Raw genomic sequence first — 144,179 nt, forward strand, 5'->3', positions numbered from 1 at the left:
TATGTTTACTGATGTCTCTTCTCGACAACAGCACATCCATTCCATTTACAGCAAGTAGAAGCAGTTTTCTCACTTTTGAAAGGTTTCCTCCACCATCTCTAGTCTTTCCATGTTTATTGGACAAATTCATTAGAAAATCTTGTTTTTAAATGGAATAAATTTAGTGGCAATGAAGTGTCAGACTGAAAGAGCAGGAATTGGAGATGCTTTACATGAAAAGCACAAAAGTTGCACAGAGAAGAGCAGTAGTTTGCTAAAGTTCCTCTATGCCATAACTTGTCTTAGGGTCTCACTTTTAAAGAAGAAAGAGAAATAATTATCTTCTTTATTTTCAGTCAGGGTGCTAGTTCAGTGCAGGTTCAGATGAAGTCTGTTTTTCACCAGGTTCAAAGCATGTTAGGTCAAGTCCTAATCCTTCAGCACTCCAATTCGGTCTCACTGAGATGGTGGAACTGGAGCAACACAGCTCCCTTTCATCAGGCTGTTTGCAAACATAACTGTGCTTGAAGAGCAAATGTGTTAGAATATTTTGCTGACTTGCTTGCAAAAATAATTTTCTCCTTTGGTTTTCTGTTTCATCTCCCCTCATTTTTTAAGGCATGCTACAAGTTGCCCACCACCATCCTTTTGTCTTGTAGCATGTACTAGAAAAGGGGAATTTGATTTTCAGGAAAAACATGATGGGTGGAAGAAATACATTTGGTACCTTCAATGTCTCAGTATGTATTCTGGGGACAAAACAAAAAGTATTTTTTTCTAAGAATAGTGTGTTTCACTGAGTTCCTCCCCTGGGAGAGACACCAGGACGTGTAATCTCCTCTCCCTTTGGCTGAAGATCAGTATGGCCTGTTTGTTTGCTGGTGTGAGGAAGTCCCTCCTGCCAGGATGTGCTGCGGTCCTGCTAGGCTGCCCTCAAGTGAGAAGGTCTTGTAGCAAAGGTGTGCAGCAGTGTTGGCTACAACACAGAGTGAATGTTTTTTAGTTTTCAGGGTGATTTTGTCAACTAGATGCTTTAAGTTCCAAATCAAGCAGGCATGAGCAGAACTGGGTCCTTGTTCCTCCCTGAGGATGTTTAGGCATGTTCTGCAGGGCAGACCTCATGCCTTGGGATGTATTATCACCTTGACTGCACAGTCAGTGTTTCACATAGCCCTCATGGCTTTTATATGTTTCTCACACTCACAATGTGCATGCTACTATAGGTGCTTTGAAACTTGTGGTTGATTCAAGACTGGGATGGGAAATGAAGAAACACAAATTTATCATTGAGTCCTTGGAAGCTAAGAAGCCTAATAATTATTATCATCACTATGCCTGAAAACTTTAAGTATAGATCTATTAAAAAACAGTCCTGAGAAATGAACCTCTCCTAAGTTTGATATAGGCTTTCCTATGGGCTTCTGGAGAGGCACCAGGTCTGCCCTCATGTCTCCCCAAAGACAGCCTTTGCCCTAGTGTAGTGGGCAGCCCTCTCAGGGACAGCTTTTCCTCCTAAATATGTTCTCTGACTTTGTGTGATCAGGCTGATGGAGCCCCCAACATCTTCTCACCACTGCTCATCTGCACAGCAGGCAAGCTGGTGTCTCTGGGTGCAGGCAGATGGACTCAGAGCCAATGCCTCTCTCTGAAAGTCTTTTTGAGGTATTTCATGCTCTCCCTGAGCTAGGCTGTGTTGGCAAAGTCTACATTGTCAGCGTGGTTGTGTAGCACAGGGGGCAGTCACAAATATGACTCAAAATGGAAGACCCAGAATAAAGTGTAGCTTACAGCTCAGTTCAACATGGACATCCCCCTGCCTGTTGCATTCCTGACCAGGGCTGCAATAGAGGATTTTGTTGCTTGTCTGTTTAAATACTGTGAAGTTAGATGTTTTCTTCTATTAAGGAAATTGTATTGTTTTACATGCTGTATGAAAAAAGCACAGCACAAATTTTGTAGCACAATTGTGCTTTTCCCTGTTTTTTGGGTTAGTAACTGCCAAAGTGCTATGACTACAGTATTTTTTAAAAGTAGTAACATCTTCCCTGTTTAAGTGATGCCATTTTCCTTTATGGTTTATCCTGTCCACTCCTCTGGGAATAAGTCTTAATTTTAAGCATTAAACAAAATTCTGCACTTTGTGTATGAACAAGAAAGCAACATAATGGCCCCTCCTTCTAGCCCCAGTTGCAGTGACCATCTGGAGACTTCCCTGTTCAACTTTGGATGAACTTCAGCTGAAGTACGAGAGCCAGTTTGGCTCCATACAAGCTGTTCCAAGCCTCATGGTTGCTATTAGCCGTTTGTCTTAGTGACAAGGCTGCATTTTGCCTATTGAAGGTTTGGTTTTAGTGATTCAGCGTGTTTCCATTGTTCGCAATTGAGAGTAGATCATTCAGGCTCTTATGTTTCCAGTGCTGTGGATACAAAGCAAAAAGGCAGCTCTTGTTCACAATGGCTTATTATCCTGGGGTGGTTTTTTTTGTTATTGTTTTTAAGGGGGTTTTGGATAGATGCACAATAGATGCAAGCTCTTTTGAGGGGCAGGTTCTTTTCTTGATGTCCTTGCACTGTGTTTATCACAACAGGGCTCTGTTTGCTTGTAGCCTTCAAAGCAAGCCAGTTATGGAATAGAGTGGGGACCAAACACCCAAGTTTTTGTTAAGGGTGGCTGCAGCACCTCTCAGTAGGCGGTGCATCGTCACGATTCATCAGGGCAGAGGTGAGACTTACAGAGGCCACATAGGAGAAGCTGGATTTTATTGTCCTTTAAGTCCATTGGCAACACAGCTTGGAAAAACTTGCAATGAGGGTAAGGTTATGGCGATAAGTAAAGTTACTCAAAGGACACATTCTTTGTTTCTGATGACATGAAGCTGGGAGTTACTGTCAAAACAGCAGAAAGTGGGACTCTACCGGAAAAACTGGAAAACACCGATAATTTGAATGGCAGTAATGAGAAGGACTGCAGGGTCATGAACCCAGAGGCTTAATAATGAGCTCTCAGCTCATACCAGAAATGTTTATCCATTGAAAGCAATGGAGACAGAGAAAGCCCTGAGTGCATTGGTTAATCATAAATTGGCTTGGAGCTACCAGTGTGGTGTAATGCAGCTGAGTAAAAGATAAGTGCGATTCCAGAGTGTTCTGGGGAGGAATTTTTCAGGAGTGGTGGGGAAATATTAATGCTGTTGCGCTTGTAAAACTGCACCTGGAATTGTCTTTACAATACTCATCACCCATGTTGGAAGACAGATGGATTCAGCTGGAGCAGGTGCAGTGAATGGCTGAAGGGATTAGCACAGGGCATTCTAATATACAGGAGTAAACTCAAAGAGGTTGACTTATTAGTCCTAGCAGAATAAATGCTAAGGAAGAATGCAACTGTGCTCTATAAATACAAGAGTGAATTAAACACAAGGAGTGAGAAGGCATATTTAAACAAAAGAACAATATTGCCTTGAGCAAATAGGTGTGTGTGGCTCGGCTGTGATTAAAGTTTCTAACAAAGGTTCTGGAATACTAATAGAAGAAAGAAACCAAAATACTCTTTAGATAGATTTTAATAAATTTATGGAGATGACTGTATGAAATAGTTACCTATGAAGAGAAATCAAGCCCACAAGGTCCCTTTTGCAGTGTTCCTAGGCTTCCTGAAGTATATTGTTAATAACATGCTTTCCTTTTGATCTTTGTTAAGCACATACTATGTGTATCTGTGCCAAGCACTATGTGTGCCTGAATAGCACTCACTTTGGGACTAAAAGCTTGCAAATGCAAGTCTTAAACAAGTGCAAGTCTAAATGAAGCAGACTCTCTAATTCAGAGAGGTACAATTCACAAAGGTAACCACAAGATTTCAATTTAGGAACATGAAGTTGGGGTGCCTCCTTCACCAGAATACTTCTGCTTCCTCATCTCCATGTCCTTTATCTCTTCAATCTTCCTCTCCTAAGTCTCTGGCTTCTCAAATGAGTTACCAGCTTCTATGACACTTAATCCTTCCCCCTCTTCCGTGTGTTTTCTACCTCCTGGTGTTTCACAGCCTGCCTAGACAACCTTTCTGTGCTTCTCTGTGTCTCTTCCCAAGCTGAAATGTCCCCTCTTGGGTGGCACAGTGAAGTGCCTAGTGCTTTCACTCCATACACTGCAGTGCAGGAGCTTGTCTCCCCATTGAGATTAGCGTTGGCAAACAGCAGCTGTTCCATTTCACAGTACAGTGCAGGCAGGTGCCCAGTTGCTGCCAGCCACTACTGACCACCTACCACCTCTGCTCCTGCTCCCTTATTGCTGCATTTTTTACACTCGCCTGCAGCAGCCTTTCAGCCAGTCTTTCCTCTGCCCTGTAACTCCAGGCCCTTTTCCTCTCCCACACCATGCACCCTCCCCTGAAGAGGGGCACCTAACCCCGGGGTCTCCGTGGCTGCCCCAAGCGGCTGAGGCGGCACGCACGACAGCAACCTGTCCACCACAAGTCATGATCGGTGTGTCAAGGCAGGCCACACAAATCTCTTCACCAACCAACATAGCAACATACAAGAACATCCCATCTAGCTAAAAAAAATTCAGTTCCCAGCGCTTTGAAGTTAATTTCATCACATATTGTGCCACGGCATTTGCTTGCGACTCTCAACAGCACTTACACCCTTATTGTACAGGTATTGGACCGTAGCCAGGCTGTGAAACTGCACGCAGGACCAGGTAAAGCTGCCTGGCTGGGTCCTGCTACTTTCCCTGATTGCCTAGACCCACTGAGCTAAAAACACCTTTTACTATAGTTCAACAGCAAGCACGGGAGGATGCTCATGTTGGGAGGGAAAAACCTTTCTTCTGTTTACAAAAAAAAGTTAGCTTGGAATCCCTTAATTGCATCTGGTCAAGCAAAGGTGTGGAAGCTAATTAAGATGATGGTGTTTTTCATTTCCTGCCTCTTTCTAACCTTCCTGTAATTGGATACCTTCTTTGACAGACATACTGAAAAATAACAAACTTAGATAAACCTTTTTTGCTCCTCTGACTTTATTATTTCCTTGCCCTCCCTGGTGGCATTATGGGCACCAGTTTAACATGATGTATGACTGCCATATAACCTTACCAGTGATTTTTAGACAGGCTGTGCATACCTCTTCACCCTTTTTCAGTTGCCCATCTCCTGTATCCGAGTCCAGTGGTATTGCTTTCAGTATTCTGGGGGGGGCAGAGCTGAAGGGGGGCAGCCCTGGGCTACAAAGTCATTCCCCGATGCAGCTTTCCAGACAGATTAGTTCCTAGGTGAATCATAAAAGCGATGGTGAATAGCACTATGTGAGGGGAAGCTACAATGAAGTCACAGTAACTATTAAATACCTGATGCCTGAAAACTGAGAAATGAAGGAATAGGAGAAGCAGCAGTCAACTTAAAGTTTGCTTTGAATTTCAACTTACTGTGAGTCTGTTAAGGAAGGTGAGGGAAAAACATATATATATGGAAACTACATAAACTGCAACATCAGATTAGAGTTGTACTTAACAACACCTTACAGCAAAAGCTGTTAAAAACTTTATTCTCAAAAACAACTTTTCTGCTATACAATGTCCTTACAATTTCTCTTTACCTGAAGGAAATATTTTGCACCCCTGAACATTTAGGCAGATTGCTTATTTGCTAAAGCTCTAGCTTTTGTTTCCTTCAGGAAACACCAAAATTATCTGGGCTCACTGTGTGCTAAGGTTACACCTACCCCCTGCTGTGGCTGTGCTGCAATGCCATAAAACTTTCAACTGTATCATTTCAGCAAATTGCTTCTCAAGGCAGCTGTACAAAATGTTTGTATAGGCAGGGTTTTTTTATTTTTTTTTTTAACCCCCAGCCGTTCCTGCTCCCTGGAATTCCTCTGCTTCTGTAACAGGGGGTTTTCAGAGTCTAATCATCCACTATAGAAACTTTACTGTTTGTAACTCTGAGGCCATGACTTGGCACTGGTAGCAGCTGCACAAAGTGCTGCTCGGAGATACCCCTCACAACCGCTGTACCTATAAGTAAGCCGGGGTGTTAGAAGTTACTTCAGGAACTGCTGAGAGGCCCAGAGTCAACTACTTCAAAATGGTTTTCTAATATGAAGACAGCAAAAGTCTCTTAGATATCCTCTTGCAAAACCTGAGAAACTCTTGCTTACGTCCTGAAGCTGCTCAACCACACTGGTTCCCAAGCTCTCACCTCCAGCTTGGTGAAATTCAGCCTTAGATGGGGGAAGGCAGAAATAGCATCAGGTATATGGTCCCCAAAAATGCAAAAGAGTGGGGAGCAGGAGCAGGGCAGAACCTTTGTTGGGGCTGCCTTGAATCTAATAGCCCAGAAATTTAAGTATCTACCCAGGAGTTTTGTTTTCAAGTCTTTACAACCTTTAATTCAAAGATGGGTCTCAACTACTAACATAAAGTTATAAAAGCCATGCTATTCAGTTGCAGAATGGATGCCTGATTGTCTGGTTTTTGCCCTCTCTGCTGTGTATTTCACTGCATAGTTATTCTACACTCAGAAATCTACCAAAAGAATAAACTCTAAAGGACCTGTGTCAGAACACCCAATGTCTCTGATCATCTGAATGCTTGTTTAGAGGATGATGGAGACTAGAGTCAGAGCCCTGCTTTAAAAAAAAAAAAAATAGCACAGGTATAAGAACAGTTCCCCTTCACTTACCCCTCCTCTAGCTGCTTGGGAAACATGGAGTGGGGATCTTTGCCTTGATATAGTTTTTCCATCAGATTTCTCTTAACCTCAGGGGAAGTTTTAAGAAAAAGATTGCCAGGCACAAGCAGGGATTTTCCTGTGGGCCAGAAGTCAGTCCACAATTAATTTCCAAGGGAGAGCACAATTCTCTGCTTGTTCTTTTCTGTGAGTAACAATATCCCTCCAGGAATGCTCTCCACAGTTTGGATTTTATCTCAAACGCTGGGCAAAAGACACTGACCTTTACTTTTAGAAACAGCAAGTGGTAAGTCTGGGTTTGGGATGCAACTGTGAATCAAAGAGCAGGTATTCCAAGTATATATCCAGGTATTCCAACCTGGATAATGGATAGTCTCACTGAGAGCTCTGGTCAGCAAGCTGCTATAAGACAAGATGGGCACAGTGATGGTATGATTAGAGCATACCTAAATCATGGACAAGAAAACAGCAAAAATAGTCTGTTGGGACTCCCACTTCGTCATTGCCCACTAACAGAAAAAGCAAGTTCCCTGAAGACTGTTCTATGAAAGGAAGCAAGATAGCATCAGACTAGAAACAAGGTATACCTTGTTTTTTAATATTAAAAAATTTAATTTCACTTTTAAAATTTTAATCATGTTGGATTTTTAATCATGTACCATTTTAATCGTGTCAGAAAGGTATTGGAATAGCTCACTTTAGGGTGTGGAAAATTCACCAATTAATTTGCAATTTTTAGAAACAAGGTGATTCTTTCATATATGTGACAGTACGGTCTAAGACACGATGTAATTCCAGAAGATTACCATATCAGAATGTTACCATATCAGACTAAATAGTTTTCCCCACCCTGCACTTTTGACATCTGTGCAAGCTGTAAACTATGACTGAAAGTATATCTGATGCAAAAGCATCTACCAACTTATTCTTCATACTTTTTCAACTTTCAAAAAATGGCAACTACAACATTCATAACACGTTGTTAGTTGTTTACTAGGTCTTCCAGTCTACCAACATTATGGTTTGGAAATTTGTTTCAAATTACCCTTGTGTTGAATGGCCATCCATGTATTACTCTTACAAAGAGTTACACCGAAGAAGATAATGTCTTTCTTAGTAAGTATTTATTTTAAGTGCTGATTACAAAGAACACTGATGAAGGAAGACGAAAATAATTACTAGAGGCCTAGTAGGCATCCTTCCCCTGAAGAAAACTGGAATTCATTACTCTTACAATGAATGTAACCAGAGTAGTCTGCACCATTTGTAAATCTGAAAGTTATTTCACCTCTTGCAAGAGTGTGCTAGAAAAGATTTTTTTTTTTTTTTTAAAATGAACTATCTATATGTTATTGTCTTGTTTCCTTTTGTATTTATGTGTTGGTGAATGAATCCTTTGTTCCATTAGAGCGTGTCTGGTTCTTTCATTACGAAAGTCTACGGTCCAGAAGGAAACCAACCCTTTGGCAACAATGCAGTTTTCACAGGAAAGTTCAGGTTAGTTCTTTAATGGGCCGGATACCTTACACATCCTCTGAGGATGGAAAAAAGCAGTTCCACAGGCGTAAGATACATAATTTCAACCTGGTGTTTTTAATATCAGTTAGAAATGGTTCTTAATATCACACACATTTACTTAATGATTCACTTTGCCTTAATTACATAGTAACAAGCTGTGATGATTCCATCCTGCATTACTGTATATGGTGGTCTTAAAATGGATTATTATTTCTGCAAAAGAGAATTAACTGCACTGATACATTTTTAGACGATCCTCACAGCCTTCTTGCTTTAGCTGACTATCAAGTCCTGTGTTACAAAAAAGAAGCAGATTTCTGATGCTGAAAGACACCATGGTCATGCCTTTTCACTTCTTCTAGCTGGATCGTTGGGAATTTTACTTGTTTTTCAAACCATTTGGCTACAGTGAGAAGCTGCTTCTCCTGGAATGAACGTCCAATGAACTGAAGCCCAACTGGCAAGCCTCTCTCTGAAAGAGCTGTAGGAACATTTATGGCTGGCAGTCCTGAAAGAAAAAAAACAAACCACAAAACCCCACAGGCAAACACTTACTATTAAACAAATCCAGTTGAAGTAATTTTTGTAACAATTCTACTCTTAGAATTGTTATTATGGAGCAGAAAAAGACTAGTTAAAATAATTTCAGTCAATGAACTAAGGATGCTGCTAAGTGGTCACAAGAAATGAATTAGAGTGATTTAAGGAATCAGCATCCTCTGAAAAGAGAATAAACTCTCCTAAGAAAGAGGTTTTGGTCTCTGGAACTTCAATGGATTCATCTTATCTGCAGCCCCTACCCAGCTCCAAGGTGCCTCCTTTTAAAATCTAGTCTTATGTTTTAAAGCATTTAATAAATAAGCTATCCTTATAACTGGTTACAGCACAGAGGTGAAATATCTTGATTCTATAGAGGTTAAATAGCTGAAGGGAAATTAAAAATGACTAGGCAGGGGAAAACATAGTTGAATTCCTGTCCCTACTCACCAGCCATGTTTGCAGCCTGTGTTAGGATGTCATCTTGTGCACTGCGGGTTCTGTTGTCTTCTTTGATGAATTCCGTATATGGTACTGCATCACTCAGAGTGGTAGGAGTGAGTAAAATATCAACACCACTCCCAAAAACCTTCACAAAGTCATTGGCAATGAGACGTCTGACTTTCTGTGCCTTGATAAAGTAATTCTCATAGTTCCTAGAAAGAAATATGGACATGAGGGCCTGACACCTAATTCCAAAAATACAGAATTTAATTTTTTAGTGTAAAAAAGATAACTACTAACACTAGTACTTGAGTTTTTTATATACCAGAAGCTTAGTCATCAAACATGGTGTTTATGTGCTCATAGCAATGAAGCTGTCAGAAAAGGAAGAGATGAGGGCACACTGCTGAAGAAAGGTGAAGGGAAAACAAAACCCTAGTTTACAATAATTAACTAAAAATCAAAACAACACTTTATGACCTTTCTGAAACTAAACCATGTATTGAATTTCACTGCAGTGCAGCACAGCAAAGCCTAGAAACAATACAGAACCAAGCAGGCCTGGAAAATAGGCACTAATCATTTAGGATTAAATCCAGTAAGATACTAAAAGATACTTAAAGCATGTGAAAAAGTCCCATCATCTATGGAGGACTCTATGTGGTCTGTGGATTTCTAAACTGTCTCTACACAATTCTGAAGCAAAAACAAATTAGTCAGCTTTATGTCTACTGTTCCTTTTAACTTCATATGCAGAACTGGTAAATGTGGAATCCTTAAATTCAGAGAAGTTCAGTTTCAAAAGCAATTGCCATCCAAAACCACTGCTATTCTAAAAAAAAAAAAAAAAAAAAGAAAAGGGGGAGGGAAGGGTATTAAGAACTGCTACATGCCAGAGTGTTTGTAGATAAAATAACTGAAACTGCTCCAAAGCTACTTTGTTAATCTAAAGTTTTATATTTCTGAAAAACTGCAATGAAAATCCAAGTCCAATAGACAGCAGATTAAAGAAGTTATGTCATGAGAATTAGCCCTTTTTCTACAATAATTTCTGAAATCATCCTAGCTATTAACTTCAGAAAAGCTGTAAAAGAAACAAAAAGGACCTCAAACAGTATTTTAACCTAGAAAGACTATTTCGGGTTTAAAAAAAAAAAAAGTGAAAAAATACTGTTAAATCAAACACATACTCTGTTATTTTACAGATTTCAAAAGCAAGATAAAAATAACGTGTAAAATGCAATATTTGCAGGGGACAGAGACGTTGTTTCTCTACTCTTTATTCTAAGAATGCTTTCTGAACCCTGGGTTCCGTTCTTCAAAAGTAATTTACTGTGGACTGCAACAGGACTCTCCTGTTCAATCTTGATGGAAGCCAACTGTATATTTCTTCACACAAGAGCGAACTACATGAATTTTAAAGCAGCCTTAGGAAAGCTGATCTGGACAGTTGTAACCAGAAGGAGCACACTCGGCAGGAATGTCAAGATTCCATAAAAGCTGCTTGTTACATACTGACTGACAACATTTCTGTCTCTGAGAACAACTAGAAGCCACATCTGATTAATACTCTTGCTGACAGAGCTCTTTCTGTAGTGCACTTGCTTTGGGACTGATTACACAACAAATATTTCTGTTAGTATCTGAACAAATTAAGACAGAGAAAAACAGCAGTTTTACTAACATAAATTGGGACTGTTGGATAGAGTGAAAACTAAGAAGAGTCGTCAAATTGATCAATGCACCAGCTTCTCTACACGAGCTGGGTAAAAACCTGTCTTCTGTAAAGACGTCAGTTCAGTACTTTTGCCAGTGCCTTCATTTCTGTGTATACTGAGGTGAAGATCTATAGTTAATTTAATTGACTTTCTCTAGAAGATCTCACTAAAATGTACCAGCAGTTTGTCTATGAAGTTTTAATGAGATTAACAGCTACAGAATGTTTAACACTACATCAGTAATGGCTTCAGTATGATTTCAATGTGATGCCATAGGACAGATTTTGCTTAATTTAACTAATAGGTGCCAATAATATTCTGATAGTGATCTTCATTTTTTTTTTCCCCTAAGTTGTTTTACTTATTTAATTCAGGAGGCTCACTGGTAAGACTAAGGGAAAACATTTTCATTCATTTCATTCATTTTCATTCACTAGGTATTATAAAGCTAAAGCAGTAATAATACAAGTAGGTCCTAGTATAAGGATGAATTTTTTTTCATGTCTTGATGAACAATTAATCACCATTTGCTTAAAGAAATGTTATCTTGGTAAATTTGAGTTTCAAGATGTTCCACTTACTGTTTCAACATGAAATAGTTTCCTGATAGAATTCTTCCTCTTACAACATCATTAAAGCCTTCTCGTCGTGTTGCAGCATACATACTTTCTGTGGACTTGTTCATGTCAGAACGGTGTCCTGAAAAGAAAAGGCAATTTGGAAATTAATACTTTTTGTAATCCTTAAGATTTAGCAACATAAAGTAATGCTACACATAGTAATACAATAGGCCACTGTTTACTGCAGTCTGACACGCTACTATTCTGGAAAAATAACAAAGCATATTCCTGGCTTATTGCAGAAATATTAAACAGATTTTAAGCCCAGACACTTACATGTCTAGAAGTGAAATATATCAAAATATTTATTTACGCATGTTTATTTGGACAGGTTTTTTTTCTCTACTCCATCTTGGAGAAATAACACCAAACATTCAATCACGAAAAGCGTATCTATTAAAATTAATATTTTTTAATGGCATCCAGCTATGTTTCTACTGTCTGAGAAAAAAATTTTTTTCAAAGGCCTTACCATATTCCAGTCCATCAAATCTGGCCATATTTGATGCCACTTCTGCTGTGCACAGTACATGATAGCAGACAATTGAGTAACGAGTGTGTGGTAGACTCACTTCAATTACTTTAGCACCTGCATTCTTAAAGAGGTCAGCAGCCTTTGACCAGAGAGCCAGAATTTCACTAGAAAGCCCTGGTGCATGATATTCCTTAGAGAAAAACAAGAAGGGGAGTGATTTTACATACTGGTTTACTTCTAATGGCAACCAAAATGCAAATATTCCTTGCTAAAAATACATTGAAACTACCACCTCAGCATTATATGATTTAAAGTACTTATTAAAGCTTCTTGCATCTACTAAATATTAGACAATCAAGAAGTATTAAATTAACAGGATTCAGTCTTCTTAAGAATATTATGTTCATCTCGGTAGGACCAACCCACATACCACAGACCATGGAATTTCAGCAGTTTCTTCGGAGAGAGAAATAGCACAGTTAACCACTTATTTGTCTATTCATGGAGACTATACTGCACTGCGCTGCAATTTGTGGGTAGAAACTCTTCAGGTTTAAACCCTAATACTAGGGCTACTGTAAGCAGGAAAGATAAAAAGAAATTATGGCCACAGTGTATCAGTGGCAACTGTCATGAAACAAACAGGAACAACCCACCAAAGTAGAACTACAATAAAGGGGTTGGGAGAAGACCTAGAAAAGCTATGTTCCTGTTTAAGAGTCAAGTTAAAGATATTCTATTAAAATCCTCTATTTTTGAAGATACTTGCTTTAGTTCTAACCCACAATGTTAGGGTCATAATACTGTCTGATTTCTGAGTAGCTGTGACCCATGTTTAATATATGCATGTATCTGTTTAGGATAATCTGTAGCAGTAGAAAACAACTGTCCAAAGGATATGAATAATTAACCAATACCACTATTTTAGATTTATCAAAATTTAAACAGTATGCAGCTAATTAATTTTCAAGACATATATTTTTTGCATTTCACGGATCCTGAATAATTAATTGGTCAGTGTACATCTCTGTTTACCAAATTAAATCTTTCGGTGTACCTGTTCTAGCATAGGTTCAAATACTGAGAATCAAACAAATAAACGTTATTTGTCTCTTCGAAGGCAGAGCCTTTACTAAATTATAATAGGCAGTTAAAAATAGGCTGAAGTTTCAAATGTTGTGCCTAAATTACAAGTATCCTTATAGTTACAAACACAACTGAATTACATGCATGAGAAGCCAGATTACAGTTGTCTTTCAAGCCCTATTACAGCACTGCAAATCACAGCTCCTTGTGCCACTCAATTGCCTTTAAAATTCTGCTTCATATTAACTCAGTGCCAGTTAGACAAGTATCTCAAAGCACAAACCAGTGCTAACCTCACTGTATAATAAGGCACTAAGAGCAACTTGTTTGAGGCTATACAGGTGACTGATGAAAGAGCAACAGAGGGAACCAAGAATTGAAGTTCCCCGTTTCCCTTGGAATTTCCCAACAGTGCCTCCCACAGCAATGACAAAATGTTTTAGCATTAGCATATGCTCATTCCAAATTGCCGGCACAGGCAACAGAGCACATACTACTCTTTTCCAGAAGCTGCTTGTACTGTCTTCACTGTTTTCATCCATGAGAGACTGGGAGGTGGTGGGCTAGACACAAATATTTTGTTGTTAGGTCCACAACTGTTGACAGGATTTAAATGTTACCTTTGGAATTCCTATTGAGAGCTTGCTGACATCAGTCAAATTGGATAGTTCAAATGGCTTAAAGTTGTCCTGAATTGTGGTAGAGTCTTTAGGATCATGTCCAGCAAGTGAACCTGAAATATGACATACGAAGAACAGGAAAATGTACATTGGGTAGCCAGAATTCAATTTGTTTTGAGACAATGTTGTAAACAAAGATATGTTGTATACAAAGACATATGAAGCAGTAATACCTAACACAATTGCAGCATCATCCACACATCTGGTTAGGATTCCTGGCACATCCATGGAGTTCACTAGAGGAATGAGACCATGGCGAGAGATCAGTCCATATGTTGGCTTTAAACCTACTACACCACAGTGAGCAGCAGGGTTTCGGGTTGATCCTCCTGTGTCTGACCCTAAAGCTCTATAGTTTCAAAAGAATTATAATTAGTAAAATAATTCAGAACATTTTCAAATAATAAAAATGTATGGTTTTGAGATGCACGGATTTAAAAATGTGTGAATTCTCCCAGATTAGAAGTCATAATCACACAGCCTAAATTTTCGTCTGCTCCCTGTGTGTGCTGTTTTTTATGTGTTTACTTATTTTTCTTAGGGCCTCTGAATTAGCCATCAGGAGAGCCCCGTTCTCTCCACAAAGCAGGGACAGATAGGTAGAATTTAGGCCCTCCGAAAATAGCACTGAATATCTACTTCCACCCTCCTCTGTTACTCTGTTCCATATCCAAAAGATATGTCTCATGTGATTCAGAGTACAATTTTCAGATATTGATATCTTATTTATTCAGTAGACAATACACTATGAAGAAGCATTTTCCAGTATACAAATAAATAGCAACACAATACATTTTTTTTGCCCCTAACATCAGGGCATACTTTTCAAAATCCAGGATGTTTTTTCTGTTTCCAAACCTACAAAGTGTAACATAAGAACTCCCAGTTTAGTGTAGCTGAGGTTCATCTTCAGAACGCAGTAATTTATTTTTTTTTTTATTCTTTCACAGGTGAAACCTTGTTCTTTCTAAACTGAAATTTTTATTTCAAAAATTGTAATGGAATTGAAAATTCATATTGAAATGAAACTTGCTCTTCTCTTGTTTTTAATAACTTTAACTCAAGCACCATTTAAAAAATAAGACAGCTTTCATCCAAATCTTTGTCAAAAATAAATTAAACTTCAGAAGGAGGTACAATTTTTATTGAAGCGGGTGTGACTTTTCCATAAGCATGTGTTTCTGAGATGGCTGAACCAATTCAATTGACTTTGCTGAAGTGGAATTTTTTCAAAGCTTTTGTGTTGACATAAAACATCCTCAATTTTGTAGCATTTCTGTATGTCCAAATCTCAAACTGAACAAAGACTGGCATCATTCCTGATGCTTGAAAGAAACTAACAGAGTGGATATACAATAGGTTATAGGCAATAAAATAGCTCAACAAAAAATCTCCCTGATCTGACAAAGTGCTGAGTAGTACAAAATGGGTGTCCAGCACACCCAGAAACATAAGAGAAGGTGCCAACCATAACAGGATCGGGCCATTCTGGCTCAGGACAAGGACCAGCAGCCTTTAGGAATGGTTGCACTGAGTTCAGTTTCAACAGTATTAAAATGTTGAGCATACCACATCCTAGCAAAGGACAATGAGATGAAGAGAGGTATCATTTTAAAAAAAATCATAAAATAAATCGGGCTTTGTAGATAAAACCGTAATATTTTTTTTAAAAAGCTGTAATCAACATTAGCAAAAAATACTTTAACAATAAAACAGACACTTATGATATAGTCTATGGGTAAACAAGGACACAATAACTTACACAGCTTCCAGTTAAGAGCACAACTGAAATCATCTTCTACAAAGTGTGCTCCACTACGCAGCAATAAAAACTGCATAAAATGAAAGGTGCAAAGTTTCAAGGATCAGATTTCTTTTAACAGTTGGATAGGGAAGATAGTACAGACAACTGATTTGTTAAACAGCATGTTGCTATTCCATGCAGATAATAACTGTTGTAAAAAAAAAAAAAAAAAAAAGTCTGGCTTGTTTAAATTCCTTTTTTAAAAAAAACAAAAACCAAACCAAAACCCAAAAACCTAAAACTGCCTTCTTTTTAAACCAGACAAGATTGTAAGTATCTATGTATTCTTTTGTTAAATCAGGGATTTGAAAACTTTTAGATCCCAAATCTCATGTGTTATTACATAACCCTGCTATAAAAACAAAGGAGGGGAGAAAAGATTACTATACTGTTACAAATTAAGGGATCTCCTCATCTGCTGAATTGTATTTTCAGCATGTGTTTGTGTAATGCATTTACTGAGGAAGAGGATGTGTCACGAACCCCATTTTAATTTTAAGAGAGTAGGTGGAAATAACAATAAAACTGTTGCTCCTTTACTGCCATTATCATTTTATTTCACACAGTGCAAAGTGGTCATATCAGTACGCTGAATAACACTCAGAACGAATAAGCCTAAATTTGCCCACATGGATTCATTTTGGCTTCATGATATGCCACAAGTAAGCAAGGGATGCTGAAATAAATTCTTGCATGCCAGTGCAAACAACCCTCCCATTTCAAACTAAATTATGAGAAAATTATAAAATTAAAATCTTGCAACATATTTTGAGACATTTAATAAAAAACAATTTTAAAAGGCCTCTTACGCAAAACATGTGAAAGATGACACAGCAGCCGCACTGCCTCCTGAGCTCCCTCCTGTTATTACCCAGTTCGAGTCTTTGTCCTCAGAATGGGATTTTGGGACAGATTTTTCCTTGTACTGTCTTGAGTAACTCCAGGGGTTTCTGACTGGTCCAAATACCCCATCCGTACTCCCAGATCTAAGACAGTCAGACAGAACAAATATAGACAGAAGTGACAGATGACACACTGCATTCACCAATTTTTTTTCTTTATCCAATTCTTCATCCTAGCAAACTCAGTTTCAACACAAAAAGACTGGTGTACATAAATCCTTGCGCAGTCAACTTCAATGTTACACAGAATTGTAAAGTTTATAGATCTTCGTCCCTTTCTGACACAGAACCTGAACTCATACCACTAACTTCTGCTAATGCCACTGAAAGGAACGTAATCACAAAAATGTAAAACTGATTTAAGCTACATAACAGTAAAGCTGCATATCTGCTTCAAAACAAAGGTCTTCTGGTTTCCTAACCCTGCATTTGGAAAAGGCAAAAGACCACAGCCTTGTGGAAAAGTATGCTGCTAGACAGGGGGAGAAAGCCCCGCAATAGCAGGAACAAGCATTTCTCTGTAAATAACATGCTATTACTCACCCTGTAGCCCTCTCCTGAGGCCACTGTTTGCTGGTTCAGAGTGCCAGAATGGCTTCTCAGAAACTGGTTTCAGTCATCTTGTGGTCACCTAAGTGTGAGCTGCCATAGAAGCAGGGGCAGGGGGTACTTTCCTCCTTCCTCACAACCTCCACCCCGTGTTCCCCCTGATGCCAGGGTGCCAGTGTTATTAGCAAAATCATCAGAGTAGGCAGGTGACATAGCAGTTGAAAACTAACATTACTGAGACATCATTATTTTAGAGCTGGATTTGCTCCCTGATCAAGCTCATGTGCAGCTATGCTGATGCTGGTGTAAGAGACCATGCAAACACACAGACCAGAGATGAGAGGTCAGTGGTGGGATAAGCCTTTTTAGGAGAATCTTGTGCTTTAATGAGCTCAGATCAGTTGCAACACTGCATAATCAGTTTTTTCCATGCTTTTTTCCTGCTATTCCTCTGAAAAGCATCTCTTTGACACAGAAATTCAATTCCCACTGACTGGAAAAGGGGAAACATAACCCCCATTTTTAAAAAGGGGAAAAGGAAGACCTGGAGAACTACGGGCCAGTCAGTCTCACCTCTATGCCTGGCAAGATCATGGAGTGAATTTTCCTGGAAATAATGCTAGGGCACATGGAAAATAAGGACATGATTGGTGACAGCCAACATGGCTTCACTAAGTGCAAATCGTGCCTGACAAATCTGGTGGCCTTCTATGATGGGGTTACAGCAGTGGTGGATAAGGGAAGAGCAAGTGATGTCATCTACCTCGAGTGTACAAAGCATTCGACACTGTACCGCATGACATCCTTGTCTCTAAATTGGAGACATGGATTTGACAGATGGACCACTTGGTTCATAAGGAATTGGTTGGATGGTCCCACTCAAAGAGCTGCAGTCAACAGCTCAAAGTCCAAGTGGAGAGCAGTGACGAGTGGCGTTCCTCAGGGGTCAATGTTGGGACTGGTGCTGTTTAACATCTTTGGTGGTGACATGGACAGCGGGATTGAGTGCACCCTCAGCAAGTTTGCCAACAACACCAAGCTGTGTGGTGCAGTCAACATGCTGGAGGGAAGGGAGATGCCATCCAGAGGGACCTTGACAGGCTGGAGAGGTGGGCCTGTGCAAACCTCATGAAGTTCAACAAGGGCAAGTACAAGGTCCTGCATATCGGTTGGGACAATCCCAAGCACAAATACAGGCTGGGCAATGAGTGGATTGAGAGCAGCCCTGAGGAGAAGGACTTGGGGATATATTAGTGGATGGAAGACTGACTATGAGCCAGCAATGTGCACTCACAGCCCAGAAAGCCAACTGTATGCTGGGCTGCATCAAGAGAAGTGTGGCCAGCAAGTCGAGGGAGGTGATTCTCCGCTCTCTTGAGACCCCACCTGGAGTCTTGTGTCCAGCTCTGGGGACCACAACATAAGAAGGTCATGGACCTGCTCGAGCAGGGTCCAGAGGCCACAAAGATGATCAGGGGGCTGGAGCACCTCCCCTGTGAGGACAGGCTGAGAGAGTTGGGGTTGTTCAGCCTGGAGAAGAGAAGGCTCCAGGGAGACCTTATAGCAGCCTTCCAGTACTTCAGGGGGGCGTACAGGAAAGATGGGGAGGGACCCTTCATCAGGGAGTGTAGTGATAGGACAAGGAGTAATGGTTTTAAACTGAAAGAGGGTAGATTTAGATTAGATATAAGGAATAAATTCTTCACTGTGACAGTGGTGAGACACCAGAACAGGTTGCCCAGAGAAGCTGGGGATGCCCCCTCCCTGGAAGTGTTCAAGGCCAGGCTGGATGGGGCTTTGAGCAACCTGGTCTAGTGGAAGGTGACCCTGCCCATGGCAGAGGGGTTGGAACTAGATGATCTTTAAGGTCCCTTCCAACCCAAACCATTCTATGAGTCTATGAAATTATCCAAAACAATACAGTCAAAGTATTTCCATCCATGTGAATTCCCAATCAAACCTCTGTCTTCAGTTTAGGTAAAATAAAAACAAAACCAAAGCACAACACTTGTTTCTCACAAGTAACTAAAGTCCCAGACACTCCTTTCCAGATCCAGCAGCTGCGGTGACGGAGACTCCCATCCCTAATGGCCCAGTGCTGTTCCCTGCTATAGCCTGGCTGCCTTTACTGATTTGCTGGAGAATCAATTTGTGAGAGCATTTTCCAACATGCTCCTGACAAAAAGTCACCAACATTATCTTAGACAATTTAAAGTGTTACTCTAGATTAGCTTGTTTGCAGCAAAAATTCACATAAAAATTCATGCAAATTACTCCAGTGGCTGACTGGCAGAGGCAGTGATTGCCAGTGATGGCATGACAATAATTAGCTAAGGGCAAAAACCACCTGTAAGGAGAAAGAAAAAGGCAGCAATTAACTGGTGTTGTAACCAATTCTACTAACACACTACTGGATCTGGAAGAAGTCTGCTCATCCTTGGCCTTCTGCAAAGGCTGTACCCCTTCTGTTCCCTCAAACACGTCTGTGGTTGAAGACTATGTTCATAAAACTCAGCATTTATATCATTTACACAACAGTATAAATGCTCAGGGAGAAATTCATGCAACTCTATATAGTCTTCATGGGTAAGTAGTCATTATTTTCTAACCTCACAGAAAGAGGAGTTAAGGATTACAGGTAGATCAGAACAGATGGTGTGTACTCTATTTAATGTGCAATCACACATTAAAAATAATAAACATCACTCACCCCATTGCAAATTCATCTAGGTTTGTTTTTCCTAAAAGCACAGCTCCCTGATCCAGTAATTTCTGAACTACTGTAGCATTGTAAGGGGAAATATAACCTGAAAACAATCAGAACAATTAAGAGTGATTGGTGAGTTACAGCTGGTTTTTAGAAGTAGCTACTCTGAACACTTCAAAGTTATCATTATTTGTGTATAAGAATTCTCAGTTCACAGTGCCAAAATTTTGCTTCAAGATGAGTAATTTCCAAAACTTAGGAAAGGTAAACCAAATGTCATTTTGTCTGCAATGTCTTTTTTTTTTAATCCACAACTTACAACCCAGTAATTCTGGATAATACTTATTTCTAGAGTGTGGAGCTGACACTTCACATAAACAAATTACCACAAGGGTAGCAAATTACTGCATTCAACCAATTTGCAGGAACTGTCTAAAATTAGAAGAAATGAGAAACAGCCCTTTACAGAAAACTGCTAAGCTATCTTGAATTATCTCCCATTACCATGAGATAAAGGAGCATATGGTTAACCACAAGCTGAAATACTAACTAGCTGTCCTGTGATCAAACATCCATCCTTGACCACTTAGACCTTACATAAACTAGGATGAGAACCATGACTTACATGATATCCTAGGTAGCAACCACTTCATTTTGTAAATATTGGCAGGGGTTTCTCCACCCCCACCCTTCAGCGTGAACAACAAGGACAACATAACGCCGAATACCCTCAGCCATGACACTGCAATCAATCACAATAGGCCCGAGAATGCGCTTTAAGCAAAAGCATCTCAGGTAACATATGACTTTTTAAAATGGCAAGTCATACTTTGCTTCTTCTGCTATTAAAAAACACCATAATCAGACTAGGGTTCTGCTAATTGACTTGAGCTATCTTCCACAAAACTCTTCAGTTTTACTTTGTGCAGAATAAAACAGATATAAGAAATATATATCTTGAAAATGTTCATGGCATGTTAACAGAAACAATGAGCTTAGGAAAGTTCAAAAAATTAAAAAAGTCTTATAGAACATGTTTGTATATCAGGAATATAGAGAAAAGAATTGTTAATGCTTACTCTTCCCATACGAAAAACCTACTTAAGTCAACAATTATCAACAGAACAACCACAAAAAAGACCATCTTTGGATTTTGCTACAGAACAGCACTGACTGCTCTCCTACAGACCTAAAGTAATGTGAAGCAAAATGCGAACTATAGGACAATTCTATTTTAGTATATAGGCTATAATAAACATTGCATTGTTAAAAGCATATAACAATATGAATAAAGGAGATAATCTGCTTAGACAAGAAAAAGATGCATATGTAATACCAGATGAGCTTGGTAGAAGAATTTAGATAAACATATTTTCTCAAATTAGTTCAGCTCATTTTTTGAAAATATTTAGATTTCTGGAAGACTCCACTCCATAGACCCTCTAAGGAGATGAGCAAGGGCTCTGAAATGAGATCTGATGTTATTTTAAAAGCTTTACTGTACCTTTTAGCATGTTTGATGCACATGTTGTCTCAATGCCAGCTGTATTAAAGTTGTCTTTTACTGCAATAGGAATACCATCTAAAACACCCAGCGGCTGACCTGCATTAGGAATTATTGCAAAAACAACAGAGATTAAAGCAAAGCTTGCTATATGGATAGTCTTCTTATCAATTGCAGTTTATTTTACATTTCCCTTTGGGTGTTTTTTGGAAGCAAGAACACTAGCCATTTAGCATTTGATGGTTGTCTGCTACATTTTCAAGAACCATCTTCCATTCTAACTCTAGCACTGAGCATTCTGCCCAGACCAGACTTGACCCTGCAGAGCATAGCTCTGCAAATGTGTCTAAGCTCACAAGACAGGCAGCTGCTTTCATAGAGGTTAGCCATCCCAAAGGAGCGCTTACCTCTTCAAATGTGACCATGTAATGCTTATTTCAGGCACAGGTGCTGCCTAAATTTACTCTACCTAGGCTAGGAGCCATAAATTCTGCCTACCTAACATACACAGCAGATATGATCTAAAAAAATTACTGAAACGGAGAAAGTCTTCCCTATGTGATTGATTATCCGCCATCCAGCAAAAAATGTAATTTAAAATGCCTATGTCAAGAAGCAAAACACTCTGGCTGGCAATTTTCTTGAGGTGTCAGAGGACAGCAAATGTCACCCAGGAAGGAAAAAAAGTACCCTAGTAGGTAAAAATTTCCCTTTTTTTTGTCTTCGAGGAAATGCAAAGGAGAGTGAGGATGGGTCATCCTCTAAATGCTGCAAATGGCAGGATTTAATGTTGTTCTTTCACCAACTCATAGCTCCAATTAACAAGTTGTTTTATTTTCACTTGCTTTCTTAATTTAAAACCTGATAAGGCTGAGCTGGATGTTCGTCTGCCTCAGTCAACAGGCCTGCAGAAGACCACTGCATCTTCCTGATCTCGGTAACTGTTGGCTACCAATTTAAAATCAATCGCTGAGGGAAGGAAGAAGCAACCAGTAGCAGTGCTGTTCAAGATGCACAGCGCCTATTCAATCTGCAGTGACTGCCTGGTTTGGTCCAGGTTTTGCTTGTGACTTTTGAATTGAATACGCTACCGAGTGCCAGGCACATACCCAAGAGCACACACCCACTGAAGCCTCAACCACAGCCTTCATCCCCTAATAGTCAAACGCGTACAGCTGCTTAAAAAAAAAAAAAAAAAATTGCTTCGTCTAACGCAAAAAGCTCCTCCACAACAGCTTTTTAAAGACTAATATCAAGTGGGAGCAAACATACCTCTTCTGTATCTTTTCTCTGATTCTTCAGCCTGCTTCAAAGCGGTTTCTTCCGCTACAGTAATGTAAGCATTAAGAAACTTGGTGCTTTTGATGAGGGAAAGGCACCTCTGGCAGAGCTCCGTCGGAGCGACACGTCCTTCCTTCAACGCTGCCGAAACCTGGAAGCGCAATCCCCCCTTCAGCGCAGTCCGGTGACAGCCCGCTTCGGGGCGTTAAGGGGCTAAAGCGCCATCCCCGCTGCCGCTTCGGGAAGGACCCGCGGGAAGGCCTCCCCCGCGCCCCGCTGTGGCTGGTCCCCTCGGGCTCCGGGGAGGGGGGGTCGCGAGGGGACACGGCGGCGGGGCCCGCTCGCCACGGTCACCTTGCGAACCAGCCCCGCCGCCACCCGCCCGCTCCTGGGCGCTCCCTCCCCGCGGCGCGGCGGCTCGCCGGGCGGGCTGGCGCCACTCACCTCGCGGAGAGAGGCACGCAGCATGGCGGCCCGCTTCCCGCCGCCGCCGCCTCACCTCACACCCGCCGGCCCAGACGCCACCGTTCTCCTCGCGCGGCGGCTGGGCGCCGCCATCTTGCCGCAACACCGAGAGGCATCATTGGCAGCGGCGCCAAGAAGGCGGCCGCCCATTGGCCGCTGGTGCCGGCGGGGCGAGGGAGGAGGGCAGGTCGCGCCGGGCCTGCGGGGCTGAGCGCGGAGGCGAGCGGGCAGCGCCGCGTCCCAGCCCGACCCCGCGGGGCGCCGGCTGCGCGGCCCGGCCTGGCCCGGCTGCCCCGGCCATGCTGGCGCGGGGGGCGGCGAGCGGGCGGGCGCTGCACGGGGCGGCGCGGGCGGGCGGGCGGCCGCCGGTGCGCGGCTTCCGCGCCTCTCCGCGGGCGCGGTCCGTCATGCCCTCCTGGGTCATAGACCGGTACGGCCGCAACGACGTGCTGCGCTTCACCAGGGACATGGTGTTCCCCATCATACACTTCCCGAACGAGGTCATCATTAAGGTTCACGCTGCAAGCCTGAACCCCATCGACCTTAGCATGAGAAGTAAGTGCCGAGCCCCAGCGGCCGGGGCCAGGCTGGCGCGATGGCAGAGGGTGCGCTCGGGTTGCGCCTTCCACATGTCCCCGGGCGTCCAAAACCGTACAGACACTGTCACCTGCCGGCCCCCGTGGACGCCGGTCTCGGCAGTGTCAAGAGGGCGGCCCGAAAGCACGTTCTGCCCTGAACCCTGTGGGAAACCGCCTCTTCAAAACTCAAGTTCTTAGAGAAGAACGGTACAAAGAGCCATTGCCTTTCTGAAGACAAGTGTGTGTGTTGGGGGAGTGAGCTTTTAATCTAAGTGACTCGTTACTGTCCTCCGCAGGCTTGCAGCTCCCGCATCAGCTTCCCTTTGTTAGTAGCATAACTATGGTGGGGTGTATTTCCTGGCCTTCTCCCCGCATCCCCACCATCTGGGTGGTGGCACTATCTTGACCAAGAGACTGGCCCTTCCAAGGAGCAGCATTTCCCCTGAGAGGTGCTGGATTTTCCTGTCCCTTTGAGGTGAATGGGGCCGAAGGTCAGAGTTGCTGCAAAGTTGGCACATGCCACCTAATCCAAAGCATGTTGTCTGTTGTCATGCCTTTTCTTCCTGAATTGGCATCTGGGTACCTGCTGTCACCTTGCCCAGGAAATCTGTATCTGTCACTGACCAACTCTTTGTATTTGATGCATTTAATCAATTTTTTTCCTCAGTCTCAAGGTTTGAAACACAAGAAGGAAGTTACAGTAGTAATAGTCCTTACATTTCGTGTTGAGAAGTGATCTTGCATATCAAATCAGATTCAGTAGCACCTGCAGAGATATCTGCAGGAAGTGTGCCTACAGAGCTGTAATTCGTGGTTTGGGTCTCTAATAAATGAATTTTTAAAAATCTTTGTATAAAGTCACGGGTTTGATTATGGGATGTTTGCTGTCAGAGGATTCCTGTTGAATGACCCACTTGAACTGCTGGGGTGCAACTAGTATTCTGAGTCAGTGTAAAAGTATTTCAAAAAAACTACATTTTCATCCTGCTTTTGAGGCGCCTGCTTTTGTGTCTGTTTCTTTTCAGTATTAAAACACTTTCTAGCATAATAGGGTACCTAAGCAGACTTGTCCAAACACTTGAAAGGGCGTACATTCCCGAACGCAGACTCTTTTTTAGGCTGAGCAGTTATTAGATGGGTAATTCTGAGAGTTCACGGCATTTAGCTATTGCTTAGTGAATAGAAGTTCAGGTTACTCATCTTAGGATATGTGCATTAATATTTTTTACAATGATATTCATGTTGCTTTTTACAATACTTTATTTGAAAAGACAAATGGAAAGCTTGGAGTTCTTTTGGATTTGTAGCTACATGATGCACTTGGAAAATGGAGCATTTCCAGCAGACTTATTAGAATTTCTGTCAGTGTTATCACATACTAAATATTTTTATAATGGAGAGCCATTTCATGGACTAATAAGCAAGAATGATATTTGCTTTTTATTTATAAAATCTGTAAAAGTATAAAATACTGCAGATTTTTTTCATGCTTAAGTTATAACACATATGAGGCACATGAGGTACAGACAATGCTTTCTAATTGGAATTGTCCAGTTAATAAATGAAAACTCAGTACAGTATGTCATGGTCAATTTCATGTTTTGCAGGTGGTTATGGTGCAACTGCATTAAATATGAAGCGGGATCCCCTGAAACTCAAAAGCATGGACACTGAATTTCCACTAACACTTGGTCGAGATGTCTCTGGTATTATTATGGAATGTGGACTGAGTGTGTCTTATTTCAAACCTGGAGATGAGGTGATACCACCAATCTCTTTTTTCTTCTGAAATATATAGTTAAGATATAACATGAGATGTTCAGCTTTTGTTTTCCTCTTGAGAAAATGTTTTTCTTTATGTTGTTGCACTCTGAATGAGGACTGTGTGGCAGTAGATTCCTAGAATGCTTTGTTCTCTACCTTTTTTCTCTGAAAAACATGGTCTTTCCCAGACTTACTTCTGCAAGTTAATTTCCCTTCTGTTCTTTAATTTTTGGTCCATTTCAGTGGTAGCAAGAGAGCAGTTTATTTGATTATAAGTGCACACTCAATATACTGCTTCATTTTTGACCAAAGATAGAATTCTGACAGGAAGGGATTAGTTGTTTTTTTCCTTGAGTAACATAGTTAGCATAGGAACTCTGGCATAACCCAAGAACCATTTCGTGAGTCCCCACATAAATACTGGTATTGTTTGCTTTCACCTTCACCAGTTGCTTTCACATTTCACCAGTTCTAGGGTAGCAAATTCTGATCCCTCCTTGCCCCATCCCCTCCAATCTGGGCTTTTCTGGCATGGAAGTAGTTTGGGTTTTTTTGAAAAATTATGTCTTATACACTGTATAGTAAAATTTGTTTACATAGCTCTGCCATCCTTCATTTACTTGGTCTTTGGCGGGTTTTTTTGTGAAAAGAGTAAGCTAAACTGGTTTCTGATAAGCAATAGTGAAGATATTCTTCAAATTGAAGAGAAGACTAATGAAGAAAACTCCTCTGTTGTAGGTACAATCATGTGCAAAGTCACAAAAATTGATAGTTGTTTTCTGTTTGGTTTTAGGTGTGGGCAGCAATTCCTCCGTGGAAACAGGGCACTCTGTCAGAGTTTGTGGTAGCTAGTGGAAATGAGGTAAACCTTCAAAAATGTGGCTAACAGGCAAAACCCCAAAATTGTAGACTGGCTTTTTTTTCCTTCGGTATCTTAAGTAACTGTCTATTTCTTGATTCTTGGATTGATTTAGACTCCAGCTAGTTACAAAGTTAGTTGACAATGTGGAATACACAATCTGCCATTCAGCAAAGCTTGTTGAACTTGAATTTCAGTGTTGCATAGGATCTGCTGTGTAACTTAGACACGATTGATTTTCTTTCAGGTGTCTTTTAAGCCAAAGTGTCTCAGTCACACAGAAGCTGCCTCTTTACCGTATGTAGGTCTCACAGCCTGGTCTGCGGTTAACCAAGTCGGAGGACTGAACAGAAGTAATTGTAGTGGGAAAAGGTAAGTAAATAGTTCTGGTGCTAAAACTTAGTGTTCCATTTTTATACTGATTAGCTGCTTCTAAGCCATGTCCAACAGTGATGAAGACATTTGCAAAGACCAGCTGGCCTGAGGATGCTAGGTTCAATTACACAACTGCTGAGAGAGAGGCTTCTTTAGAGGGAGACAAGGACCCTGCCTGAAGTGTACCTAGTCACTTGCTGCTTGCTTCCTTTATACAGTGACTGTAGTCACCAGTCACCAGACAGGTAGTCCAATGTGTATCTTATGTGTAGGACTATATAGAGAATTTAAGGATGGTGTCTCTAGGAATTTATAGAGACTGTCTTTCTGTCTGCTTAGGACAGCTATCCAAATGTAATATCCGTTCTCTCAGTTATTTTGGCAACTCACAAAAAGCCCTCTCAACCACAGAGGTGTGGTCCACTCATTTTCTGCATGCATGGGCCATTTGGAACAGACTAGTTTTCCAACTCTTTAGAAAAAAATGAGCAGATGACTGGGTCTCCTTTGACCTATAGGCCAGAACTTTGATCAGGTCAGGAACGCAGAAGAGAAGAGGAAAACGTGCAAGACAAGCAGCCAAATTAAATAGAAAAATTGGCTTTGTTTATCAACCTGTTAATCTGACAATGGCAGATGGAGGACAGAAGAGGAAAAAATGCATTGTAAGATTGGAGCAGATAACATTTTTCTCCTGATAATTGGAATTTGCAGTTATTTTGGCCTTTGGATGTTCGTGTAAATAGATAGCAAAATGTTCAGAATGGAAAGAAGGGCAAAAGTAAAAATACTGGAATTGAAAAATAATCATTAAAATTACTATACTGCACCAAAAATTTAGGTCATAAAGTAATTACTGGGCAGTAGGAGTCTAGATGCCTGACCTCCTCTTATCTTGGATGCTACTGTAGCAGTGCAACACATTGCTAAAGACACTAGATTTATTGAAATTATTCACCCACAACTTTAGAAGATAATTGAGTGAGTCGTCGTTCATATGTCATGGTAAATTTCATCATGAAAATATCAAGTAATTGTTTGTTCTAAAGATAATGTTTTGAGAAAATGAAATTGCAAAATTTAAAGCAACTTCAGAAATGTCATTGAAATTAACTTCCAGCTAGTGATAAAATTCTAGATATATTGCTTTCCTTCAGTATTTAAACTTTTTTTATTATCTTAACTTTAACATGTAAATGGAATTAACCTAGAGCTATGTTGATAGGTTGGCCTTGTTTAATGTATCTTTCCAATCTTCAGGTAAGTGTTTATATTGTTAAAAGTGAAATTCAACCTGAATTTATATTGTGTCTTTACCATTTACTTTTATGTTCCCAATAAATACTTGATTACTCTGTCAGCAAAAAACATTTTATTGTACTTATAAAATTATTATATTTCCCATCTAGAAGTTTTGAGTTATAAAAACAGCAGAGAATGACTTCTGTGATGATAGCTTTTTTCCCCTGAAAAACTTCTTGTAGGAAAATACATAAAATGTATTGAAGGGGCTGTGCAAAAGTATATTCCATGAACTTCACATTACTTTCTCAAGGCAATAGTTTCAAAAGACAAGAATTTACATAATGTTTCTTAATTTCTTGAGATAATTTAGTATGCTTGGTAAGAAGTTACCTACATATGTGTTTTTATGTTGGTCTTTTTGTCTCCCGTAGGTGTATGTAAATAGCTATGTAGAAGGGTGTATATGTACATAAGAGTATGTCTTATTTTGAAAGAGCAGCTGTAGTCCTTGATGAAAGCTACTTCACTGATACTTTATTGCAGTGTTAAGACTTCTTAGAAACAGCGATATTTTTCTATTGGTGTGTGTTGTTTTCTTTGCCTCTTTAAGGTAGAAGGGTGGGCTAACCAGAAATACTCGCTAACAGTCCGACATCTGACTGTATGTTGATCTTACAGGAGTATCTGCTGCATCTGCACACACTTTCACAAATTTTGTTTTTAGAAGTTACCTGAAGTGTGATCACATTGTTCGTGATGTCTCCTGCTTCACTGTAACTCCAGTCATTTTATCCTTTTATCCTATATCACTGTAATTCATGTCAGTATTCTTGCACAAGCTAAAAGTGAATGTTCCTGTTATCCAAAATGTTCAGAATGGCTGTTGTTTTGAAGTTCTCTCTGGATAATACATGGAGAGCTTCTCATATGTGCCAGTGTCCTGTTTCAGTAGAAAGGGGATATGCTTGTTCAACAATAGCTGATAAATATCTTGCTTGCTGTATTCACAAAAAGCATGATAAAACCAAACCTGACAATTTGAGAAGTTCTTGAAAACATTTACATTAATATTAAGTAAAGGTCTTTCATATAAATACAGAGTCAATATTTTATACGTTTAAATATGCTGGGGAGAGATGCTGGATTCTGTTACTGTAAGCTACTAAATGTACGCTCCTGGTTTATATTGTTACAATGAAAATTTGAATGATACAATAGAATCATAGAATGGTTTGGGTTGGAAGGGACCTTAAAGATCATCTAGTTCCAACCCCCTGCCATGGGCAGGGACACCTTCCACTAGACCAGGTTGCTCAAAGCCCCATCCAGCCTGGCCTTGAACACTTCCAGGGAGGGGGCATCCCCAGCTTCTCTGGGCAACCTGTTCTGGTGTCTCACCACTGTCACAGTGAAGAATTTATTCCTTATATCTAATCTAAATCTACCCTCTTTCAGTTTAAAACCATTACTCCTTGTCCTATCACTACACTCCCTGATGAAGGGTCCCTCCCCATCTTTCCTGTGGGCCCCCTTGAAGTACTGAAAGGCTGCTACAAGGTCTCCCTGGAGCCTTCTCTTCTCCAGGCTGAACAACCCCAGCTATCTCAGCCTGTCCTCATAGGGGAGGTGCTCCAGCCCCCTGATCATCTTTGTGGCCTCTGGACCCTGCTCGAGCAGGTCCATGTCCTTCTTATGTTGTGGTCCCCAGAGCTGGACACAGGACTCCAGGTGGGGTCTCACAAGAGCAGAGTAGAGAGGGAGAATCACCTCCCTTGACCTGCTGGCCACACTTCTCGATGCAGCTCAGGATACAGTTGGCTTTCTGCACATTGTTGGCTCATAGTTTTCCATCTGCTAATACCCCCAAGTCCTTCTCCTCAGGGCAGCTCTCAATCCACTCATTGCCCAGCCTGTATTTGTACTTGGGATTGCCTCGACCTGTGTGCAGGACCTTGCACTTGGCCTTGTTCAACTTCATGAGGTTTGCACAGGCCCACCTCTCCAGCCTGTCAAGGTCCCTCTGGATGGCATCTCCCTTCCCTCCAGTGTGTCGACCACACCATGCAGCTTGGTGTTGTTGGCAGACTTGCTGAGGGTGCACTCAATCCCACTGTCCATGTCTCCCATATAATACCCCAAGAAAATATTTTTTCAAAGTCTGTGTGATATTTCATCATTTTATTTGTTGAGAAGTAGAAAGTGAGTGTAAGTTGTAAAACTTCTTGATAGGGTACATGCTTCTTGATACAGGAATAAATCTCTTGGGGATATTTTGTTGGCATAATCAAATGGAATTTGTTTTTTTACATGTATCTAAAATCTATATATTTATTCAATAAATATAATATTTTTTTATTTGGCATGTAGCTGAGTCACTGAAAATTGTTAGTTGTTTATAATCTGGAGAAAATGTTAGTCTTTGATCTGTATACCCACTGCCCACACCCTGTGTCTTTTTGGGGGGCCAGACAGCTGAAACAGGTCCTGGCTCTCTGATGCTTGTTTTTGACCACACCATAGTTCCAAGCAGGGCCCAGGGAGAAGGACTAAACTCCCAAATCCCATGGTATGCTCATCTGCAGAGATCTGCTGACTCTTTGATCATTTGAACTGCTAGAGCCTCATATGGGGCTTGGTGAATGCTGGCTTGAATTATGTGCCTCTGTCAGAAGGGACCAAAGCCTAGAGTATGAATGTTTGTTTTGTTCTTTGAGAGATTTGGTTCTCTTGGATCTCTGTTCAGGTCAAATAATTCATTAGTGTGTTCCCTCGTGCACATGCTTGTATGCTTGTTTAGTCCTGAGCTCACCTTTGCACGAAACAGGTAGTTTCTCTGATACGTTTTCTCCTGGCTGTGTTTTCCTGAGGCAATGCAAACAAAGCTGTGCCTGCTTTGGCACTTTCTATGATCTGTAGTCCTTCAGTACTGTCCTAACAGGTCCTGCACCTTCAAACGCTTCCCCACTTTCTTGTGTTGTGCCAAACAACGTGTCTTGCTGTCCTCAGTGCTGTAAAAATGCTGATCTGTTGAGCTGTGGCACATGGATCTCTTGTGCAGATATAGTTTGTCTCTGAAGTGAAGATCGTTCTTGAAGTCACAATGCACAGAGAGAGTTTTAATAAATAGAAGGTTTGGTAGAAATAGACTACATAACACAAGAACAAACCAAATCTGGGAAGTATTTCTCCCTGAAGAATCTCAAGGGCTTTTATTGAAGGGGAAAATTAAAAAAAGTCCTAGCCAAGCAGCTCCCCAAAACTGAAAACTGAAAACGTTACCCAAATCCTTGAGAAAAATGTACATTTTAAAATGACAGCTTTCTCCAAAATAAGTAGTGGAAGAAATGCCCTTTAAGCAAGGAGTAAAATTGGAAAGGCAGGGTTTTTTTGAAAGGATTTAATTGTGACTGTCTTTTGTAAGGATAAGGATGGGTTTAACCCAGTATGTTGACTATAGCATCACTGAGCCCTTTCAAGTATAATCTGAATATGAATGTTGCTTCAGGCATTTGTTGTTAGAAGCATGGTTCTGAGCATGGTACTTTTTGGCAGATATAAAAGCTGCAGGCATTGTGGTTTTGAATTCTTAATCTGAATTTTGCAGCTTGGTTCAGTGCAATAGGAGGGAATGGAATCTGATCAGTTTCAAAAGAGGAAGCATTTTAAAATGGATACTGTGACCAAAGCCAAGTCTCTTTGGTTACTTCAAAGAATTTTTGTGAACTGAGACTCCAGATTGTGTTGTACAACTTTGCACTGTAAAAAGCAATTCCCTTCAACATCCAGCACAGTGAGATTTAAAACAGGAATGTCACCAGCTTCTGAAATTTTTCTGGCAAACAGAAGTTCTGAGAAACATGATGTTCCCCAATCCTGTGCCAAGACTTCATCTTGGATCTTCCTTTTGTCCTAGCATTAGCAAATGGGTCCAAAGTCCAAGCACTATTTGTAACTTCAGCAGCAAGGCTTTCTTACTAATTCACTTTCTGAAGTTTAGCTATTTAATAAAATATCTGGATGAAATTTTTGAACAGTGATTAGGCTGCTAGCAGTAAGGTTCTGACACAACTAAACTTTTATTCATTTTTATAAAATTTGGGGTAGTGTATTCAGTTAAAATTAACTCTCACTTGCTAATAATTTGGTAATATACTCTTTCATTTTCTTGCTTGTGTGCCAGTTTCTACAACCTGGCATTTACAGGGTCTTGTTGAGATGTACTGAACTAGAAAAATTCCGTTGCCTTTTTTCTAAAGAAAAAGGCAGATATTTTAATTTAAAAGGACTCAAACTTCTTTATGGTGAGACTACTTCATTGTATTTTTGTCTTTCTTTTAGATAAATATTATGCAATACGGGAAAATTATGTTTCATATATTCTGAAGTTCCCAGTCTCCCTAAATAATGTCATCCTAAACTACTTTTAGATAACAGCAGTTTGTGTAAAATGTTGGTGAATCAGATTGTATTCTTCAGGAGATACGACAGTGGAATCTGGGAGACAGAAAGACTCTTAATTGATTTTGTCCCAAACAAAGCAACTATGTGAAAGTGAGGACAGGGACGGGGTTTTGGGGTGTAAATGTTACTGCCTGACAGCTCCACTGCCTGGATTTAGTGGAAAGCACATATGAGGAAGTCTCTTCGGCTGTGCTGGGTTAATGCTCTTGGCACAGGAAACATGATCAGCAGTGTTAAGTCACATTATCAGCTATCTGAAGAGTTAATCACTACGTAACATTGAATGACAAATACCATCTTTTGCTTAAAACAATTTGGTGTCAGAGATGTATAAGAAGCATTAGAATACATAGTTACTATAGAGCTTATTTAAAGAACTATTTAATATATTTTAATTTTCTCTTACAGAGTATTAATATTAGGAGCTTCAGGAGGAGTTGGTACATTTGCTGTACAGGTAATATAAACCAGCATGCCCAGGATGCATCTTCAAACTATTCAATATGAAAAAAAAAATAATGGAAGGGAATTGAGGGAAGGAATAATGAAATAACAAGCTATTGATTGATCTGATTGATATTTCCAAAAATGAAGTATTTTCAGATTTATTGCTTTCCACTTGTTACGTTGTATTAGTTTAAAGTAGGAAGCAGGAACTTTCAAAGAAAGGAGTTGTGAGTGTAGGTAGTGAAAGATGGCATTTCACAGTTTGGGTGCAGGAAATCTCTAATTGGTGTAACTTGAAATAGGTAGCTGTTTTCATTACCTTTAAGTCAGCTCTGCTCCATAAATATGAAAAGAACTCGGTGTATGAGTAGAAAAACTGAAGAAGAATGTATCATCTACCATAACTGTTGCAAGTGGTCAAATGATAAGAGAGGCACCAGGCTTTTATGTGCAGTGTATGTAAGGCACAGTGGCTTAGATCAGCTTTCCCTCACTTTCTTACCCTGCTGCCCTTTTGTCTGTCTTCATTCCAGTAGCTCTAAACTTTGGAGAGTGAACGTGCTCTTTTATTGATCCATTAATTGTGGAACATCATGCTCTCATTTAATTGGGGGATTTTGATTCTAATTGGTGTCATGCTGAAACATCCTTGTGTTGAGAATATGAAAAAAATATAGAAGTTGGGTGATTGCATCACTGCATTCCGTGTTACTAGACCATAAACAGTGGTTTTAAAGAGGCTTACAGGAGAATTCTTAGTGGTATGCTATTTGCCCAATCTATGATAAAGCAGGTGGCTAAATTAGATCAATACAAAAGGCTGACCAGCCACTGATTAGTTGAGATTTCTACCTGATTAATCCTGAGTAAACTACATTAATTAATCTGGAATAAATGTAAAAATGATGACTGTGAATGAAAAATTAGATTACAAAAGAGATAGATAACTAGCAAAAATCCTTTACTTTGCTATACCTTTTGGAGTAGAAGGTAGCCTGACATCTTCCCTGTGGTAAATCAGAGATGACTTCTTTCTTTTTCTCGTTATTAATATTTAAGCTATTTACAGTGAGATAGATATATGAAATACTTAATGAGCGGGTAGGAATATAAAATATTTTAATTTTAAATACTTAAAAACATTTAATGGTTGATCTGGTGACAGTTTTGTAGATTGGTAACTTGGAGAGTACCTCTTGGTATACATTTAGCTGGCAGATTCAGATGGCAAACTGAGGATTTTATTTGAAGCCTTGTTTATCCTGAGACCTGATATCCATCAGTGACATTAAGAAACCACCCTCCTTCCTCCACACCAACTCCTCCCTTCCCAAAACTTCCTTAAATATTGATAAATTCTAACCATTGTTTGTGGGATATGTGACAGGTTATCCTGTGTTGGAACACAGTGTCCCCACTCCCCACTAAAGGTGCTCATTTATTATATAAATATAATGAGACTTTGGCTTTTTAAGTTGTTCTCAATGTTTCACTGAATTTTAAACTTTGGACTTCTTTTTTTATACTTGTTTTTAGCTAGTGAAGGCCTGGGGTGCTCACGTGACAGCAGTCTGTTCTCATGATGCCAGCACACTGATGAAAAAGCTTGGAGCAGATGATGTGATTGATTACAGATCTGGAAATCTGGAAGAGCAACTTAAAACATTACCCTTGTATGTGTTTGTGTTGCTTAATACTGAGATGAAGGAGTTGGCGCTCAGACCTTCTGCCTTTTGATTGCTTGACTCCAGTCTATCAGAACTCCCTCTTTTTTTTTTTTCCTCCCCATTTCTAAAGTGCTACTTTGTATAGCAAATTCATTGCGGCCCTTTGTGAATGCAGTTTGCCAAGGGAGTATCCAAAGCACAGATTTCATTGTAGGACTAAGCCAGTTAATTGGGCTTGTGGAGGCAAGCTCACTTTCACATGCTTCTCTTCAATGACTGTGATTTGAACAGTTTTGTCAGCTTCCATCCAAGGATCTTGGACCATTTACAAAGCATGAATAAATTAAAATAAGCCTCAGAAATCCTGTGTGAGGTTAGTAAATAGAAAAATTGATCTAGAGGAAAGAACTATGTCATGAAGCAGTTAAGTGACTTGCCTGAAGGTCTTTAGCCACTGTGCAACTCAACTGGGAGTAAATTTCTCTTCTGTAACATTGGGTACAGCTGCCTCTGATAAACAATCACACTTATCTTGTCACAGCAGTTATGTTTAAATGAGCTTGGGGGTTTTCTCTAGAACTGCAGTCTTTTTTGCTTTTGTAATCTTCCCATCTGTTTAGACTTAGCCTACTGTGACTTGTATTTGAATATGGTATTTACATTGTTCTTTTTAGCTAGATTGAGTTAACTTTCTGGGAAAGGAAATAGAAGCTGTTCAATCTATGACAGAATCTTACTGATAAATGTGCTAAGAAGGCACAGTTATCTGTGCCTTTTAACTATGGTGTTATTGACAGCAGACCTGAGGTCAACTGTGAAGGTGCTGGCACTGTCTGTATGAGCAGGATGTGCAGCAACTAACTTTGCAGTTTGCAAGCAGTGATAAATTTGCCTTGTGCAATTCAGCATCTTAAATGCTAAACACCCATTCTAGCAAGTGACCGTTTTTAGGAGGTATCAATGGCACTGTCCTAGGGTGCAGTTTTATGATATAGCTAAGCTCATCAGTCAAGTATACTGAGAGGGATGTTCCTGCTTCCCTCCCCTGTTCAGTTGTACTGACTCTTCAGACCCCATAGTGAGCTAGTTTCTCCTGGAGCATTAGCTCTCATGATTTTAATTTCTCTTGTTGGCAGCTAACTGTTAGGTTGATTGAACTTTAACATGAAATCACATCCTTGAATACAGACAGGAAAACTGCCTTTCCAGAGTTAAGAACTTTTCTATTTAATTTGCATAAAATATTTTCCCTCTTATTTGTAGGTTATTTAGATTAGATATATGTATATATACATATCTATTGCAATCTGGAGATTGCCAGAAATTTACAGATGAAAATGAGAATCTAACAGAATAGGTGCATAGTGCTTTGTTGCCCTATTCAGCCTTTACAGGCTCACATGCTGAGATACTGAGAAGGAACGCTGAAACTGTGGCTTGTTGCCAGAGGCTGCATGTACTTATTCCATGAGGGAAGGTTTTGGACCCTTTACATTGTTGGGTTCTACATCAAATAGGTAGATGCGAAGAAAATAGCTGCCAGTAGAGGTAAAATGGCACCCAAATAAATAAGGAGGTCAAAAAATACTTTTAGAAGTGAAACAGAGAATTGGGTCACAGAAAAGATGTGAGAAGATACAAGTTAGTATAGTAATTTTGTTTACATAACTTTGGCCACTGGTATTGACTTTCACATAAGTACAGCATGTACAGGAGATGTTCCTAGTCAGGGCATGAATCCAGACTAGTTTTTACATGCACATACCATATTGTTCAGTGCAACAACCAGACCTCAAGACTGTTCCAGTAGTCTTGTTGGGAGGACTGAAGAGCTAGAGCTCTAGAAGGCTTTAAGAAAGTAAAGAATGTAGTTGTGCATCTAAGAGCCTGCTTTTTTGGAGTCTAAGTGCAGTGTAAGTTATCTAAATAGCCTGTGTCTGCTTTGCAGTGAATGGGCAATAACTTGTAAATTTAACTCCCATTGTACAGTAAAGCTGGGATTAGCTGAAGTCTTGGGACTTTCTTGCCACTATCTTGCAGGCAGATTATTTTATTGCATTGCAGTGACTTATAAAAATGTAAACTATAGACAATTTCTGATAGGAATTAGCTTAATTATGATGAAATTATTTTTTCCATATCGTATTTTAAACCTGTTCTTTACATGTCTGCAGATTTGATTTCATCCTAGATAATGTTGGTGGATCAACTGAGAAGTGGGCTTTAGACCTCCTGAAGAAATGGTCAGGAGCAACATACGTTACCTTAGTGACACCTTTCCTGATCAATATGGACAAACTTGGAGTGGCTGATGGCATGTTACAAACAGGAGTCACTGTTGGTTCCAAAACTTTAAAGGTATTTGACAAAATCCTGTATTATGTCGTACTGTAATGGCTTCCTTTGTGGCTTGGATGCTAGTCATGGCTCATCTAGAGGCATCTGTTCCTCACTTAACATTAGGTGTACTTCAGATGCATTTTTATTCTTTCCTTCCTTCTTGCACTGAAAAAAATAAAATGTATTGGGGTGGTGCTGATTGGTGTATGTGGTAGTTTTGGGTGCTTTGAAGTTTTGATTCATTATTGTGCTTGTCATTGTGGCCTCTTCCATATGGCCTCCCTAGTGAGTCCTGCTGACAGCTAGTGTTTCATAGTAAACAGAGCAAATCCCTGCCTCATTGAAGTGAGGGTAATTTTGCTACTTGCTTTAGGCTGGTCAGGCTTTCTCTCAAAACATTGTTCCATGACTGATTTTCTTCATCCTATTCCAGCACCAGAGAGTAATAAAAGTGGTGGAGGGTGGCTAGAAAGTCTTTCATCTCTTTCATGTTCATGTGTCTGGATGGTGATACTGATTTTTCTGGTTTTCATGAGTGAATCTTAAAACATTCTGCCAGTGGCCAGATCAGTGAGGCTTTTTAGAACTTTTCTCTTTCTTCTCTCAACATGTGTACTTGCTCTCCAAATGAATGCTTTTCAAGCAGTTGCTATGGTATTCCTGTGATGGCATGGTTGAATGAGATTGTAAGTCCTGCACCAATACTTTCAAAGGAAAGTTCAAAAACAAAATAAAAAGGCTGGGATGAAATAATGTAGTATTATTTCTCAGTGTGCATGTTTCCATGATGAGGAGCATTGTACACCATGTATTAAAAATCATCTCCCTTTGGCAGATGATGGCTCTTATTCCTGTAATGACTTACTCAGAGGAGGTGCTCTTGACTTGTGCTTGTGAGATCTTCCCAAAGTGCTTTTCATGTGAACTGCCATCTGTCACTGGATAGTGATGACTTTGGCAGATGTGAGGATGGAAAATATAATCACTGACACTGAGGTGGAAGGTTCTAAATGTGACATTGCTGGGTTTATTTCACCCCCATTGTGAATCTGTGTAAACATATAGCACCATTTCTCTCTTACATAACAAATAATGCTGTTTCTAGCTGCAGAGACAAGGTGGTTGTTTTTCTGAACTAGCTGACTTGTGCAATTGGTCACAAAATTCACCCTGATCCTATTGTGGTAATACAACATCCCTGTCTGAACATTTAATCCACATGCTTAGGTGACATTTTTTTCAGACACTAGCATATAATTTCCATGTCTTTTCCTTAAGTTACTCTCTAGTGCTTCTGTCATTAATTTTAGTTCATCTTTCAGTTTCCTCTCATGACTTTTTAATATATTTGTGATTTTCTTGCAGCATCTCTTTAAAGGAGTCCATTATCGGTGGGCATTTTTTATGCCAAGTGGCACAAGTTTGGATGAAATAGCAGAACTAGTTGATTCTGGAAAGGTATGTCAGTAATGGTTATTTGGGTATTTGTGCTGAAACAGGTGCTGCTTTGACTCAAAAATGGTGTAGCTCACAATTAGGGAATAAAATGTTATGAGAGTCACAGTGAGGAAAACTAGTTAAGAATTAACTTGCTCCAATTTCTAACTTCTTCCCTTTGCATGGAATTTAGGAGTTTGTAATCCTTAAGACTGTTCTGCTATCTCCCTCTCCATGCTACCTGTTCTTAAAAACACAAAGCTTACTAAGTTTTGGAAGGAAAGAATGTCTAGTGGTTGTTTATTTTTGCCACTGAGAGTCATTTAGCATGAACTCTGGTGTTGAAAACTGTATGTTTTAAGAGGCCTCATTTGGTTCAGTTGGTCAGAATTAACATGACTGTGTGTATCTGCATATGCAAAATTGCTTAGCCTGGATGAACAGGAGTCCTGCCCCTAATGTGCACAGAACTAGAATATTCAGGTTATTGCAGGGCATAGACGATCTGCATTGGCAGAGTGGTGACGAGAATCTTGTGTTTCTGTTATTTCAGTGCTTCAGAGTATAACGTTTGTGCACATTATGTGCACAATGTAATGTCCAGCACAGTGACTTGGAATATTGTAAGCATTCATAAGCTTTTGGGGAATCTCTTAGTGGACTTGAAGGAAAGGTGTCAAGTGGCAGATAGATTTCTGCTTTTCTGATCTTTTCGGGTTTATGAGCTTGTTACAAAATGTGTGTGAGAGTGGGCAGTTGATTGCCTCCTTATTGGACTGCATGGTGCTGTAGGTCCTGGCAATGCCCTCTTTTGCATAATTTCATGTTGCCAGAATTCTCAGGGTAGAGAATATGGACAACTGCTGATAATCTTTCTATGTGGTACCTAAGCAGAAGAGGAAGGAGAGCCTGTGATGACTGCTGGTAATTCCAGTATTTCAGCTGTCATGCCATCTTGTGCTCATAATTTGTGCATATTAGTAAAATTTAGATCTCTCAGAGTTTGAGTGTTGATCTCCTTTTTCACTGTGCGTTGTGTTCCAGACTTCAGAGAAGAGTAAATAAATTGCTGTCGTACTTAAGGCCTGATTGCTTCTATTTGCCACCTCAGTGCTGTTGATCAGAATAAAAATCTTCCTGAATTCAGCCACTCCTATTCCTCTGTCATGACCAGTGTGCTGCTGACAAAACCAGTGGAAAGGCTGTGTTTCCAAAAAGTTACCTGCTCGTAATCAGACACTGCAGCAGCAAATAAGCTGTGGTGAAGTGTGTTCCTGGCTACAGCTTTGCACCACTCAGCTTTGTGTAATGTCCAGTGCTGTAGACATTATCCCATGGTCAAGAAAGAAACCCTAGAAGATGCTCCTCATCCTGTGATTGCATCCAATCACAATACTAAATGATAATTGTCTAAGAAACAGAAATGCCCTTGTCTTTGTTTTTACCATTTGTCCTGATTCTTAGCCAGTCACAAATTGTTTTGTGTTCTGCTCCTACCTTGTATGCAAAACAAATGCAGAATGTCCATGAAAGCCTCTTGGGAAACACCTGTTTATGCAGTAGAGATAGGGCTTAACCGCTGTTCTCTGCCTAATAATCTGGACAGGTGAATTGTAATGCCATTTAAAATGTACATCATACATATATGAATGTCCTGATGTACTTTTTGTTGTAAGGTGATCATGAGGACAAAGATGTTTGCTTGGTCTTTTATTCTCTGTGCAAAAACAGGTCGTAATGTCAGACTGTTTATCTGCATAGTCATTATTCTAGCAGCATTTAACTCTATTTTGTAAAATGATGTATACACCCATGCTATCATCAGTATTTTATAAGACCCAGATGTGTTCCATTTAGGCAGATGTTAATAAGACTGTGACCTTTATTGTCTAGACACAAGAGTTCTCTTAAATGGACAGATCATCCATTCAGAAGGGTAGGTGTTTGGAAAAGGGCAGGAGAGAACTACTGGAGGAAGTGTACCATGGTTTCCCATAACAAAGTGAAAAGAAATGTTTATGTTTGAATAGGAGAGAATAAATGAGAATTTAAAAGAAACAACCACAAAGCAATAGAAGTGTAGCAAGAAGACTTGGGGAAGCCAGCAAAGTGAGCTCATGTAGTTGAACTTCTTAGTTTTGAGTGAATATGTTTTTGAGTAATGCAAATTTAGTTATTTTGAAATTTCAGTGAATCATCTTTTCTGTTACAGACATCTTAATTTTGAGATTGTATGAAGTGTGAATAGGAGAGCAATTGGAGAGCTCCTGAAAATGAGAGGTTTTTTTCAGGAAAGTATAAATCATGAGCGGGGATTTAAACGAAGGAAATTAAAAAGAGCTGATGGTTTAAAGAGATGTACAGTAAGTGAAGCTTTGAAGAGCATACCCCTGAAGCAGTTACATCATACTGATTTGTCGGTGTTTTTTCTTTTAGTCCTTTTGCACCAACACAGATTTTTAGTTCTGATGAGTTCGTCATCTTCCTTTGTGAAATCAAAAGGATTCTCAATCCTTCACCGTATGAAGAATAAGCAAAAAGGGCATTTCGTTTAAAGTTATCTGGTTTTCACACAGATGATTTTTGCAGCAAGGAATAGAGATTTGCAAAATGTCAGCTATGAGGAATTCTTTTAACAGCCTTTTTTAATGGGAAGGAGAAGATTTGATGAGCTGGTAGTGCAAGGAAGGAGAATGATTTTCCTTTTGCAATTTACCTGCACATCAGCTCAGTTCTGGGGATTGTAAAATTATTTTCAGTTTATGAGCTGTTTTCTCTGCCTTGCAGCTGGACATCTTGCAGAGAGACTATTGTGAGACTGAGGGGCTGGGAGGCTGTTGCAACAGTGGTGGGCACAGAGAATATTGAGTATTCACTTGTCAAATTTTAGAGATACTGGCTACTTTCTAAACTGCTGGGAAGTCCCTGTTGTGGGTTGAACTCTGCTAGTTAATTACGAGCCAGTAAGGACTGGCTTAACGTGGGCTTCACCAAATGAGTTGATGAAGCACATGCCAGAGCCTGGGGATCTCTTTCCATGGCAGAACGTTCCTGGTGAATTACAAGGTTCTCATCCAAAGACAACTGAAATCCACAGAGCCTGTAGTTCAGGACACAGATCTGCTGGAACACTGTTTGCTGAAGCATCATCACTGGTCTCTGCTGCCAGCATCGTCACTGAAAGGCTTGTTAGGAATTAGTTTGATGTACTTGTGGTCAGTGTTGTGGATTTAACATTCACAGTCTTGGTTTTTGCTGCTTGCTTAACTTTTTCCTCCTTTCTAAGGATGTGCCATTCAGTCCTTGGTGAAAATATAGCAAAGTCATATAACCACGTAAGTTTGTAGAAAGCCTCTAACTTATAATTGAGCACTTAGTTTGCCTTTTATAAAGCCTGATGGAGGAAGGCAGGCTCAAAAGACTCATTAGTGTCATAAGGGGGAGCACCAAGTATGTTGTATGTTCCTGGTGGACCATGATAGGATGTGGGTTAACATGCAGCCCTACAGGAATTTTAAATTTTAATTCAGTGCCGTTTAAATGCAGTGCAGGTGTGTGTGCGGTATTTCCGGTGGCTTAATACTCTTTCTTCCAAAGCAGAGTAGCATCAGATGGGCTGTTGGGTGAAAGTTGATTTTGCAGAAGGAAGGCTAAAGGACAAGTAGAGTCTCTGATCATGAATAGATCATTCTCTGTGTTGTTGCCTTTCTAGATAAATGTTACGGCACAGGCACACATAAGAAAAACAACTGCATGCCTATATTGATGTAATTTGTGTGTGGTGTTGATTATACATGTTGCTGAAGACACTAGATGCTCTGGACTTAGCACCTGCTGTTGTGGTTTGGGGGACGGGATGTTGACTGTTTTTTGGCCCTGCTGCTGTCTTCCTGTGCAGTGCTGTACAGATCACATAACCTTTTGCTACCGTAATTTCTCATATCTACTAATGAGGGCTAATGCCCTTTATCCACCTTTGGTGATTTTCTCTGAGATACCCTGTTAAAATGTGGAATTCAATTGTTTTCTATTGCTAGTCTTTGCTATTCAGGAAGTAAATAACATAAATTAATATGGTTATCCACTTTGACATTACTTGGGTTTTGAGTTGTTTGGATGGCCATGATTTAAGATGGTTTACATTCCTCCTGCTGGCATAGGTTATCACAGCTTCTTGACTCTGTGTCCTAACCCATGTGTATTGATTTGCTTCCAATTCATCTTGTTACAGTTCTGCAAGTAACTTTTTCTCTGGCCCCTGTTGCACAATTGCTGCATATTTCTCTCATCTGCATGAATATCAAACACCCAATGTAACATATTGAGTCCTTGAACGTCTTCCAAATCTGGCATCTCTAGATGTCGCCTTCTCTGCAGTAATTCCAGTCTTTGTCTTTATGGCTGCGCTAAGATATCTTAAGGTACCTGAGGTGACTCGCCCTTGGGTGGTGCCTGCTTTACTCTCCCTATATGAAAAAGGACAGTAGGGTAGTGATTCTAAGTTGACTAGAGATCAGTCCTCCTACCCACTCACACTCATTTTGACAACCACCTTTCTCCATGCTAAATAGCAAAGCCTGCACTTCTTTTTTTTTTTTCCTTTTTTTTTTTTTTTTCAATTCTACGTTTTTTTGTTGCAGTGCTTTTGCTTGCCAGGTTGGTTGGCTAGAGCCTAGAGATGTTGATCAAGGAGAGGATGCCAAAAGCTCTGTTCAGTCCTTTCTCTTCCAAAAGAAACCTCTATCTGCATTTTGTCATGGCCACCAAAAAAACCGCTGTGATTTTTATTAAAACGCATCTGCTCCTCTTCTTCCAGGACATGGTAGCTTGCTTATGCTCTTTATGAAAGTGCTGTGTGATTACATCATAAAGTGTCCGTGAAGAAGACAAATGGAAATTTTGCATACTGTGGAGAGATAGGGCTTGAGTATGTAAATTCACATGAACCACAATGAGGTCTGGAAAAATTTCATCATATTCCACGTATTTCATCAAGTGTGTTGCCTCAGCCTGATGTAATCGCATATTCTGTAGAAAGTCAGTCCTCGTGTTCTGAGCTCTAGTCCCCTAGTGTAAGAGGGAATTATGTCCAGCACAGCAGTGAAATGTGGGCTCAGCAAGACAGCTCTTGTCTGTTGTGCGTTTAATTTGCTGAGACCTGGGGAGATGCAGGTCATGCAGGACTATTCTTCTAATATATATATATAAAATATATATTATGCTTTCATATATAAATATATATATACGTATATATAAAACTGTACTAAATTTTGTTCTGTCTTAATTATATGGTAGCATTGCTCCAGATTGCTTTAATTACAAGCATAAATGTCAAGCAGCTACCATGAACGTGACTGCTAGGGGAATCCAGAAGAGAGACTTGCTCTTTCCTTTAGTTAATAGTTTTTCAGCATGGTTCAGTAGGTAACTAACCCAGGATCTTCCTCATTCAGATTGATTAAAGCTTGGGCTAGGCTGGCTCACTACAATTCTCAGCCTGTTGCAGTTTCTTACTGCTCTTCATTGTGTTCTGTAGAAGCTGTTCTGCGAGAGCCAATTAATGAACTAGAGATTTTTTTAAGCTTCTTCTACACTCCGAACAATATCCTGATAGCCTGCTTAACTGGGATTTATCTTCTAGCATTTTAATAACTGTAGCTGATACTCAAGTTCCTGTGGGCTGCTGTTAGTGGCTTGATACAAAAAATGTATCTTGGCTGGAAAAACAAACAAACAAAACCTGGTAATACAGTTGTTGGCAAGATGACTGTGGGAGTAGACCCCTAGGACACACGCCTTCCATTCCTCTTAACCACTGCACCACCGTTCTTCTTAGGGGTGTATGAGACTGGATCATTGGATCATTTTTACTTCTGTTAGGCATTTGGGACAGAAGTATCATGTACCTGATGTCCTTTAATGTGCTAATGGATGAAAGCGCTTATTCTCTGAAATACAAGTTAATCTGAAACATAGTACTGTATAGTCACAAAGCTACCCTTACAACATGTGACCAGAGCCAGCTGTTCCAGAAGGTAAGAACTTCAATCTTTGTCTTCAGTGAGGGTTGACTCTAGAACCTAATGTTGGCAAGCAATGTGAAGCTCAGCATACATTGTTGCATGCCATTTTAAGGGGAAGGAAGGATGAAGAAAGGGGTGGGATTAAGACCCAAAGAACATGGAACTTGAGTACAGCAGAAAAGGAGGTGTTCAGCTAAAGGGAAGAAATGACACAAACAGCAGTGTCCCAAACCAGCATTTTTTCCATGAGATGACAGTAAATTACTGAACAGATAACTAAATGTTTAGCTATAGGACAGGGAGTGTTCTTTGTAAAGATTTCAAGTCTCTTGTTGACATTGAAGGGAGACTCAGTGAAGGCCAAAGAAGAGTATCGAGCTCTCGAGCTCTGCATTTGTGCTCAAAAACCGCATTTGGGTATGGTGCTAATTTCTGGAGGAAGACGGCCGTTATCTTCTAACTCAGCTAGTCAAAATGGCAAGCAGGTCTTCGCCATTTTGGCAAGCCCTCAAGAGGATTTTGTCTGGTGGAGCACATCACAGCTCTTGTTCTGTGCATATGCAAGTATCTTTTCCAAAGTGTGTCCACAAGCCGTGAGCAGACTCACAGCTACTCACCGAGGTGTACATAGAGTGTGTGCCCTGGGAGGCAGCAGCTGGGAGGGAGGCACTCTGCAAAGCAAGGCTGCCCTGCAGTTTTGACACGGCCATCCTTTACAGACCTGGGGGAGAGCCAATGCACTGTCATTGCCCTTGGAGTGAGGGGACTTTTTTTCTTTTGGGCTTTGAACTAGCCTTGCTCTGAGGGCCTCTGAGGTTCGGCCTGAGCCTTTCAAGGCTCTAGCTCTCCCTCCAGCGGCAGGAAGCAGCTCCACGCTCACTGGAGCGACTTGTAGCTAACAGGAGGGTCAAAGCCGCCTTCATTCTCTTCATCTTTTTCTCGCTTGTCCCCTCCTGGTAAATTCAGGCTGTGTCCTTGCTACCACAGAAATGGGGCCTCCAAGGGTGGGCTTGACTTTGCCATTAGCAGGAGCGTGTTCCTGCTGACCAGTCAACTCCTGCCAGTGCCTGTTCACTGCCTGCTGCGTTCAGAGCTGGATTGGCTGGGATACCACTTCTGTGCTCTATGTAGGATAGCCTTAATCAGCATCAGCAATTACTCTTTTTATTTTTCCAAACACATGAGTTCATTTCAAGAGACCTGAGATTCATTTCTATAGTATGTCCTGCATCGGAGAGAATGAAGAGGAAGAAAATACCTTTCAGGCCCAATCTGTTTTCAGATAAACATTTCAATGCGGGTGTGTGTAATCCTTTCTCTCCCAGACTTTAGTTTAATCCCTTTTCCCTGAACAAATAGGTGTCCTCTGGCAAGGAACTGATGCGTGGCTGTAAATAGGCAGTGTTTTTATTATCCAGTTAATCTCCATTTATTATCACACATTCAACAAACAGCAGACGCTCCCCTACTTGTTTGTCTGTTCACAGGAAGAAATTTTATCTTAGTCAGTGGATTATGGTAAAGGCTGAGTGAATCACTGTGCTGCCACACGGTCAGCCCTTTCAGGGTTATTCAAACAATGGGACTGACCAGCCAGCCAGATAAAATGTTTAATGCTCTAGATTGTCAGGGTCATCAATTTAGTATTCATCTCTCTCTATAGCACTGCCTAAAGCCAGTGTTTAAATGGAGCTAGAGGTTACATCAATGTAGCAGATGGGCTTTGAGTGTGTGGTGGCTGCAATACACACTGTGTTTTGAACTGTAAGGCTGCATTCAGGGTTCCTCTGAATCCCTGTGTCACCACTTTTCAAATGCGATGCTTTGAACTTTACCTAATAGGCTGAGGATGTAACATACCTTGTTCTGTCAGGGTTACAACCTGCAGCCTATAATAAATGACTGTAGGTAGCAGAACATTGAAGTATTGTGTTCATTTTTTCTGAGTTGCTGCACGTGTCTGAAATTTAAGTTCTGCCTTTCTCTGGAAGCCCCTGTGCTTCACATCCCCTGTGCTGCTGCACTCTTTCTTTCCTGAGTACCTTTCCCCTCCTCCCAGCCTCTTGCCCTGCTAGGGTCACCTGTGTCCATGCTCCAGCAGGCTGAGTTGTTGTATTCTTTTTTTTCTTAACTGAAGCACAGCTTTGTATGTAACTGCCATTAGCAATCAGTACTTGAACAAGTGCTGCACTTGTGCTTGGCTCAACAAGGTTACTGAATTGTTTTTTTCTCAAGCTTCTGCTATGAAAGCAAGGGTAGGTCTTCCCCAAAACAGTCCCTATTGATCATCATCAGCACGTTCCTCCTGCTGATAGTCATAGCAGCTGCAGTTTACTCACATGCTCAGTTTACCCAAAGCCATTGTCTCATTCAATGTTTTTGCTGCTCTGGGTCCATGTCCCTGACTTTGCTGATGCCCGAGACATTTCCATTCTATGCTGGATGCTGACCAAACATGATTTTGTCTTGGATCATTTGTGTCCCACATTTCTTCCCCAGTTGAACTGCAGAAAGTGTTACACAGTATCTTTGTGGCTCCTCTGCTGTGTTACTACTCAGTTTGCTAAAGGTTTGTTTACAGTGATTGTCCTGGCCGAATAAGGGGAAGAAATTACCCAGCCTTGTGCCCTGCAGTATTGGCAAGTTTGAGGCACTGGGTGAACGTATTTATTTACACAATTGCACTTATAGTGACTTGGCTCCTAATTCTGACTTTTTGTTTGGAGGGGTTCCACTCATTCCTGCTTTTCTGCCATGTAAAGCTTCATGCTACTGCTAAGCTTACCTTGACAAAATAAAAAGGAAAATCTAGTGACAAGATTAGGAGATACTGCAGTGTAATAGATTATTGATGTCTTGGATTACTGTTACCATATAAGCAAAACCAGTAGTTATTTTAGTGCAACAAATGGACTTCAAGGTAAGGCACTATGTATAAATAAAGAGAAAATTAAGGGAGTTGAGAAAAGGACCTACATAAGTACAACTACCAGATTGCATCTGCTGTGCTGTTGGGGAGGGTGCTGGGTGGTCAGTGCTGCCGCTTGGGAGGTCTGGGCATATAAAAACCTTTCCTTGGTAGCGCTGCACGTTCACCATCTAAGCTGCATGTCTGAATACACACCCCCTTGCCTTCTGGTACACGTAAGCAAGCCCTTTGACAGACATCACTGTTCTGATGCCACAGACTGTGTCCATATTGCTGTTGTATGCCGTTTCTCTTTAGCAAGATGCATGTCCTATCAGGAGAGGGCAGTTACCAGTTCTGGAGTATTCAACAAGACAGCTGCATGCTAGTAGCTGTGAGGAAAAAGCCTGAATATATTTTTTCACTGACAGAAGTAACAAGGGTCTTTTTCTAGCAGAGTAAATAGGGTGTTTGGATCTTTGTGACTTCAAATCTCCATCACTGCACAAGCTAGCGGAAGACTCATCTACTGTTAATGTTTCCCACTGGTAAGAGGATTAGGATCAGTTCCTCAATGCAAGAACGTGCATTGGGCTGGCGTTAGGGGATGCAAGGTAAGAGACCTCAGGGTAGATCTTTGGGAGGAGGTGTGGGAGGTACTTTTGTACACAGATCTTATTTTGGCCTTTGGAAGGCTGACTCAGAACTTGATGACAGAAAAAGTCTCTTCCCTTGGACTAGCAGTGACAGTATTTTTCAGAAGCAGCTGGGATTTCTTCTGCCTCTGTTAGTACACTATGATGTCTAAAGAAAATGCTCGTAGGGCTTTTGGGCTCCTTAGTTAAGAACGGGGACAGGGAATAGGCTAGTTTCACCTTCATTATTAGAAATGAGTCTAAAACAATCCAGAAGGCTACTCTACAAAATTTATGCTAAAATAGCAGTCGATGCAAGCTTAATGATGTGTGTCTAGTGGAATACACTGCGGCTGGGTTTTCAAGTGTATCTAAATGATTCAGCAACAAACGTTTGTGGACTTTTTTTTGTACTTCAATTGTGGCCAAGTCTTTTAAGGGTACTGAGGGACGTACTGATGTAGGTAGGCACTAGGTTCACAGGTATCTTTAAAGCATCTGACCTTTTTAAAATTCCTGGGTTTCACAAGAAAAACAGTAGAGAAGTATGAGAAAAAAAATGTTCTTCCTTTTCCTTAGTGTATCACTGTGGACAATGAAAAGTTGAACCACAGTGTCAGCTTTGAAAGGGACTTAAAAGTTAGAGCCTTGCATGGTGTTCTTTACTGTTAAGAGCCTCAGGCGAGGGCTCCACACTGTGCTAGTAGAGATGTTTCAAAACTCAGGCCAAGAGCAACAGAAAGCCTTCTCCTGAAAGTTAAAAGCTAGTGACTACATCATTTGGCAACTTCTGCCCTAAATACTATAAAGAAACCTCCCCCCTTTCTTCATACAGTTTTGAAGTGTGAAGGTGATACATTATCTTATTCCTAATATAGTGACACTTTCTCTTTATTCTGTAGATTCAACCAGTTATTGATCAAGTCTTCCCTTTTTCTGAAGTTCCAAAGGCCTTTCTGAAATTGGAAGGAGGACACGCCCGTGGAAAAACAGTGATTGATGTAATTAGTAAAAAATAAAGTATCTCTAACTTAAACATGAATTGGTGTGTAGCAACTGTTTCTTCTTTAAAAGCTCACAGATGATACATAATTTAAAAAAAAAAGTAATTTTAGAAAAGCCTCCCATCCTTCATACTCTGTTAATATGCAGACAAGAAATACTAATGTCCTTTAGGTATTTCTACATGAAAACCGTGTTAAGAATGTAGTTGTGACTTTTGCAGAACAGCCCTCACTCTTGGGAGGAACAGCTGGCAACATTTTCATTTTGTAGATCTTAGAGCTTTTATTTTCCATATGTTTTAGCAATGTCCTCATGATTTTTATCCAGTTGTCCATATGAAACTTGTGCTGTCCTTTTCTCCTCAGCCTTTTCTAGTTCTGTTCACCTTTATTAATATGTATTATTACTCAATCTAGTTCATTCTCAGAACCTGTAAACTTTTCCTGTATTAAGTGGGTCACACTGCTGTCTCAAAACTGTTACTTTAATCTTGATATGGCAAATTTCTTCATGGCATAACTAATCTGAGTAGAAGCATGGAACAAAATCAATCTGTAACTGATAATTATTCTAATTGCCTGACTCCTGGCACACATTCAGCTGACTACAGTGTTTATGCAGGTAGGCTAGACATGATTTTGTCAGTAATCAAGAGACCCTGTTCCTGCCATCCCCTCTGTCACTGCTGCTGGGGTATGTGTCTGTTGGTCTGTTTTTAAACTTACCATTTTGCCAGAGATGGGCTACAAAGTAACTTCCCCTGCAATTACGCAGGTAGATCAAAGGAAAGTAGTAACCTCTTAATTGAGAGCTGCACCTGTACTGTGGTGCAGCTACCGTGATGAAAAAAACGTATCATGCAGTGCTTCCACCAGGGGACAGAAGCAGCAGCCATGTGAACTGTGGCCCCATGTACATGTACAAATGCACTGAACACGTGCTCGTAGAGGAGAAGCATCCATTCCCGAGAGCCTGCAGCTATTCCACACCATGTATTCACTCCCCAGGAGCTAGCTGTCACAGAGGAATTGGGGATGGAGAAGGGCAGAAGACAGAAGCAAAACTAACCATAGAAGGTCAGCCTTCTACCTTTAAAAATAATTTCAATAAAAAGTTACCTAACTTAAATTTATTTGTAAAATGCTATATTATATATAGCAAGAGCACATCAATATGACAAAGTACCACTGTTTGGAAACAATAACAACAAATTTTCTATGAAGAACTAAAAGCAGCACGTTTCAGAGCAACAAAACTTCAGTACATCTGTACAAAAGGAGGAAAATTAGTAAGGCACTTCCTCTAGGGTGGTAACAATAAAAGCACCAGTATCCTTTGAGGCAATACAATAGTAATGAAAATGTTAAACAGACTTACTATGCAAGACAAAGGCCTGGATGCTCCTGGGAGCAGCTTGTAATAACACTGGTCTAAGCCAGAACAAAACACAGCAGCATAGTACAAGACTTTGTTTGTATTTTACCTTTTTGCCAACATTATTAAGGAAAACTAACAAAACCAGGTTAAGAGCAGGGCAACAGAAGAACCTCCTGCAGTCATTAGCATGTCTTACTTGTCACAAGCTCTTTACCAAACCAGTAACTTACTTTCAATGGGCACAGTCCTTGTGACCGGGCACGTATCCAGGCTTGGCTGTGCCCCTTGCTAGGGCAGTCTGACACTTCTGCCCAGCAGCAAGCGGGAGCCAGCAGCCCACCACAGACCTCACTCTCCAACATCACAGAAATACTTGGGAGCCCGGCATTCTCCACAGTGAGCCCAACAGGCAGTGGCTGACAAACTTAGTAACCACAGCGCCTAGGGGCTGTTGCAGTCATCTTTAGTGATGCTTTCCCTAAGAATTCTTGTTTTCTATATGATTGAGTTCAGGAAGACTATACTTACTGGAACTGTCTTAAAAGATAAAAATTTGACTTGGCAAAGTAGTAAAATACCTGTAACTCAACAAGTTAGGCAGCCTAGAAAATGGGCAAGTTCTTCACATTCCGATGCATCCTTTTGCTAGCCCTCTCTTTTTCTAACAAACATCTACTGATTTATATCATGTCTACAGGAGAAAAATCTAGATGATTTTTTTCTTAATTTAGGACTTACTATATTAGCATACTAAACTATATTTGATGCCACATGTTAAATAAAAAATCTTTGGATGTGCTGTGTGCTAGCAGTCTTTAAACTTTCAGTAAATATAAATTTGTTCCAGTGACACAAATATATTAATTTCCAGTAGTGAATATTTCTCTATACTACAGCCCATAGGTCCAAGTTGCTATACCCACATACACACTGCACTCCTGTCCTTATAAAATAAGCTTTAATTATTTTTTAGCCCTTCTCTCAGTTAAAAAAAAGAACACATTTAAAAATAATTTAGAATTATGCTTATTGACTATTCTGGATTAACTACTCACTGACACAACTGTAATACCATGGGGTCTCTCCCACCTTTCGTTCTTCCACTCTAGCCCAAGGCATACTACCACTCTCTATCTCACATTGACTTGTGATGATTAAAAAAGAAAAAAAAAGGTTGAGACATACTCAAGCTTTTATAGGGACAATAATCTTAATAGAGAGGTGAAATCATTCTGTTGCTCATTCTTTTTAAAACTGCAAAGAAAAGACAAAACTCTCATTGTTGATCCTGTGTCCTTCAGAGACAGCAATGCCAATTCTAGTGTCTGGAATAGTCAGACGTCATCTTTGTTTGTTTGGGTTTATACAACTAGTGGTTCCCAACACTGTGTTAACTTTTCTTCATTGACTGTGTTGACAACAACATGGTCACGATCATATTGTGTGCCCCCTGTAAAGAAAAATTTCAGAGTATAGATTATCTTTGAAATAAGAGACATAGACTCTAGGTTTCAGGGCAACTCTAGTAAATGCTGCTGTAGACAGTTTCTCTTCTCCCCAAGGCACCAAAAAGACAAACTCATTTTCATTGCTGCCCGCTTTTAGAATTAATTTTGAAGCAAGGAAGCCTGCCTGCTCCTCTCTACCCCTTTAGCAATTCAGTACCTCGGCTTTTTCGGCCTAGGTGGGAAAGGAAGGAAACACTGCAATACAGTCAGGAGTAGCTCCCTTAAGACTGTCACTTTCCAAAAGTCAAACTTGGCTGTTCAGTTTCCCCTCAACAGTTGTCAGTCCTCACTTTGCTCTAAGATGATGTTTGCACAATGAAATAAGTCCCGCTGCTAACAGACAATATGAGTGTGACCACACCAGGGACAAGGTCTGGTACTCATTTACTCTTTGCCATTATATAATCCTGTATTTTGACCAGCTGCATCGCAAGTCTCCGTACACAGGGTATCACCCAATGTTCAGCTGTTTCCACTGAACGTACCTGAATGCAAAATATCACCCTTTCTTAGAGGGACTTAACTTACTGATGTGATGCAATGCCAAACATGTTCCCATGGAAGCACACCATTAGTATTCTGACTTAAGAAACTTGGAAAGAAACATTCGACTAGAGCTGAAAGTAAGAACTGACTTTTTTTCTCAGATCTAGTACATACTGCAGAAGTGCAGGACATGAGCATCCCCACGTAGCACAACACACCTGTAATAGCAGGTAGTATTCCCACTGGAAGCAGCCATCTGAGCCAACCACTTATACAGAGCAACAGGACGCTCCTACAGACGCCGTCTTTCATTCTGCGCCCCTATAGCCTCACCCTCCCCCAAGGAGCAAGAGACAAGCCTGGCAGCTGCAGGCTGAGCATGAGTGTAACAAATATGGATTCCAGCAGATCTCAGAAAGAAATATTCTAGGCAGCTGGAGTCCTGCATGGGCAGGCACATTTAAAGCAGCTCTTCTGTACTAAGGAAATGCCATCTCAAGCACCTTAGCTGTTCTCCACTTCAGGAATTTGAGGGGAGGAGGCAGCTTTCTGGTGCCGCTGTCCCGAATCAGAAAGGTCTCTTGAGAAGATTAACACCAACATGATTTCTCTCCTTGCCATCACCAGGCAATTACTAAAAAGCTGTAGAGATACACAGCAGAAATACTTGCAAAGTTCTTCAGAAAGAGTGGAAAAAGGGAATTCCAGATCAAATACTCCCCCAGGAAAAAAAAAAAAACCAAACCTGTAACCAGCAGCTACAAAAACTAATATTAGCTACATATCTCACTGTGAACCCAAAAAATATTCTGTAAGCAGCATCTGATAGAATGTAAACATGTTATAATGGGAAAAGATGGGGTTTTTTTCAGTGGAACAAGAGACACTTTTACTTTCATAGAGCAAAGCTCTGGACAAAGCTTTGTGCTATGCCAGTATATCCACAAGGTGGCACTGGTAACTGCACAGCTCAACACTGCATTCATTTGCTGAAGAAGTCCTTAATGCTCAATTTGTGGTCAAGAATGGATCAGCAGAACTGTCAGAAACAGGTAACGTTCCTACTAGGCTTTCTCAAATAACAGCCAGATGTACCTACTCTTTCATATTCACCATATAGGTTTACTTTTTTTTTAAACTGAGAGTGCATCTATACTTCATTACCAGACCTATCCATTATGAAGTTCTTCAATTATAAATGCAGAATACATAATTGCTTTTAACATGATTAACTGAAGACAAGGCAGCATAATAGTGTTTCTACTTGTTTGGTGCAACTCAAAAGCTGACTTCATAAAATGGTATGCAGAGTCGTTGTGACTAAAGACTCTCTCTTGAACTAGAGTCTTTTCAATAAGTTTAGAATTAATCATCACTAGCTTTTTATGGTAGTAAAGAGAATCTGTGATTATTTCTGACAGTGTTGTATTACGGTCAGACATTAGATAAACCTTTTCTCACAGTTCTGATGGTCCTTGTTGTTTTCAGTTCTAAAGTGCTGACTGTTGACTCTGGTATTTTATTTTTTTGTAATTGCTGTAATTAATGTCACAGCCTCAATGCAAAATTTTCAAACAGCTAAAAAATTAACAGCTATAAGAAAATTATTACCCCCCCCAGCCAAAAATACACTTATGTAAGAACATCTGATTATGTTAATCCTCCTATTTATTCCATTTGTTGCTTTTTCAGACCTTCAATGAAACTATGAAAACAAAGTTCAGAAACAGTATCTACATGAATCAAACTGTTGTGACAAAAGCGACTGTAACACACGCATCAAGTGTGCACAGACCTTGGTCTGCTATGGCAGAACCTCATGTTCACAATAAAGGTATAGCCATTAATGAACAAATGAAAAAACTTAATATTTTTGCATCTAATCACATCAGTGTACAAGCCTGCCTTTGCTTTCCTAATATCCCTTAGCTACTGCATCTACAACTACTGTATAAGAAAATTTTGTCTATACAAATTAAAGTTAATGAGAAGCTAGGTTCTTCTTGCTTCAGCATTTTAAAGAATTATATTCACATCACCCAGTGCCACGTAAAATTAACTGAGGATATCTACAGCGAGTGGACACTGGGAATACAAGATAAGCAAGTACTATGAGTTACTAAACTCTATGTAGGAAAAATGAAATGAAGTCCTAGGGCCTGTGTAATTCATGAGGTCAGACTAGCCAATCGGGTCTTTTTTGATTCTAGATTAAAAGTAACTATAACACCATCCTTAATTTATAGGCACGTTTACTGCCTAGCCCACTGTAAATACCATGTAATTAAGACAGAGTGTAATGAGATAACACATTTGCTTACCTTTGATATCTAAAACCAGCTTGGGTTTCATCTTGCTATAAATCCTGCCGTCGGGACTAATATGCCAATATTGTTTGTCTTCATTCCGCTCAAATGACAGACCAAGTTTAGAGCCAGGAGTTATAAGATTTCCTACAATTGTCAAGCAGCAATCCTCTGCCATCTGTATCATCAGAAAGGCAACAGCAATTATTCAAAACAGCCTTACTTCTAGTATCCCCTGTTTTTTAATCACATAGGAGAGATATCAGCAGGTGAGAAGAGAATCTAGGAACTACTTTCCCTAAAGGAATGTATTTTTGCCCCAAACTCAAGACTACTTATTTTTCTTTTGTTCCTGTTTCTGCTGACACTCTCCACTACATAAGAACATTAAAATAACCATGCTGTATCAGATCAGAAGTACAATTAGCACCTGTCTCTAGCAGAGGCCAATAACAGATACCATGGGAGATTACATTCACTCTGCTCTCGTATGAAGTATGTTCCTGGTAATCTCTCCCAATCTACAGCAATTTCCAGCCCAGAGACTTTTCCATGCAGAGCTAGTACCTTTAATACTCGGATGGTTTCTGTCCCATATATGAATTTGTTAGTCACTACCCACCGAGATCAATGTAACCCTTTCAATGAATGCCCTTCTGTATCATAAGCCTTCTGGGGCAAGGAGTTCCAAATCTTAACTACTAGTAATGAAAAAAATAAAAGTAAAAAAAAAGATTGATAGGCAACTACTAGTTTTATTTAATGTTCTCCTCACCCTCTCTCCCCCCCTTTATTTTAAGGGATGTCTTGTCCACACTGTTTGCAGAGACTTCAATCGTATCATCTCTCAAACTGCCCCCTTTGCAGGCTAAAAAGTCCTAGCTATTTCATCTCTTCCTTGCATAGAAGACCTCCATCTCCTCTGCGCATCCTTTTTTTGTTCTTTAATCATTTCTAGTTCTGCAATAACCTTTTGAGATAAAGGACATAACTGCACAGTGTCGAGCGTATGATTTTCAGTGTATCACAATAATATTTTCTGCTTTGTTCTATATTTTTTTCCTAGTTACTTGTATTACTTGATTTCAAAACTCTGCAAATGTCTTTACAGTTTAAAAAAAGAACTGGCAAAAATCAAGCTTATAGAATAAGGCTGTATTAGTAGCAAATTACAGTTAATTATTCTGTGTGAACAGTGATTTTCAGTAGATCACCATAAACTGCCTTGTAACTTCTGAATGGACTTCAGTGGCAGATTAAACAAACACCCATCTGCCATTGTTGACATGGCCCTAAATTAAATATACAGTTTTGAAAAAGTAGTACTTCTTACTATCATAACCTAGAACTGAAGTAGGTCGATTTAGTTCTGCAGTTCTGAACTTCTCATTTGTATCTAAAAATGTTCTGTAGTGGGACTTGGAAGACTCAAAGCTTACACATGAGATCCACTAGGCCACTACATCACCTATCTCCAAGAAACTCATGAAGAGTGAGGAGACCTGACTTCCTATCTACTATTCACATCTGTTTCTGACAAGACGAACAGAATGACTTTCATATCTTGCTTATTGGTTATCCCACCTACCTAAAACAGCCTACCCTTGAAAACCTCAGACATATCTCAAGGTACCGTGACTCACTCAGTGAGATGACCTAAGCTTACAGGAAGAAAGGCACAAGTTCTTCCAGTGACCTATGTCTGTCTACGTGCATATACCTACCCACTCACGAGCTTAATTTTCTTTTTAAAATGTGGTGGAAAACAATTTTTTGTGCAAAATACATTTACTGCCATTCAACAGAAAGATGCAGAGCTCTGTAAGGGTTCAGTCATTTAACATCAACGTTGCCAGCTTGCACTCTGCACTAAGCTACCTGGTTGCTATACAGCACGAGCTGTGTATTTTCTGTGCACAGAAAAACTGCTTTATGAGGTACAGAGACCCATGTCTTGGGGACAAAACCCAAGAGCATTTATCCAAAGCCATATAATAGCACACTGTCTCGATACGAATACTTTCAGTGAAATGTTTGAGAGGCACTGTCAAGAGAGAAGTCTTTTGTATGTGATATTAAAGCTTTTAGCTTACTTTGCATCATTTTGCTGTCTGCATAAATCCCTTTTACTACTGCATGTGTCCCGTAAACATGTCCAAACAATGCCTTAGCTTATTAACAGTAAGATTCTTCCCTCCAGCATAGATGACATAGTTATAAATGGCTCCTTTGAAGTTATACGATCCTACAGAAAAAGTTCAGATGATTCTTTACAGTCAAGCTGTTTAACAGTATTAAAGTAACTTAATTTTCTTTGGCTGGCATCCCTACCTGAGACTGTTCATGCTTAAACATTATGAACTGTGCATACCTCTGCTCACCTCAATGACAATTCACACATGATTAGTTTTGTGGACTGTGAGAAAAGTGGGATTTCATTTGGAAATTTTTACAGAGGAATGGAAAAGGGATGAATTTGACAAATACAGGGATAACCAGAAAAAAAACAAACAAAACCCCCCCAAAACCAAGAGTAGGATTTTATCCTTAAGCTTGCCTGAATGCAGAAGAGGATATAATCTACACCACACTGATCGACCTACCACAAGATATGCATAGTTCAAAATATTATCAGGAAGGGTCTGCATTTTAAAAGGTCTCCTCTTCTTTGATACTTATGTAATATTTTTACTGTGGAGGAAGAGGACATGAACATGGAAAGAGCTCATGAAGAGCAAGACAGTGATCTGATGTTGACTGTACTTGTGAGGCTACTATGCTTTAGGGGAAAAGTAAATCAGAACTAAAATCTCTCAAAATTTCAGTTACATCAGAAAAGGTACCATACAACTAGTTTGTATCACCTAAAAAACCCAGAGTTTAATTAAAAAAACAAACAAAAACAACCCAAATCCTTACAAAAAGATTACATTACAGCTGAAATGGAATAAGCCTATAAAATAAAGATGATACAGTAGGAATTGAATTCATAAAGCCCTACTATTGGAGAGGAAAAGAGAAGATTCACATTGAACTTGAACCTCACCTGGCACCTTATGAATCCATCCTGATAAACCCAGATTTGATCATCTGAGTCTGCATCTTCTGCAACCTGTATTCTAAGAAGATTCAGATTGTCTAAGTTTCCATCAGCTGACATGAATTTTCCTGTTTCCCTGTTTCGAAGCCTGAAGTACACACGTTTCTGCAGAAAACAACAGAATGACAGTCTCAGTGCAGATCACATCCTGCTCTGGTTAACTTCAGAGTAATTACTGTTCCATGCTGAACCCCGTGCCTCCCTCTCTCCTTTCAGAAAGCTTAACTTTCCTATTTTAGAATTTAATTCCAAAGTCCATAAATGTCTAGGACAAGCCAAGCTTTGAGAACTCGTTATTCTGCATGGAGAGTTTTAGGCTTTCCTATGCACTGAGATCAGCACACAGTGAAAAGCTAAGAATTTTTAATTCAGAGCAGCACTAACTTCTCTCTGCTAACTTCTTGTATAGACACTCTTCGCTTTCATTAGGGGTGCACTTGTGCAGTGCTGCTTCTTTCACTGGCAGCAAGTATTACGCCGCACGTTCATGCTGCAGCTTGTTACACATTAACGTTTCTGTTTAGACAAGCTCTCAGCCAGGGCGGTCAAAATGCATTATTTCTAATTTTGCTTAAGGCTATACAAAGACAATGCTATGACAGCAAGCAAATGCATTTGGTTACAGGTACAAGCAATCTGTGGATTAGAAAAAGTTGTTTCCTCAATAAACTATAGCTCGGCAAGAACCTCAAATGTTAAAACTCACAGGACTGCTGCAGCACTGGACCAAATCACACAGTCTTTATTTAGAGAACAAAATGAAAAGAACATCACAAAAATAAGTTTTGCAGTAGATTTGCAAATTATTCTGCTAAGTAATAAGCAGGGAAGGACCTTTCCCCCTAAATCAACACAAAATCACTACTAATTGAAATATCCGATTTTGTTGACCAATTTTCTTGTTCCAAAAATAACGCAGGTAGTACAGACAGTACGCCAGTTTGGGCGCTAATTATAAAACAACTTAAATTAATTTATATATAGTAGTTATGGCCATTATTTGTTAAAGTAATTTGGCCAATCCTTATATACTGTCTTCTATACTCTGGTTTACAGTATGCTTAATGAAGAGTTTAAGCAGTAGAACAGCAAAGCCATGTAGCGTGATCAAATGGCTTTTATTCCCAGCAAAACTGTAGAGTGATTTCTTTACACAGTGGCCTTTCCTGAAGCTTGTGACATGCATCAAGACTGTCTGCTTTTGGATGTGTAATATCCCCCAACCTCATTATAAAATATAAACATAAAAAAAATACAAATTAGTACTCGACAATCTCATGTCAGAGCCTTCTCACCTGCAGTAAAGGTCTCAGAGAGCCTATCTGACAGTAGCCACTCACTTTATACCAGTCTGGAATTTCAGTCGGTGATAACAACATCTGACGCCCCCTGTAATTACTATGCTCATAAATTATCCATCTACAAGGAAAAAAAAAAAAAAAAGAAAAAAGAATGCTTTTACTGCCAAATCCTGCTTTGGAATCAATAAATGGGTTTAACATAAATCTGTCCCACAAAGTAGTAGCGTTTAGCTTTGGAAAGCCAATGACTTTCTTTTTAACAGGTCTTCAAAAATAATAAAATCATGTCCTGATTTAGATCAACCACATTAAGATGAGTATGCTGGAGTTCACATTTTAAATTCCTATTATTTAAAAATTACAAGCTGAATGAAACAAAGCATTTTCTTGCCTTAAAGGGAGAACTGCACTTTTAAATATCATCTGTTTTCAGAAGGTACTGTGACTCCTCAAGGAGCAGGTATGTATATGCTACATACGTTGTATATGCTAGATTGCTGCACGTGGAGAACCAGTACTTCTATGTACCTTAATCTGGACAGGCCTGACCCACATGGGAAAGAACTACTACGGATGCAGATTGCAACAAGCAAATACTGCAACAGGGTGAAGTTCTCTAGGGTGTTTTGATAAGAGCTTTTATTTCAGAACATCTTTCTTCTTTTCAAATACTGGGGGGTGGGGGAGAGAAAAAAAAAAGGGAGAGAGAAAGCATATAGAAGAATTTTCTTTAGCATTCCCTAGCAGGCATCCAATCACACTGAGTGCAACCTGTCAGAACCTTACTTCTGCTTCTCTACTCCTGGCACAGGCAGTGAGTTACAACTAGACTTTGAAATAGGCTGCAAAACAGTGCAATTTGTGAGGTTTTTCATACGGATTTGCTGGGACTGTCCAATAGCCACAGTTAAAATTTTAAGTACACGAACACTTAATAAACACATTTTCCTGTTACCTCCTCTACTCTGACTGGTTTCTCAGTAAACGTCTATATCCAGTAGCACACTCACCTTAATTTTGGTGCTTTTTCACAGCTTATCCCCAGGTATTGAAATTAAGAGAATTATAAACGGATGTCTCTTAGCAAAAGAAGAGAAGACAAAAAGCCCTTCAATAAGGAAGGCAGTAGGGCTAAGAACACTGAAACCTGTATTTTGACACATTTCAGCAGCTGACACTGCTAGAACAAAATCAGAACTTTCCTATCATACTCTATATGTTTCTAGTGATCAACCAGAAAAAGCATATATATTCACTGGACAGGAAACATTCTCAATTCACGACTCCGTTACCTGGAATCATGGTAACCACATTCTTGGCAAAGAAGTAACTTTATGTTTGACTTCATGTTATTTCATGTTATGGAAAGTGAGAATCAACTATTCTGTGGTTATGGTTGAAGATACCGAAATCTCAGGAGACTTAAGAATACAGAACATGTACCTTTTCTTATGACCTTTATGTTTCAAATTTTCAGTTCAGTGTGCTAAGGAAACCCTTTGACCAGATGGGGAAAATGGCTTGCTCTACAGACCTTGTATTAGCTATCCACTTGAGGGCAGTCTTAAGCTATCCAACAGGATCTCTCTGGCACACACCTTGGAAATTGACCTCTTTGAAAGAACATGTTTAAATGCAAAGCAACAGTAACATGGATGTATAGTTTAAAAAAAAGTCAGTCACATTCTTCAAGTTAGAAAAAAACCTGAACATATACTTGGGTCAAGTATCTTGGAGGTAGAAGCTAACAACAGGAAAAACACAAAAAGAGAAATTCAACAGATCTGCTGGAACACTAGAAGAAGTTTTCAAAATGCTTCCAGACAGTTTTTAAACTTCATCACAGACTATTTTTTTACATCATATTCAAAAGTAAATTTAGAGAACACAACTGCTTAAAAATAGCTAACAACTTTAACGGCTAGATTTACAACCAAGAGCCTGACCCAATTCATGAAGTAAAAGGGATTATTACCAATGTCAAGAGGGAATAGATCATGATCTGATCATACCACTGTGTCTGTAACATATAGGCAAAAGGATGAACATGGAAACTTATTAAAAAATTTTGAACTTACAACACGTGACACAGATCACAAACTGAGTGATTTTTTTATGACTGAGACCTAAACCAAGAGCACAGAAGTTGGTTCCAAGGATGCTATGCAAGCTGGCTTTTATAATATGGCATGAGAAGACATCAGTTTCCTCGTGAGCTTTATTCAAATTCATTTCACCTTCTAGCACAGGACACCAGTCAGTGATAACATGTTGAAACAGAATGTGAAAAGGTTCTGTAAGAAGAAACTGCATTAATGTACTGCACATGTTATGATATTCTAATTTTACAGTCCTTGGTTTCTAGCACCTGTAATTTCTCTGTTGAATAAGTACATCATTCTAAAGAATCAAAGTGATTTTAAACTTACATGCCACCAAGGACTTGAACTGAAGCTATTCGAGGACTGTATCCCAGGAACTGGAGATTTAAGACTTCTGTACTGAATTCGATTTTCTTTCCTTGGAAACCCACCTTTTCAAAAAGAGCTATGCATGGCTCAGACAGCTCCTGCAGAAGGAAGATGAGCACTTTTATAGGATATTAGAACTCCAGATGGTGACTGTGAACATCATTACTCCACACAGCCCTTTTATTTGACAGGTTTCTTCTTGATTAAGATCAAAGACCCTGAATAATGTTTTTGCTCTGCAACAGGTTACTTAAAAGACATAAAAAGACATTAAAAAAAGTAAGAAAGAGCCCTTAGACAAAACACACAAGGGATCTTCTTGCATGGAACATAAAACTTCCTTATCTCAAGGCACACATAAGTGCCTTTGTGGTTGATTCCTGAATAATACCTTAGGTATGTTTTAAAATACATTTTAATTAATGCCATATCCCTCTTCCATTGCACTAAACCCCACTCATTGTAGGAATTTTCATCTTCAGATCTGAATACACAGAAGATAATATTGATTTCCACAGCTTCAAATGACGACAGCCTTGTCAGCACTGTTTATCACTGCTCTCATTTTTAACTCTAATAGTAGGTTATGGCAACATCAATCTCTGACTAGACAAAAGCTTCAGGATTCATATTTCTGAGGTGAAATTCATGACTCAAGCAAAATCTGTAACATCTGAATTCTCCAAACTGCTGTGGGGAGACGATTCTTCTCTCTCTGTCGAAACGTTTCTGATGTCAAAGGGATTCTGCCCACATGAAGCTCCCTGCATCACTGAATCCATTTTAAATGTCTTCTAGGTAACGAACTTTGGACTCTTTTCCATGTGGCAAGGTATCTGTAGTGGACTGGAAATAACTTCTCATAATTAAGGCCCTCCCCTGGAAGCTGGGAGGTAAGGGTTTGAAATTCCTCAGGGTAAAGTTAATTAGGCCCAAGTGTCCTGGTGTTACAGTTTACGCTCATCGACAGAAATGACCCTGCCACTCCCTGTCTTGCAAGTCTTCCCGTAACGACTGCATAAAACCAACGCCATAGCCAGAAGAGCTCATTCCTGCTGGCATGTGTTCGGCATGCTTGAAATACATCAACTGGATCAGGAACGCCCGACACGACGCAAAGTCTCGACAGACTCTCATCTGGCCTCAGGCATGGAAACAGGCCCTCCAAGGCAGAGGTGGCTCTGTACGCACATGGCAGTGGATATCCGTGCTTCCGTGTGACTTTGTTAGGCAAGACGTCATGTCTACCAGTTTCTAGACAGTGCTTATAATTCCTCTTTAATCTTCTTTTAGATGTTTAGGGGCCCAGATGACAATGTTGCACAAGTGTCACCATTATCTCCGTAGCAGTCCGGGTTATCGCACAGCAGTTGAGCTATGCTTCCTGACTGCACACACGCTGCTACACTGTGGAAAATGCTGGGAGAGGCCTTTCAGCTTACTCCAAAATTGGAGTATACTCATCCCCACCATGAAAGGTTAACACCAGTTAGACTATCATGTGTCATCGCGGGTAAAGAGCCCAACAGGACCAGTCGCACCATGATGATGTCCCAGTGTCTCCGACTCCTCCGCCCTTTCACAGACCTGCACTCTGAGACACGCAACTGGTCAGGCAGCAGCCCTTGAGCCATATGTAATGCTTCAGAAATAATCTACTTACAAAAAAGCCACACTGACAGAAAAGGAAATCCTCCAGGATTCTGCCACACCTTCCACTCTGTGCATTTTTTAGATTCAGCAGCAACACTGTTATACAAAATGTTCCTCACAGACAGAAGCACAAGGTCAGCTCAAAAGTTTTCTTTCAGTACTTCCCATGTACTGCACTGTACAAAGGTATGCTCCTGTGTATCTACATTTGGTTATTTCACAGAGTTGCTCATTAAGAAGTATTTTCAGCATGACTATTCAAACATAAACCACATTCACAGTCGTTTTTACAGTATGTTCAGGAAAAAAACCAAGTAGCAAATTCAAGAAGGAAAAATGCTATCTTCTATCTGTAGCACAACCATGTGGAGCATGCAAAGCAAGCACAATCAAGCAAAGATACAGTGGTATAAAAAAAAGCAAAAATCTTGAGCTTATGAACAAAAGCCCTTTTAACTTTCACTTCCAAGTTTATCAAACATCCCTTTCATTTCCTTTTTTTATGGTCCCTTAGAAATGGTTCCCTGCAAAGGGGAGTTAAACTAGATAAGTATAGGAATGTGACATATTAAAATAGCAAAGGTGTTTCTTCTATAGAAATATCACAGAAAAATCATGAGGAAAGTTATGGGAACAGCAGATGGTGGGGAGAAATTAAGATTAGCACTGCCAAAACACAGTCCCAAAATAAATGTGACAGGTGAAAGCAGTTATCTAGAATAAGGTTCATGAAAAATGAACAATAAAATAGGATCATTTCCATCTAACTTCTTATTCTCTGTATTCTGGTTTGCTAATAAACTGCTGAGCAAAGCAACCCATTCTCCTCTTCTCGTCAGGTAGGAAGCCTCTGAAGAAGGAAGCAACAGCACATGACTTGCCCACAGATGCAGCTTCATGCTTAAGTGTGATAAATGGTAGGGCTAGAACAAGTTTCAGAAGTTATAGAACTTAAGGAGGCACAGAACTGGCATTTGGCCGTTTTAACACAACAGTGTCTGTAACAAATAGTAAATGTTCCAAAAGCAAGCTGATCCTTCCAGCTTGAAACCCTTGTTTTAAACCCAAAAACTTGATACTGACATGTACGAAAGAGCCTATTTTAACTCGTGGTGATCACCCACCAAGCTTGGCTTGAAACACTTCTATTGTTTTTCATAGGATCTGTCTACTGGACAGCCAAAGAGTTCAGAAGGCAGACATACTTGCTGCAGATGTTTGTTTACACTGAACATCAAAATGCTCCAGAGACATGAAAGAGGATGACACATTTTAGTTCTCCTGCTACATCACTGATGGGTCACCAAAATTACAGTGGAGTGCAATAAAGTTGCCAAATTCAAAGAAGAGAGTCAATAGCGTACTCCTCCTTTTTTAAAATTAGTACCATCTCTTCATATTGCCATAAGTTCGTGGATTCTTGACCACATTTTGCTAGTAATTACTTTGATCTTAAGAGATACTTGCAGATTCCATAAGTGATCCATCATAAAGATCGGTTATAGGCTTGAGCAAACTCGTTCCTTGCCACTGATGAATTACAAAATATGTAAATGTTGTTTAGTTTGTATCCACCACACATAACAACACTGCCTGATTTTGCCAAATGGCATTGGGTGTTGCTTTACTTTATCTAGAAGGGTGCATTATTTCGTGATTAACTCAAACTGCATTTCCCTGATGATAGCAATAGTGTTTTATAATTACATGTATTTCATGTAAAGTTGCTTCATTAAGTCTGCTTTTTTAATATGCATAAAAAACAAGGTCTGCAGTACAGTCATTTCTTCACACTGTCCTACTGACACTTCTCAACTCACTCTAAGTGGTCTCTCCTACTGGGAAATAAAGAGTTTATCCTTGACTCTTTTTATGGAAGTTCTTTTATAAGCTGTTATTAAGAACAGCAATTCCAGGCAGCTGCTTCTATGGTGTCCTCTCCTTTGCAAAAACAGCACAGAGGTCAAAAAAACCCGACTGCAGCTTGGACATTTAACTGCTACTGCATAGAACAAAAAAGAAAATACTCCTCTGTTGTCTGTGCATCCCTAGCATTTTTACTGTTGTAAAAAATGGGGAGGTCAGAGTCATCAGTGTACTTATCTTTACTCTACAATATTTCTAATAGCTTTACTTACAATATTTATAATCCGTAAAGATTTTAGAACTGCTTGCGGTGAACAACCCATTGCCGTCAGATCAGGATAGATTCCTTCTTCTAACACATACTGGTTACCAGTGAATTCTTCCTGGTCATACACTATGCAGCTGCAGGAAGAAGGGGAAGAAATTGCCTCTTAAGAATTCTGTGCAAGTAAAATGATGCTCACGTTTCTCAGTCTTTACCAAGAGCTACTGACAGAAACATTATGTACAATGTTTTGTCCTGTCAAGCTAAAGATTGACGTGTGAACTGCAAAGCATTGTTCTCTGTAAGTCCTCATATGTGAAACCACTTCAGGAGTTAGAAAGCTCCTTGTTTTTTTAAAAACTGTTACCATTTTATGATTTTGCAATATTCATTCAATATAACTTACCTGCCATCTAAAATTTTTGAAGACTTCACAGCAAATGAATCAATACATCTTGTGTTTTTTTCAAATATTTGGCAGTTACCCTTGAATTCAGGCTCTGAAAATAACTGGACCTTAAAAAAATTATAAACATATTTAAAACCAATTAATTCTTCAACCTTCAGCAACACGTCTCTACCATTACTTCTATAATTAGATTAAAACATACTTAAAACACCCAGACTTCCTCAGTTACATGTTTTTTGTTACCTCTTCAGTGTTGCAATCCTTGTTCAAGACAGCAAGGTAACAATACCAAAAATTACTTCTGGCTGTAAATCACTCAGTAACATACAAAATAATTAAAATAACACTAACAAAGATAGCTCCAGCTCTGCTGGAGAAGATTTTAAAATTCCCACAGAATCGCCAGATTAGGCATATCTTTAGCAAAGCGCCATAAACAGTTTTGGCTTAGGTTATTAATCCATTTCATCTCCAAAATACATACTCTTCCCACTAAATGAAAACTATCTGTCTCTTAGAACATAAATGGTGCATAATCTTGGCAAAGTACTCAGACAGCATACCAACAGGCATGGTATGTATTCCCAGGGTAGACGGGCTTTATGTGCCTGTTACAGCTCTAGTTACAGTCATGTCAGTTGTTCTTTCTCTGCTTGGAGCATAGGAGCGGATACGTCACCCAGAGTCTTTTGTCCTCGTTAAAAAGAAAAAAATTTCTAAGCAACAAACCTGCTAATTTGGTTAGAGGATAATTAACCCTGATCACACAGAAGTCATTCACATTATCACATGCCTACCAGCTTTATTCACTCTTAACAGAGATACGAGTGTGGGCATGTACAGCGTTCTCCAAAGAGGAACATGCTGACGAGGGATGCAGTCTGTTGACTACAAGCCATTACTTCTTTGTTTCCTTAGGATAAGGTCTTAAAAGGCACATAATATACAGATGCAAATAATTTTTCATGCACATAGCTGAAAATAAGCAGCCTTGTGATTTTTATTCCCCATAGTTTATACATTATCCCTATGCAGGAGATTCTAGCGAGGCATGCTACTAATCAAGAATGCAAAACGAGACAACTAAGACTTTTCTCCCTAGTTTTTAGTTCCATGACATACTCACCGTTTTGACTGAAATGAAAATAAAAGTTTGTACAGGGAGAAACATGAAAAGGTTCAGAATTATGAAAGGATGAAAAAAGCTGCCCATTAGCCTCACTGTCAAAACTACGTATTAGTACTTGCACAAAAGAGACAGTCCAACTTAAAAATATGTTAACTCACTGAACAGACAAGTTCTCCCTGTCATTTCCTTCTCTTAGTTATTGACAAAGATGGCATTAACTTTTAAGCACAACTCAGCAGTATTTGTGAGTGAACAAGATTCCCTTAAAGTGCAACCACCATTAACAGAACTGTTAACCAAAGAACTAGGTTCAAAAGGAATTAAGCCACAACTGTACCATGAACAACAACATCTAATTTGTAGAGCCCCCGCCTCAGCAACAGAATCCAGGTACCTGCACCTCTGCATAGAGGGCTGCGGGTTCCAGCTCCTCCGAACAATCACCAATAGCCCAGAACAGCTCATTTGCTGAACCAAAACATTGCCTGTGCCCTGATAAAGTTCTGATGACAGCTATGTATTAAATCCCACCTTCCTTGGGCCTTAATGTGACTTATTTAAGAGGTCTGGAAAGCAGCCTTCCTTCACCTGCAGTTCTCGCTCTTTGTCTGACTAGCAAACCATCTATGCAAATACCTGGGTGCTACACTAGACAAAAAGCCATTTCTTTCTTTATACATGTTGCAGACACTACACAGTTTCATGCACTTAGAGAAGTATCTTACCTTGACTTTTCCCCTTTCGCTTCCAACAATATCCTACAAAAGTTTGGGAGAAGAAAAAAAAAAAAGGAGAAAATATATTTTAAACATACAAAAGTTTACTATTGATTATTGTTTAAAGAATATAAATAAACTCAATTTGATTGAAAAAGTATAGTTCCAAGTACTTCAGAAAAACTTGCAAAACAAGTATAGAATGAACTCCTTACCATAATGATGGGTTGAACTGAAGATATTTTGCAATTCTTCCCCCCCCATGCCTCGATGCTGGGATATAGCCCTTTAGCCAGTATATACTGCTCCCCCGTGAACTCAGGATTCTCATAAGCCACCCACCTAAGAGAGACAGAAGAAGGCGGTGATGGGTAGAAGTCACACTACTTTTCCAAAATAGAGATGCATATATTCATTACTGTCATAAGGTAAGAACAAATAAAAAAGTTTCTCCCCTCAAGTGCCAAACTGTGATGCTGTTAAAACACTAAACAAATTCGTTTATCTGATACTCCAAAACCCATGCAAATTTCACTTCTGTTCACCCTATGTCGATATGAGTCAGACTGAATTAGCTAAAGCAGAACACAAGTTCAAATACATCATCTGCTAGATATCCTAAAAGCTGTCTCCAGTAAGAACATTTCAAGATGTTTCAATTCTATTATTTTATTGAGATCAAACTCCTCTCTAGAAAACCAGACAGATATCAGAATACAATTGTTTGGATATATCTAACTTTCAGAGTCATCTGGGCAGTAAAGATAGAAATAATGATCTTTAATGTTGCCTGTATCTACAGTTCAGGTGTGTTTAAGCAAACACACACCCCAACAGAAAGCTGAGTTGCAACCACAGGCATATATGCTAAAGAGAGAAGGCTGTTCCCTGCTAGGAATCAGACATCAGCAGAAAGAACATCCTTGAAAGTTAAGCATTAACACCATCACAAGTTTGACCAGATTAGTATTTTTAAATTCAAAGCTATTATCATAATTAGTCAGATCTCATGCCTGACACAGGCCACAAACTCAGATTTCTGCATCAAGCCCGTAATTTCCGTCTCAGTCAGAATACGCCTTCTTGAAAGACACTGAACTTTTGAGATACACACTTGGAAAAGCAACAAAATCCCTACATATATCTCTCCAACGTTCAATTACCCCTGCAGCGCTTTATTTCTAGTCTTAGGTATCTGCTATCAACTCGTCTTGCTATGCATACTCTACTACATTCAATAAACCTTCTATTATGCGTTCTCCTAACTCTGGCTCCATACTGAAAGCCCAGATAAAGCATTCCCACATCAGCACTACCTTTGGTTTTGTGATAACCTGCATAAATTCTGGTGCCTTTAACTGATAAACTTCCCCATCATTACATTCTGGTTTTTTGTTAAACTCATCTCTTTTTTTAAATTTCTGTTTCTTTGACTGTCGATGATAGAACTGGCCACAGTAACAGCTGAGCTTCATTCATTATATTTATGCAGGGATCAGGACATCTTGCTGGTTCCTAGCTCTACAAGATCATCTTCTACTCACAGGTCAACCAGCTTTTAATTTTAGCCAACGTATTGCATAACGAGTGTATGCTAGGTTATGCCAAAACCCACTTTTAGTGCCGTCTTCTTACAGTTTCAACATTAACAAAAAATTTCACGTCATAAAGCAGTAAAACGATATGGAACTTATAAATTTGCAGTGGAGGCTAACTCTCACCATCTAAAATCACCATAAAGTGATCTAGGTGTGTCGAGCAACTGGATTCTATTTAAGCTGCAATTTTATTCCAAGAACAAATGCCAGAGTCTCTGCAGATATAAAAAGTGGGATAACTTCAAACTGAAATAAAGCTGCATCAACACGTATGTGCTAAGTATGAACCTGGTAGTATTTGTCCATGGCAAACCCTCATATAGTGATTCACATTTATCACTACTCACATCTCTCGGTTTGCCTCAGATATAATCAATTATTCTAACTTGTTATGCACTAATTATTTAAGGCACATCTCAAGGCACATTTCAAAATCACCTCACAGCAAGTAATCAAAGAGACATCGGTATGTACAATAAATTGAGCAGGCAGTTCAAATGTCTCAGGTGTGTCTATACCTGTATGCCACATATACCAAAAGCTGTGAAAATACGGTTCCCTTAACCAGTTTCTTCCGCAGACGGTCATTAGATTTTTCAATGCAGAAATGCCAGGGTACAGCTACAGTGCACGACAGTTTAACTTGATTAACATCTACACAAACAAGTGCTTCTGATATTAAATGAATGATAAAACATGACAGATGCCTCCTAAGAATCTCTCAAAAGCAGTTATTTCATTTCCCCCATCTAAAAAGAAACCTGAATACAGAAGTAATCAATGTATCTCACTTACATGTGTTTATGTTGAAATCAATACAATTTAAGTAAGTACCACCCTCCCATGCAAGTCAGCCCGCGTGGTTAGAGAGTTTTTAGAGCCAGGGCTTACTGGTGAAATACTTGTGCTTTTCCACTTCATTCAGAAGCCCATACAAGCTGCTGAGAGAAGTAATAACAACATCAAGGACAGGCAACTGAATTTAGTACCAGCTAAACCTGTCAGACCTCAAGACTATCCCTAGGAAGGAGCACTGCCTTAATCCAACTTCTGACTTCACAGAAAGGCCTGGAGAGCAAGACATTGCCTCCATATCTGAGCAAGAGAGTCACATCCCAGCTGCCGGGCACCATAAAAACTGAAGAACTGCTCTGCAGCTTGGCAACAACAACCCTGCCCCACAGGGAGAGAGTTCTCCTAACACAACAGTTTTTGTGACCCCCAGCCCTCAAACTGCCTTAGTTAGGCTGAGCAACAGCCTCATCCCAGGTTGCTGGTGGCGTAGTGCTGGAGACCTTCACTCCCCTGCACCATCCATGCCCCTAGAACCAGAGACATAGAGAAAAGTGTCATTTCTATATTGTTAGTACTATTACACACACAGTATCTTTCCCCAAGCCTTCTATATATGATGTCTAATAAGCACAGCTCCAAACAGTCTGGAAGAACAGCCAAGAAAAGAACCCAGACACAGATAACTTGCCAAAAATCAGTTTTGCCCATAGTCAGCCCAGGACTCATCTTACCTAACTTTATCTTTTAAAACATTGGCCATTTCTCATCACCTGCGCTCTAATACTAGCAGAGAGGAGTAATCCCCCTTTCTGCATTGCCCAGACTCGTTTTAGGATAGGACAGATTACCTAAATCCTGGAAGGACCTTCTCTCTCAGGTACAGAAGAAATGGCAACACCTTCATTAAACTAAGTGCCACTGTTGTAAAAAGCAAGCTTTCAGGCACAGAAGCACTCCTTCAGGACTGAAACAGAATTCACAATCCTTAAAGCTTAAATACTACATGGAGACAATGGGTTTAAATTGGCCTATACATGCTAATCAGATAGACCACAGGAGGGGCCCGGAAGTTAACTGGCACCTGCAGATTTATAGCACGATTAACAGAGAAGATGAGGTAATAAAATTCTGTTTATAGGAAAGAAAGAGAACAGGTTCTTTATCATGCCCCTTCATGGTTGTGATTCCCAGCAAAAGACCTGCAAACTTAAATTTCGTAACTCCTTGAAAGAGGGTTTTTTGTCAGTTCAGCTCAGTTCAGAGATGGAGGGACGTAGAAGCTTTGTTTGAAATGCTCTCCCACAAGGTACCCAAGGGCTCTTACCCTTTTCAGCCTCCAGTGGAGGTTCATTCTTGTACCTCATGTCTCTTTAGTTTTACCCATGTTACCTTCCTGAGTGCATCTAGATTAAATTTACTACATTCTGGCTCCTATCTATGAACTACTCATCGCCTAATGATTTCCTTAATATCACTATCCATATGTACACTAGAAGCAGCCAAGTCTGCACTATGAACTAATTACTTGAAAATTAGGGGAAAACCAGGCTGATTACATGACCACAGTAAAACAAACGCCTACGTAAAAAAACGAATCTGGAAAAGTTCTTTCACCAGGTTCAAAACGGATCAACTAGAAGACAGGGGCTTTTTCAGTATTTTTGGCAAAAGTTCGGTGTGTTTATGGATAAAGAAAAGGCACATTTCAAACATGCAATTCCTGTGATTTTGATCATTACTAAATATACGCTTGAAGAGTTTTTAAGCAGAGAGGAAGTAAAAATTGTACAACAGTTGATTTTAGTACTTGCTTAAACTTGTAAAGGGTGTTACCCGTTGCTAGTAAATACTTCCATTTTCCATCACTTAAAATTTTGCCAGTTTGGAAGTAAAGATCAAACCCTACTTAAAAGAAGAAAGGCCTCTCCTATTTTCAGGCACTCTGGATTGCTTTCTCCCACCCTAATGGTGAAAGAATAAAATATCTTGGGTTTTATGCTTGGCCAGTTTCTAAAGAATGCTCAAGACCATTTCATTTTTAAAGAAGTCAACCCTCATCACCTTAGGATATTTTTGGGGGGATGTCTTTACAATGGATTTAGCAAAGAAGTTAAAATATTGCTTGGAAAGATTCTTCAGAAACACAATAGCTGAAAATCTTAACGCAGCTAGCACTCAATTACCCCAAAATGTAATTTTCACTCCCCAAATGCAGAGCTGGGCTGTCCTCAGCATACAGTTTAGAGATGCAGTTTAGCTTAGAACTTGTTCAGTAGTATCTGTGCACTGCAGCGTAAGGCTTTCTTTTCTTTGATATACCCTTTAAATTACAGGGCAATCAAATTAATTATGTGGGAAATACAGATCATTTGTTATCTGTTCCTGCTGTAACTGCTTACCCCAGACACCTGTAGTTAAAAAATCGCTAGGAAAGGCTCAGGTCTTCTTACTTTTTTTACTTTTATTTTTTTAAATAAATTATTTTCAACATGATACCAGGAAAGTTACTTCAAAATATTACGACAAGCCTTACTGAATCTGTCACAGTTCACTATGACATCATCTATATTACAGTCGGAACAGCTCAGGAAATTTCTCAACAGATTATTCACCATTCTGTAACTGATTTCTTGGAAGGATAGATATAAAAATTTTTTACCTGAACAGTTACTTAACACTTTAAAATAAAGCATTTTATTACCAAGCATGACATAGTGAACCATTCTACCTTTCTGACACATATTCTATTATTAGCATTTAGCAAGAACACCACCACAAAACCCCCAAACACTCACAACCTCTTTAGAAACAAAAGGGTCATACAAGACTGTTACGAATTGCGTGATAGTCACCTGTTATAAACAATGCACGTAAACTTTTAAAAAGCTTATTGCTACAAATTACCTCTTAAGAGACTACAAGGTGAGATTACAGGAGCCATAGCAGAGTCTGTGGGACTAGAGTTTTGTTTGTAAGGACTTCTAGCTGCCTTTACCATCACAGTATTGGAGTAACTCTTAATTACTAGAATACTCAAACTCAAGTATGATTCTTATCTCAGCTGTAACAGACATTTACTAAAACTACACAAAAGGCATGATAGGTAACCCACAATTTGTTTCAAAGCTTCAGAGGTGACTCTTTCCCATGAATCTCCATTGCATATTACAGAAAACAGAAGGGCACAGTGGCTTCAAAGGTCATCAGGCAGAAAAAACTCTGCTGTCACACCATATTCATATACAAATTAAAAGCATTCCTCTGGAATGCACTGAGCTTGATTCTGCAATCTTTATCCAGACAAACTTGCAGAGATATTGCACAGATAACACACAGAAAGATTTAGGGTGTGGCTGGGTAAGGCAGACCTTTCAGCAAGTCACCTCCATACCAGGCAGGGAGAGAGACTGCACGTCTCGCACTCTTTCGGTTCTACTACTTTAAGCAATTTTGTGTATTTGGAGACATGATTGCTCGTACTTGTCTGTATTTCCAAAATACTTTGATGCAGTCTGCAAGGCTGTGAAACTCAATCTGCAATCGATGTACTGAACAAATCAAACAGCAAAGTCTATCAACTTATCAATTGCATATGACAACACCCGTGGCACAAACAGTAAGAGTTGTATAATGGCCATGCCAATGCAAAGTTTTGGGAACCACTGTGCTAGAAAAAAAACCCAATAGAAACCACCACCACAGTACTAAAACACTATTAACCTGTAGGATTCACTGCAAAAGCAATGTTACTTTTCAGTTAAAGTCTCCTTAATATCAGAATGCGTTAGTGAGCATGGCAAGAGTTATCTCCATTTTACACACAAATGAGAGAAAGAGCAACAAATTTGCCTCTGGTGAAACACAAGACAACTGGAAATCAGTTCCATAACAATTTTGCTGTTGAAACGCTTTAAAAAAACCCAAAACATACAGTCATGAGCACAAACTATTTCTAAGCTCTCTGATGAAATACTTTCATACTTCGTGTATCAGTAAGTCAACGTTTCCTGGGAGCACCCCTCATCTTATTATGAGAAGAAAACCAATTTATTGTACAGATTCACAAAAACTTTCCCTTTCACATTCTGCTGTAAAGGGCAGAAAATTTTACCTGAAGACCTCACATAGACATTAGAAGTCAGAGTGCTGAAAAACAACTGCAAATACTATAAAATTCTAAAAAGAATAGCACATTGAAAATTAAACAGTGATTAAAAATATCACTTACACTCCACTTAGCACATTTATAGATTGTGTCCTCAGCCCATATCCAGTGTCTTTCAAATTGGCAATAATTCCTAACACATTAATATTGGAACCCTTTGATCCAAACTCTTTTTCGCTGTACATTATCATATGGGAGCTCGTGAAGTCCTGTTAAAGCAAAGAGAAGCATCATAAGGAAAACACAACATGATGTCTCAGTGCAGGAGATGCCCACTACACGTTCTTGGAACTTACGCCAACAATCGGTCGCAGCGATTGCAACTCTTCATCATAGCCACCCCAGTCTGTCCAATCCCGATATGCTCCTTCTTCCAGCAAGTACTGATGGCCTTCAAACCCAGGCTTCTCATAAGCAACCCAACTGAACAACAACAACAAAACAGTCTGCATGTGAAAACGGACAACTGCCACTCCGTGTTGTTATGGAGCAGATACAGATTATGAAATTTGTTCTTTTGCTGTCAATATTTACAAATTTAACGCGGGCACATATCTAAACCCAAAAAACTGTGAAAACAGAGAAAATAAACAGGTACTGAATTTGTCCACTGAAATTTCCAGCCTATAAAGTTATGCTTCAGCTGAAGAGGAAATATTGTTGGTGTATTCCCATACTTACAGTCCTCCCAGTACTTTCATGGATCCCACTGATGTAAGCGGAAGTCTTGTCTTTTCTTCCGATTCCTTGTCATCAAGCATAAAGACCTCTGACTCTATTTCCACATGTCTCCCTTCAAAGAAAGGCTTCTCATAAATTATTACCTGTAGCGGAAATGAAGAAAAGTTGCAGAGTGCATGATAAATTCTGACAGTTTCTTTTGCATGGATACATAGAGGGGGAGGCAAGACTATGAAAGTACTAGTGGATTTCTTTATTCTCTTCAAGAGGTCTTTCCCTTTGAGATGCAACATGATGGCTTGCATGTTCATTACCCATCTGCATTATCCACATAGCTGTTAATACTGTCATATATGTATGTGATGGACGCATAAATGTGACAGAGATTGCATTTTCTTGGTGTGGTCACATACAGTTGGACCAGCCACTAAACCATCAGTAGTTGGTACACGATCAAGATATATTTATCTACCCATGTGTAGTTCATGTGTTATAAAATACCTCTGGACAATCAAATAAACATTGACTTTTACCTTTGGCTCTCCACTGAATTCAACTTTGCGACCACCCTGTCAAAAAAAAAAAAAAGTTAGACAACTTATAGGCAACTATAAGTCATCAACTCTTCACAAACAGACAGAATTAAGATAAGACCTTCCTTGAAGAACACAAGTGAAAATAAGAAGGCAGATTAAAGGCAGAAATGGATGCAATCAAACGTTGAAAGTTCAAGAATTTTAGACACTAAAAATTTTGGATTTTAAACAGTTACATTTTGTGAGTCTTGAAGAATCTAGCCACCTTAACACATTATTTATAACACATAAACATAGGTCATGTAACTTGCAAGTAATAACAGTACTTTACCATTTTCAAGGGCCTCATGGACCTAATGTAGGCTTCCTTCTTCTCCCAGAACGCTAAATTAGGATATTCACCAGGCTCCAACATTAAAGGGACTCCCTGGAAACCAGGTTCTTCATAAATTAGCCATCTAAAAGTGGGAGGGTGGGGGGAGGAAAGCAAAAGATAAAAACCCCAGAACGTTTCTGAACAGTAAAGAATGAGACAATATGCTTACTTTAGAAATGACATCACTGTACCCTTAATAAAACTTTGTTTCTTTACCATCAAAATTGCCAGCTACAAGCTGGCATGCTGGCAAACTTCTGTGCCTGTGCAGGAACCACCAATAATGCATGTGATTTTTTTGAACAGACTAAAAAAAAAAAAAAATCAGTACAATGAACAAAGAGTTAAGAATTTGACTCTGTCTTATCTAAGGCAACCCAAGTTTTAGACTAAAGTTTCAAGACTTAAGCTTACTCTGTATTATTTTTAGAATAGTTTTAAAATATACAGAACCAATTTTCAAGAAGTTGAAAGATCTCTACTAACCTAGACTTGGATTTGTTGCAAAATCTGTTCAACAGAAAATTCTAAACTTGCATTATTTACTAATACATAGAAAAACTTGACAACTCCTTAGAAGTCTACTTTCTCATGGCTTCTATCTGCTAATAAATCTGCTTTGAAAGACTTTCAAAATTCCTGATTGGGACAGCAACAGTAGTTTTTCAAAGTTTTTTTCAAGAAAATCTTAGGCAGTAATCACTTACTGGAAACAACGAAACATACTGCTGATTTCTGCATAAGGATGGCAATGTATTTCTTCCAGTTAAATTTACTGATCCTCAGAAGTGCAGCACGGAGCAGTATAAAACACATATTAAACAGAAATACTTTATGCAGCCAACCATTTAATCATGTAAGTATCATAATGTATAAATCTCGTGACATCAGAAAGATATTAAAATAATCCATCACTATCATGCTTAAAAGGTAGATTCCAAGCTGATGTAAACTGGCACAAGTTGGTATAGTTTCACTGCAGACATATGGTTCCAAGAAACAAACAAGGAACTTTAGCTTTATTGCTGTCTATAGCCAAATGTTAGATATTCCGTGTCCTGTAGTCACACCGCCCAGTAAGCCCTCAATTTATAGCCAGTCACAAGTGGTGTTCCCCTGGGATCAGTACTGGGGCCAGTTCTGTTTAATATCTTTATCAACAATCTGGATGAGGAGATCGAGTGCACCCTCAGTAAGTTTGCAGATGACACCAACTTGGGCGGGAGTGTTCATCTGCTTGAGGGTAGGAAGGCTCTACAGAGGGATCTGGACAAGCTGGATCGATGGCCCAAGGCCCATTGTATGAGTTTCAGTAAGGCTCAGTGCCGGGTCCTGAACTTGGGTCACAACAACCCCCAGCAGCGCTACAGGCTTGGGGAAGAGTGGCTGGAGAGCTGCCAGGACATGGGGGCATTGGTCGACAGCCTGCTGAATATGAGCCAGCAGTGTGCCCAGGTGGCCAAGGTGGCCAATAGCATCCTGGCTTGTATCAGAAATAGCGTGGCCAGAAGGACTAGGGAAGTGATCATCCTCCTGTACTCGGCACTGGTGAGGCTGCACCTGGAATACTGTGTTTGGTTTTGGGCCCCTCACTACAAGAAAGTACCATTAAGGTGCTGGACTACATCCAAAGATGGACAACGAAGCTGGTGAAGGGTTTGGAGCACAAGTCTTATGAGGAGTGACTGAGGGAACTGGTGCTGTTTAGTCTGAAGAAAAGGAGCCTGAAGGGAGAGACCTTATTGCTCTCTACAACTATCTGAAAGGAGGTTGTAGTGAGGTGGGTGCTGGTCTTGTCTCTCAAGTAACAAGTGATAGGACAAGAAGAAACGGCCTCGGGTTGTGCCGGTGGAGGTTTAGATTGGGTATTAGGAAAAATTTCTTCACCAAAAGGGTTGTCAAGCATTGGAACAGGCTGCCCAGGGAAGCGGTTGGAGTCACCATCCCTGGAGGTATTTAAAAGATGTGGAGATATGGTGCTTAGGGACATGGTTTAGTGGTGAACTTGGGTTAGGTTAACGGTTGGACTCGATCTTAAAGGTCTTTCCAACCTAAATGATTTTACGATTCTATGATTCTAACTTCACTGCAAGAATTTAAACATATGGAAGACCAAGGAGGTGATACAATCAGAAGATAAAAGGTGCATTGACTCATTTTTGTTGGCAGCTTTTAGTAAACAACAATTAAGCACAAACACTGGGAAACTTTAAGAAGATACAACCACACCCACATGGCAAGGTGACTCAGAATCAGAGCCTCCCTCCACTGCCAATACAGTGAACTATGCCATGCCTGTAAACTAAACGAAAGCAAAAACCTGCAATGTGCAAAAAAGCAGCAATTTACTGAATTTCTCATGCAAGCAATCGGCAGAAGCAACTTCTTTCTACACTGAACTAATAAACTGACATCTGAGAAAGATTTTTCAATTGTCTATTCTACTTCCGGGTGCAAGGGATTCTACTTCCCTCAAGGGATTCAAATGCAACAGAGAGAAATTAAGACTGTACACAGATTTAGTGCAAAACCACTGTCACATAGATGCAAAATAAGGACCAGTCTGAGAGATGTGCACAGGCTCTGCTTCCCTTCAAAAATTTTAGTAATTTCACTATTCACAGAATGCTTTTAAGTGAGAGACAGAAATAAAGTGGAGAGGGTAGATGAAGTCAATTATTAATCAACCTCCAAATAACATACCTGATTTAACTGCTCTTGGCAGACATGTAATTTGGATTAAGCTTGCAGTTCAACAGAAATAACTTCCTGTCAGAGAACCTACTACTTGGACATCTTAGTATTTTCCTATATACCCGAGTGCTTCATTTTGTTTCCCAAATCAAGGTGTAAAAATTTAATCATATAAAATACCCTTTATGTAATAACTAAAATGCCCCATGTATCATGTTGCATATTTGAATACATCTTTGCAGTGGCATGCAACACTTCTCTTTTGGTGGACAGTTTTTTGATAGTTAAATAGACCATTTCCAGCAAGGCAAATGCTATCAGTGCCCAAACACAACACGGCCAACAGGTACCAACCAACCTGTGCATCCTGGAAAATGATCAGCAGGACCCAACACCACTGAAAGTGGTTCCACTCTCTCACTTTTTCTGAAAGCAGACTCCCTCTTCTGCATACTTTTCCCAGTACCACTTTGAGGCACATTTTCAGTGCTGATTTACAGGTTTGTTTATTAAATTATTAAAACTACCATTGGTACAGTATTCTAGATTGTTCCTTAGAGGTCACCCTTCTCATAAAAGCTTACTTACTTTATGACATACTTTATACCTAGATTACATCTAGACAGCTAGATATTTTCAGGTGACATAACATACATGTCCTAAACATCACCATAAAACCACTGATTAAAATGCACTGTGAAATACAAGAATGCTTTCCAGAGTCTACACATGACAGTGTCTTGTTTTGTAACACAAGGGCTTGAAAATTTTCTTCTTTTAGTACAATGATTTCAAGTTTAGAGGAAAGCAAATAGGAAATGTGGTCTTAACATAACAGTTCATCCCCCCACTCTCACTTACGATGTTTGCCTGAATGAGAAAGAACAGGAGAGGCGAACTCACGCTATTGCTACAAATACACAAGGGTTACTCTGTCTTTACTACATGCAAGAAGAAAAACTGGCTCTAACAAAACATTTGAAGAGGTCAGCCCCTCCAAGGGTGAAGCATTACAATGATGTACTAATGCCACTGTCAACAAATAGTACCAAAATATAGGACTAGAACAGTCTGCTTGCATGTCTGATACGTGTAACCAATAGTTTAAAACAAATTCCTTTCATAGCAGTACATGTTCATACAGAACTACACACTTACATGCCCCAGTGTACTTTGATAGAACAAGTCTTCTGAGTAGTGCCGAACACCCCTGTTTCTTCAGTGTCGTCAAAAAAGGAAGTCACGATTCCTAACCCTTCAGGTTCCGTATACAAATCAATTCGGCAAACCCTGTAATCCTAAAAAATGAAGATTGTCATAATCACATAATCGGTGCTGTGAGTTCTGTAATTAATATGCATAACTAAATTAGTTTTGAAACACCTCTTTATTTTAAATTGTTTCCCCCCTTGTCAATTACTACTGTTATTAGATGCCTATAATAAAAGTATAACTAGGCCAGTTTGCCTGTCTGTCTGGACCAAGACAGTCAGTCAATCTCTAAGCAGCATTTATGTTGTTTACTTTCTGCCATCTAGGCAGGAATGCATCTTCTTTCATCAGTTAAGATCTCCTCTAGCAAATTAAATCCTTAAACAACACCAAGCAAGCCATTCTTGAAGAGAACTGGAATTTAAACAAGAATTCTAGTTACAAGCAATATATATTCCTCCTTTTTCCTTTCCTAGTCAAATAACTTTATAGCTCATGCTTGTTTTGGCAACCTGCACAGGTAACTACTTAATGGTAGGTTAAAAGTGCATGGAGGAAGGCTGTTTCACCACGTGTGAAACTCCCTGGTAAGTCTGCGCATACAGGGCTATTTTTTGAGTATCAAACAAGGTTTGGTGTTTGACACTGAAATTTGTGTTGAGCGTAAATTTGGTTTATATTTAAAAAAGAAGAAAAAGGCACACACATCTTTGGAAATTATGAGTCTGTGGAATGTTTTTTTGAGATGTTTTCCCTGAGAGTCTGACCAGGCTAAAAAGCATACGCTGTACATAGCATTTTGGAGGCTATTCTAATAAAAACCACGAAGTTTTCTTCCTGCCCTAGCCTTCCAGTGGATGTTACTATAATCCCCAGTGTGCAAAAGCCCCCATGTTTATTTTGTGATTAAACAAGAAATTCAACGTGGAAGACTGTTTCATGCATTTACAACTCATGTTACGCTTGTGCCCTAATACACCAATCACACTTCGTATCAAACATCACCAAACATTAAGATCTATATAAAATTTTCTTTACTTGTATTACTTGCATTACTTGCCTTAACAACATGTCTTATTGAACCAATCACTGCAGGCTTTAGAGATTTACATTCGTTTTGCTCTTCTGAAGTACCTGTACCCCAAATATCTGGGAGTTCCAGCTCTCCTTCTTCCAGGGGAATAGAGGGGCCTTCAAAATTTGGCTTCTCATAGAGTATCCAGCTTAAAATAAAAATTTCTCATTTTTAATGGTGCCTTATCAAGTGTGATTTGCAAAAATCACGCTCCCATTTAACAAAGTCTTTCATAAGAAGTTATTATTTCCAGACCCTTCCCGCCACTCCAATACAGCTTATTCACCCAACACTGCTGATGCAAGCCATTTCTGGTCTCTGTGATACTTTTAAAACCAATGATAAAACCAAAGATGCCTACTACTGGCTTTGTAATTTCATCAAGAACGCCTCCACCTTTTTAAAAATTGATGATTTGGGGCAGCAAGACTACTGTCTATAATATGAGACTTTTGCATGAGATACTAAGCTGAAACAATTTGTAGGTCAGAAATGTTGATGCTGCAGACTGCTGCATCATGTATAAACAGACAAGCTACTTGGATCCTGTGAACAGCAGCCTGGATCCACAAGGGCTGGTCTAGATATGCCAAAGAATGATAAGACTGTTCAGAAGACAAGCACAACTTTATTTTTAATGGCAGGTTTGAATATATAACTAGATAAAAACTATATCCATCTGCAAATACAAAACCCTCCCCTGGAGCTCTCAGTTGAAGGGGGAAAAAACACCTCAGTCCCCTAGACCTTGCTGGAAAAGAAGACCTGGTTCACACAGATCAAAAGATTTTCATTCCAGTTTTCTGAAGCTAAAGAGTAATCAGTGTGCGTCCCAGTACCTCCTACTGAAGTTAGCCCTTGTTTCTGCTGCTTATATCACATCACTGCTTTCGAGAACCTGCTATTTGACTGTATTATAGCCTGGTCACAACTTGACTTGCCATGCTATCCACACTAATAATGGCTGTTCTGTTAATGCTATGAAGAATGTAGGAGATGAACTTGTTTTGTATTACTCTTAGGCAATCTAGCTTTTAGAGAAAAATTCCCTCTGGACTTGTTAGAGAAACAGTCAATTACCTCTACAGCACTACCTTAATACATTTGGACATGGGATTTGGACAGGAAAAATCTTCTGCATCAAAACCCATGTCAGACCTGGCTTTAAGATCATTTGTTTGTCTTTTAGCCCAATGCAAATACTATGTAAGAACCCATAAAGTGGAGAGGAGTCAAAGGGCAGCATAGCTGGACAGAATCTGTCATTTCATCCCATGCCTATGCCTGGTGAAACGTTGCACCCCTCCCGATGGTAACACTCACTCAATCTGTCAGCAAAGTAAGCTTCCCAACCCAGAACTTCCTATTGCTGAGGTAAAATGCCACGTTTCTCGCTCACGGGTGTCTATGTTACATTGTCATTTGCAAGGCAGACCTACTGTGAATTACATGCTGGTTCTGTTTCAAAAGATTTTTGGATAAGCCAATGATAAAGAGTAAAAATTAATCTCTTACCATCCTCTGATGACTTTAACTAAAATTGTTGGGGACAAAACCCAAGAACTGCAATCCAGAACATCATGGAAAACCTCAATACCATTTTTTTGATAGTCTGATTCACAGTGTATCACCAGCTGTGTTGAAACAAAACAAAAACCCCACAAATAGCAACAACATATAATTCAATCTTGCTATGCTTTAAATATAGAGAGGAACAGTAAAGATAATAAAATTGATCTTACCTTGCCAGGTCTGGGATTGATTTTACTTTGTCCATTTCTTGAGAGTGCCTAATAGACAGTGAGGAGAGAAAAGTCACCAAAAAAAACCCCAAGCCAGAAATGTATTCATTAAGCTAATAAAATAAAAATTAATCTGAACAGTAAAATGGTTAGAACACTTCAACTACACCTACTTACTGCTTCAATTCCTTCTTCCTCCTGAAGAGCAGTATCTTGCCACAAATGTACAAATTTACACACCTTTTTTTATTTATAAAAACTCTGAATTATCATATCACTGAAGCCAACTAACATCAACCAGTCTTGAAATACTTTAAAATCTTTCTGACCAGCTTCCTATATATTCCAGTAGTTTCATACTTTAAAAACTGGCATTAATAAAGTACATGCTCTACAATGCTAAAGATATTAATGAAAGTTTAAATGTCTGGTAACCATAAAGCATGAAATAATTTTGAAGGAATATAGGAAGAGACTGAGGAGGCATGATGGCATATGCATGTATGAACTAGCTAACATAATAAATTTTGTGATGAACACCTTGTAACAAGATAGATTTCTTCAAAAGTCTTGAGACTCTGTGCGTAAGTGATAGACTAAAAACGCTGAAAAAAAAAACCCACATTGAGGTATACAAAATCTAAACAATGTTGAACTCAGTGGCAAATTAGATGATATAGAATATATGGGAAAGTTGTGGTTGCATCACGTCATCTTAAAACAAATAAAGGAAGTGTTGCAATTATGCATCTGGTTTCCTAGTAAGGAAAGGAGCGCTCCTTCTGGGACAGGGTCTCATTCTTCTAGGAACTATTCATACAAACAAAAAAACTCAAATCGATCCTACCCCTAAATAGGCTGCAGCCTAAGATAACCAGCAACACGTGCAAGGAACTAATGAGAACATATTAGTCAGCATGCAAGGAAGGCAGTGGTCTCAGGACAGAGTTCCTAACCACCATCAGATTTTTGTAGGCATCATCAAGACACGTTGAAGCATGACTGGTTTTTTTAGCTAGTGCTTCAATTCCAGTTAGAACTTGCTCTGTGTTTTAAGGAATGCCAGAGTCATTGTTTTGGGCTGCCCTTACTCTTTTCCTTCACATTACCCATTAGCCATTGCATCATCATTTTCTTAGTCAGTGGAAGATGCACAGTAGGTACATATCATAGAAACATTTTCGGTTCCTAACTTAAGCAAGACAATTCACAGTCAGCAATAGTGCTGCAGAAGTCCTGGAACCCTTTGGAGCCTAACAGGCTTCTCTCAAGAGCAGTTTTACGCATGTACATACCTCCTTGCCATATCAGGCCTCCACGCTCTACTGAAAAATTGAAAACCCCTCAGAAACAACAGTTTAACTAGCAAAAAAAAATCCGTACTAGCCATTTTGCTTTAAACTCAGGTTTTGAAATCCAAGCAGGACCATCCAGAGTAAGACAGCCTTTTTAACTGGCAGCGTAAGTCTACATCACTGCAAATAACCCCCCTAATTTTCATCCCTGCAGTAATTAAAAAACTTCCCATATGAGAAAAATCTACATCCTCAAAATTGCAAGGTACCATGGATGATTTCCTTCTGCAAGGTGAAGAAGAAAGGAGTTCTTTCTACTACTCCCCCACTCCTTTTAGTAGAACTGTAACAGCAAATAACCAGTAGCTTTGAAACAGTATTTCTCAAACTTCTTACATGCTGCTTCAATTCCACAGGTCACATTAATGCAGCTATTAAACTCTGGAGAACATACTTCTTCCCACGATTCTTAGATCTCCTGATTATAGTTTTCCTCTCAGGTAACAGTAAGAGCCCACATCAACAGAAATAGCAGATACTATAGGACATTGGTTCAGCATTTTGAAAACAGAAATTACAAAGTTCTCCCACATTAGGGGAAAGTTGCCTCAATGGGAAAACTAAGTCTGTCTTCACTCATGATGAATAGATGCTCACAATCAAACGGACAGCCCTCCACTGTAGCAGCACTTTCGATAATCACTACTATCCAGTTCTTAAAGTATTCTTAAAGAATATATATTTTCTATCAAATGCATGGGAATACTGGGAACAAAAAAAGAGGGCTAAAAAAAGTTTGCCCTGTTACTCATTTAACAGTGCAATGGCTGAATGTCTTGCTGGAAGAGGAGAGCGATTACTGTCAACAGAAGAAGCACACACAAGTTTTCTGAAGTTCACAGAAAACATTTACTAATTTACAACAAAAAATTAAAGTTAGCATGAGATTTGTTTCAAAATAATACAAAATCAAGTATGAAGACATATTCAAACATATACTTTCAATTCATATTTGTGAAAGGTCTCAAGAGCACCATGAAGAAACATAATCATATTAATAGATGCTATCTCATTTTCATGCGTAGCCAACATCAGATGAAACTGGTACCATACCTATGTTCACCTCTATGTATTTGTAATCTATGTATGTCCTTAGGAGGGGAAACAAAACAAAACAATGTATGCACATCATCTACAGAAAATATAAAAGCTGGACAACTTTTCAGGCAGATTTTAAACACCACAATACTTACATCCACATCTAATAAACCAGTGGGGACATTTGATTCATATCTGCTTGTTCCTAACCAGCTGGAAAAACTTTTCTCAGGATTCCCATAGTGGGGCATTTGTAAACTTAGTTCTTTTTTTGCACTATCTGCTTGCATGTACTTCTCCACAAAACTTGGAAACTTCATATCTGAAAGAGACTGAATTGCAAATTCAAAATTAACACTCATTCAGCAGGTAGACAAAATTTTACATGGTTGCATTTCACGAACCATCTTTATTACCTCAGATTTTTGAGGCGTGCCGAATGGCTCAGAAGCATCCTGTTGTAAAGGAGGCATCCCTGAGGAGTCAGTTGTAAAAGTTGTGGTGTTATTTACTGAGGTAACAGAAGGATTAAAAAACTTTTCTTTAGATGTAGAAGATAGCAAGCTTGAGAAGAGGGAACTTTTTTCAAGCCGGGATCTCTTAATTTCACCATCTGTACCATCAATATTCTCTTTTCCATTTATTTCCTGATTAAAGGCGGGTTCCTCTCTATTGCATGATTGCAGGGCTTTGAATATGATACTTTGCTCTGTTGATGCACGCTTAGGCCTGACTCTTGCTATCGTTTCCAGGCTCTGCATTTTAATTTGTTGGGCTGGTAACAGATCTTGTGTTTTTTCTCTCCTCAGTCCCAAACCAAAAGTAAATACAGTAGGATCAAATACCTTCTCTAAGTTGTCTTCATGAATGGGAGGCATTGCGAAGTGGGGTGCTGGGGACTTGGGAAGCTTTGACCTCTTCTTTTTCTGGGGTAAACAAACCAAGCTGTCCAAGTTTTTTATTGTTTCAGCAAACTTCTTCATGTCTGATGGGGAATCAAAAATGCTATCGTCTTCAGCAGATCCATTACAGGTTTTGCCTGGGCTCTTTTGTGTATCGATGCTGTGCTCTGATATCAGTATACTATCTTGACTGCTGTCATCATACTGCAGTGCTGCAAAGCTCAAATCTTCCGGTTTTGCCTTTTTATCTCCATTTTCTGTATTCTTCAATTCTGATCTAGAAAACTGATGAGATGGTAGAGGATACTTATCATCATTGCAAGGTGATAAAACCTCAGTGTTTGGCAGCATCTCTTCTTCACTTCTGTGGAATTCTGAGTTTGTGTTATTTCTCTGGTAGGAAGTATCTTGAACATTTTCACTTTTACTGGGCGAGTGCAAGGACAGTTTAAAAGGTGAACTTTCTTTTTTAGCTGTGGTTAATTCTGGATCGGGTTGCTTCAGAGAGTTACTACTAGCATCAATTTTGCTGCTTTGGTTAAAAAGAGATATTGCAGCTTTTACTTTAAGTTCTGTTGTCTTCCCAATATCCTCATAAGAGGCAGAGCCTTCTTCATTTTTGCCTTTCAATTCTGCAGTGCTTTCTTTCTCTGGTGTGCCATTCTCAAATAACTTCTGACGACTGCTTTGCTTATTTAACGTCTTATCAGGCTGTTCGCTTTCCTTGGGTAGTTTTCCAAATTTCAGCTTTGCTCTGCCAACAAATGTGCTTGGTACAGTACTATTTTTTGAAGCAGGGATGTCAGGAGGCCTCTGGCTCTGGTTAGCGCATTTATTTTCAAACAAGGAAATTTTGTTGGCGATGTTGCTGTTAGTTTTATTAACTGGTTTTTCAAGAGTATCCTGCTCGCTTTCTAAACTGTCTTGATTCGTAGGTGCTTTAAAATTCAGCTCTACATTCTTCGGTTTGGCTGGACTACAGGAGGCAAAGTGATACAGAGTTACATCTTTGATTAATCTTGAGAAGACTTGTAACAATTTTCAAAACAATAAAATGTAGCATTATAATGAAATTTTCCATAGTCATATTCAGTTTAAATTTTGGTATCTCAGAAGGAATTAACTAAAACAGCAGTAACTATACAAACAAAAAAATTAGACACCAAGAAGGATGCATTTTAAACATGTACGTAGTTCTTTAATGCTCAGTAAAACAAAAAACACAGCAGCCTACAGCATCTGCAATTGAGGCAGAAAATTTAACTACTTATGACTGACAGACATGAAAATTTAATAGCGAAAAGGCAGAATAAATTACATGCATGCAATCCCCTACAGAGTTTAGGAAACAAATCCCAATTCATTAAGGTGATAATGAGTTGGTTAACATTTGAATATACCTCTCCAGCAAGTTTTGAAGACATCTGCCCAGGTTCTTTGCAGCCCTTACACTGCAGAAGCAACCTTAAATTGAGTGAAAGACCTCTTCTGGCCTCATTATTGCCTGTGGAAAAGGTAACTGTCCCTAATCACTGCATCACCACTTGGCTAAGCGAACACCACATGTGAGGACTCTCCCATTAGTTAGCTAACAATCTAAATTGTGTAAACTAACCACGCTGATTTTACAAGAATTGAATTAGGAAACACAGAAACTTCTCCAGGGTGGATAGAGAAGTGTGTACAAGTACATAACACAACAGTACTCATGTACTACAGCAGAAGGCTGATGACATGCAGCTGAGGGTTTTAAGCCTCCTTCCTCTCAATACCTACATCCAGCAGAAGTTATCTGTGCATGTCACTTGCTACTGCAGGAATAGTATGAACAGCTGTGAAGATGCAGGGCACATGTCTCCAAAATTTATCAGTCAGATGTAAGGAGTGTCAAGGAGCCCACCATCGCCTCAAAGGCAGGAATCTAGAGACAATCAGCGGTGGGAGAACAGGCACTACATGAAAACCGACAATGATGGGAGATAAAACAAACTAGCTTGCAGCAACAATCTCCGGGGCCTCAAATGCTCCATCGGTCAATGGATAATTTTGGTATTTAAGAGCTTTCTTCTTTTTTACCTACATAAACTGTGTTCACTGAGCTCTCAGACAGCTCTTTAGCCCAAGAAAGAAGCATGTGGTACAAGTGAGTTAACATGAACAACCCAAAAACTGAGATCACTCCTTTCTCCTCTTCCTCAAGAAATCTATCCCAAGCAGGGAAGTAAACCCTACTAAAGCAAAACTTGCCATTGTACAAGTTTCTTTTCTTGGGAAAAGCATAAGGAACAAACTTACTGAAATAACAGAACGAACCCAAAATCAGCTGCCTGAGAATCTATACAGAAAGCAACTGTTAAAAATCACCATGTCTTTTTGGAGAAGACTTCCCAACAGTGCTCACTGTAACTACCGACCTGCTCACATTGGTTCACAACTGGAAGGTTCTTATGAAGAACACATGATCAATAAAAAAGGAAATATTAAACTTAAAAATGACTGGCCATACTTCAGACAGGTGTTAATAAAACACACTTGGAAAATTTAAGTCTAGAAACAGAAAAAAATTATTCCTGAAAGGGGGAAGGCAGGGAGGGAACTATCACACAGCATAAAATTAAATCTATTTAGTCACTACTCCTCATTTGCAGTATGACTGCTTTCCCTAAGCTTTTCAAAGCTAAATTATTCTATGATTTTTCTTTTTGGAAGAAGAATGTAAGTCACAAGGGACCTCTAAAGGTCAGCTAGTCCAACTTCCTGCTTCCCCAACAGGGACAGCTTCAAAGTTAGATCAAATTGCTGAAGGCTTTGTCTGACCAAGTTCTGAGTATCTCCAAGGGTTGAGATTTCACAGCCTTACCAGGGAAGCATTGTAGCAGATCAGCCACTGTCACTGGGAATCATTTTGGCCTTATATCCCACTGAAATGTCACTGTTGCAACTTGCAATCACGGCCATTGATTCTTCACTGCACACCTCAAGGATGAATGTAGCTCTGCCTTCTCTATACTATCTCTCTAGGTAGTGAGAGATGACTGAGGTCTACCCAAATCCTTCTCTTCTTTCAGTTGAACAAATCAAGCTCTTCAGCTTCTCCTCATTCATAGTATGCTCCAGTGTCATCACCTTCTTAATGGCTCGCTACTGGATTCACTCCAACTTGTGAAGATCTCTCTTGTACCAGGAGAAGAGAACTGGAAGAGGAGGGAGGGGTACAACTCGATACAACGCCACAAATGCAGCCGCATGAGCACCAAATATCTTCTCCTTTGACCTGCTGGCTACGTTCCTGCCAACATAGCCCAGTACAGGCTTAGCCTTCATCTGCTACAAGGATGCACTACTGACACATGCTGAATTTGCTGTTCACCAGGACCCTTCATGTCCTTTTCTGATCAGAAAAATGTACTTAATCTCTCCTTCTACCTGTATTTTCAAGAGGTATCACTAACAGTCCAGTTTTCTTAACAGACTCATTTCCATAGCATGCTGTCAGCCTGTCACTTGCACTACTAAGTGCATTTCAGCATAACAACAGGTAACTTCCTAATAAAATCCATCTCTCCTTGTATGCCTTGACACAAGCAAGTTTAATGGTTAACACTGATAGTTATCAGCCATGCCTAAAATCTGTTTTAAATGAACAGGTAACACCTCAAAGGTATAGTTTCAAGCTTTGCAAATTTACACAGAAACAATCACTTCAGCACTTTGTATCTTACATTCTGCAGTATTTCTGTATAGTAGCTGCAGTAGCAAAACAGCTGAGGCTGAAGAGCAATATAAAGCTCAGCCCTGGAGCTCCATCCATTACATTTGGTTGTCCTGCTTTTGGCTGGGATAGAGTTAATTTTCTTCCTAGTAGCTGGTACAGTGCTGTGTTTTGGATTCAGTGTGAGAATAATGTTGATAACAACACACTGATGTTTTAGTTGTTGCTAAGTAGCACTTACCCAAAATTAAGTTTCCCATGCTCTGCCAGCAAGCAGGTGCACAAGAAGCTGGGAGGGAGCATGGCCAGGACACCTGACCCAAACTAGCCAAAGGGATATTCCATACCACAGAATGTCACATTCAGTATATAAACTGGGGGAACCTGGCCAGGAGGGGCACATCGCTGCTTGGGCATTGGTCAGTGGGTGGTGAGAAAGTGCATTATGCATCACTTGTCTTTTCTTGGGTTTTATTTCTCTCTCTTTTTGTTATATTCCTTTTCATTATATTATTATTATTTTAATATCATTGTTATTAATATATTTTATCTTAGTTCTTAAAACTCTTCTTATCTCAACCCATGAGTTTTACTTTTTTTCCCATTCTCCTCCCCATCCCACTGAGAGGGGGGAGGAGTGAGCGAGTGGCTGCGTGGTGCTTAATTGCTGGCTAGGGTTAAACGACAACACTAGCCTCCTCCAACTCATCTTTTCATTACACCTTTTTCCACACTAAGAAATACTGATTTTAAATACAGACAGAAGATGGGCCTTATTGCAAGAACTGAGTTTCTAAGCTTGTTTAAATGAAGGAGATGTTGTTTGAGTATCCTTTAAGCCCCCCCTCTAGTAAGGGGGAAGAGCACTGAAAGATGGATTCACTTCACGTGCAAACACTTTCTTACAAACAGCCAGTGTGGCTGATCCCTACTACCTGTTGCTGATCTGCAATGCCAGGAACAAGCAGGCACAAGAAAAATACTGATGTCCTTCTCTTCAGCTAGCTACACCTTGCAGCTAACCTGTGGGAGCAAGCAGTTAAACCTCTCCCAATATAGTCATAAACGGAAGGTGAGTCACATAGTTGAAGCATACTGTCCAAACGACCATGTCAAGCACGTAACTGATGCCAAAAAACACTGATGCCAAAACATCGGATTGAAGTGAGCAAAGAAAAATGTCATGTTAACAGAGCAGAATAATTCAACGAGTGGCATAAATGCAAAGGCAACTACAAAACCATGTCTGAACATCAAATATGACAACTGAAGCCAAGTTTTCTGCTAAGCACATCAACATAACTACTGCCTAAGGTTTTATTTGCTGATTAAGATGTACCATCAACCTCAGTTTAGTCTCAAATCTGTATGTTTCCCTTGCAAAAGCTAGGAAAAAAGTATCCTGTGACTTCCAAGTTGCCCAGTACACAGACGTAAAAGGAGAGAAGACAGAAAATGTTATCATGACTTGCAGGGAACCAGCAAAATGTTTTAAAAATTCTTTTAGAATTGTTTCTAAAGAAACATGATTCCCAGAATTGGCACGATGTCATTAGTAAGAGACATTATGAATTTTTAAGTGAAAACTACTTCAATTATACAAAATCCATCTTATAGGAGGCAAATGAGTCTGTAGATTAGTATTTCTCAATGTGAAAGGGATTCATGTGAAGTATCTAACCGTAATTTTTTAACCTTTGAAAATGGAAAAGTTATCTGTTGTTCTCTAGTTCAAAGCCATAACAAGAGAACAAAACCACACCTGTTTCTAGTAATAGCATCATCTCTTCCTTTCCCATTTTACAGCAGCACATCCAGTTTATAGTTCATGTGTTCTGATGAATGACTACAAACTATATCAGGCAATAGCGTTCCAATCTGTCTGGCTAGAGAAGCTGTGTGGTACTGTGCAATGACAGCTATCAGATGCATCAGGAACCCTGCATGCAACACAGCAGTCCCCACCCAGGACTAAAGTTCCAATAGCAGCAGATAAGCCCAAGACACAGTGTCACACACCCCACAAAATCAGGTGAAATAGAACAGGCTGTTTATTGATTAAAATTAAATCTGTCAGAAAGGATAGTTGAATATTACTTTATGAGTACAGCAGAAGATAATTCACCATACAACAAGCCAAGGAGATACCCAGGAAAATGAAATCCAGCTACGCAAGCATTTATAACTTCATCATCACTAATGACAGTGACACAAAGAGAAAAATATGAGAGCTACCTTTCCTTTGAAGTTGTGAAAATACAAAACTTCAGTTTAAAATCTGTGATCTATACTGCCAAATGACAAAGCATCACCATGTACAAAAATACCACAATTTAACTTTCAGTGGTAGGTGTTTTTAACTCAGTTACAAATCAGATGTAGAGGATTACAAATCATGCAAAGGAAATTGTTTCAATTGCTCCCATGCTTTTCAGGAAGCATAATTGGAAACACATGTGTTTCTTAAACCGTAATGTTGAACCTTCACATCCCTCTAACACAACTGAACAATTCTGAACGCTCAGTGTACCTCGGGTGGACCTACAGAATTCAATGTACTCTGACACCTATAAATGAATGTACCAGAATGAGGAAAGCAATAGCACATAGCTGTGACAATCAAACAACAGAAATGATGGATGTAATAAAATGATTCACTGTAGAAGAGAATGTAATAGAATGCAGGAAATCAATTGCTGGACTCATATTAGTGATTACAGTGAAAGTCAGAAATACATCCACTTCTTTATAATCCTAAGGAAAACACTGATCACCTCTGTTGACATGACAATTTCTTTGAGTGTAAAACCAAACCCTGCACACTAATATATGCATAATTCTGCAAATGCCTGATGTTATTCACACGCATAAAAATGTACATGATTCATCCTGCACACACTTACGAAAGCAACTATACATATTCAAATTTCTGGAGTGTGATTTATCATATAATTTGAAGGATCAAGTTCTACATTGCATCCTACATTTCTTCATAAAATAACAGCAGAACTTGAGTTGTTTCAAAGAACAACTTGAACACATTCCTTATTCAAAGATTTCAAAGATTTTCATATATGAAATCTTCAACCACATCCTCAGTTGGTTACAGATGGCAAAACTACATTAAGGTTAATAACAGCTGAATCTGAGCAACAATGGGGGCACTGACAATGACAACAGAGCAGCTTCTACATATATTATTTCATATAATGGAATTGAAATACAAAGAAATTCCCTATCCATAAGAAAAATGGAAAAAAGAATTCTAACAAGCACTGTAGTTTACATGTGTTAAGTGGCAACTGTAACTATGATAAATTAAAAAAAAAAAGGCAGTTCTTAATTGACAATAATCTAGACAGATAACAGAAACATAGCTAGTGTTCCTATGGAATCCTAAATACAGTTACAGGCAAAGGGTACAGGGATAAGGTAAACTAGTTTATGTTACTTACAGGCTAATCTTTGTCATGACTGTTCTGGAAGCATCCAAACTCTTCAGCTTTGAGATGTCTAAATCAGAATTTGTCTGTCTCTCAGCTGACACACACAGGTCTCCATTTTTAATCCCATCAGTACGCAAGAAAGCTCTTCCATCTGAACCATTACCATGCTTTACTACCTTGGTCTCATTTCTGCCTTCAGCAAAAACCAAGGCAGTGTCTTCTGTCTTATCGGCCAAAGAAACTTTGGGAGATTCCAAGCTGTCTTCCCCAAAAGCCACAGGTATACTTCCCTTTTCCACTGAAGTTCTTTTAGTCATTGGGTTACTCTCTGATGATGGTATAGGTTGCCTTTTTGAGGAGTAATCTTTTACCTGGCCCTTCAAACCCGTAGGGGAGATGGGGACACCATCCGACTGATTCTTTTTATATGATCTTCTCCTTGCAGGGGTTGTGTTTGAGATCTGCTGCTTGCCTTTGTCAGCCTCAGTTTTAGAAGCCCCTTTGTGAGCCGATCCAACTTTTAAGTCCTGATTATTACCCGGGGAAGAGGAATTCCTTTCAGGAGTCTGTTGAGGAGACTTCGCTTTTCTTTCCGAGTTTATTATCTTGTCTGAAAACACCTCAGAAGGGACATCATCCTCAAAAACAGATTCTTCTCTTGCAGTAGTCTCAGTCTGGTTTCTCTCTCCATTTGGAATGTCACTAGACGACTGAGATTTTCTCCTTTTTCCAGATCTTTTATTAGCAGATTTTTTATCCATTGTGTCCAAGTAACTACAATCTTCTTCTGATGTAACAGTCACGGGTTCATTAAGGAGTTCGTCTGTTTTTCTTAGATAGATATCAACTGTTAACACTCTAGCAGAATGTGTGTGTTCACTCACCGCAGATTCCAACTTGTATGGCAAATCCTTTCGTTTTGCATGCCCAGGCTCCTCAGACACCCACGTGTTCACAAGCTGCTTGTGGCTTAAGATACTCTTTTCTAAGTCTTCACTAGACAAATTTCTCAAGCTTTTTATGAAATCTGGAGTTGTGGAATTATTTATATCTGTGATGGATTCCTTCTCCAGTTCCAGGGTTTCCACATTCACGCTACTCTCAAAGAAAGAGTTTTTAATGGTTTCACTGCTGCTGCTCCAATCTGCTGACCACTCACTGTCAGAAGACACTCCCCTACTACTCCATTCTGAAATGGTATCGCGATACGGTGGTCCTACCTCACCACTGAAATTATATTCCTGCGTCGCAGAAACGGCACCTATGTTTCTTGCTTGCTTCTGTATTTGGGGAGCTTCGTGTCCTTCCTTTATGTGCCTACAGTATACTGGTTGCACTCTGTGAGGAGAAACTGACCTCTCGCCTTTCCGATGTGAAGTGTGTTCTAGTGAACTTTTGACATTTTTCCTTTTTCCTGTACCAAACAAATTTCCAAGTCTTTCCAATACTGGTTTCTTTTTATTTTCTTCTCTGGAAGAATCTGGAAATTGTGAGGTGGACTATAAAAACAAACAAACAAACATTTGGTTAATGTCAAAATTGTTTCTGTAATACATTTGTTTGTATTAGCACCACCTATAAATTAAAAGGACACAGTGCATTTAACAAACCAGCTTTACTGAACAATACTAGCTCTCAAAAACGAACAAGAAAAACAAAACCCTCAAAAAAATCCCAAGATCCTTCTCTATGTTTTTGCCTGTATTTGTTTACAAGTATGTTCATCTCACCTTACAATACCAGCGTTGTATGTCCCAAATCTCAAAGTTTTGCACAATTAGTTACCATCACCCAAAATAATGCTGGAAAGCATTGTGGTCTCTGCAAGACTGGGGACAAACCACTTGGTCAAGATTTTCCTTACAAAAACAAGAGTGGGGAGTTTAACTTTCCATTGTGGCTGAGTTAGTTTTGACACACTTGCACAGGTATAGTTCCAAAGGTGTAAGCTGTAATACAATTCACACATTCCTCATTCATTAAGTCCAATCAATACTTGGCTTGTGTTTTGGGCTAGAAAACCCAGAACTACAAAAGCCACTGCATCACTCAATGAGCATTACTGGGTCAAATACTGCCCTGGATTACTCTTGGTGAAGTTTTCCCTTACAACTTCTAATTAACATGGTAAACAGGAAACACGCAACAGCATTGCTGAGTATACATACATATTTGCATTTTAATATATTAGCCCTTTTTACATGCCGGCACGATGAATACTTGTTTTGAGATGTCTATTTCAAAACACCGCCAGTATTTCCTACTTCGGCAGACCAGCGCTCTCGAGGGCGGCGGGTCACTCTCGGCAGCTCGAGGCTGCTTCCCCGCATTTTAAACTTGCTTTTCGCTGCAGCCGCCGCGACCGCCTGCCCTCCTCCGGGCCTCTCTTCCACCGCCGAGCGCTGAAACACCCGCGCCCTCCGCGCAGCCCCGCGGTCGCCCTCACACCCCCCGCGGGGCCGGCCCGGTCCCCCCCCAGCCGCCGCTGCCTTCCCCGGGGGGACGGCTCCGGGGTGCGGGGCCGGTACCGCCTCAGCGCCCGCCGCCCCCGGCCCGCGCTTTACCGGGAGGAAGAAGCCTCCCCCCATCCCCCGAGGTTGCCGCCGTCCCTCCCCGTCCCACACCGAGACGGGCGGGAGGAAGGAAGGAGCCGCGGCGGACTTTACCCGCCCCCGGCCGCGCCGCATCCTCGCCCGGCTCCGCAGGTGCGGGCGCCTCGCCTCGCCGAGCGAGGGGCCCCGCCAACGGCCCCGACACTCACCGCCCGGCCCGGCCCGGCGCGGCCCGGCGCGGCTCGGCGGCCCCTGCGCTGAGCTGCCCCACGCACCGCGCCGCTACACGGGCGGCTGCCCCGGCGCCAGCTGTCTGGGCGCTCCGCCCCGGCCCGCCCCCGCAGCGCGCCCCGGCCCGCCCCGAACCACCGCCCCGGCCGCGGGCAGCGGCTCTACCTGGCCGGGCCGCCGCCCTCGGAGGGAGGGAGGGAGGGAGGGGCGGCGGCGCACCGGCCCCCAGCGAGGGCCGAGGGTGAGGGGCAGCGGAAAGCGCGGGAAAGCGAGCGCCCTCGGCCACGGGCCAGGCCTTCGAGGGGGCGGCGAGGCGAGAGTAAGCGCCGCATCCCGAGCGTGCCCCAGCAGCCCGCGCTGCGGCGGCTGCCTTGTTATTGAGGGCAAAACGCCGCCGCGGGCGAAACCGGCGAACTTTTGATGTCGGGGGAAGAGCGCCAAGGGTTGAACGCGGGCAGCTCCCGCCGCCGCCGCGGCTGGCTGCAGCCAGGGCTGTCCGGCGTCCGCCAGCGCCCGGGCCAGGCGCGGGGGCCAGCGCTCTCCCTCGGCAGGGCGAGGGGAAGGGGCACCGCTTTGTCTCCGCCCGCCTCGACACGAGTGCCGCGGGCGCACCGGCTGCCACGGCGGCGGGGCGGAGGCGCGTGTGGGGGGCGGCGGCCCGGCCTCCCTCCCCGCTCCCGGCCCAGCAAAGGCCCGGAGTAGGCGTCGCTCGCTCCCCGCAGCCCCGCGGCAGGACCTGCCCGGGTAGGCATGCCGGGGCCGGCCCCGCCCGGCGGCTGGGGCCCGTGTGGGAGATCTCGGTTCAAAGCCCTCCGGGGAGATGAACCCGCATTTTCCACCTCGCAACCGCGGGGCGGCGGGGCCGGCGGGCGCGGCCGTCTGCCGCCTCGGCCTCGGTCTGCCCCTGGCGCGCCGCCCGCCGGCCGGGGCCCCGGCTGCAGGAGGCCGGGGCGGCGGGCAGTCCCGTCCCGTCCCCGGCCGGGGCGGTGCGAGAATGACTCCGCGGCCTAATGGTGCCAGCGCTCTCCCCGGGCGCTCAATTAGTATTTAATGCTTAATGAATGCTAAACTAGTCCTCTTCTAATTAACGCTTAATGACTTATATGAAGTGGAACAGCTTCAACAGGAAGGACCACGCAAGTCTCGCCTCGGCGCTTCTGAGGGCCCTGCGCGGAGGCGGGAGAGACACCAGGTCAACCCGCCTGCAGCGTGGCTGGCCCTCTGGCTATTGAAGAAAATAAGGGCCTTTTTTACACGGTCGCTTCCTCCTCCGGGCAAAAATGTATGAAGTTAGTTATTTTTGCATCATCAACAGACTAATATTTGGCGTCTGTTTTAAAAGTCCCCCAAACATGAGTTGTGAAACATTGTCTCAGCTCCAGGAGAGCCCCGCAGAGCCGCCTTGCTGCCAGTGAAATGCTGTACAGCAGCGAGGCTTGCCGAAACACATGAAAAACACAGAAAACCTAACCTGGGGAATATGGAGAGTTAGCTTATCACACCGCAACCAAAGCAAGCCATGGGAACCTTTGTCCTCTACCTTTCTTACGTGTGTTACACAACTGATAAACAACTGTACCACCAACAAAGTACCGTCTCTGCACACCTAGTGACCTTCCTGCAGCGGCCTTCAAACAGGCAGTCTATGATCATGACCTTGAGTTTGCTTAAGTTTTTGAGGTGTTTGGGTTTTTTCTGAGATAGTGAACTGCAAATGAGAAAATTTGATGTCTGTTGTTTCCCTCCCTTGACTTCTTTCAACCAGTAGAACCAAAACAATTAAATAATAACACTGAGGGCTGCGTTGGGTTCATACAGCTCAGACAGTTAAGTGCTTTTGCGATAACAAAAACAACTATAAATTTCCCTATCAGATGCAACAATCATGAGTAATGCAGCCCAATTACTATCTAATTTCTTGATTCTACATATGTATTGCCAGTACTAACTAATTATACCGAAGGGATAAGGAGACACTAATGAACGCTGCTAGATAAAAAAAAGTAAGAATACGAAATTTTCAGGAACACTTAAAGCAAGCCAATAAGCAATGAGTGACACTTAATTCCTCTGAAAATTCATAATAACTACAAGTGTGAGGAGGATGCTTATATTATTCATATTAAAAACCAGTGAAATGCCAAAATAGGGGAAATTTAATTTCTTTACGGTGACAATCTGCGTATTAATATTTGGATGCGTAATAGCCGTCCTCTAAATTAGTTGGGATTACATTATCAACATGACGGTCATTATTACACTTGCAGTCAAGCTTTGGGTTTGCAAGATTACACTTGGAAAAAATTAGTTATTTGAACTGTGGATCTGGATTTCTCTCTTCCCAGCAGCTGATTTTCATAAAGTCCATGGGAACTTAATTATCTTTGAGATGTCTCCCCCTTTAAAATGTAGTTTAAACTGTCCAAGTTCAAAAGGTGTTGGATAGAAGGAAGGAGGGACAGCCAGCCAGTCCAGTCACATAAGCCTTGTTTCCTCGGGGAATGAGGCTAAAGATTTTTTCTTGATCTTGAAATAGCTGCCCTATGTAAACTGTTTTGAAGTAATTTCTTCATACAAAGTACCTTAATTATATAGAGCTCTTTCAAAACACATAAAAGGCCAGGTACTTGCCCTGAAGAGCTTGTATTTTAACTCAGATAAATGTAGGTGAGCCAGTATTGCCAGTGCAAGAGGGCACAGAGACCAAGCTTCTTGAGAAGCTCCGACATGGGGCCCAGCCTGACAAGAGCACAGCACAGGAATGCTTGATTTCCAGAGCACAGCACAGGAATGCTTGATTTCCAGAGCACAGCACTGAAATGTTTGATGTTCAGAAGGCAAGAAGTATCCTTGCTCTGCAGATCAGGCTTCTTCAACGTGTTTCTGTTCAAGCATTCTTACCCTTGAGACATTAGCCGTTTCAGAAATCCTGATCAAAGGCGTTGGCAACTGAAAAAAACAGAGGACTTGCCCATCTATTCCTCGGACAGCATGGAGGAAGCCATTTCAAGTACACTGCATGAATCTTTAAAGCGATGTTCTCATCTGAAAGCAAAATGCCGCCTTCTTAACCAAGAAATGTAAATCTTGATGTTTATATTCATACCTGTTTATGTTAGCATTAAAGTATTTCCTCTGTTTTTGGCTGGGTTTTTTTTTCTCATTAGCTAATGTAAGTTGCCACAGCCAAACCCCTAATTTCACAACTTAATTAAACATGTGCTTTGCTGGTCTCCAGTGGAGAGAAAGCATAAGCCACTGTGATTTGTTGAATGAGAACTTCAGGCTGTGTCTCAAGGGATCAATTGGATGTTATTTTCTTAGATTAGTTCATCTGAGTCAGTTGAACATGACTGAAGACACTTCTTAGAGCACACATTATACAAAAAAGTAGTATTTTTACTAGTCATTAGCAACTTTGTGGTAACTAATAGGTGGTAATACTAGTGTGGACAGTTCTGTAATTTAAACATTTATTTGCTAGCATATGTTCACCTTCAGAGGGGAAAAAAGCAACAAATGATATTTAGTGAAGAGTAAGTTTAAGCTTTAGCATTCACTAGAAGGTCATAACTGGATTTCAAGTAACATGAAAACCTCTGAGACCCTTCTATCTTGAGCAATTCTAACAATGTAGAAGAACCCTTCTAAGGTCATACTGGACGCCAGTAACTGGGTATCTTTAAATCACAGTATCGTAATTCTCACAACCATGAGAAAGTCTTGGCATTCTAGCAGTCATGTGATATCGCAAAAAGTGCATTAGCCAAAACCATTTAAATAAAGAAACTGCTACTCTTCAGACTCTAGCATTCTGCAGCGACTAAGACTCAAATATTCAACACCAGCAGTGCCAGGCTTCGTTAGGCTGAAAATCCACCTAGAGTATTGCTGGTACAATGTGCTGTAAAAATATTAGTAGGAAAACTAGAAGGAAGGATGTACAAATCACAGCTAAGAGAGAAGAAGTCTGAGAAGCACAAGACCCACTCGATTCCCTGTTTGAAGTCCTACAGAGAGAAGATTTCATTCCGCTCTCCTACAGGTGAGTGCCCTAACTATTGGCAGAGAGAGAGAGTGAGTTGTAGCAGAAATAAAGGCTTGCAGCTTTTGCTTGTGTTCTTATTTAAAAAGCATGGGAAAAAAATTATACTTAACAAAACAGTTGACCTGAAACAATTTTTTTTGGTGATTCACTGAGGGAAAAAAAGCAATTATATTTCAAGTTAACCTAAACAATTTCTAAACTTAAGCAGTTACCTTGGTGTCAGTCAACTAGATTTGAATTACTTCAATTCACTATAATAATTTTTCCTTGTTTATGCTGACCCTTCAGAAAGCCACAAAAGAGGGGTTACTATTATGAAAAGTACGACTTAGGTTATTTTAACCCACACACTGCCTTCTTCCGAATACCAAGAATTCGGCATATACACATTAAACTTTTTTATCATTTCTCTTAAATAAGCAGATTCCAGGTTGACAGTCTTCAGAGGCAGAGAAATAAACTTTAAATTTAACAAGTCCACTCTAGCATGGAATTTACTGCCTGCCTCTTCCAGCTCTTTGCCTGCTACACTTACAGAGGATATAAAGAGCAATAGCCAGATTTTAAACAACTGCAGCTTTACCTGAACTCTGTATACAGGGAATGTACAGGGAATCTAGGGTGGTGAACCTACCTGAATAACCATGGAGCTATAAATGTGAGACTGTTGAGCAGAGTGAAATGAACCAAACATATGTTTTCTTAATAGTCCTATTTTTCCACAAACTGTTTATATTTTCTATTTTCTACTAAGACAGGATATTTTAGCAAAGCAGTTCATGTCTTCAAGCGAACAGGACCTATCTGCTTCCAATTTAGTTTTTCACTGTAAAACTAAATTTTTAGTTCAAATGTACACTGAACACTGACCATTTTGCAGCAGCATATAGACTAATGAGAATACTGAGCCTGTATGTTTAACTGATTTTTTGAAAGGAAATAATCAGTTTAAGAAGCATAGATGTAAGCATAAATCCCATGTTTCTTAGATGCCCAACAGAAATTTAGATATTGGACGTATCAAAAAACCCCAGCAAAACTGAAAGCAGCAAATCATGCAAAATCAAATAAATAGAAATCTTTCAAACAAGCTCAGGGAAGACAAAGAAACATAATTGAACAGATCCTTACATGAGTATCTAGGAAAGGAGGTTGATAAAAAAGAACAGGCATGTCAGAAAGGCATGCCTGCTCCCATCTCCTCTTCCCCAGAGCTAGTTATTTCCATATACTAAAATCTTTACCCCCTCCCCTTCTGTCAACAGTAGCATCTGTCAGTTAAAGAGACGCTCTATAAAACTAATGGAGATCAGTTGGTTTTATGATTTTAAAAAATTAATCATGTATTAATCCAAAGATTTCTCGTGGGGTTTAAAGAGGGGAAAAAAGAGAGTGCTGTTTGCCTTACCATGATGATGATAATTCTTTTTGCTGTTTACAGAAGAATAAACAAACTATGGTGTGTGAGATGCAGTCCTGTGTGTCATTAACCAAACCCTTTTTCTTAGCAATCCTCCCACGCTTTAACCCCTTCTTTCTTCTGGCAGCATTCAGTTAAAAACAAGCAAAAAAGGAAGTAGTATCTGACTTGAGCCTTTCCAACTGATAAGTCATTTGGCAGACAAATTATAACTATGAAAGGGACTCAATTAGAGGATAGGAGAAAGAGCTGCAGGAGGGTGGCAGCAAGTCCTTCGGTAAGCATCTCTACAGAGCCAGAGAACCTGTTGCAAAGAACTATGAAGGTAGTGTTGGGCAAATGCCTTACATGCATTAATTAACACGCAATGCTAGAACGCAGATCTGCAACAGTAGGAAAAAATATACCACACACGTTGGTTCTCACAAACGATTACTGTTTTCTGATCCACATTTAAGATGGCTAAAGAAAAAAAATACCCGTGCCTTTATTCAGCAAGAGATTGATTTATGCAGGCATCCTTGGTTCTTTGGTTTCCTGTGTTGGTATATTAAATCTGTATTTTTCTAGCAACTTGTGGAAAAATTATACTAAAAAGGGATTTGAAAAAGCAGAAAACAAGCAGCACCAAAAGTAGGAGCAGGGATCATTCAACACTGAAGAACTGAGAGAATATTTAAACTCTCCTGAACTTGGAAGACTTCCAGATATAAAATGATATGCAAAAAAATAGCATTAACATAAGTTACTGTACTTGTAACTCTTTGTGTTTCAATGTAAGAGAAATTGAGAAAGTTTGATATGAGTTAGCTTCACATCTTTGCTCTCAGGGTTTTGAGTCTTGCTGCTGGGTCAAAACTGTATCATTAGATAATCTACTCAGTGTAAAGATTCAGCAAGACATCACCTCTTTGAAGTAAAGAGTGAAAATAAATATATATTACCTGATTTTTGTTCTAAGAGACAGGAACTTGAAAGTACTGTTTCTGTTGAGCAATAGAGGATAAATGACAAAAGCATTCTGGAGGGGAAGAGAGGGGCTTGGAAGTCTTTTAGGTCTCCCTAACCAGAAGCCACAACTAATACAGAAGCCACAACTTTCCTTTTTTCAATTCTGAATGCAATTCAGAATGATAAAGATTTTGTTACATAAGTAGTTTTGCATTTGCTAGTCTCTTTCTTCTTCGTAGAACTCTATTCTGTTCTGTGAGAGCATACTGTGTCCTGTCACTAACTCTAAATCATGTATGTTGCTAAGTATAGATTTAACATAAATTGTCTAATTTAGATCTATAGTTCACCATAACACTTCCCAATTCCTTTTAGATTAAGTATTTATGTATAATTACTGGAGACTGGAAATAGGATTCTTTTGCTGCAAATCTAAGAGTATCTGTACGACAGACTAAGCTATAAATCTCTGGAAACCAGCTTTCTTAGGCACCATCAATCTTGATCTCTTCCCCTGGCTTTCATGCAAAATTGTTGCTGTCAACAGGAGCTCCACAGTCTTGAAAGTGTATGACATTTGAAAAAGTCTTGCAGTATTTCAGAGCACATGCAAGAATTTCATAAAAGCATCAGTAAATTCCCAGAGCAACCCAAAATCAGGTCGTATGACAAAGACTGATAGTTTTCATTAATACTACTGAGCTTACAGTCAAACAAAAACTGCTGGCTAGGTCAGCTAAAAATGGACAAGTAACAACTCATTATGTTTTCCATTCTGCATTGTTCTCATCTAAGAAAAAGCATTTTAAGTGGCAATCTGAATTTATTTCTCTGCTAAACACTTAGATACAGTAAAACTGATATATATTCCCAGAAGTTATGCACACTGAAAACACCTTTGAAATCAGACTGTGGAAACTGTATTAAAATTGTCAGACTCACTGTAATCCTTGGATCTCATTCCAGTTACTCTAATCCATCTCCTCAAGACTGTTTATATGTTTTTACATTAAATGATTATGGGACAAAGAGGAAATAATCCTAAGGAGTCACATATATTAGCCTTTGCCAAACATGGCACTGATGTGGCTACTCTGTGCTGGCTAACTGAGCTGGCTCCTCCTGGGCTAACTTGGGCATCTCTACATGATTCTGCATGTACCTCAAGAGCAAGGCAAGATTTCTAAGACGCTCCTGTGCCCAGTCTTTCTTGTTAGCTAGCTCTAAGTGCTCAGCAGATGAAGGATACAGATTGTCTCACTCTCTGCTTTGCACTAGGTAGGAAACCTAGGTCCTTCTGCAGCTTTAATTCAGTCTAGGGAAAATATGCCTAGGAGTTAGTTTAACTAAAGCACTTAAGCATTTTAGTCCTTCAGTAGCTCTAATTCTAGATACCTAAAAGTAACTTGTTATGTCATTTGAAATTTAGAAAACTGGGGTTCTTTTCACTGGGTAAAGCGGATAGTCTGAAACTATACATGGAAAACTAAAAGCCCTTCTGCTAGCAACACCAGGACCTTCCCCAGGTCAAGCACAGTCACAAGCATACAGGGCAAGAGGCAGAAAGCCATCCTTCTGAGCACTGTGTGGCTAATGTGAGACTGTAAAACTGCAAAAGAATAAAGACAGTAATCAAGCTGCAAATTAGACTGCTAATCTGACCAAAGCCAAATTTCATAAACAACAAAGTGAACTGCATATTTGACATGCTTTGGGAAGTTGATGGTCCTGAAACAGGAAAAAAATTACTGTATGTTTATGACTCTGAAAACCATTTAGTAGGATGAAAATGACACTATTTAATCAAAGTGTATTTAGGTATGAAATTAATAGAGTCTCTGTTCTCCACATAAATTCTAATTAAATAAAAATCGCAAAGTTTAACTTCTATTACACATTATGTCAGGTTACCATTTGGTACCTTTAAACAAACAGAACCTTTCAACTGAAATGTGTCTCAAGTCAACCCCTCGCTATGAAGGCACCCAACATAGCAGCTGCTCTGGAAGATTTGGGATTGATAGTCTAAGTGCTTCAAAGAGCCCTTTCGCAAAATGTATAAAGTATTTACACCCCTTGATATCTTCTTTGATGTACAGATTTTTCATCATGTACAGATGAAGAGTATTAAGTACAAGGAACTATTATTACTAAAATACCATATCCTGACTTTATAAAAATGGCTGGACATCTCATTTTACATTTGAATTACAATGTTATAATTTAGCATTTATTCTAAGTAACAGTGTTCACCTAAGGCTCCCAGAATTCCTTCAAACTAATTATTATAATAATTATTACAGAGAATTGCCTTATTATAAATTAGAATAAACTTTATAAAACAAGTACAGAGAAGATAGGAATGACTCAAGACCCACTGATTCCCTGCAGTGCAGTGGGTAAAAATTAAATCAAGTGGAATACTCCTGCAAACTCTTTGCTTTTAATCTGACGATTACATCAGTATCACCTAATATTCACCATTAAGGAAGAGAAACTTCTAAGAGAAAATGTTTTAATGAAATGCATTTATATTCTTAGGTGTGTTTATTTTTGGCTCCAAACAGAATAATTAGTATATAAAACATTAAAATAAACAATAACTGTCTGTCCAGAAAACAGATACATTATTACTTCAGAAGAAAAAGGGAGATGTATGTTTTCCAGCTATTACATATATATTATTACAGACATGTTGCATTATCCTACTCTGCACCCAAACTACTAAATGTTAGCTGCTAAAGAGATGTAACTACAACAGCATTTAAATCTCACTACTATTACTACTGGATAATTAGATGAAAATTCACATTCCTACCCAGTATTCTTAAAAAAAAATTCAGGTCTTACAACTAAAAATACATATTGTTGATTAACAATAATGCAACAGGGAATTGGATCAAACTGGATGAAGCTACACTGTTCAGAAATACCAGCATTTCCAGGAAATGTCAGGAAATACACAGGATTATTGATTCTGCACTTGAATTTCGGAATGAGACATCAGTTTGGACATAGACCAATCCAACATACTCTAGGATTGGCTTTGGTGTCTGTGGCTTAGAACAAGAGACATTACAAAGGTACTTTTAAAGCTAACCCTTAAAAGCATCATGATTAACCAAGCACAGTTTTAACTACAACAGTTCTAGTGTTGGGCTCAAACTATTTTAGATCCTTTCTAAATAAACTATGGTAAAAACAATCCATTAGCAACTGTTGGGGACCACTTTGCATAAGCTTAGTCCATCCTTTGTCAGTGCTTGAGAATACAGGACCAAGCTGGTTAAAACCTGGTAGACGACAAGTGCTTCCTGTACGTGGAAGGCAGGTGTGCATCTTCTCTCCCATTCCTACTCTACCACTTCCCTCCCACACCTTCTTGGCACCTGGTGGGAAGGGGGTGGGAAGACAAATCTCTGCTACTCTGTATGGTTTTCCTCTAGCTACCTACCTTTTTCATCTGCAAGTGACTCCATCTTTTGTCTCTGCTGCAGCTCAGCCAGCTGCATGATGAACGTGTCTCTTCTGTTTCCCAGCTGTGCACAAGGCTCTGAACAGCAGCCAGCAACAAGCAGGGTGAGCTTCTGCTTCGCCGGGTGACTGCTTAGGAAAAAACCCTCACAAACTGTCTGTATCTTTTGCATGTTTGGAAAGTGGTTTTCTTTTTCAGGTCCAAGAGTCTGAAATTTATCTGATAAAAATTAAGTCTTACATGCCAAAGAAAAAACATACCCTCAGCATTCCCAGAAGCAAACCAATCAAAACTCCTCTGGAGAAGACGGACGGGGAATATCCAGAATTACCACTGATAAGCCTTCTAAAATCACAAGTTTCTAAACAGATCTTGATGTTCCTTCGATCTAAATTCTGGTTGCTAAACACCTATGGTGTTGTTTATTCAGATTTTTCAGACTTTTCAAAAGCTACACTTTTCAATCCCTGTTTTCCTCCTAGACAATTACTCTCTTTTTCAGCAAATACACCCCAGAAATCAAATTGGTAAAATGAAAGGAAAAAACCAAAGGTGAGGGGAATTGTAAAGATGGGAGAGGAAAAGAGGCTATACTTTTATTTGCATGTCATAAGGTATAATTTAGAGGAAATTACGATGTCAAGTTCCATTATTAAAAAGCAATGTTTGTAGAACAAAACATTATATTCTATTTAAATCTTTAGATATTGTTTGCAACCACAACAAACTCAAAACTTATCTGTTGAAATGTTACCCACTGTAATTTTGAAAATTATATGAACTACTTTGTAGGAATGGTAGATTTCTTTTAGGATCTCTAAATCTTACTCAAACAGTAGTTTAGGCAATTCTTTATTAAAGTGAATCATGCTTTGCCTTTGTAGATCTTGAGCCATGGCAGATTGAGTGCTTGTTTTAAAGGGGTAAGTGAAGGAACATTCCAGCTTATTCACTATAATTCAATTCTCAAGAGAATAAAACCAGAAAGATTAAGTTTTTCATGACTACCCTTTGCAAACCCTTTATTATACTGCAGCTGGAACTACAGAGCAATAAATTACACATATTTGTGTATATATATACACCTTTCTAATTATCATATGCATTATATAGTGTGTAAAGTGGCAAAAGCCTGGTTAGGAAGAATGAACTATTACTAAAAGCTTTGTGTCGCAACCTTCTCAGATCTGAGGGTGCACAGGTGTACTGTGCATATGCTGAGCCACCTGGTCACGTAGCATGGCAAAATGGAAATAGGGTCACACCCAAGGAGAGCACACAGCTAGCTGCCAAGGTCCTGAAAACCATTCCAACACATTGCACAAGGGTGGAAGTGGTACAAGAAAAGCAAGATGCAAAGCAGTCTACAGCTCTCCATACAGATCCCTGCACAGTGGCCTAGCATGGTGGTGAGAGACAAACCTCTGGTGATTCAAAGAGCAGCTTCACAGAACTGTACTCACCAAGGGAAAGAGAAGGGAGGAGAATGCCCTTTGGGAAGAAGGCAGTAAAGTGCCTGGTGTCATCCTAACAAAGAGTTACATACAAGCATGAGCAACACTACTGAAATGTTGAAATGCTATGTAGCTAGGTGTTTGGCATGACGAATACACAAAGGTGGGGCAGATAAAGGATGGCCACTGATAACATTGGACTGTCTGGTACACACTCCCATGTCACCATTACCAGACTTATTATGTACTGTCCATGCTTGATCACTGATGACAGACCTCGTTAATACTTTGCAATACATGAATAGTTCCTTGCCTTCCCTGGGCAATGCCACACTGCATATGTGACTGTCCACATTATCTCACTCCTGGAAAGTGTAGTAGTGTGCCAGTTTGATAGACCTTTTATTTTGTCACTGCTTGGGAGACTGTAGATTATTCAGTAATCCAGCCCTAAAGACCTCAGCACTATCACATTCCATTGCTCACGTGACTGTATTTTAAGCTGTCAATAACCTTCTCAAACAGAAACACATTTTCACCCGTTGCATCCTGTAAATTTGTTCACAGTATTACATGGAGCATGCAATACTAAGATGAAATTCAATTCCAAAGAACACAAAGACTATGCAGGATGCAAGTCCAATGTAAAGTTGGACATAGCCTTTTTATAATTCTCCTGCATCAAGGTGGATGTGTTGAACTGCCTGGAAGGAGAGTTCTCCAAGTGACACCCGTCTTAAGTTGCCAGCCAAGAGTAAATAAATGGTAAATAAAAGTAAGTAAATAACTGTCTGATACATGTTATGCTTTGGGTTTTTTTAAACTGCATGTAAAAAATCCCAACAATCTCCTCAATAAACTTTGAGAGTACTTGAAAGATGTCTATCAGAATAAGAATTTACTGGTATTCCTACTCTGCCTTCAAATATATTTATATTCTAAAGGGGTGGAGGGAACCTTGACTCAGTACTTCCGTTGTCATCTTGAATGCCAAAGTGTTAGACTACAAGACAGATTCCTCTCACACCAATATTCCAGGAGCTATGTTCCTTCTATGAAAATGCTATGTAACTCCATGCCATCATCTCCCCTTGTCTTTTTCATGTCTCTAAGGCCCATGTTAGCTGTCAGCTGTAGTCCTGTACACCTGCAGTCAACCACAGCTTAAATGCTCATGTGCTAAATTCCTCACTGAAAAGCAGCAGAAATACAAGACAGAAAGATGTTTTCAAGGTCTCTCTGAACCAGCTATAAAAACTAGATATTTTAGGAAATAAGAAAGTTGCTGTATTAAGCCAGGTTGGAAATAGCAAAATGAAAACCTTTTTAAGTTAATACTGAAATGAATTTGTGGTTCAAATGGGGATAAGAGGAATAATGAGCTGGGACTATGGAAAAAAGTGGACCGACAAGGAAATTGCAATGATGCCATCAGTCTAGTCAGCAGAATGGTATTTTATTAAGCAGAGAAGTAATTGTGTTGAGCAATCCTCAGAGAGGTTCTGTCATGGATAGCTGAGAACCTCTCGTGCTGTAATTTGCCATAAATGTCCAGACTTTTTAGAAGATAAAAGGTCTTTATTGAGCTGTCTTACAAAGCCAAATCATAATAATCAGATAGTTTTATAGTGGACCTAATGTCCAAGCTTTTTGACACTGGAACTTCTCAGAATTTTGGTCTCTGCCTACACAGTAAGTACGACTGTGCGTGTATAACCAGCTGCTGGATTCTTCTGTCTTCGTTATTAACAAATGCAGTTGAACTGAGGGCACCTGGCATTTTATTCAATGAAAGAATCATCATTCTGTATCTAGAGCATCTCTGCTGCAGTGCTATGGATGCTTGCAGTGTCCTGGGAAATCTGGGCAGAATGATGCTTAACCAAAGGTACATATCATTGTGGATACTCTTAACTCAGGACTTCTTAATTCTTTTGTGTGCCTCAGACAGATCAATCATGTTAGAAAGAAAATTCTGTTATGAATGGCTTACTCTTCTGGGGATGCAATTACCACAATTGTACTTCTTTAACCAGAGACATAAAATAAACCAGACTTACAGTAGGATCTTAGAAAACCATAAACCTAGTATCAGGTAACTGAAAGCACTTAAATGACAGAAACAGCTTATTCTGTCTTGTGAACACTCCTATGTAAATTTTTGGGTTTGCTTTCTTTCCTATCTGCTGTGAATTTAATCTATAAACAGTTAATTGTTCTTGCTTTGGTGTTCTGATTTGCTCTGGGTTTTTTTTGGTTTGCTCTGGTGCAACCTTTTCAGTCTCTCGTTTCTGGTATCCCTCTTGTCCCTTTCTCCCTCCTACCAAGGCCTTGACAAAGGAGAGATGCAGATAAAGCAACAGACGTGCAATCATCACAGCCCAAAATCAAAAATGCTTGATGTACACACATTCATATCATGTTTATTTTTTGCTTTAAAGCAGACATAACATCTAAGTTCTGTCATCCCGAGAAGCATCGCCAATGGTGAATAACAACTACGGATGGCTGTCCCAGTGTCCTGATTCAGCATTCCTACAGGTACAACAGTACCCATGTGCTATTAAAAGTAAATTGCTTGTATAGGGGCTCTGCTACTTCTATAGCTTTTAGTGTCAATGTTGAGAAATACTTATATTAAGAGGCAGCACCATAAGTTATTAAAACTGGAAGCATTAATGAAAACGTAGTTCACTCCGCTGTTACTTAGTACTGTTCTTTAGGAAGAGCTGGCCTACGTGTGGGTTCTTGCTAGCAGGTGGTATTACACAAAGACTATCTGTACATGCTGGGGCCAGTTTTGCTTTGTTTCCATGATTCTGAGCTTCCCTTTCTGTCAAATATACTTATGGTAGTCAATACTGCCATTATGTCTCTGTAGATTGTACTCTTAAATATTCCGTCAATGGAAAGTGCTTCGACAGAAACTATCTTCCAGTTATCCCCCCTGGACTTTGTGGGTTTAACATTTTACCATATCATTTCAGGTTACTGGTTTATGACACCACTCACCAAATACTGTGAACAAGTAATTTAAGATGCAGTGGCTTCTCAGAGCACAAGTGTTTGTGGGAGATGTCACTGTGACTTAAATGGTCAGCATTTAAATTCTGTCCCAGTTCTGTATTTTCTGGCTTCCATGATGATTTCAGTACTATTGAAATTCTGTTTGCTTCTTATTGGTTTTTGTGGTTGTGTGTTTTTAATTATTAATTGCATATTTATCAACTAAATAATTCTGAAAGAATATTTCAGTATTAACCATCTCAAACTATTGCAAAACATGGCATGACTCAAAGCTAAACATCCTACAAAAACTTTAAAAGGTTAAAGAAGAGAGCAAATTAAATATTTGCTAAGTGTATAAATCCTTTGTCAACCATGTAAGAAATGCTGGCATAGCCTGGGCAAAATGAGGCATTCTTTTTCCCTTCCCACATCTCTGCACCCTACTCAACTGGTTTGGTTTAAAAATTTGATTACTTTTTTTTTCCCCCATGAATTTCAAAGTAAAGACTTCAGTGTTCTTCTTTCTTGCCCAAAGCACTGCATGGTTGTAGCCCAAGAATATGAGCAAATTGCATAGGCAGGATAAAAGGAAAAAAAAACAAAACAAAACAAAACCAACTTAGATAAACTATTATAACATTCTCATGTTTCCCTAGACATTTTAAACCGTAATAAGGAATTACTGTGCTGGCCTGCACAATAACTTCCTATTAAAATCCATATTAGAAGCCATACAGACAATGAATAATGTAGCTATTCTAAATGTTGTCAAAGAGCTCTCCTGTGATCCATGCTTCATTATATTTGATCTTTTTCCATTCTCTCTATATACTGTTCTCTTCAATTCATACAAATACATCAGGACAGCAATCTCAAATCCATGGCTTATGGATAACATCCCCCAAACTTTCTTCCATTCATACATACATTTAAATATACATCCATACATATATATCTGTATACATGTATATATAAAAATGTAAATAAAATTCCTATATATATTCTAGCCTATAAAAATCTCTATTGCTGTATTTTTTGATTGATCTAAACCAAAGAAATGTATTTCTCCAGATCTCCCTTAAATTAGTCCACTAGAGGCACACAACGTGTAGGTGACTTTCACAGGCAGACCTGGCTATTTTAAAGAGGTTAAAAGTTATGTTTTAAAATTTAAAACATGGGAGGCTACTCTCTCCTCTGTAGGAATGACAATGGGGAGCAACGTGATTAAAAAGTACCCCTACCGAAGTGAGCACAAGCATGACTAATCAAAAAGGGAGTAAGTGAATGCCAGCTTTTCGTGGGGATTATCAAGGGGTTTTGAATCTATCTGTCTAGTAACAAGGGAGAATTCTTGGTAGAAAAAAAGAAAGAAAAGAAAGAAAAAAAGGAAAGGAAAATGATTCAACTTGTTAAGCCTGGGAGAGAGGCAGAAAGTGCAACCATTATTTCAGGGAAACAAGTTACACTTGGGGGAGGAGGGTGACTGGAAGCATCATACAGTAGCAATGAGCTGTCTGCACTGAACACGTGCATCCAGTGAGGCCTACAACCCAACTTGAGTGACCCTTGCTGTATTTCCCACACAAGGAATGACAGTAATTTTACCAGGTAAAGAACACAATAGTTATACTACAGAAGATTTTAAAAAAACCCCAACAGATCAAAGTGCATTATTTTATACAAAAGTTGAGCATAAGTGTAGTTAAGCAGATTGAAACTGTGTCAAGAATCCAGATGTCCAGCACAGCACTGAACAGGCTTTTTTCCCTGTTTTTTTTTTCGGGTAATACAATAAAATTTTGTCCTACTGCAACATTTCATTAGCTGTAAAGGTATAGCCTATTTCAAACAGTTGAAGACCTATCCAGATTTTAAAAGAAAACAAAACAAAACCAAGAACAAGCCCACCCCTCTGCTTCACCTAGGCTCCTCTTAGGTGACTGCCTTGCCCTTCACCTCAAAAGAAAAAAATCCTATACTGTCATATAATTTCCCCTTTTTCACCCTCAGTCTTTGCACAAAGCAGGTTAGTGCTCTCCTGAAATGGTTGGGCTCCTTTGAGAAAACCTACACCAGTAAATATTCTCAGCCCCTGCATGACTCACTTCTGGCTGAAAGGTTTTGTTCAGCTTTCTGACTCCGAGCTGGTGAAGGATGCCTTCTCTTCTTTCAGTCTCAAGTTTTGGGAAGAGATCAGTTAACAACTGAAAGGCCTTATCTATTAAAAATTGTGGTGAACCTTAAGGCAAAGACTTGTTCTCCTCAGGGCAGGCTCCTCTCACCTATTCACAAACTGATAATTTTGTTGCCTGTTACTTTGGAAAGTGGCTCACCTGCTTTCTCACTTACTTGGTATTGGAAGTTTATCAAATGGCAGTATAAAATGCTTTGTTTCTACCGTTTAAACATCACTCTGGGAGGTGATCTTGTAATGTCGTGGGATCCCAAACAGACTTTAGGTTTTGTTTTTTCTTGAGAAAATAAAGCACTATAAGGAGAAGCAGTATGAGGACCTGGGCTGGATGTCTTGTGAACATTTCTCCAAGCAAGGTAGAAATGAAATTAAAGAAGCAGATGAATCCTAACCTGAACATATCCTAGACCTTGATGAGCTATCATCTTGAAAGATGAGTTAAAAGAGCAGGAGGAATTAGGGATCTGCATATCTGCTGTCTCAGGAACATGGCAACGGCAGTGATAGAAAAAACTCATTTAATCCAGTAATTTGACACAGAATCAAAATGGGCTTCCACAGCCACACCTGGGTGTAAGAAGTACTCCACCCAGTTTCCTTCGTTAAATATTCATGTCATAGGACTGAATCTTTGTGTGAAAGGCAATGGCTGTGTTCAGGTAGCAAGTAGGTGTGAGAACTCTTATCTAGATGGAGAATCCTGAGAAACCTTTAGACAGGTACCTGGTTATAGGTCTGAAAATATGACTAATCAACACAGTAAGAGGACAGACAGCATTAGAGCACACAGATGTGACTTAGAAAAAAACTGTTTAGACCTAAGTATCTCACATGAAATTTTAAAGTCTAGATGTTTTGTGATCATTATTCCTAGTGCTCATTTTACTATCAGCAGAAGCCAATCTAAATTTGAAATTGTCCTCTACTGGAATAAAAGCCTTTCAGCTTAACTATATGGAAACCTATGAGCTTAAAGCCTGTTTGTCTTTAACTACATAATTTAAGGTCATTTGAGTTTGCCATATCACAGGTAGGGCTCCTTTAGATCAATTGCTATAAGTATTTTGTCACTATTGAAGCTGTATTACTGCAAAATATACACTTATCTGTGATTTGTTCCTCAAATGGAATTATTATTTATTTGAAGGGAATGGAATGAATCAAACATTCAGGAAGCTGTTTCTTCATTCATAGTGAGAACACTGGCTACATTGTTTTATTAATTAAACAGTCTTAAAGATATATAAAAAAGTAATAAAATTATGGCACAGCTATCTACCTCATGTAGTATAGGTTATGTGACAGCTCAAATAATCTTCGGTGTGGATCTGCATAGATGTTCTAAATATAAACAGGAATCTAATCAAGCTATTTTGCCTTCGTTTGCAAACAAACTCAAAGACACCAAATACTCCTACTTAGCTCCACTGAACAAAACTGGATTGTGCAAATGTAACCACGGATGCAATGCATTATTTAGGAAAAGGAAAAGGTGTAAGCTGAGTTTTAGAAATCTAGAAATAGAGTATTTTGCAGAACTGACATCGAGAAATTAGTTTTGAGGGTTTTTTTTAGTATTTAATAGTGTGTTACCAAACTTCTGTTTGCCAAAATACCAAAAGAGAAACTGCTAACCTTCGTTTTAATAAAACAAATGTTTTGCATATTAAACAGTACAGGACTAGAAGAGTCAAGAAAATGAAGTGTATATTTAAATTTGTATGATTTATTAATTTCTCATAAATCTAGTTACGTCCAGTGATTTAATAATCATATGCTATTTATATATCTCATAAGAGCACTTTAAAAATCTCTTTCATTGTTACATAGCTGACATTTTCAGTTGTTCAAATCAGAAGCTTGTAATAGTTATAAATTCCAGATGTCCTTGCAACGGGAAAAAAAGTGAAAAATCTTTGTATAGAATTAGAAGTAGATTTGAATCAGCATCAGAAGAATTTGATGAGAAAGCAATATTGATATAGAAAGATGTTGCTTTTTTCCTAAAATGATGTAGTGAGAGGAAATATTTTTGCCTTATAATTTGGGCAACACAACATTTACTCACTGAGCAACACTATCAAACAAGTGATTTAAAACATCTTTTGATTTCCTGCTGTTTTACCACTGGTATTTATGAAAGTCAAACAAAAAGAAAGAGAAACAAAGTTGCACTGTGTATCAAGAACAGTTACTGTGAAGTACAGGAATAGGTAAAATGAAGATTTTTTAAACAATCCTGGAAGAAGATGAAAGGGGAAAACCAGGGTATATTATGATAGAAGTTTATTATATACTCGTTAACTGGGTGGAGGAAAGACTGTTTTTTGATCAAGCAAGAGAAGCATCCAAAAGGACAGAACCTGATGGCTTTAATTACGTCTTGGAATTAATTTTTTTTTCTGTTGGAAAAGAAATACAAGACAGAGACAGTCCAACAAGTTCTTGGAAAATGCTGGGGACAGCTTTTTCTTCAGAAGGTGAAGAAAGCCATTAAGGGAGTGGCTATTTTAGATCTTCTGCTGACTAGTATGCACAAACTGGCTGAGTGGAAGGGAATTTAGGTGAAAGTGAACTCCACCATTTAACGATCACTACTACAAAAAGGAAAGGGAAAGCAGCAAAATAAAATTACTTCCCCCCCTCCCCCAAAACAAAACCAAATGTTAACAAGCTCCAGAGACTGATAAGCAAGGTTTCTTACGAAGACTGTTTAATTAATAAAAGAATGCAGGAAAGCTTGTCTGTTTTAGTCACTGCTGGAGTCAGCTCTTAATTAGCCGAGGTAAAGGGAATAACCTAAATTAGGCAAAAACAGAGGATAATACAAATTAGGCTGTGTAAATTAGTCTGCAAGACTGTACTTACTACATTCACCTTTGAAGGGCTTATGAACAGATTTCCATAGAGAAAACATCAACAGAGAGGAGCCTGGTGCAAACAGCTTATGTTCCGTGTCATGCACCGTTTTCTACTGCTCTCCCACAAGAAATGCTGAGGAAAGGCAGGGCTTCATTAAATCCCAATTCCCATAAACCATCTATCATCAGCAGGTGACTCTATATTATTACACACATTAGCAGATTATCCCAGTGCAGAAAAAACTGCCAAATTCACACACACACACCCCAAATACACAATTTCCTTGATTTGTATGATCTGTCTAACAATGAGACCTTTGTATTATGCATCAAAGTATAAAATGATGTGGCCTGCTCTAATACCCTTCCAGATGCTTCATTTAAAGGGTCTTCAATGTCCTTAATACAAATGGACTTGTTCCAGTTTAGAGGAATGATACCCCAACAGTTTAACTTAGCTGTAAGTATGAACAATTTATTCCAAAAGAATAACAAAATGCCAACTCAGAGCTCGTTAAGTAACAGCTGAATTCTGCCATTCTTAAATTTCCAATGAAAAAATCAAATATCTACTTTCTTTTCGAGGAGAAGTCCTTGCAAGGAGTTGATATACAGGTCTATCCAAGACAGCAATAAGGTGAACAGCAATTTTTTCTGTTGGAAAGCTAATTCCGCCAGCTAGCTCTACAATAGAATGTCATCCCACCACACTAAAGCACCATTTTGCTGTTTTGTAACTGTGAAGAACTGAGCTCTTTTTGTAGGCATGTTTCTACAGTATCAATAGAACTAAGATGCTGAATGAGACCAAAAGAGATGTTTCAGGTTTATATTATTTGTGTATTCAACTAAAGATGAATAAGTCTTTTCCAGAGGCTTCATATAGAAATTAGTGGATCAGATTTGCTGGCTTGAGAAGACTAGACAATAAATTTATTGGTTTTAAAGACAGAATATTTTAAGCCTTCATCAAATATATTCAGATTAATATTAGTTCCACAACCAAGAAAAAAGGAACTTTTTCAATTACTGGCCTGCTGTGTACTTTTGTTAATGTGGAAAAAAAAAAGTATTTCTCTCTCCATGGAAAGATTACAATAAAGACAAGAATGACATTGCACAACCCTGTCTGCAATCTGAAATTAAGTTCTCACATTAGAACAGAAGTAATTAGCATTTTCCCTAGCTTGCTTCCATGCAGTAATACTGCTGCCAAGCAAATGAGTAACACTACATGAGGTAAATGAACACTAGAAGACAAATGCGTAGCCATTTCTCCTTCTCTGGAATAAAACTTAACATAGAAAACAGTACAGGTTAGGTGAGAAACTGCAAAAGTGTAGATGCTATTCCTTTATTATTTTGGCTTATATATATTTCATGAACAAAAGGAAAAAGCCATATGGTTTGTGAGAGCATGTGGAAGATCTCCTCGAGCCATTTCCTTTGTTGGCTCTTCATGCCAGCTATACTCATTATGTACCTTCCTTATTTCCGTATATGATATTCATTTGAGAATTTTCCAGTACTTCAAACACAGGTCTTTTAAAGGAAGATTACAATTATACCTAGTGTTAAATTCTGTTTTCAGAATAGTAATTTTCTTTATGATATATGTAAGTGCATGTATATATATATTTTTTATGTAAACGTGCATATTTAGTTTTCTCTTACCTTTCCAAGTGCTGCTGGTAATGAGGCAGTAGACATTGATATTGCTGGAAGAACATAAGAGTGTGGACAGATTACTGACGGTATTTGGTTTTCTGGAACAGTATAGCGTCTGCCTGATATATCATAGTACCTGAAAGGAGAGTAAACATTGTTCAATTAATACATCCTAGCAAAATAAAGTCTGAGCTAATATCTGCTGTATTTCTCAACAAAACACACTAAGCGGGTTTCTTCTGTTGTAGTGGTTCCAGGCCTCTGGTACTTCTAAAGTTTACAACTTTATTTTAGCCCAACTACTTATTCCTCTTATTAGATATTAATTCATCCCACCTGCTTTAGCTATCTGAAACTCTAACTTGTCAGCTTTTTCCTGATAACAAAACAACCAAAAAACGAATACAATATTCACCAGGATAACCACATCAGAGCCACAAGGTAGAAAAATTAGTCATCTTATCTTATGTCACTCCACCTCTACAGACACAGCAGATTACAACATTTGGGGTTTACAGTTCCACATTACATCACATGTTCTGTTCACCTTCCTTCTGGAAGCTGTCTCAGTAAAGAATCAGTTGAATTCTCAAAACAGAAGGTCATTTGGTGGGAAGATGCTGTCACAATGAAAGGGTATACAATCTTTAAAACAATACATTAATTTTTACCAAGTCAGTCCTAAAGCTTAACAGACCTAATTTTGCTTATGTTTATTCTTCAGTGTCAATTTTGAAATTCTGAATCCAAAGAACGTGGAAAAATTCACTTAGTCTCCTCCTAAGAGAGAAATCAAATAGTAAAAACTGACCAACTTTTCTCAGCTCTTTCATTTCACTGTCTGTAAAACCAAATTAGCAAGAATACAGATTTCTCTGAAGATATGGTTTCATTAAAAAGGTTGATAAAAATGACATTTTCTATATTTAGTCCTTTAGATGACTCAACAATTAGTTAAAATCCAGATTTTTTTTCACTTATGTATTTTTATATTTTTATTTCAAAATTGGGACTGTATTTTTCACAGGATCATATGACAATTCAGGTTGGAAGGGACCCCAGGGTGCAATGTCCTGCCCAAAGTGGGGTCTGCTATGGGATCACACCGGGTTGCTCAGGGCTTTAACCAGTCAACTCTTGAAAGCATGCAAGGCAGAGATATCACAACCTCGCTGGGCAATGGTAAAAATCCAGTCTGAATCCCTTCTTTTTCAGTTTTTGCCGGTTGTCTCTTGCCCTCCCACCATGCACCACTGTGAAAAGTCTGGGTCCATCTTTTTGGTGACCTCCTCAGATGTACTGGGGGGCCTTCAGGCCCCTCATCACTCCCCGAAGCTGCCTCTTCCTCCAGACTGAATGCACCCCAATTCTCCATCTTCTCCTCACAGGGCAAGTGCAGCCTCACAGGCAATCCCTGACCATACCGGTGGCCATCTGATGAACTCACCCCAGTTTGAAACACTTGAGAGATCTTTAGGCAGAAAATATCCTCACCAAATATTTTGCTTTCAGAAAAAAAATGTCTCAAAATGGTTTTGTTTTGTTTTGTCCTTAAAATATGCATATTTTCCATTTCAACTGGATCAAAACTCCCTTTCCCACAGGCTTCTTTTCCAGACTCATCACAAAGTCCCAAATCCAGCTCTGTTTGTACAGCTTTAGTTGCAAATTTAGTTTTATAACTGGCTGCCATTTAGAGTTTTCAAAGAGTAAATAAGGGAGCAGAAAAGCCTCGGGCATATTTACAGAGGTGTTCAGTTTATTGCACAATTGTGGTGAAAATGTTTTGACATTTTAACACATATCCTCACAAACGTGCAATTATTTTGTTTATTTACCTATTTCTAAGGAAGAAACTGCATTGCTCTCAATAGCTGGTTACCTTCTCCAAGCCATAGATGACTTTGAGTGGTCCATCTTGATTTTCATTTTCTGCCCCCACCAATGGAGATTGCTTTTGGGGTAGTTCCACACACATGGTGTATGACAGAATTCAGAAGTCACATTAACCAGCTGCTCACCCAGTACTGAAAGATCCTGTTGCACCCTACCCTGTCTAATGTATATACTGGAAGCCTCTGTAAGACTGCTCAAGGGAGCAACGGTAGACCGAGGACTATCAACTCAGTGACTCAGAGCAGTGGAACAAGTGACATAGTATGGGCATGAGAGTGGGAAGGTGCTTGGTTGAAGTCTGGGCAAGAAGTCCGGGTAAGGAGGAGGAAAGTAACGGCACACCATGGGAAGCAGATGGAAGAGCTGTCAAGTGTTTAGGTGACACCAACACCCTGCAAGAGGCCACCATTTGCAATGGCGCTGCTGGGCTGGTGCCAAGCATCTGCACCCCGAGTGCTACATAATGAACATATATCAGAAAACAACATACCACCAATCCCACCATCAAAATGCCAAAAGGAGGAAGCTCTGGGAGCAAACACTTCCTAGGCAGGAATTCATGATGTTTCCCCAGGATCCCCCATGTCCTGCTGCAGAAGGGGGTTGTGCTGGTCCCCAGGCAAGTCAGCAACGTCCACCTGGGAAGCACCTGCTGGCTCCCCTCCAGCCATGGAGGCACCCTCGCACCTCACCCCCACGGGCCCTCTCATGGCCATGGTGGAGAACCATCAGTTCCTCAGACACCGTTAGACCTCAGGGCGCTGGCAGGTCCAGGGCACGGTAGCCAGGAAGCCATTGCTTTCAAAGTATGGTGAAGCAGCACTGTTTCTTTCAGACACCTTTTTTTAAAGTACACAATTTCATGCCAAAAGCTGGAGCTGACAAAAGCAGTATGAAAAGTTTCAACCCAAAGACAGCACGCTGGAAAACAGCCAACTCCAGATTTCCAAATGAGTGAGAAGAGGCACTCTTTGAATTTCTTCATGGTTTAAGGTCTATCCTCCCAACAATCTGCTGATGAGCTGAGCTCACAAGAGCCTCCCAAAAGCTTTACTTTATGGCACTGGGCAGTTTTCCAGGGAAATTCTGCGGTACGCTTCCCGCCTGAAGGCACAGGCATGCACGCAAGCTCCAGGGGGCAAGCTGGGGTGTGAAGGCACAGCACTGCACCTCCTCTGCCCTAACTGCCCAGGCAAATTCTCTCCTTCTAGCCCAAATGTGGAACAGCTTGCCCCAACTCACTACGGAGAAGCTCACGGTGGGGCAAGGGCAGGCAGGCGGACAGTTACCGTAGAGGAGCTGACAGTCAACCCACACCCTTCCTTTCCTCACCCAGGCTTGTTTGTGTAACCATACCCACTCCCTCAGAGCCCCAAGGGCCCGGGGGAAAAAGGGTGCTTGCAACACGCTAGGCATGTTATGAAACCCTCCCAGACGTTTTGCAAGGCCCATCAATTGTCAGAGGCACTTGGAGAGGAGCTTTGTCTGTGGAGGTAAGAATTTTTAAATCAGGAAAAACGGTGGGGTGAATATTTATGATAGACTGAGTAGTTTATTGTTTGTTACATGTCTGGCTACTAAATAGTACAACTAATTACATCAAAAACTCTCAGAGTATGTTTACCTTGTCTACAGCAATGTGTGTCTGGCATGTTTTCATACAGCTAATGAAAATAGTAACTAATTTTACAGTGAAGCAAAGGAAGAGTAGGTAGGAGGCCTTAGAAATTACCAAGGTTTTGAAGAGAGCATGAGGCACTAAAACGAGCAAGGAGAAGCTCTGTAGGTAGATACATCTTCTCTTTACCAGTTCAGGGATACGAGTTCACAGAAGAACTACTGATTGGAAAAGGAAACCATCAGATAGGAATTAAACTGGAGAGTGCTCTCTTTATGCTGCAGACCACACACCTCAGCCCCACTGCTCATACCTGCTCATGCCTAAATCGCTAGTAGTGACACAATGCTATCCTATTAGCCATCTTAAGATATTGTCTTAAAATATCATAACAATTATAAATAATTTTGAAGGGAATTAACCTGAAGACAAAAATACATGAAAACACTAAGATAGGACCAATAAGCAAACAATGCACAAAGAAAAAGAAGAAAAGAGGAGATCGCTGGACATTTTAAACTAATTATGCTTACTAAACTAGCATCCTTCAATTTTACAGCCCTGGCTTCCCTCATAATCCATCACATTCAGCCCTGATATCTATCTCCAGTCTGCTATTTTTTAGAACAGTCTTCAGCCTGTACCCAGTAGATGGCTCTTGCATATTAATCCCCATTTTCAATCAACACTTTTACACAGGATGAGATCATTTTTTAAAAAGAGAGCATGTATGAACAAGAGCAACTTGATTAAAATGGAAAGACATTTTGTTTGTTTATTCAGATCCTCTGCCCAGCCTCCCCCCTCCCACACCGTATCAGCACTTAAATTTTTCCCTGGGACCAACAAACATCAATTTGATCAGCAAAATGTCTGTGCTAAAGATTTACTGCAAAACATAGAACAACATTAAGAGCAGCGAGGGGCTTTTCCCCGACTCGCCCACCACCTCGGTGCTCGTGACTATGACAGGTGCACCTATGCTGTCAAATTTACCTCCCTGGTTCATTCCCTGGTCCTGGTCCCCTGGTCAGCCATACTGCACATGCATCATTTTGTGCTTGGACTCTCCTCTGGAGGAAACCAACTACTTCCCTCCAAGGAAAAGCCAAGGTGCAGCTCTGTGGATGGACTGTCCTATGGATGGCAGAGCAAGGATGGGACTATACCAGCTTTGGCTCCTCCTGCCCTACACAATCCAGCTAGCCTCCTGCCCTCAGACACCCCCCGTATACCCCACACCACACCCCACAGCATGTAGCATACCTTTAGCATAATGCTATAAAAACACCAGTCTTGCAGGCAGCAAAGAAGCCCTCACATTACCTCAGACACTTTGAACTGAAGCCACAAAAATATAATTATGGTCTTAGAGCCACAGGGGCATCGGACCCAGGTCAAGTGCTAGGCAGCACAAACACAGCCAGTTCACTCTAGAGGCGTGTAATCTTGAGAGGTGTGGATGCATATATAAGGATCGCTCCCTGGGGCAGATCCTTTAGCAGTGTAGACTCTATTTTAAACAAGTTTTTTTTTATTGCACATTATTTGAGTTGCTGTAGTTACAGTCTTAATATATTTTGAGCAGTTCAAACAGCCTGCTCTGGGCTGAAGTTTTCCATACAAAACTTGTTATGCCTTCTGTCATCTCTTCCACAAAACCAGTATGTGGACTTCCTGAACAGTCTGCAGCAAGTTATGTACAGCATTTACAGCACCTCTTCCCACTGCCTCAGCAGTCCCATTACTGTATCCCTGGTTACAGAAGAGCTTCTTCTCTTCCCCTCCTTAAAGCATTGTCTAGGCCCGAATGAACTTCAGGTCCTATACAAGGTGGTTAATTACAACTGGGGTAACTAAACACCTCCTGTACCTACCTACCTACCCACACAGGGTTTGAAGGAGTGAAAAGCCAGAGCAGACACGTGTCATTGAAAGCACATGTGTTCAGGACACAGCCTTCTGCCGTGGGAGTGACAAGGTGCATGTGTGTGATTTTTATAGGAAAACTGAGCATCTCAAACTTCTCCCAGGCGCTGGCTCTGAGCTCCTCCCAGGGCAGGGCGTTAAGAAGTGGCGGGAAGCACACACACTCTTGTTCCAGCACCCTGCCATCTAATGGCCAGGCTTCAGATTCACAGGTGAATCAAATTTTACCTTTCTGCCTCCACCTTTCTAGATCCTAGAGATAGAAAAGTCTGTTTAAACTACCTTAGGTCACATCTTGTCAGGGCAGATGTATCCCTACTGGCTTACTTTGAAGTGTTTTGTCATACATCTTAATAACAGGGTTAATACCTCACCTAAAAGTACCCTTTGTTATAGTTACTCCACTCTTACTATGTCAGCCTAAATAATTCCTTTGTTTGGCAAATTCACACCATTTAAATATTTGCAGGCTTCAGCTCTATCTCTCACTCAGCCATTACTTAGCATAATCTCTCCTTTTGTAAATGAATCCCTGTGCTCTCCTCTCTGTTTCCTTCTGACAACATCTCTCCAGCAAAGATGTGTCCAGAAGTGGACACAATGTTCCCATTCTAGTCACACAAAAAAATCACAAAGAGCAGGTCTGCTGCCTCGTCGCTTTGTTCCATGATACATTTGCACACAGAAAGACTGCACAGAGCTTTTTCTGAGCCACTGTAACACCACAAACTTGTCATACTTGTTGTCCTCTGCCATACCTACATGTATTTGTTTTTTCAGCCCTACTGCTTTCCCAGTACAATATATTAATTTCAGGTTATTAAATGTATTTGTTTGCATTTGACAGTTTGTTGAAGCTCTGAGCAACTGCTCATGAGATGAAATTGTGTCAAGCTTCTGGCTTTCTTGTGCTTCAAACAGCATGCACTTGGAAATACTACAGTCATTAGTCCTTCAAAACATGTTTTCCCAAGTCCTAACACAGATACACAGTGTTGCTCTGTAGCCAAATCCTTAAAACAGCGAATCCAAGCAGCTTCTGGCTTCTTATTCCAAGTGACCCTTCTCCGTTTTACAAAATCGAAAGTCCTGCTGTCACAGAAATTATTGCAGTTATTCATTATGTCTAAAGTTAACTTCTTTAGCCCCTCTACTGATTGGGAAATAAACCTGATACAGACACTTCACACTGAGAATAGCTGCATTTGAATTATGTGGTTATCTCCTAGACAATATGGAAACAGTCAATAATGGTTTTTGCTGCACCAGAAATCCAGCCATGATATAGCTAGTTAAAATCTTAGAATCACAGAATCATTTAGGTTGGGAAAGACCTTTAAGATCATCAAGTCCAACTGTTAACCTAACACTGCCAACTCCACCACTAAACCATGTTCCTAAGTGCCACATCTACGCTTTTTTTAATTACCTCCAGGGATGGTGACTCTAACCGCTTCCCTGGGCAGCCTGTTCCAATGCTTGACAGTCCTTTTGGTGAAATTTTTCGTAATACCCAATCTAAACCTCCCCCAGTACAACCAGAGGCCATTTCCTCTTGTCTTATCGCTTGTTACTTGAGAGACAAGACCAGCACCCACCTCACTACAACCTCCTTTCAGATAGTTGTAGAGAGCAATAAGGTCTCTCCCTTCAGGCTCCTTTTCTCCAGACTAAACAGCACCAGTTCCCTCAGTCACTCCTCATAAGACTTGTGCTCCAAATCCTTCACCAGCTTCGTGGTCCATCTTTGGATGTAGTCCAGCACCTTAATGGTACTTTCTTGTAGTGAGGGGCCCAAAACCAAACACGGTATTCCAGGTGCAGCCTCACCAGTGCCGAGTACGGGAGGATGATCACTTAGTCCTTCTGGCCACGCTATTTCTGATACAAGCCAGGATGCTATTGGCCACCTTGGCCACCTGGGCACACTGCTGGCTCATATTCAGCAGGCTGTCGACCAACACCCCCACGTCCTTTTCTGCCAGGCAGCTTTCCAGCCACACAAGCCTGTAGCATTTCATGGGGTTGTTGTGACCCAAGTGCAGGACCCAGCACTGAGCCTTGCTGAAACTCATACAATGGGCCTTGGGCCATCAATCCAGCCTGTCCAGATCCCTCTGTAGAGCCTTCCTACCCTCAAGCAGATGAACACTCCCGCCCAAGTTGGTGTCATCTGCAAACTTACTGAGGGTGCACTCAATCTCCTCATCCAGATTGTTGATAAAGATATTAAACAGAACTGGCCCCAGTACTGAGCCCTGGGGAACACCACTTGTGACTGGCCACCAACTGGATTTAACTCCATTCACTACAACTCCTTGGGCCCGGCCATCCAGTCAGTTTTTACCCAGCTAAGAGTACACCCGTCCAAGCCATGAGCAGTCAGTTTCTCCAGGAGAATGCTGTGGGAAGCGGTGTCAAAGGCTTTACTAAAGTCTAGGTAGACAATATCCACAGCCTTTTCCTCACCCACTAAGCGGGTCACCTTGTCATAGAAGGAGATCAGGTTTGTCAAGCAGGACCTGACTTTCATAAACCCATGCTGACTGGGCCTGATCGCCTGGTTGTCCTGTACATGCTGTGTAAAGGCACTCAAGATGATCTGCTCCATAACCTTCCCAGGCACTGAGGTCAGACTGACAGGCCTGTAGCTCCCTGGATTCTCCTTCCAGCCCTTCTTGTAGATGGGTGACACATTTGCTAACTTCCAGTCAACTGGGACCTCCCTGGTTAGCCAGGCCTGCTGATAAATGATTGAAAGTGGCTTCATGAGCAGTTCCAGTAGCTCCCTCAGTACCCTTGGGTGGATCCCATCTGGCCCCATAGACTTGTGTGTGTCTAAGTGGTGTAGCAGCTCACTATGGGGGCTTCATTCTGCTCCCCGTTCCTGTTTTTCAGCTCAAGGGGCTGGGTACCCAGAGAACTACTGGTCTTACTATTAAAGACTGAGGCAAAGAAGGCATTAAGTACCTCAGCCTTTTCCTCAGCGCTTGTCACTATGTTTCCCCCCACATCCACTAAAGGCTGGAGAGTCTCCTTTGCCCTCCTTTTGCTCCTAATGTATTTACAGAAACATTTTTTTAATTGTCTTTCATGACAGTGGCCAGATTAAGTTCTAGCTGGGCTTTGGCCCTTCTAACTTTCTCCCTGCATAACCACATGACATCACTTGTACATCATGAATAGTAGTGTAGAGCTTGATCTACATCAGGCCTGTACCAGATGCTCGTCACCATTTCACTCTTTTGCCTCCTGATAATCTCAACGAAGGAATTTAATTGCTGTAATAGATTTAATTTTATATCTTGCTGGCATCATAAATATCTTTGCAGCAACGCCACTTTTTCTGGTTTTATATCTACGAACCAGATGATTATCATTCTGTATTAATGTTGCTGTGAGGAGATGCATCATAAACTTCAGTTAACACCTACCACAAACAATCACTTCTCTTTAATTGTACTTCTAGCTCTTGTTTGCATAGGAAAGAAACACAGTCTAACAAAACCAACAAAAATAGCACTTTGGTTTGGTACATATGTTCTGACAGACTTTCTAAAACCTGATTTCAAAGAAGGAACACATTTTGTCATTTGATTACTTGGAGACTATTTGAATTAACTGAAGCTCTTTTTTATTCTGTAATTTGAAGACTACTGACAAACTTTGCCAGTTACTGCTTTTCAAGAAACTGAACCCCATGTGCTGATCATGAAGTCTAAAAAAAATATTATTAAAATACTATTGTAAGATGCTCTCCTTTGAACCTGCTTTTTTTTAATTAGAAAAACTCATTATTACCATCTGGCCACTGGGTGGCACCTCTACATAGATGCCAGATGTGCCCCAACTAACCCATGTTGCCTGTGATAATTACTCCATTCCTCACACAGCCAAGTGTTGACATTACATTAGCTCGGCGTATGCAGCCATGTTTGGGAGACAGCTAAAGTGTATTACTAAAAATTGACTTTGCAAAATATTCCTGAAATTTTCTGTTGTAATTTTTCTACTCCTAATTTTTGGGAAAAATGAAGCTGTATAAAATAACCTGTCAGTGGAAACCTGATTCTTTGAATACGTCTAAGTATTGGCAACTTTTGAGAAATGTGACAGAGGAGATACATAACGACCTTTGCTGCTTTGTATTAATATAAAACAAATCATGTCTTAACATTGCAGCAGCATCCAGCGAGCCCAAGCAAAGTCAAATTCCAGTTTTGGTGGGCAATGAACAAATACCCACCACTAACATGCTCACCCCCCCAGAGATCATTTGTGCTGCATGGAGTATCGCACCAAGTACAGCACTAATCTTGATATTTATACTCTGGCCTAGTTTTAAAGCATTGTATAAACAATAATCATCACATTGACTTAACCTAACAAAGTTAATATCTCATTTTATATAGTAAGAAGCTCAAAGAACCAGAAGAAGCTGTTTGACTGAGCAGATGGAAAGTCAGCAACACTCATTTCTTTAAACACATGATGCTTTTCTTCCTTTGTTCATATTGACTCACCATGACTTCATGAACAGAAATATCATGTTACCACATAATTTTGCTACTTTCTGTAGTATTGAGAGATACAGAAAGGTGTTTATAAATTCAGGGATATGAAAATACTTCTGAACATACAGACTCACACTTGCAACATCTTCCCGCCTGCTCTCTTAAGTGAGTATTAGCATTTGGTTCAAAGCGATACCTGGAAAAAATTTAGCAAAGTTTGCACTCTTTGCTCTTTAAAGTTCATTGTGAGGATCCAGCAATCTGTCTCAGACTAAAGTTCCACTTTGAAAAAGTCCAGTTCATCTGGGTATCTAAGTGCAGTTCAATTCCAGCAGCAAGTAGGAAAGTCTTTAATTCTTAGGAAAAGATTTCTGCCCACAAGAAGGGATGAAACAGGTTCACATACACCAAAACAGGCCTCTCAAGTTCCCACTGGCCAAATGCGGGAAACCCCTGCAGGATGGGTACAGAAGCAGCAGGGAGGGATGCACTAGCTAAACACACCTGAACACTTGGTCTTGTGGCAAGGCCACATCTTGTCATACAGAAATGAATGACCACAGCGCCAGACTGCGGCTGGGGACAGCAGCTTACAGGAAGGTTCCCTTCAGGAAGAGATCCCAGAAGATTACACAGCCTTTCAGCAGCCTGATGTTCCAGCTCTCCCCTGCTCCATCCTCTCGTGCACCCATCAGGCCGGCAAGGAGACCCCTGTGCAGGTCCCGTGAGCCAAGCGGCATGCAGAGGGGTGAACAGCCCGGGAGAGTGAGGAAAGGGCCAAATGAATGAGATGCACGCAGGACCTGTGAGGTTTGGCTGGTGCTGCATAAACTCATCGATTTATCTATTCATCAAAATCTTCATAAACCACACCCTACAATTACAGCAAAGGAACGCACCTAAAATGAGTAGATTTCATGAGCTAAATTAGCCCACTGTCTAGAACAAAGACAACCAACTAGTGTGGTACCAGCCATTTTACATTTGCATCAATTATGCTCAGCGTAATTGAAACTCAGACTTTAGGCAACAAAGCACTGAGCCACCTTTTGCTCAGAAAATAACACAGTGGCTTATAATCAATGGAGATTTGTGATTACAAATTGCATTAATATAAGTTTGTTATGTAATTTCTGAATATCAACCATCTAAATACCTAGGAAACCTATAAAACAGTTACAAACATGCTGCAGAAAAAAGCAAATATATTTTTTTAAAAGTGGCACTATAGAGGCACCAGTTAAGAATGTAGACTTGGAAATTTAGCTTTGAAAAGTGGCCATTAAAATTTTCCTGAGCTTTAAGTTGAAAGGAAGAACAATTTATTACAATGACTGAGCAACGGTTTTTTGATGCCAGGAATAGAAAATTGAATTAAATAATTAATTCAATTCAGTAAGAAGTAATAGGAAAACATGAAGTTATACTTACATAAGTCAGCTCATGTAATGTGAGATGTTTTGTTGTTTCCAGACTTAATAATGAACTGTATAATTTCAGGTTTCAAATAATGATAACTTTATTGCAAAAGATATTAATATGGATTTTCTCATTTGCCTAAAATCATGCACCTGCAGAGATTTTAATATAAATCCCAACATTTTACTATTTTGGTTTAAGAAACCACTAATTACTCTCATTCAAATTTTCTACATATTTCTATATGGAACATCTGAGTGAGACTGAATCGTGTCTTAAAGTAAAAGTATGACAACACTCAATCACAATTTATGAATATGTTCAACGGGCCAGGTCCATGACTCTCATGTCTTAGAGCAAAAAATCTTCATCTTGTATGTGTATTTACAGTTATATTTATGAAAACAATTTTAAAATGCTTTAACATAGACATATTTTAAGATACAACTTTAAAAAACCTATTTTCATACTTCCTATGGCTTTTCAAGTCACAAGTCCAGCAGAAAAAGTAGTCCAGGAGTGTCTTGGAAATTATTAAGCCTTTCAACAGGAGAACAGAGAAGGTGTAAAGGTGACTCAAAACCAATATATATCAATTGCAGTCACACATGAGGCATAAAGTGATTTTGTCACAAATACTAGCACAGTATCAACATGAGATACCATTTCACAGTACATCCTGTATCCCTACAGATTGTCATCAGCACTCTTCATTCTTACACTAAGAACAATTAATACAGATACTTAAATTGTCAAAAGTTACCTATCAAAATAAATACACGGATGTGGCGGGACGTTCTTGATACCTCCAAGCTTTCTGCCAGCTCAAACAGATACCATAACATCGATTTACACTGTGAAGTGCTTCTTTGAAGTCATATTGGCTTATTAGGAAGGACTAGCTTACAAAGCAAGTAGCAGCAGACTTCAGGATTCCTCCTGGATATGAGCTCATTGCAAGGCAGCCTACCTGCATCTCTGGATCTTAACTCTACTGAGCCAGAAGATCACAGGCTTCACTTTCAGAGTTTGTTTTACTTCACCTTTTGAGGGATGAGAAGTTGTTTCCTGACAGTATTTTTGCCTCTTTTCAAACCCATTTATCATTCCACTCTTTCACCTCCTTCTCTTTTTCAGAGTTACCAGAAGTGATCTTGCAGGCAGTGAGAGAAGATAAAAGAAAGGATGTAAAAAACAGAAGAAAGGTGGAAATGAAAAATGAAAATGAGAGGCTGCTGGGAAAGGAAGTGCAGACAAACTAGAGAGAATTTTTTTTGACTGGGACACTGACAGACCAGTTTATTTTGTGTAAGGCTTTGTTATTTAAAACTATGAGCATTTTGTTACAAATCAGTACACTTACTTAATGCTGCTTCCACTTTGCTCATTAACAGCTCTCTTTGGGATTACTAAACTACAAGGCCTTCAACTATTGGTTATGAACAGCTCATCTTCCAGCCTCAATATTTGTTCATCCTAGGATGCTTAAATACCTCCAGAGCAGGAAACACCTTCAAGTTAATTATATTAAATTCTGGTATGGAGCTTGCCAAGCGGTTCTGAACATAGGAAAGCAGGCAGAGACTCTTTGTAATGAGTAAAAACAATGTGGTCCTATAATGAGATCATTGTATCAAAGAAAAAACCTAAGAAAAAGCTAAGTAAGTTTTTAGTTTTGAGGAAGCTGGTTAAGACAAACTCTTTATTTCTATCTCTTGCACCGATCTGTGGCCACACCTCTATAAAAGAAATACATTTATTTTGTCTCTTAGATTTAACACACAGATAGCCAGAGCAGAGGTAGCTAATCTCAATGCACATGCGCTTCTGAGTGAAAACAAGTTTGATTTATCCACAATAAGCATTAACTTTCAGCCACACCTACTCTTCTGATTGGGTGAAGTCTATTATTAATGAAAGCTCCACACGACAAGCAAATTTAGATACAGTCCTCCTTATCTTTGATTAAAGATGTCATCCATAAAATTGTAAGATTACTATGGTTGTGTTTGAAGATGAATTATGAAGAAAAACTTAAGGGAGTGAACTTGCTCTTACTAGCCTACAGCTATAGCATCACATATTCTTACCATGTCTGCCTGACCTGGTTGTACCTAGGAGGAATAACCTCTATGGTCTTTGCTGAAGGAAGTAATTTTCATCTCAGTAAGTGTCATGCTTCAGTTCTTTGTCATCAAGAAATGAATTCTTTTGGTACAGCACTAAGTGACAAACTATATTGTTCAAGTGTGCATACATACTGTCTCGGTGATTCTGATGCTTTACGTACTTTCAGTGTGTACGCTCCTAAAAGCTTCTAGTCTTAAAAACACCATGTGACCATTTAAAAACAAACAAAGAAACAAAAGCACCACGTACAAAGTTTTCTGGCACTCCTTTGGAGCCAAAGGAGTTTATACCATCCATATTATTGCAGTAGGTCAGGTAGCTCAGTTTGAATCTGGATCTTACGCAAGACGTCTAATTGACAGTTGAGTACAAAGAGTAATTAAGTAAACATCTCGAATCACACAAAATAATACTACAATTTCAATCACATTTTAATTTTAAAATAGTTCACACATTAAACTTTATCCTGAAGCATCATGTGGTACAAATGTATTATGAGTCTTCGACTTTACACATGAAATGCAAGTTGTTCTGGAGCCAGTTCAAAGACTGACTTAAGTCATCTAGGATATCCTATTTACAATAGCTTGCTACAGAGTCATCTGCCAGCAACTCTGTAGTTACCTGCTAAAACCTTCTATTTTAATTTCTGCATTTGCCTACTTTCAACCCTCTAAGGCCTAGAACCAGTTTAACAAGGCATTTATCTTGTCATTTGTGACCCAGATGGGACAACTCCTTCATAAGGGACAAAGACATTAGAATCTCCCACAGATAAATCCTCAGGATTTGGGGGCAACACATTTTTGGTACTCGGTTTTAGACAGCAGAGTATTTTGTCTTGATGATTTTTCAAAGTATAACATAGTCCCCTCCTTTCTTAAAAAACCTCCTCCCACATAAAGGAGCCACAGATTCCTTTTCAAAACCCCAGGTAATCTCCAAAAAAGAGCAAAAGTAAACAACTAAAGTAATCAATGTTGTTACTAGAATCAGTTATGCAAGGGAAAAGAAAGCAAGCAGTCATGTTTTTGTTGTATTACATACATGATGAAACAAGCAACAACTTCAAAATCTCTGGACTCGGTCTCCAAACCCAGACCTTCAAGCATTCTAAAAGCCTCCTCTGGGCTGCTGTGTGCAGTAATGCACATTTGAAATTAGTTAACCTGGCAGCAGACCTTTAAGGGCTGCAAAGCTTCTTCCTGCAAAGATACAGACTCTGAAATCTCTGTCAAGTGATATTAATTATCCATAACGCAGAACTGTATTTTTTTCTGTCTTCATATGAGATAATACTCACTTCAAAGAAGCCAAAGATCAGGAAGAGCCAACTAAGGATGACAAATAATTCCTAAACATTTGAAATTTATTTTCAAGACAGATCAAATGTTTAAATGTTGTAAACTTCTAAGTTACAGATATAAAAATAAAATGCCATGATTTTGCTGAAGCATCATAAAGAAATGACCTTACTAAAAAACTTGATCTGAACTATGTTTCCATCAGAAGGCAGCACTATAGCCTGGTCTGTAAGTCTGTTAATTACAAAGTTTTCACATAAAAACATAAATGAAACATATCATTTTCTATTAATGTTTCCATTAATTAATGGGAAAAAACAGGAGCTACAGAAATAAGAGGACACTGAGGTCTTGGTTTCCCTAATTAAAGCTAGTTCAACATCATTCTAGTAACTCAGGTCTCACTAATTAACATGTGCAATAACATTTTTAGGAACCTCAGAACAACAGTGGCTGGTCCTGTAAGCAAGACCCTATCATTCCCACGCAATCTCTGGGGTAAATCCAGTTGTACAAAATAACTTACACAAGCATGCCTCTCCTCCCTTAAAGATGTGTCACGGGACTAATGAAAATGGAGGCAATAAACACTAATCAAGCTTTACAAATTTCAGCACAAAAATCTAGAATTAACAACTTTCATTTTATACACCCATCTCACTACCAAACCAGCTTAATCATTAAGTTTATTTTCTTACCACATAAGCCTGCATAATTTAAGTATTACCCCAAATCTCTCTTTATCCTCCCAGTATTGACGTTTGACCAGAAGTCACAAAATATGTTAAAATGCAATGTCAAGTCTCCTGAAATAAAAGGTACAGCCAAGGTATAGCCAAACACCTGTCTATGTTAATTGGCATAATACAACTTAATAAAAGCAGTTAGTGTCAGTGATGCAGAAGAAAAGACAGAAGCCCTCAACTAGTAGATAAATACAGGCAGGGGCAAAACAAACTGATTATGTTACACTCTGTGCTGGTTTTAGCTTAATTCTATGTCCTTAGTCATTCTTTTTTAATGCTCTACTAGACAAATATTCAAGAGTTGGCTCAAAAAGTAGTTTTGCTATAGAAACCTTGGCAGGTACTTAGAAAACCGTTTCTGTTAAAAGGCTCTGCTAGTCCCTAGTAAAAAGACACACAGTTTTCATTAAAGAAAAGCTTCAGTTCCCCTTTGGTTTTATAAGCTGTATGCAGCGGTATTTCTGCACCTCTGTGCACAAGTACAAGAAAGCAAACAAGTATCCTGAAAAGCCTGAGCAGACTGAGCCCTAGACCACAGTAACAGAAGATTCAAGATGACTGAAGGATTTTGTTTTACAGCTAACTTTTGAAACTAGAACCGCCTCTTCTCCTCAACCCTCACCTTCATTATTAAATTGTAATATGGGCTAGATTAAAGGACAGTGAAGCAGCATGAAAGGAGGGGTGGAAAGCTAACCAAAATAAGCACATTTGTAAAGGCACTTAGGAAGACGAAAGATTAGTGAGCAGATGAAAATAATGAGACTGTTCCAGGTATATGAGACATACAGAAATCAGTGGAAGAAATAAAACACTTCTAAAAGTATGAGATGACAAAGGTAGTTTAAGAAAGGAGGGTGAGGACTTCTTTAACAATTAATAGAAGAAGGTCTCCTCAAGCCATTTTTTAAACCATGTATTTCTTACTCTTGGAGGAGATGGAAAGTAGTTTTAGGAAAAACCAGTTTGTATAAACATTAAAAAATTGTCTGTACTGATTCAAGCTCTTGCAATTTGTTATTTTCTGTTGCATACATGCTATGTAGGTGCCATGTAAAAACTCAGACCCAAATATTAAGCAATTGTATTAAGCAATACAATGTAATCAACAGATAAGACAAAAAAGAGGCTGTAAGAGGTAAAATCTAGTATTATTTGCACTGTAATTAAGCTGAGAATCTTTAGAGTCTCACTGTGGTAGGTCTTGTCCCAAAAAGTGGGTGTGTCCACTAAGTGGGAAGGGAGGAGACACAATTATGCCCAAACATCTGCAATTATCATAACAGTTTCAGAACAGCAGCTGCTTCATCAGATTTATCACCACCATGACCCAACATCTGACAGGGAAGACTTGTGGCAGGAAGCATCAACACCAGGTAACAGCAGGTGTGAACATCAAAGCCAACTGATAGGATGTGAGCAAGCTCCTGGGAGTCATCCAAGATATACACAATGTATATACACTCTATGGTCTCTCAAATCAAGATCACGGGACAATAGTGACAGTCACCCATAACCTCCAGGATAACAGATGTATCAATGATAGCACTTCATTACTAGCTAAGTAATCATGCAGGACAGCAGGGAATTTCACATTATGGTAAGATATGTTCGGTTCTTTGCTTGGACATGGATTTGTGTTCAAATTCATGCTTACATGGATTAACAAACACAAACAGGTAAATTCAACAAGTCTTCAAAAAAAACCCCTAAGAGTCTACAGAGTCTATGAGGAAGAAAGAAAAATTACATAATAAAAAGTCAGAGAATGAAATAATGTTAGATATGCAAACTTGCATTTCATTAAAGCATTAAAAAGACCATATTTAATTTATTTTGCAAATAAAGAAGGGAATAATCTTCTCTAATTATGCAACAGCGTAAACACTGGGCAAAAATATTTTCCTGTCTTCCCTAGGCAATCTTATTATGCTCTGAAGTCTAGGACTTATTTTTTCTTACTGTAAGCTTACTAACTACAAATGTTCTAATTTGTAAAAATTATCCAGGACTTTTCTAAAACTAAACTGCAGCATTTGACCTCATGTGCACTCCAGGCAGTTCCTTTAATTTTAATTTCCTTTAATAATTTGGTGATTCTTTCATTAAAGATTCTGTGTGGGTTTTAAACATATATAAAACAATATTGTTTATCATATTTATAAAGAAGAGATCAGTATGTCTTCACCTTTTTATTGGTAACTTCAGTTATTTCATAGTGACCTTTCTGATCTTCAAGACACAGCTATTTTATTATTCTCAATGTTCCAGAGTACCTATTCTGTAAAACTCATCACACACCTAACTATCACGGTTCTCCCACTGACCTTTCAGTCTAGCCATGCCTTTAGTAAGACAATGCACAAACTGATATAATAAATACTTCACTGGACAACAAATTACTAACTATGGATAAGCACCTAAGAGTGTGCACTGGGTCTGGCTGGAATAGAGTTAATTTTCCTCATAGCATCCCATCTGGTGCTGTGTTTTAGATCTGCAACCAAAACAGGTAACACATCAGTGTTTCAGCTATTGCTGAACAGTGCTTGCACAGCGCCAAGGCTTTATCCAGTTCTCATGTAGCCCCCACACAAGCAAGCTGGGAGGGAACAGGTGGCCCACACTGATCGAAGGGATATTGTATACCACACAACATCATGCTCAGCAATACAAACTCTGGTTTGGTGATGGGGGGTGCCTTTCCAGACTAGCTGCTGCTCAGAGACTGGCTGGGCATCAGTCTGCTGGGGGGAGTTGGTGAGTGATTGTGCATCACTTGGGATTTTTTTTAGTTCTCCTTTGCTTATTAAACTATCCTTATCTTGACTCGTGAGTTTTTTCTTGCTTTTGCTCTTCCAATTCTCTCCCCCATCCCACTGGCTAGGGGGGAGTGAGTGAGGGGCTGGTGGGCGCTTAATTGCTGACCAGGGTCAACCCAGCACAGAGTGGAATCCTTTTCATGGGGTTGGGATTAGGATTCCTTCACAATAACCTGTCCTCAGGAGATTACACATGTTCAGATGCCTATTTGTGAAATGCATATTATTTTCTGGCTATCATGCATAAACGTACATTGATCCATTTCTACTTCACTATGTCATCATGTTGCACTATTTCTTTCACTTAAAGCAATGAGATTGTTTTAATTCAATCTTGTGTGACTCTTCTAAACAGAAAACAAAGAAGCTGACAGAGTTAAATCAGTATTGGCCATATGTATGCTCCAATAAAAGTGCACACAGCATAAATACTCAGACTTGATAAGCTTTTTGTAGTAGTACCTGTCATTTGATGTTCTTCACACATAGCTTAACGTTCTTTGCACCAATGTCATAAAGGGGAAAGCATGCCCAAAATTTCAGTTTCCTCCTGAGCATGTGATCCCAGGTTTCCTTATCTGTAGAGAGAGTGGTTGCAGAAGGTGCCTATGGACAACATATCTTCAGGAAAACTAAATAACACATTTAAAAAATTCCTTCCTTCTATTTGTGGCTATCCACAGGCACACATGTGAATAATTACAAAGGAATAAGCAGTCAACTCAGAAGTGGCAAGTATCCATGTAGTATTTTATGAATGTAGAACTGCAAAACCGTCCCTTGGAACTCTTCAGAGAAATACAGTTTCTGACCATGCTGGAGGCACCACTTCCAGAGCCCTGGCAGCCTTGGTCAGTTCAGCACATCCATTATCCAGAGGTCATTTGTTCATAGACACAGACACTGTTCCCAAGGCTGTATGCTGAAGTTCCAGCAATACTGGCTGGTGCTCCGATGTGGTGATATGTTGCCACTCCATCACATCTTAGGCCTCAACTCTCTGAAATCTTCCCACTTGTAGAGTGCTCATCTACAGACAAACACTTCATCTTGACAGGATGATCTGGGAACAGAATCTGCAACACCTGGGAACTCAATCAGTGTCTTCCAAACATTTCCTTGCCCTGGGGACTGCTCCTGGGTGGATGCAGGGCTGAGGCGTCTCTCACTGGGCCACCCTGTCCACCACAAATGCCTTGCATCCCTAGGCTGTCTCAGAAACCATCTTTTCTTTCCAGGGCCCACTCATGTTGGCAAAGACATAGAATATTTACATCCATCACATCCTCCTAGATTCCTGCAAATGGCAAGGAGTCATAGAGAAAGGCAACACCCTTCCTCTACAGTGGTAACCTTGGTGCCAAAGGAAGCAGGGCCGTCACAAGAACTGAATGCCATCAGCAACGCAGTTTCAAGTCCTGGAGCATTAGTCAGTGTTACCTGCTGCTCAGATCCCCTGACGTATCCTGGGTTGTCTGTCAAATATAATCTGGCACGCTGGGTTGTGCCAGCATAGGTACTGAATGACACAGTGGTAACAAGGATGAGATAACAAGATGCCATAGGGAGGATCAGTGCCCAAACTGTTTCTTTATTGTCATTTGCTTGTGATTCAGCCCTGGGAGAGAAGCGGAAGGCACTGGCAGTACCACAGCACCTGTCTCTCACCCAGGCACTCTGGAAGCAGGTCACCAATATCAGAAGCTGCATGAGCACCACTGGAAAATATTCACTCTTCCAATTTTGGGAGGTGCTTACTACTCCTTCCAGATGCCACGGATCACTGCCTTGTTTGTTCATGCGTCCTTCTTCAGCTCTGTGAAATCTGTGACAAAGGACCTAAACCAATAGAACCAGGCTTATAAAAACTATTGAAAACTGAAGTTAAAAGCTCCCCAAGAACAAGAAACTTGCACTAAGGCTGAGGAGTGACTGAAACACATGAAGACGTTTCGCCCTTTGTTCCTCTGATACGAAGCACAAGTGGCAGCAGCAGATCTACGGATACCCGTGGATATTGCTAGATTAGAAAGTTCTTATGTACACAGTTACCACACACATCCACACCTGAACATGAATAAGGACTACTACTCAAAAGCAAAACAGTCTATTTAGAATACAAGTGCAGAGAAATAAAAGGTTCTGCCAAACCCTCTTTCTGAGGAGATATTCATGGTGATGGTTTCTCTCTTTTTGACCAATTTCTAACACCTCCTTTAAAAACCTGACCCTGAAGTTCAGAAAACAACATAAGCAAAAGATTCTCCAAAGTTTCAGTTACAAGGAAAGAAGAGGCAAGCAAGGGCAACCCTGGGAAGATATAAGAAATGCTGAATCAAGTAAGTCTGTCCACATTTCAGTATCCACTTAGTATTTAATTTCATGACAGTCAATATCCTTTATTTCACAGCTGTTTCCCCTGACACTCTTTACATTTTAAAACAGCGTTTAGTATTAAGAACTAATTCAGTGTGGGAATTTTTTAGTTTTATGAGTGGCATCTAGACCAACATATAAAGTGATGGGTTTTTTAAAGCAAAGCGATACACTAACACTACCAACAATACTCAATTTACTGAGAGAGATGAATATGCCCACAGAGAGTTCAAAAGGAGAGCTAGATGTTATGCTGCCTCAGAAATATGGAAAACGTGATTGGAGAGGTAAAGGCAACTGCATGTGTTCTTCCCACAAACGGAGTAAGATGCTACTTGGAAGAGGATTCAAAACTCTTTTGAAAGGTACAAATGACTCAACTACTAGATGGAATATTACACACACACACACAAAAACCCAAATATCAAAATCTACCCTTGGAGAAGCACCCTGATAGCTTTTGAAAATAAAAAAAATGAGCATGTGTATCTCACACACCATGGCCTGCTACTACCAACACGTGGCTGATCCCACCTGCTTCATTAGATGACATGAACGCCTAATTTCTCACCAGCAGCAAAATTCATTTATAATCATCTTCAAGTGTAATGGACATCCTGATACTAAGAAAACACAGCCAGTAAACCAAAATGTGTATGTTAGAATGAAAACAAGTATGATGTGTTGTATATAAAATTAATTCATATATTATTCATTTATATCCAGTAAATCTACTCTACACACCTATGCTGCAATATAAGCTGTATATAAGTGAGTCCTCTGGAAGTAGAATAAAAATATATTTCAGAATTATGAGAGAAACAGATCTGATGGTGGACAGCCTGGGGAATAGTATGTCCAGAAGAAGAACTGAAGGAATTGCACATTGGTAAAAAATAAGCAGTATTACTGATGAGAAAGAAATATGTCTGTCTTAGTTAGAGAGGCACAACCAAGAAATAAATGTTAAACTCTTGTCAACTCTTATGTTCTGTGGAACAAAGTCAGAACTGACACCTCTCACTGTGGGAAGGAATGAATACATGATAATAGCTCATTGTTTTGGCAGCTGTCCCAGAGCAATGACCGGAGGGTTCAACTTCAGCTGGAAAAGTGTATCAAATCCATCACTGGAAGAGAAGGAATTCCATGGACCATAATAAAGAACAGTGGCAACAGAGAATTTCTGGACTTTGATAAATCTTATGAACCACAAAGAAACGAATTATCCAAATGTGGAGTCTTCGGAGCATAAAGGACTTGCTTTAAGGTGGATGCAGGAAAAGCACTACTACTGCAGAAAACGGGGGGGGGGGGGGTGTGGTGTGGGGTGGTGGTAAACACTGTTTTAACAGAATTACACCAAGGAAATATGCCAAAGGTTGGCAAATAACTCTGATCTAACTTAGAAAAGATCAGACATGCCCAAACAGGTATACAAAGGTTTCTTTTCCTTTTAAAACCAAACAAACCCAAGCAAAACTAAACTGTGGAGTATGGCAAGTTAGTCACAACTGTAGTAATTTTTAGGAATCACCCTGATCATATTTAGTAAAATCACCAAAAAAAATGAAAACACTTCCAAAGAAAGCAACTGCTAAATAAAACCAGGAAGACAAACTAGACAAGGAAAACAGGCAGCCAGCAGTGAGAAGAGATTCAGATACCTAACAGTAAGAAAACACCCCTCATGGACTAATTGTATTTCTTAATTTTAAAAAAATCTTGCCAGAATATTAAAACGTAAATACCCATCACAAAAATCTGATTACATCAGGCAACCCTACAATGTCATCAAAAATACTGTTGTGCTCAATAGTCGAGCTTGCTAAAGCTCATTTAGACACAGGATTTGATAATTTAAAGTTGCCCAGTTTTTGCCGGATACTTCCTGCTCAATTCCTCCTCTGCAATCACAGTGAGCTCCCCTGGAACGTGTAATCATCGCTCAAATACCTCTGTGTAAGCCCTGAACTATTATTATTCCTTCCAATGCTGCCCCACTGGTTTAGCAGCTAGTGGGACATTCTTCCAGTGCCAGCAGCTGTGCGTGAGCTCCTGACCGGCTCACGCACAGCTTCTCAGCACTGTACTCTGAAGTGGGAAGAAAAGAGATATAGCCCATTAAAACTAGGTTCATTTAGGATGCAGAATATTCATAAAAACACTCAGGTCTAAATTACTACACAGTTTCATATACTAGTAGACATTTATAATCAAGGTCATGTTTGGCTCATGTTTTCAAATTAGAAGCCTTACTATCACATTGTATTTACTATTTAGAGAAAAAAGGGACTTTTTGCATAACAAAAAACACTAGAGTTCATCGTCTGACAAGATTTACTTCTGCCAAAAAGCTACATTATGAAGTATGTGCTGATTTTCTACTTTTTTTTTTATTTATAAGACATTCTTTGCACACTGGCACACATGTAAAAGTTGTTGAGGATAAGACTCTTATTTGTTTTGAGCTCAAGTTTATGAAAGTTAAACATTTTCTAAACTATGCTTTGATCCAAACATAGCATGCTTGCACTAACAAATACTTCTTGAAAGTCAAGATGAGAAGTCAGGTATCTTGACAGAAAAAGCTGCATTTCAGATTTTTTTTGTTCATTTTATTAACTGTAACGAGCCAGTAGAAAGTACTGTTGTATCTCTACCCATATTTTTCCCTTCATAGTGAATTATAGTGAAAACATGAAAGCTCTCCCACAGAATTTAGTTACTCATAAATTTATCTCACATAAAACACTAAAAATCGGGCATTAAAACTGTTAACTCTACCTTGCCCTAAAAGCTGTATATAGTAAAGATTTCTATTTGTCCGAAGCAAGGAAGATATCATCTAGATCTTACTAAAGAACTGGTTAGTTCAATTACCAGGCGCTCCAAGCCACAGATATGTGGCCTGAGATAGTGCTAACAATGAGACAGACTCACATGAATAATAGTACAACTCTGCCTGCCTTCGGATTTCTACTCTACAACTGGGAGGACGGAAACCTCCATAATTCAGATTTGTTAGAACTTTAAAGACAAGCATTTTCCTGAAAACATCAGCAGGTTTCATCCCGAATACAGAAGAGCCTCCCTGAAGCCCTGGCTATGCTCAGTTTCAAACAGATGTGACAGGAACAGGTATCAAGCTGTTCATCGGAAAACAGGCAGCCAATTTCACGTGAATAGACTTATCAACTGCAGGACTGTCACCTATGTTGCATTTAAAATATATCCCTGTGGAATGTTTATAGGCCTCTCAGCCTATTTTTTAATTCTTCACCTCATACACACCCTTTTAAATTACACAAGGACTATAAAGCCTAATGAGTTCCACTCGGAGATTGCAAATGATATGTATTCATTCAGAGCTTTTGAAAGGTGCCAACTTTTTTTTGGACTTTTGTGCTGTTACTTGCTATTTGCATATGGAAGCCCTAGTCAAAATCCAACTCCATTATTCTAGACATTTGACAAACACACAACCCAAGCCACCACAGCCTCGAAGAGATTACTCAGTGAACTAACGACACAGACAAAAGGTATGAGAAAAAGATTTCTTATTGCCTAAACTGAAGACAGACAAGGTTGTCTCCAATTGAATAAGTTAAGGAATCCAGCCTCAGATCAGAAAAATCCCACAAGGTTAACTCAGAATATGTCTACATGGTGGGGTGAGGCAGATGTGTGTTCAATGTGTCCAAGTTTAAATCAGCCAGTTAAAAAGCAGATCTAGTTTGCAAGCCATGTCACTATGTTAGTTAGGTGCTGCATCTGCACATTTGTTCTTTCAGGCTGAATATGTGCTGTAAAAAAACAATCAATCAGCCTAATTGATCAATCTGCCTCTCTGTAGCATGTGACAGTGTAAACTATCTGTGTCTATGCTAGCTATACTAGCCCAGCTATGTCGCTTCCATACATAAGGCACCTTGCTCCTAGACAACATCGAACCCAGGATGACTGAACATGCATAAATCTGTACCTCTTCTTGCGACCTAGTCTGCACAGGTAAGAATGTCGAACTAACACCAAAGGTAGCATGAGGGCTTCCATTTCAGCAGTTCCACTAAATTATCTACAGTGTTACTGTCAAACATATTTAGAAAAAACAAACTCGACAACTTCTTCCTCTTCACCAAGTGCACAAATATTCTTCAAATATGAAGAGCATAAGGTAGGTATCTTTTCATTTCCATTCCTATTTTCTCCTCTACTGCTTCAGCTTTTGCACAGAGCTAAGGGAGGTCACAAAGATGCTTCAACAGGGGACAACAGGTAAGCTTCAGCATGTATCTACAGGTGTCTTCCCTACACCATGGAGTATGAATTACTTGTACTTTATCTGCAAATTGGTAATCACGGGTGAATCATCAAGACACTTTCCCTGAAAACAGAGATGGCACTATAGTGTTACAGACTCTTACTAACAATCATATGGTTTGGCTTTATGCTAAACATGCTTCTACTGTCCTAAAATTCTAAATATATGTTCTGTCACAAGAATTACCAGTTACTCACTAAATGATTCATAAATGGCACAGGATTCCCAGCCAAGGGTAGGAAAACGTGTCAGCACTGCTAATCACAGAGGACCTCCCTGGCTGTTGTGGAATGTCCACCGTGAAATCCCAACTGGCGGTTCCAAGGAATTAAAATTATGGAAACCCAAACAAACAGATCAGTAAACCCTTTTGGAAGTCACAAGAATAAGAAACTATAGATACTCCCCTCAAAAATCCACAGGTTCACAATGACACTTGGAATGACCTTGGAATCAGTGCTGAGTCTCCACATGTCCTTAGTTTTCACATTATTCTACTATCAGACATTATCAGCAGTGTGCCCTTGTGACAATAAAGGCTACCTGTACGTCTTCAGTACAAGAAAAGTATACAAAATGGCGTGAGTACAGAGAAGGGCCACCAAGATGTTTAGGTGCTGGAGTATGAGGTACAAGGAGCACCTGAAAGAGTAGAAACTGGCTACCTAACGGGAGCCAACTTCTCCTCAGGGGTGCACAGTGATGGACCAAGAGGAGAGGGATACAAGTTGCAGTGTGAGAAATTCTGATCAGACCTGAGGACAAATTTTCACAGTCTTCACAGAGAAGCTGTGCTCTGTCCATGCAAAATATTCAACACCTGACAAAGACCTGAGCAACCCAATCTAACTTTGGAGAGGGATCTAACATCACAGTTGGATCTGCCTTCAGTGGGGAGTTGGCTGAAATGAGCTCCAGAGGTTTCTCCCAACCTAAACCAACCTATTTTGTATCTATGGTATAATGAGGAGAGCGTTCTGCTAGTTTCTTGCCAGGAAAAAACATGCTATCTCCTGACTTCCTAAAAAGCAGCCTCTCCTCACAAGTCCACTGATATTAGATGTTCTCTCGCGCTTTCTTAGCGTTAATTATAACTCATCTGTGGCTCTACATGAGCCCTGAGAGACTGTGTTGGGGCACCTATTCCTGGCCACAGAAGAAGGAACAAATGGAAAAGGATAGTATCCACCAAGCCACGCAACTTAACTGTTTTCTGCTCGGTTGTTTATAGCCTGATCAAGCTCTGTGAGCTTGGGCACTGATCCTCACTGATTTGAATGGCATCAGACAGCATTCCTGACCTACAGTCTTAACTGAACAGCAGCTCCACAGCTGTGCCACCAGCAACAGTTCAAAATACTCTAGAGACAATATAACAGTAGCTTACAAAGATGAAATAGCAACTATAAGAAGGTTGGTTAAAGGATGCACTGGAGCCTCTCTGCCTGGGGCATTTTCATTTCAGAATTTCCAAGTACAGTTCCACAACGAGGCTAATGAAAAATGACAGTACTTTTGCACACTTAGGAATGAAGGATGTGGATGGTAATATGGAAGATGGTAATTTATTTTCTTTAAATGAATACTATGCTTTTTTTTTTTCAGGAGGCACCAGACAATTGATCCCTTACAGTGATCAGTCTTTGCCTGTCTTTCCCTTCTTGTCTTGAGGGAACACCAAATGATGAAATATTTGATGATTGTGTTAGCTCACAGTATGCGGCCACATGAACAAACATGCGTGAGAAGGTAAATTGCACAGCAGAAGTTTGCTAGGTTTAAGAAGTGACTAACATAAGAATAGTACATACAAAGATACACTTATCACACAAGCCATTGATGACTATTTTCTGTCTGTTTTGAAAGTCAAAGAAGGGATTTTTTTCCTTGCACAGGAACCTGATTACAGAGCAGGTCCTCGTGTTTTCATTCTGCTTTAAAATGCAAACTGCTAAGGGAAGAACTGCCTAGTGTTAACAGTTCCCCACCTTTCTCATTATAAGATTCCCTCTCCAGCAGCCTTTGACTTTCCTAAGCGTTGTCATTTTGGCTAAAATTCTGCAAATCATACTCTAGATCAAGTCTCCTCTCCTCCTCCTCCTGCTTCCCCTGTTCTCTCTCTGTAATCATCTGTGACAAGTTTGTTTTCCACAACTTTTCCATGACTTGCCCAGCTTTCCCTAGGAAACACAGCCAAAGCAGAGATCAACCCCAGTTCCCCAAAGAAACTTGGAAACTCTGAACCACAATCAACTGAATAACAGAAATTCTGCAGAAAATAAGTCTTTAAAAGCAGACTGCTTGTGAACAAAGAAAGTGCACATGAAAAATCAGAACCTAGTTTTTGATGCTCATGACTGACTTTGCACCGTAGCAACTCCTGCATGGAAGTATCAGCCTGTGGACTCCCCTGTTATCAGATAACACAGATGGAATGCAGCTGCCCAAATTCAGATGTTGGAGCAGCTTTTAAAGTCAATGAGGAAAAACTGGCACTTCTAAGGTGCAATTCATTTAGCCTGTTTTAGACATGCACCTTAGGGTGAGATGAATTGTACACCAGACATACCTATTTGCCCTCCTTGATTATAAAGGGAATAACTAGTTCAGGTATCTGAAA

The 144,179-nt window shown here is 39.9% G+C and overlaps 3 protein-coding genes across 7 annotated transcripts; 1 reads left to right on the forward strand and 2 right to left on the reverse strand.

Annotated features, from left to right (window-relative positions):
• Nucleotides 1–7,772: 7,772 nt before the first annotated feature.
• On the reverse strand, nt 7,773–23,114 carry QRSL1 (glutaminyl-tRNA amidotransferase subunit QRSL1). Its single transcript, XM_074819411.1, has 11 exons — nt 22,937–23,114; nt 22,484–22,643; nt 21,212–21,310; nt 19,711–19,807; nt 16,359–16,535; nt 13,919–14,094; nt 13,686–13,798; nt 11,977–12,169; nt 11,466–11,583; nt 9,173–9,378; nt 7,773–8,693 (listed from the first exon to the last, which is right to left on the reverse strand). The coding sequence occupies exons 1-11, from the start codon at nt 22,958–22,960 to the stop codon at nt 8,482–8,484; spliced, it is 1,575 nt and encodes a 524-aa protein (XP_074675512.1). The 5' UTR covers nt 22,961–23,114; the 3' UTR covers nt 7,773–8,481.
• Nucleotides 8,147–48,738, forward strand: RTN4IP1 (reticulon 4 interacting protein 1). 5 transcript variants are annotated; one of them, XR_012622580.1, is made up of 10 exons: nt 23,242–23,512; nt 25,143–25,294; nt 26,093–26,161; nt 26,406–26,530; nt 32,648–32,696; nt 34,223–34,359; nt 36,528–36,711; nt 38,059–38,151; nt 47,519–47,675; nt 48,599–48,738. XR_012622580.1 is itself a non-coding variant. In XM_074819416.1 (9 exons), the coding sequence occupies exons 2-9, from the start codon at nt 25,169–25,171 to the stop codon at nt 48,713–48,715; spliced, it is 900 nt and encodes a 299-aa protein (XP_074675517.1). In that variant the 5' UTR covers nt 8,147–8,164; nt 25,143–25,168; the 3' UTR covers nt 48,716–48,738. The 5 variants fall into 5 exon arrangements, 4 of the variants coding, with proteins under 4 accessions (XP_074675517.1, XP_074675514.1, XP_074675516.1 ...); XM_074819416.1 differs by lacking the exons at nt 23,242–23,512; nt 47,519–47,675 and adding an exon at nt 8,147–8,164; XM_074819413.1 differs by lacking the exon at nt 47,519–47,675.
• Nucleotides 48,739–49,815: 1,077 nt separating this feature from the next.
• Nucleotides 49,816–93,760, reverse strand: CRYBG1 (crystallin beta-gamma domain containing 1). Its single transcript, XM_074820756.1, has 22 exons — nt 92,625–93,760; nt 86,858–86,908; nt 84,972–86,433; nt 84,711–84,887; nt 82,163–82,210; nt 81,936–82,054; nt 80,406–80,568; nt 79,292–79,431; nt 75,395–75,521; nt 75,061–75,096; nt 74,528–74,670; nt 74,143–74,269; nt 73,910–74,055; nt 67,504–67,630; nt 67,298–67,330; nt 65,441–65,550; nt 65,042–65,171; nt 61,209–61,348; nt 58,774–58,897; nt 57,425–57,583; nt 54,394–54,556; nt 49,816–51,528 (listed from the first exon to the last, which is right to left on the reverse strand). Exons 1-22 carry the CDS (start codon nt 93,374–93,376, stop codon nt 51,440–51,442), a joined length of 4,566 nt encoding a protein of 1,521 aa, XP_074676857.1. The 5' UTR covers nt 93,377–93,760; the 3' UTR covers nt 49,816–51,439.
• Nucleotides 93,761–144,179: the final 50,419 nt, after the last annotated feature.

Source organism: Strix aluco, chromosome 3, assembly GCF_031877795.1.
Source record: "Strix aluco isolate bStrAlu1 chromosome 3, bStrAlu1.hap1, whole genome shotgun sequence".
NCBI classification, from domain to species: Eukaryota; Metazoa; Chordata; class Aves; order Strigiformes; family Strigidae; genus Strix; species Strix aluco.

What these genes read in the sequence shown, in the direction of transcription:
- CRYBG1 (XM_074820756.1), bottom strand. Translation starts at nt 93,376, where the DNA reads ATGGATAAAAAATCTGCTAATAAAAGATCTGGAAAAAGGAGAAAATCT. An exon ending in CCATGAGGCCCTTGAAAATG is followed by an intron (nt 75,097 to 75,394) that starts GTAAAGTACTGT and finishes TTTTTTTGACAG; the next exon opens with GGTGGTCGCAAAGTTGAATT. An exon ending in CAGTTCAACCCATCATTATG is followed by an intron (nt 67,331 to 67,503) that starts GTAAGGAGTTCA and finishes AAACTTTTGTAG; the next exon opens with GATATTGTTGGAAGCGAAAG.
- RTN4IP1 (XM_074819413.1), top strand. Translation starts at nt 23,257, where the DNA reads ATGCTGGCGCGGGGGGCGGCGAGCGGGCGGGCGCTGCACGGGGCGGCG. An exon ending in ATTTCAAACCTGGAGATGAG is followed by an intron (nt 25,295 to 26,092) that starts GTGATACCACCA and finishes GTTTGGTTTTAG; the next exon opens with GTGTGGGCAGCAATTCCTCC. An exon ending in AACTAGTTGATTCTGGAAAG is followed by an intron (nt 38,152 to 48,598) that starts GTATGTCAGTAA and finishes TTTATTCTGTAG; the next exon opens with ATTCAACCAGTTATTGATCA.
- QRSL1 (XM_074819411.1), bottom strand. Translation starts at nt 22,960, where the DNA reads ATGCTGCGTGCCTCTCTCCGCGAG. An exon ending in ATTTGATGGACTGGAATATG is followed by an intron (nt 11,584 to 11,976) that starts GTAAGGCCTTTG and finishes TTTTCTTTTCAG; the next exon opens with GACACCGTTCTGACATGAAC. An exon ending in AACTATTTCATGTTGAAACA is followed by an intron (nt 9,379 to 11,465) that starts GTAAGTGGAACA and finishes ATTTCTTTCTAG; the next exon opens with GAACTATGAGAATTACTTTA.